The sequence below is a fragment of the Sclerotinia sclerotiorum genome, genomic scaffold, assembly GCF_000146945.2.
Source record: "Sclerotinia sclerotiorum 1980 UF-70 scaffold_1 genomic scaffold, whole genome shotgun sequence".
Lineage (NCBI taxonomy): Eukaryota > Fungi > Ascomycota > Leotiomycetes > Helotiales > Sclerotiniaceae > Sclerotinia > Sclerotinia sclerotiorum.
The window spans coordinates 2,634,909-2,770,425 of NW_001820835.1; the positions used below are offsets into that span (position 1 = coordinate 2,634,909).

General features: G+C 41.8%; 53 protein-coding genes across 53 annotated transcripts in view; 28 read left to right on the top strand and 25 right to left on the bottom strand.

The window, feature by feature from the left end:
• The window catches only part of SS1G_01021 (hypothetical protein), a gene marked incomplete at both ends in the record, with an annotated part of 2,655 nt that extends 890 nt beyond the window's left edge, over positions 1–1,765 (bottom strand). The window contains 3 exons of the mRNA XM_001598882.1: positions 1–666; positions 713–1,635; positions 1,693–1,765. The exon at positions 1–666 is cut by the window's left edge and continues 54 nt beyond it. Of these exons, the coding sequence (XP_001598932.1) occupies positions 1–666; positions 713–1,635; positions 1,693–1,765 (1,662 nt within the window). The remainder of the gene's footprint in view (positions 667–712; positions 1,636–1,692) is intronic.
• A 1,225-nt stretch (positions 1,766–2,990) lies between these two features.
• On the bottom strand, positions 2,991–5,658 carry SS1G_01022 (hypothetical protein; the record flags this gene model as incomplete). The annotated part of the gene is made up of 2 exons (XM_001598883.1): positions 2,991–3,245; positions 3,298–5,658. The coding sequence occupies 2 exons, from the start codon at positions 5,656–5,658 to the stop codon at positions 2,991–2,993; spliced, it is 2,616 nt and encodes an 871-aa protein (XP_001598933.1).
• A 461-nt stretch (positions 5,659–6,119) lies between these two features.
• Positions 6,120–7,848, top strand: SS1G_01023 (hypothetical protein; the record flags this gene model as incomplete). The annotated part of the gene is made up of 3 exons (XM_001598884.1): positions 6,120–6,247; positions 6,297–6,334; positions 6,653–7,848. The coding sequence occupies 3 exons, from the start codon at positions 6,120–6,122 to the stop codon at positions 7,846–7,848; spliced, it is 1,362 nt and encodes a 453-aa protein (XP_001598934.1).
• A 1,489-nt stretch (positions 7,849–9,337) lies between these two features.
• On the top strand, positions 9,338–9,544 carry SS1G_01024 (predicted protein; the record flags this gene model as incomplete). The annotated part of the gene is made up of 1 exon (XM_001598885.1): positions 9,338–9,544. The coding sequence occupies one exon, from the start codon at positions 9,338–9,340 to the stop codon at positions 9,542–9,544; it is 207 nt and encodes a 68-aa protein (XP_001598935.1).
• A 312-nt stretch (positions 9,545–9,856) lies between these two features.
• On the bottom strand, positions 9,857–11,603 carry SS1G_01025 (predicted protein; the record flags this gene model as incomplete). Its single annotated transcript, XM_001598886.1, has 3 exons — positions 9,857–10,227; positions 10,288–11,323; positions 11,394–11,603. The coding sequence occupies 3 exons, from the start codon at positions 11,601–11,603 to the stop codon at positions 9,857–9,859; spliced, it is 1,617 nt and encodes a 538-aa protein (XP_001598936.1).
• Positions 11,604–12,343: 740 nt separating this feature from the next.
• Positions 12,344–14,974, top strand: SS1G_01026 (hypothetical protein; the record flags this gene model as incomplete). The annotated part of the gene is made up of 4 exons (XM_001598887.1): positions 12,344–12,352; positions 12,405–12,663; positions 12,774–12,813; positions 12,862–14,974. 4 exons carry the CDS (start codon positions 12,344–12,346, stop codon positions 14,972–14,974), a joined length of 2,421 nt encoding a protein of 806 aa, XP_001598937.1.
• Positions 14,975–15,584: 610 nt separating this feature from the next.
• Positions 15,585–18,714, top strand: SS1G_01027 (predicted protein; the record flags this gene model as incomplete). The annotated part of the gene is made up of 6 exons (XM_001598888.1): positions 15,585–16,106; positions 16,190–16,379; positions 16,520–17,401; positions 17,744–17,973; positions 18,045–18,288; positions 18,371–18,714. The coding sequence occupies 6 exons, from the start codon at positions 15,585–15,587 to the stop codon at positions 18,712–18,714; spliced, it is 2,412 nt and encodes an 803-aa protein (XP_001598938.1).
• A 3,808-nt stretch (positions 18,715–22,522) lies between these two features.
• On the bottom strand, positions 22,523–24,163 carry SS1G_01029 (hypothetical protein; the record flags this gene model as incomplete). Its single annotated transcript, XM_001598889.1, has 3 exons — positions 22,523–22,842; positions 22,919–23,656; positions 23,770–24,163. 3 exons carry the CDS (start codon positions 24,161–24,163, stop codon positions 22,523–22,525), a joined length of 1,452 nt encoding a protein of 483 aa, XP_001598939.1.
• A 1,991-nt stretch (positions 24,164–26,154) lies between these two features.
• Positions 26,155–26,262, top strand: SS1G_01030 (predicted protein; the record flags this gene model as incomplete). The annotated part of the gene is made up of 1 exon (XM_001598890.1): positions 26,155–26,262. The coding sequence occupies one exon, from the start codon at positions 26,155–26,157 to the stop codon at positions 26,260–26,262; it is 108 nt and encodes a 35-aa protein (XP_001598940.1).
• Positions 26,263–27,249: 987 nt separating this feature from the next.
• SS1G_01031 (hypothetical protein) lies at positions 27,250–30,044 on the top strand (the record flags this gene model as incomplete). Its single annotated transcript, XM_001598891.1, has 5 exons — positions 27,250–28,603; positions 29,174–29,194; positions 29,274–29,428; positions 29,895–29,913; positions 30,028–30,044. 5 exons carry the CDS (start codon positions 27,250–27,252, stop codon positions 30,042–30,044), a joined length of 1,566 nt encoding a protein of 521 aa, XP_001598941.1.
• Positions 30,045–31,740: 1,696 nt separating this feature from the next.
• On the bottom strand, positions 31,741–32,918 carry SS1G_01032 (predicted protein; the record flags this gene model as incomplete). Its single annotated transcript, XM_001598892.1, has 2 exons — positions 31,741–32,789; positions 32,843–32,918. The coding sequence occupies 2 exons, from the start codon at positions 32,916–32,918 to the stop codon at positions 31,741–31,743; spliced, it is 1,125 nt and encodes a 374-aa protein (XP_001598942.1).
• A 1,208-nt stretch (positions 32,919–34,126) lies between these two features.
• On the bottom strand, positions 34,127–36,687 carry SS1G_01033 (predicted protein; the record flags this gene model as incomplete). Its single annotated transcript, XM_001598893.1, has 4 exons — positions 34,127–34,721; positions 35,004–35,436; positions 35,498–35,641; positions 36,225–36,687. The coding sequence occupies 4 exons, from the start codon at positions 36,685–36,687 to the stop codon at positions 34,127–34,129; spliced, it is 1,635 nt and encodes a 544-aa protein (XP_001598943.1).
• A 592-nt stretch (positions 36,688–37,279) lies between these two features.
• On the bottom strand, positions 37,280–37,911 carry SS1G_01034 (predicted protein; the record flags this gene model as incomplete). The annotated part of the gene is made up of 3 exons (XM_001598894.1): positions 37,280–37,339; positions 37,685–37,771; positions 37,879–37,911. 3 exons carry the CDS (start codon positions 37,909–37,911, stop codon positions 37,280–37,282), a joined length of 180 nt encoding a protein of 59 aa, XP_001598944.1.
• A 1,505-nt stretch (positions 37,912–39,416) lies between these two features.
• On the top strand, positions 39,417–39,742 carry SS1G_01035 (predicted protein; the record flags this gene model as incomplete). Its single annotated transcript, XM_001598895.1, has 3 exons — positions 39,417–39,432; positions 39,500–39,525; positions 39,614–39,742. The coding sequence occupies 3 exons, from the start codon at positions 39,417–39,419 to the stop codon at positions 39,740–39,742; spliced, it is 171 nt and encodes a 56-aa protein (XP_001598945.1).
• Positions 39,743–42,989: 3,247 nt separating this feature from the next.
• SS1G_01036 (hypothetical protein) lies at positions 42,990–45,270 on the bottom strand (the record flags this gene model as incomplete). Its single annotated transcript, XM_001598896.1, has 3 exons — positions 42,990–43,239; positions 43,291–44,949; positions 45,014–45,270. The coding sequence occupies 3 exons, from the start codon at positions 45,268–45,270 to the stop codon at positions 42,990–42,992; spliced, it is 2,166 nt and encodes a 721-aa protein (XP_001598946.1).
• A 570-nt stretch (positions 45,271–45,840) lies between these two features.
• Positions 45,841–45,945, top strand: SS1G_01037 (predicted protein; the record flags this gene model as incomplete). Its single annotated transcript, XM_001598897.1, has 1 exon — positions 45,841–45,945. One exon carries the CDS (start codon positions 45,841–45,843, stop codon positions 45,943–45,945), a length of 105 nt encoding a protein of 34 aa, XP_001598947.1.
• Positions 45,946–46,529: 584 nt separating this feature from the next.
• On the bottom strand, positions 46,530–47,888 carry SS1G_01038 (predicted protein; the record flags this gene model as incomplete). The annotated part of the gene is made up of 4 exons (XM_001598898.1): positions 46,530–46,533; positions 46,710–46,802; positions 47,362–47,620; positions 47,693–47,888. 4 exons carry the CDS (start codon positions 47,886–47,888, stop codon positions 46,530–46,532), a joined length of 552 nt encoding a protein of 183 aa, XP_001598948.1.
• Positions 47,889–48,672: 784 nt separating this feature from the next.
• On the top strand, positions 48,673–50,809 carry SS1G_01039 (hypothetical protein; the record flags this gene model as incomplete). The annotated part of the gene is made up of 2 exons (XM_001598899.1): positions 48,673–48,894; positions 48,941–50,809. 2 exons carry the CDS (start codon positions 48,673–48,675, stop codon positions 50,807–50,809), a joined length of 2,091 nt encoding a protein of 696 aa, XP_001598949.1.
• Positions 50,810–52,174: 1,365 nt separating this feature from the next.
• On the top strand, positions 52,175–53,870 carry SS1G_01040 (hypothetical protein; the record flags this gene model as incomplete). The annotated part of the gene is made up of 5 exons (XM_001598900.1): positions 52,175–52,204; positions 52,638–52,712; positions 52,950–53,002; positions 53,432–53,594; positions 53,835–53,870. 5 exons carry the CDS (start codon positions 52,175–52,177, stop codon positions 53,868–53,870), a joined length of 357 nt encoding a protein of 118 aa, XP_001598950.1.
• A 1,680-nt stretch (positions 53,871–55,550) lies between these two features.
• On the bottom strand, positions 55,551–56,117 carry SS1G_01041 (hypothetical protein; the record flags this gene model as incomplete). The annotated part of the gene is made up of 2 exons (XM_001598901.1): positions 55,551–55,779; positions 56,020–56,117. 2 exons carry the CDS (start codon positions 56,115–56,117, stop codon positions 55,551–55,553), a joined length of 327 nt encoding a protein of 108 aa, XP_001598951.1.
• Positions 56,118–58,439: 2,322 nt separating this feature from the next.
• On the top strand, positions 58,440–58,574 carry SS1G_01042 (predicted protein; the record flags this gene model as incomplete). Its single annotated transcript, XM_001598902.1, has 1 exon — positions 58,440–58,574. One exon carries the CDS (start codon positions 58,440–58,442, stop codon positions 58,572–58,574), a length of 135 nt encoding a protein of 44 aa, XP_001598952.1.
• A 1,655-nt stretch (positions 58,575–60,229) lies between these two features.
• SS1G_01043 (predicted protein) lies at positions 60,230–61,020 on the bottom strand (the record flags this gene model as incomplete). The annotated part of the gene is made up of 3 exons (XM_001598903.1): positions 60,230–60,299; positions 60,403–60,664; positions 60,951–61,020. 3 exons carry the CDS (start codon positions 61,018–61,020, stop codon positions 60,230–60,232), a joined length of 402 nt encoding a protein of 133 aa, XP_001598953.1.
• Positions 61,021–62,096: 1,076 nt separating this feature from the next.
• On the bottom strand, positions 62,097–62,649 carry SS1G_01044 (predicted protein; the record flags this gene model as incomplete). The annotated part of the gene is made up of 3 exons (XM_001598904.1): positions 62,097–62,141; positions 62,316–62,419; positions 62,472–62,649. The coding sequence occupies 3 exons, from the start codon at positions 62,647–62,649 to the stop codon at positions 62,097–62,099; spliced, it is 327 nt and encodes a 108-aa protein (XP_001598954.1).
• Positions 62,650–64,278: 1,629 nt separating this feature from the next.
• Positions 64,279–66,963, top strand: SS1G_01045 (hypothetical protein; the record flags this gene model as incomplete). The annotated part of the gene is made up of 1 exon (XM_001598905.1): positions 64,279–66,963. The coding sequence occupies one exon, from the start codon at positions 64,279–64,281 to the stop codon at positions 66,961–66,963; it is 2,685 nt and encodes an 894-aa protein (XP_001598955.1).
• Positions 66,964–67,630: 667 nt separating this feature from the next.
• SS1G_01046 (predicted protein) lies at positions 67,631–68,272 on the top strand (the record flags this gene model as incomplete). Its single annotated transcript, XM_001598906.1, has 3 exons — positions 67,631–67,717; positions 67,788–67,817; positions 68,138–68,272. 3 exons carry the CDS (start codon positions 67,631–67,633, stop codon positions 68,270–68,272), a joined length of 252 nt encoding a protein of 83 aa, XP_001598956.1.
• Positions 68,273–70,127: 1,855 nt separating this feature from the next.
• SS1G_01047 (predicted protein) lies at positions 70,128–70,259 on the top strand (the record flags this gene model as incomplete). Its single annotated transcript, XM_001598907.1, has 1 exon — positions 70,128–70,259. One exon carries the CDS (start codon positions 70,128–70,130, stop codon positions 70,257–70,259), a length of 132 nt encoding a protein of 43 aa, XP_001598957.1.
• Positions 70,260–71,635: 1,376 nt separating this feature from the next.
• SS1G_01048 (hypothetical protein) lies at positions 71,636–72,385 on the bottom strand (the record flags this gene model as incomplete). The annotated part of the gene is made up of 3 exons (XM_001598908.1): positions 71,636–71,933; positions 72,089–72,264; positions 72,347–72,385. 3 exons carry the CDS (start codon positions 72,383–72,385, stop codon positions 71,636–71,638), a joined length of 513 nt encoding a protein of 170 aa, XP_001598958.1.
• A 509-nt stretch (positions 72,386–72,894) lies between these two features.
• SS1G_01049 (hypothetical protein) lies at positions 72,895–73,845 on the bottom strand (the record flags this gene model as incomplete). The annotated part of the gene is made up of 2 exons (XM_001598909.1): positions 72,895–73,374; positions 73,426–73,845. 2 exons carry the CDS (start codon positions 73,843–73,845, stop codon positions 72,895–72,897), a joined length of 900 nt encoding a protein of 299 aa, XP_001598959.1.
• Positions 73,846–75,399: 1,554 nt separating this feature from the next.
• SS1G_01050 (hypothetical protein) lies at positions 75,400–76,724 on the top strand (the record flags this gene model as incomplete). The annotated part of the gene is made up of 2 exons (XM_001598910.1): positions 75,400–75,632; positions 75,752–76,724. The coding sequence occupies 2 exons, from the start codon at positions 75,400–75,402 to the stop codon at positions 76,722–76,724; spliced, it is 1,206 nt and encodes a 401-aa protein (XP_001598960.1).
• A 593-nt stretch (positions 76,725–77,317) lies between these two features.
• SS1G_01051 (hypothetical protein) lies at positions 77,318–78,975 on the bottom strand (the record flags this gene model as incomplete). The annotated part of the gene is made up of 2 exons (XM_001598911.1): positions 77,318–78,356; positions 78,410–78,975. 2 exons carry the CDS (start codon positions 78,973–78,975, stop codon positions 77,318–77,320), a joined length of 1,605 nt encoding a protein of 534 aa, XP_001598961.1.
• Positions 78,976–80,225: 1,250 nt separating this feature from the next.
• SS1G_01052 (hypothetical protein) lies at positions 80,226–81,318 on the top strand (the record flags this gene model as incomplete). Its single annotated transcript, XM_001598912.1, has 3 exons — positions 80,226–80,368; positions 80,518–80,581; positions 80,632–81,318. The coding sequence occupies 3 exons, from the start codon at positions 80,226–80,228 to the stop codon at positions 81,316–81,318; spliced, it is 894 nt and encodes a 297-aa protein (XP_001598962.1).
• A 616-nt stretch (positions 81,319–81,934) lies between these two features.
• On the top strand, positions 81,935–84,205 carry SS1G_01053 (hypothetical protein; the record flags this gene model as incomplete). The annotated part of the gene is made up of 7 exons (XM_001598913.1): positions 81,935–81,988; positions 82,056–82,101; positions 82,155–82,304; positions 82,355–82,528; positions 82,575–83,023; positions 83,279–83,557; positions 83,621–84,205. 7 exons carry the CDS (start codon positions 81,935–81,937, stop codon positions 84,203–84,205), a joined length of 1,737 nt encoding a protein of 578 aa, XP_001598963.1.
• A 3,957-nt stretch (positions 84,206–88,162) lies between these two features.
• Positions 88,163–89,562, bottom strand: SS1G_01054 (hypothetical protein; the record flags this gene model as incomplete). The annotated part of the gene is made up of 5 exons (XM_001598914.1): positions 88,163–88,220; positions 88,337–88,544; positions 88,655–89,096; positions 89,181–89,275; positions 89,331–89,562. 5 exons carry the CDS (start codon positions 89,560–89,562, stop codon positions 88,163–88,165), a joined length of 1,035 nt encoding a protein of 344 aa, XP_001598964.1.
• Positions 89,563–90,153: 591 nt separating this feature from the next.
• Positions 90,154–92,097, top strand: SS1G_01055 (hypothetical protein; the record flags this gene model as incomplete). Its single annotated transcript, XM_001598915.1, has 6 exons — positions 90,154–90,378; positions 90,431–90,526; positions 90,588–90,705; positions 90,772–91,064; positions 91,262–91,664; positions 91,736–92,097. The coding sequence occupies 6 exons, from the start codon at positions 90,154–90,156 to the stop codon at positions 92,095–92,097; spliced, it is 1,497 nt and encodes a 498-aa protein (XP_001598965.1).
• An 846-nt stretch (positions 92,098–92,943) lies between these two features.
• SS1G_01056 (hypothetical protein) lies at positions 92,944–94,508 on the top strand (the record flags this gene model as incomplete). Its single annotated transcript, XM_001598916.1, has 5 exons — positions 92,944–93,426; positions 93,482–93,559; positions 93,615–94,100; positions 94,153–94,270; positions 94,321–94,508. 5 exons carry the CDS (start codon positions 92,944–92,946, stop codon positions 94,506–94,508), a joined length of 1,353 nt encoding a protein of 450 aa, XP_001598966.1.
• Positions 94,509–97,534: 3,026 nt separating this feature from the next.
• Positions 97,535–97,927, bottom strand: SS1G_01057 (predicted protein; the record flags this gene model as incomplete). The annotated part of the gene is made up of 1 exon (XM_001598917.1): positions 97,535–97,927. The coding sequence occupies one exon, from the start codon at positions 97,925–97,927 to the stop codon at positions 97,535–97,537; it is 393 nt and encodes a 130-aa protein (XP_001598967.1).
• Positions 97,928–99,693: 1,766 nt separating this feature from the next.
• Positions 99,694–100,022, bottom strand: SS1G_01058 (predicted protein; the record flags this gene model as incomplete). The annotated part of the gene is made up of 2 exons (XM_001598918.1): positions 99,694–99,703; positions 99,880–100,022. 2 exons carry the CDS (start codon positions 100,020–100,022, stop codon positions 99,694–99,696), a joined length of 153 nt encoding a protein of 50 aa, XP_001598968.1.
• Positions 100,023–100,783: 761 nt separating this feature from the next.
• SS1G_01059 (predicted protein) lies at positions 100,784–101,593 on the top strand (the record flags this gene model as incomplete). Its single annotated transcript, XM_001598919.1, has 1 exon — positions 100,784–101,593. The coding sequence occupies one exon, from the start codon at positions 100,784–100,786 to the stop codon at positions 101,591–101,593; it is 810 nt and encodes a 269-aa protein (XP_001598969.1).
• A 1,167-nt stretch (positions 101,594–102,760) lies between these two features.
• On the bottom strand, positions 102,761–104,164 carry SS1G_01060 (hypothetical protein; the record flags this gene model as incomplete). Its single annotated transcript, XM_001598920.1, has 2 exons — positions 102,761–103,641; positions 103,714–104,164. The coding sequence occupies 2 exons, from the start codon at positions 104,162–104,164 to the stop codon at positions 102,761–102,763; spliced, it is 1,332 nt and encodes a 443-aa protein (XP_001598970.1).
• An 847-nt stretch (positions 104,165–105,011) lies between these two features.
• SS1G_01061 (hypothetical protein) lies at positions 105,012–106,283 on the bottom strand (the record flags this gene model as incomplete). Its single annotated transcript, XM_001598921.1, has 2 exons — positions 105,012–105,056; positions 105,114–106,283. 2 exons carry the CDS (start codon positions 106,281–106,283, stop codon positions 105,012–105,014), a joined length of 1,215 nt encoding a protein of 404 aa, XP_001598971.1.
• Positions 106,284–107,049: 766 nt separating this feature from the next.
• SS1G_01062 (hypothetical protein) lies at positions 107,050–108,966 on the bottom strand (the record flags this gene model as incomplete). The annotated part of the gene is made up of 4 exons (XM_001598922.1): positions 107,050–107,592; positions 107,650–108,536; positions 108,592–108,652; positions 108,808–108,966. 4 exons carry the CDS (start codon positions 108,964–108,966, stop codon positions 107,050–107,052), a joined length of 1,650 nt encoding a protein of 549 aa, XP_001598972.1.
• A 652-nt stretch (positions 108,967–109,618) lies between these two features.
• SS1G_01063 (hypothetical protein) lies at positions 109,619–111,031 on the bottom strand (the record flags this gene model as incomplete). The annotated part of the gene is made up of 2 exons (XM_001598923.1): positions 109,619–110,836; positions 110,888–111,031. 2 exons carry the CDS (start codon positions 111,029–111,031, stop codon positions 109,619–109,621), a joined length of 1,362 nt encoding a protein of 453 aa, XP_001598973.1.
• Positions 111,032–112,434: 1,403 nt separating this feature from the next.
• Positions 112,435–113,453, top strand: SS1G_01064 (hypothetical protein; the record flags this gene model as incomplete). The annotated part of the gene is made up of 2 exons (XM_001598924.1): positions 112,435–112,645; positions 112,696–113,453. 2 exons carry the CDS (start codon positions 112,435–112,437, stop codon positions 113,451–113,453), a joined length of 969 nt encoding a protein of 322 aa, XP_001598974.1.
• A 1,957-nt stretch (positions 113,454–115,410) lies between these two features.
• On the top strand, positions 115,411–116,204 carry SS1G_01065 (conserved hypothetical protein; the record flags this gene model as incomplete). Its single annotated transcript, XM_001598925.1, has 4 exons — positions 115,411–115,660; positions 115,748–115,894; positions 115,955–116,067; positions 116,154–116,204. 4 exons carry the CDS (start codon positions 115,411–115,413, stop codon positions 116,202–116,204), a joined length of 561 nt encoding a protein of 186 aa, XP_001598975.1.
• A 959-nt stretch (positions 116,205–117,163) lies between these two features.
• Positions 117,164–117,925, bottom strand: SS1G_01066 (predicted protein; the record flags this gene model as incomplete). The annotated part of the gene is made up of 1 exon (XM_001598926.1): positions 117,164–117,925. One exon carries the CDS (start codon positions 117,923–117,925, stop codon positions 117,164–117,166), a length of 762 nt encoding a protein of 253 aa, XP_001598976.1.
• A 745-nt stretch (positions 117,926–118,670) lies between these two features.
• Positions 118,671–119,767, top strand: SS1G_01067 (hypothetical protein; the record flags this gene model as incomplete). Its single annotated transcript, XM_001598927.1, has 2 exons — positions 118,671–119,359; positions 119,689–119,767. The coding sequence occupies 2 exons, from the start codon at positions 118,671–118,673 to the stop codon at positions 119,765–119,767; spliced, it is 768 nt and encodes a 255-aa protein (XP_001598977.1).
• A 582-nt stretch (positions 119,768–120,349) lies between these two features.
• On the bottom strand, positions 120,350–121,662 carry SS1G_01068 (hypothetical protein; the record flags this gene model as incomplete). The annotated part of the gene is made up of 2 exons (XM_001598928.1): positions 120,350–121,395; positions 121,452–121,662. 2 exons carry the CDS (start codon positions 121,660–121,662, stop codon positions 120,350–120,352), a joined length of 1,257 nt encoding a protein of 418 aa, XP_001598978.1.
• A 1,339-nt stretch (positions 121,663–123,001) lies between these two features.
• SS1G_01069 (predicted protein) lies at positions 123,002–123,430 on the top strand (the record flags this gene model as incomplete). Its single annotated transcript, XM_001598929.1, has 3 exons — positions 123,002–123,110; positions 123,198–123,214; positions 123,287–123,430. The coding sequence occupies 3 exons, from the start codon at positions 123,002–123,004 to the stop codon at positions 123,428–123,430; spliced, it is 270 nt and encodes an 89-aa protein (XP_001598979.1).
• Positions 123,431–123,957: 527 nt separating this feature from the next.
• On the top strand, positions 123,958–125,539 carry SS1G_01070 (hypothetical protein; the record flags this gene model as incomplete). The annotated part of the gene is made up of 2 exons (XM_001598930.1): positions 123,958–124,062; positions 124,139–125,539. The coding sequence occupies 2 exons, from the start codon at positions 123,958–123,960 to the stop codon at positions 125,537–125,539; spliced, it is 1,506 nt and encodes a 501-aa protein (XP_001598980.1).
• Positions 125,540–126,516: 977 nt separating this feature from the next.
• SS1G_01071 (hypothetical protein) lies at positions 126,517–128,513 on the top strand (the record flags this gene model as incomplete). Its single annotated transcript, XM_001598931.1, has 3 exons — positions 126,517–127,789; positions 128,069–128,181; positions 128,460–128,513. The coding sequence occupies 3 exons, from the start codon at positions 126,517–126,519 to the stop codon at positions 128,511–128,513; spliced, it is 1,440 nt and encodes a 479-aa protein (XP_001598981.1).
• A 697-nt stretch (positions 128,514–129,210) lies between these two features.
• Positions 129,211–131,658, top strand: SS1G_01072 (hypothetical protein; the record flags this gene model as incomplete). The annotated part of the gene is made up of 6 exons (XM_001598932.1): positions 129,211–129,520; positions 129,694–129,884; positions 129,943–130,604; positions 131,152–131,297; positions 131,357–131,481; positions 131,554–131,658. The coding sequence occupies 6 exons, from the start codon at positions 129,211–129,213 to the stop codon at positions 131,656–131,658; spliced, it is 1,539 nt and encodes a 512-aa protein (XP_001598982.1).
• A 799-nt stretch (positions 131,659–132,457) lies between these two features.
• On the bottom strand, positions 132,458–133,174 carry SS1G_01073 (hypothetical protein; the record flags this gene model as incomplete). The annotated part of the gene is made up of 2 exons (XM_001598933.1): positions 132,458–132,535; positions 132,737–133,174. 2 exons carry the CDS (start codon positions 133,172–133,174, stop codon positions 132,458–132,460), a joined length of 516 nt encoding a protein of 171 aa, XP_001598983.1.
• Positions 133,175–133,915: 741 nt separating this feature from the next.
• On the top strand, positions 133,916–135,272 carry SS1G_01074 (actin-like protein 2; the record flags this gene model as incomplete). Its single annotated transcript, XM_001598934.1, has 4 exons — positions 133,916–133,934; positions 133,991–134,037; positions 134,111–134,483; positions 134,542–135,272. 4 exons carry the CDS (start codon positions 133,916–133,918, stop codon positions 135,270–135,272), a joined length of 1,170 nt encoding a protein of 389 aa, XP_001598984.1.
• Positions 135,273–135,517: the final 245 nt, after the last annotated feature.

Consider the following 135,517-nt stretch of genomic DNA (forward strand, 5'->3'; position numbering starts at 1 on the left):
ATGTGCAATCTCCTCATCCGCGTCAAGGACTTTTGCACCACCAATTCTCAGAGCTCCAGGTCCGAATAAGACGTTATCTCCTTTATCCAGCTTGCAAGTTGGTGCACTAGCAAACTCAACTTTGATGTGATATGTCTGTCCCTTCTTCAGCGATATGATGCCCCTTTCTTCAACTGTACCACAGGAGAAAAACATGGTTCCTCTGGTCTGCTTAGTCGAATTGTCGATTAACAATTTGCCATCCACAAATAGATTTGCGGTTCCATATACTCCTAGACCTAGCTCAAAATCACAATCCTCTTCGGCGGTCATGTAACCTTCGACATCCGCCCACCACAACTCATCCTTCAACTTGGTGCAAAAATAGTCCATCATTAGGAGTTCTGTCTTGGTAAGGATTATCTCATCGGCCAATTCTCGATCTTTGACCGTCGGAGGATCGTTGTAAGCTCGGAAAGAGACACCTGTTTCTCCCTTGTCTGTCTTGAGGAGAAGGCCAATCAATGGAAGGTCCTTATGTGAGTAGGCTCCCACAGTGTATGATGGAGCTGATTCCAGCACAGCACTAATACCATCAAATGGTGTAACGGCGTAGTATGCTGCCAGAGATGCCGAACCTCCTCCGTGATAAGTAGAAACTTTAGCATTGGGACCGACAATCAAAGTCTATCAACGTCAGTCATGCATGTTATATTTGAGTACACAGTCTTACCTTTTTGTCCCTACGGAACGGCAAAGCATTGCCCTCATTTTTCATCAATACAATTGAGTCACCTGCAATTTCCCTTAAAAGAGCAGCTGTCTCTGGAGTATCCGCAGGTTTTTCCTCTGCATTTTCGGGGACCTTTGCATCTGCAGCGCGATCTACAAGCTTGAGCACATTCCTCGCTCGTTCATCAAGAATATGCTGAGGTACTTTTCCCGTGCTAACAGCTTGTATCAACAGTGGACCTCTCCATTTTGTGGGGCCTGGCATCTCCAAGTCTAGGCCAGCCATAATCGCGCCCGTCGTTGAATATGTACCCCACCAGTCACTCATGATACATCCATCCCACCCCCACTCTCCGCGTAAGATATCTTTAAGTATCCTTATGTTTTCACTAACGTGAGTTCCGTTAACTTTGTTGTAAGCAGACATGAATAGTGCAGGCTTTGAATCCCTAACTACCAATTGAAACGGTAATAAATATAACTCCCTCAATGCTCTTTCCGTGATTATAACATTAACACCATTCCTTTTATGCTCCTGGTCATTACAAACAAAATGTTTGATGGTAGCTTGAACACCTGTCTCCTGAATCCCATTCACAAGGGCAGCAGCTCCCAATCCTGACAAAACAGGATCTTCACTGAGTGATTCGAAACCACGACCTCCCAATGGTGATCTCTGCATATTGATAGTAGGGCCAAGAATTACATGTACTCCTTTAGCTTTAGCTTCCTCTCCCATCAAAACGCCAGCGCGATGGAGGAGTTTAGTATCCCAAGTCGCACCCAGAGCGGTGCCGCACGGGAAACAAGCTGCTTTGATGCCATTGAAGAATCGACTACCACGGACGCCATTGGGACCGTCTGAAACTCGAATTGAAGGTACGTTGTACTTGGGAATGGCGGTTGTTTGCCACCAGCTGGCACCTGAAAATTGTTAGATAATGTGACTTTTTCAATATACAGGGTTGTAGATATATGCACCCGCTGTTAGAGAAACTTTCTCTAAGTTGTTAAGCTTTGAAAGCACATCTTCCACATCGATTCTGTTTGTCATCTTGATGAATTAAAATGCAATGTTCGATGTTCAATGTTCAATGGGGTCAATTGCAGGAATGATAACTAGATATATATGTAATGGTCGAAAGAAGGAACGAATATATTGACCTCGTACACAGCCCAGAAAGTTGGGAAACTCCCGAGACGATCACGGAGTATCGGCCCTATATCACGGTCTTCATCATATTTCGGATTTACGCTCTATTCACCAACACTCCTTCACGACCAATACTCCTCTTACTATTGGTTTGTCAAGCTGATATCTGTCTAGGTTTTGGAGAGCTCCTGCCTGGCCCGAGCTTCAAGAATTCCCTTATCGAAAATCAATATCAATTCATTTCTATATTATATAATTTTATAATTTAAGGTTTGAAATAAGATTTAATTGATGAAAGTAGACCCTTAAGAAACTATATAATATTATTTGAAAATGATCAAAGGTCTTATATTAATTCTTTTATATTTATAAAATAAAGAATATAAATAATGATTAATAAATTTCTTTTAGATTTCTAAAATAGATGAATTTTTAGCAATAGCTTGTAAAAATATATTTTATTTAAACCCCACCCTCAGCCCTAGCCAGGTAGTAATTTGTCCAAATGATCGAAGGAACGGGTAATATTCGGCCACGGATAATCCTCGGGAAAAGCCAGATAATTCATATGTGATACGGAACTGCAGGTTCCGTTAGAAAACATGCTTGAGGCAGAGCTGATATATGGGTCAATGACAAATTCCAGGGATTTTCAAGGTTAAAGAGGTCGGGAAAGTAGTTCCGCTTGTTAATCTTATCGGTTGTTGATAGACCGACTCGTGCATTGGTCTTGAAGGATGTGGGGATGAAAAGACCCCTCGACATGCTCGTTGGCTTCCAAGTTTTGCCAACTACCCGTGAACAGGAGTTCGCGTTCGCGAGTAGAAGCGCCTTAGAGTTAGTGTAGGTACTAACCAAATACATTCAACTGCAATGTATCATTATCTGGAATGGGGCTGGTGGTAAAACATTGTAATTTTATGTTCATCATATCATAACCAGAGAGCACATCATAAACTAAACAGCTACCGAAACTCCTTACCAAACTTATCCATGCGACCTAAATTGATCATCGAATCCACTGCCAGACTAGGCACGACAAGCTGGCCTTTTTAGCCAAGTACGTAACCGCAAAAAGTATAGTGCTCCCGAATCCCTCCCGTCTTAATATTCATTCATATCTGCATTAAGCCATCGCAGCAGTGGCCGCCCTCTGCCCTCTCTCTGAATTTCTATTCCTCCTTCCACCACCAGGTCTTGCAAGGGTGTACTTTGCGAAAGCACGAGCAAGTGCTTTTTTGCAGCTGACCTTCTGACTACCAACGAAAGAATCAATCGTGACAGCAATAGCTCGATCAATATCTTGCGCGGAGACATATTCAGAAAGTCGCATTCGACAGAATGCTTCACTGATACGCATGATAGCTTCGAGATGACGAACCTAGAAAATGGGTAAGAAAGGTGGTTTAAGAAAGAGGAGTGTATCTACTTACAGTAATAGGATATGCTCCGGTTGCTAATGATTCTCTTCTCATATCTGCGAAAAGCTTCGACACTTTCTCCTCATCAATATTGTATAGCTTTGGACTACATCTTTCTCTAGCATAAAGAATGTACTTCCGAAGCAATTCTTGCTTGATTTCACCTTCTTGCTTGGGCTCACCGCCATTAATAGCGCTATCTCGCATTTCAGCGTCATGCTCTGTTTCCATAGAAGCTTGGTTTTCATCCGTAGGCTGGCTCCCTGGATGAGAACGCCCATGAGACCCCACAACAAATCTGGCAAGCCGTTCATCTTCAGCTGGATCCACAGTATCACGAACAACGCAAAGAATGTCAAAACGAGACAAAATTGGTTCAGTGAGCTCGACATTTTGCGAGAAGGGGATAGTTGAATTATAGCGACCACCAATTGGATTTGCGGCAGCAATGATACCACAACGAGCTTGAAGTGTTGTGACAATACCGGCTTTGGAAATAGAGATAGTTTGTTGTTCCATAGCTTCATGAATAGATGTTCTATCCTGATCGTTCATTTTATCGAACTCATCAATAAGACATGTGCCTCTGTCTGCAAGGACTAAAGCACCACCTTCCAAAGTCCACTCGCTAGTAAGAGGATCTTTGCGTACACTAGCTGTAAGACCAACAGCACTAGCTCCTTGACCTGTGGCAAACACAGCTCTGTGAGCAGTCTTCTCGACATACTTGAGAACTTGTGATTTCGCTGTTCCTGGATCTCCCAGAAGGAGTACATTGATATCACCACGAATATGATGCTTTCCTTGAGCGACTTTTGCGACTCCACCCATAAGTGACAGAGCCACAGCTGTTTTGATATCGGTATGGCCGTAAATACTTGGTGCAATCGAGTTGATAATTTTGTCGACAATTTGAGGATCACGCGAGAGCGCGCGAATCTCATGTTCATCTTCCTCCGTGAGTCTAAAACCAGCAAGCTGATCGTGAGATTTAACAACGTTGTTAGCCTCTAAGATTGTTGCAAATACCGGGAAACCATTTCGGTTATTTAACTGAGCATCGTAGTTATTGCGGTAAACACCCGTTACTTCAATCTCTTCACCAGGCTTAGCTTTATCGATTAAATCCCAAAGAAGAATAACTTCGCGGTGGCGGGGCAGACGACCGGCGGGAACAGTTCCCGGTGATTCTTGGAGAGTCAACTTTTGGTAATTGCGGTAGACAGTCTTTTCAGAGTTGAGGTTGAAAGGACCACGAGATTGGCAATTCGCGCAGAATGAAATCTTAACTTCCACATTAGACTCCTGTTGGAAAGGACCGAGTCTCGTGTGACATTTAGAACAATCAAACATGACATATTTTAGCTGTGGAAATACACCACTTCGACGAGTAACCACACCACTGACTCTAACCAGGCAGTTCAAATGTGTTTGACGTAGTTGACGTAGGGTATAATGAACAGGTAAGTCAGTAATGCGGACATGAATTTCGGAATGAATTTGCTGGTAATCGTTATAATGCAGTAGGGTAACCTCCATAGCAACTTCGTCAAACAACTGAAGCATTTCACCTGGAGCGTTGGCCAAGAAATAGGCGAGAATAGCTTTTGAGGCGGACAAATGATCATAAGAGACTTCCAGCGACTCTGCGTTGACCTCTCCGAGAGTCTTGATGCGACTACCATAAACAGAAACTCCATGATCGTCGGTGTATTCCGTAAGGAAAGCTTTGAACTCTCTCCTAATAGTTCTTTGGACAGATGGTGTAGCAATCCACTCAACCAAACTTGATGACTTAACATCTTGTAAAGTCTCCAAGGATAATTCCTCTTCCATAATATCCTCTTGCATATCTTCATCCTCATCTTCGTCATAATGATGGCGTCTGCGTCTTGGTTGATTCATTAAATCCAGGTCTCCATCCTCATCCTCATCCTGCAAGAAAGCAGCTGGCATGCGACGCTGTCTAGCAAGTTCTCGATCTCGGTGATTCAATCTAGCTTCGAGTTGTCTTCTTGCAGCGACATCTAGCTCTTCATAGTCCCCCTCGTCATCAATGTCCGCACCTTCGTAGTTTCTATCGTCCCGGGCATTGTAATCTCGTTCGTAGTTTCCAGCGAAAAGATCAATTCCATCCTCATCTTCGGCCATCTCGTCTGCATCATCAATATCGAGGGCTATCTCAACATCATCTTCTATCTCGTCATCATCCTCATCTTCGACGCCGTGTCGAATTGGTGCTGGCGGGGAAGATCTGAAGTCTCCAGGTGGACTAGAAGGTGCAGCACCGCCTGGAAGGTCTTCATCTTCTGGTTCCCTGGAGCGCTTGCGACGATTTCGGCTGCTGTCGACACCACGGTTCGCAGACGACATGTTATTTCGCAAAGGGGAACTATCAAACGTAAATAGTCAATATTGTTTAGGAGTAAATAAACGTTTGAGGTAGGGGGAGTTGTGATTGAGGAGATGAATTATGCCCACCTCATAGTATATTAAAGGATGAAAGTTGATGTAAAGTATTAAGAACGGCGCGAGGAAAATGAATCAGTACGAGTGGTGGATTGAGCTGAAGTTCAAATAGAGATATTAAAAGTTGAAGTGCTTGCATAAATTATAAATTAAGAGTTGGGGAAAACACGTAAAATCTGTTGTGTCGACGCGACGCGGCGAAGCTAAACCCATTACAAAGCTGATCGCGTAAAGTGGTTTTTGGCGGGGGCTCAACATTGCGACAATCATGACAATGACAATCATGAACCTCATTCTCATTTTTTAATTTACATTTCTGCCACGACACATTTTCATTTGAGAATAACTTTTGAAAATAACTGACTATGGAATCTTTACCAAATGCGCAGCCAAATGTGCAGCCAGATGAAGCTTCTGCTAGCCAAACCGGTGGCACGTCGCGAAGCCAGAGCTTTTCCTCCCAGAAGTCGGATGATTCCCATACAGCAGCGGAGTATGTCGTGCGAAGTTTACAATTAATTGCATACTAAAAGATGTACTAGATTTATCACATCTCAACTAGAGCTCGAAGCCGAGGCGCGTGAAGCATTACCATACGTAACCATACACTACTGCTCAATTCCATGAATACTTTACTGATTGAGGAAATAGAGTATTGATACCTGCACAAAGCCTCTTGGATCTTTGCGACAAATCTTGTTTGCTTGTTTGACATGCAATCCAGCTCCTTTAAACTCATCCGATCCATATAATCCTGCCGGCGTCTGTTATTCTTGCTCAGTACAATGTCACGGCGAACACAATCTAGTGGAACTATTCAACAAACGGAACTTTACTTGTGATTGTGGCACGACACGTTTCCCATCAACCTCACCATGCAGCTTGCGCATCAATGCAGAGACAAACACAAAGGGTGATGTACACTCAGAAGCTCCAGATTCCAAGAATAAATACAATCACAATTTCAGAAATCGTTTCTGCGGTTGCGCATGCGACTATGATGCTTACAAAGAGAAGGGTACGATGTTTCAATGCTTAGGACTAGGCGGTGCTGATGAAGATGGTTGTGGCGAGGATTGGTGGCATCCTGGATGTATTGTAGGTTTAGGTCCAAATTGGTACGAAACGATGAGCAATAAGAGCTCATCCAAGAATTCGAAGCAAAAGAATGAAGGCCCTTTGGAATCAATTGCAGAAGTTGTGGAACCAGCCGCGATAGAAGCAGATAATGATGGAATTGGGCACAACAAAATTGAAACGAATGCGCCGAAAAGCGATACAGTCGCGCAAGAGGATGAGGAGGAAGATCCACCTTTACCTCCAGGATTTCCTGATGAAGACGATTTTGAAGGATTTATTTGTTACAAATGTGTTGATGCAAATCCATGGATCAAAAGATATGCCGGCACACCTGGTTTTCTCGCGCCTGTTTTCAAAAGGAGTGCTGCTCCTTCTCCTGAGAGTGACATTCCGACCAAATCTATGAATCTACTTACCCCGCCGATACCTGAGTCTAGAAAGCGCAAGTCCGAGGATGATGAGATTTCTAATGGTTCTTCAGCTTCGAAACGAGTCAAGAGTGAAGGAGGAAAGCCAGCCGGAGAGGAATCGAAAAGCAACGATAACAGCACTCCTGCAACATGCAAATTCAAGGCTTTACCAAAAGCACTAGATGGTCAAATGTCTTTGTTTTTCACGTCCGAATTTCGAGATCATCTCTGTCATTGTTCAGATTGCTTTCCAAAACTATCGAAACATCCACAACTTCTCGAGGAGGAGGAAACCTACGAGCCGCCAGTATCAGAAGGGGGTGATGGAGGAAGCACTGTCGGTAGCGGAAGCATATATGATCGTGGCGAAAGTGCTCTTAAGAATGTTGATCGTGTTCGGGCAATTGAAGGTGTAATGGCGTACAATCATTTGAAGGATAAATTGAAGCCATTTTTTCAAAAGTTTGCAGAAAGTGGACAGGCTATTAGTGCAGAAGATATTAAAGAACACTTTGCGAAGATAAGAGGTGATGAACAGGCTGTTAGGGGTGCTGATGAGGGTGCTAAGGCGGAGGATAATAGAAAGGAGCAAAGCGGTTATTGATTGGTGGGTGCGTCGCAACTTGTAGTTTTAATAATGTATGATAGGTATTGATGAGAAAGTTTAATGAATTTTAATTGCTTGAATGTTGGAAACTTCTATACGTTTCGGTGCCGTCCTGCATTCATCAATACTACGGCGCAATGTCATTATACCAAGTGGATTATAACATATTCTAAGAATTGTTAGAACAATCGCCTATCAATCAATCATTGCACACACAAGCATGTTGTATTCAGGGCAGGAAGAATAGATTGGGAACAGGGAAGACGGAAGAGGGTAAAGTGATGAAGGGGAAGATTCAGAAGATTCGGAGTACGAAGACTGGGGCGATGAATATTACAAGTCTTACAATCGACGACGAAGATCAATATCCGCTTATTGGGGTCCCTTTAGATGTACTCCGTAATCTGAACATGGCATAATAGGAGTGGGGGGATAAGGAGAGAGAGATAGAGGAATAGGGCTGCCTGTAATGGTATTATAATTTATAAATGTTTCGCAGAGATTGGATTGACTAAAGATGGTGGGTGGCATGCTTCTCGCATAAAGCTTAGAGAAGCAATGGAATCACAAGGTACTCTTGGGCGAATGAATGCAAGTCGTGCGTGATATCACCCCTCTGATCGAAAAAAGTGTATAAATCATATGTCTCTGCCGTCACAAAGAACAAAGAAGAATCAAGGTTTATTCATTGCAAGGAACGGGACGGGAAACTGTTGAGGTAATCCATTCAACCATACCCATACCCAGTGTTTTCCGATTTCGGCATGATGAACCGGCAAGAGCTCACAATATCGGGCAATCATGATACTTTAAAGGATTTGGTAAATCCCCAGTCAGATTATATAGAGGAATATCATAACCATCGAGATGTTCTAACTTCTAAAAGAGTTAAACAATGAAGTCGATAGAGCCACCGAAATAATCCCTACGCAATCATTAGTTCTTCCCATCCTAGCAAGCCATCAGACCAGACCTAAAGTCCAGCTTAAGAAGGCAATGATTCAATTAAGATAAGAATACATAGGGGCTGCCATGGTTACAGAGAAACGGCAAGCTTAAAAATATATCTGAAAGTTTGTGGGGATGAAGTTTTTGAGGAATGGCTGATGCAGTGCTGTTATGACTTATGTATAAAATTTAGGAATTTATTTTGATTTTTTGTACAGATTTTTGCTGAACAGGTAAGGCAAGGCGAGGCAAAATGATACAGTTTCGCGTGACCCGGGGGCCCCATATGCGCGAACTTCGTTCAGTCTATCGTGCTAAACTAATCGTTAGCGGCTTTGCAAATAGGGTGGGAACTAATCTGGAATATTTAGGAATTTGAGAAAGTATACTCTAGCTTGTTGTTTGGTGCTTTGTCGATTGCTTTGCTTTATGAAACTCATCTTGTAAGTCGTTGCTACTAGAGCACGGAACAGGGTGATCGAGGCTAGATTGGTGGTGTTGGGATCTTTATGCATGTAGGATTGAGATTAGGAGGGTTATGGAGAGGAGGGTTCTTGATGTATGGAGCACTTTGATGGAGCCGGCTACAGACGGGAGACCTCTTAATACATTGAGGACTGAGGCGAGCGCTATTGAGAGGAGGGCTCTTAACGCAGGGAGGAATGAAACGAGGAGAATTATGGAGAGGAGGACTGTCAATGTATGGACTGAGTTGAAAAAAAGCTATAAATATGAGGGCTCTTAATGAATGAAGCACCAAGACGAGAACGGTGATGGAGAGAACGGCTCGAGCTATGCCTGCTAAGGAAAGAATTGTCCATCATAGATAGCCGGAAAATAAATTTCGCAAAAGGCAACCGGTCGATTGAATAGATGGAACCAATAAATTCTACTAGTTATTAATCTGTACCGATAAAAACATAGCGTTGATGAGTAATATTAAATTATGATAGTCATAAACTAATGCGCTGCTACCCATGGTCAACCAACTAAGAGTAATAACCTTTTAACGAGATATCTCATATTAAGAAACATACAACACAATAGAGCCACTATTTCATGACTTTTTAACACTTTCCAACCCTGGCGAAGCATCCTCGCTGCAAGGAAGAAGAATCGATTCACCAGACTCACTGGTAAATAGTCTTAGAGGAAGGGGCTGTGACATCTGTCGTTCACGAGGTTGTGATAATCTCGAAGACATTTGATGAGGATTAGGTCTTTCCTCTCTTTTGCTGTATAAGGGATGATCCACACTATTATTATCAGCCCAGCTGGTTATGCGACTACGAAGTCCCTGGTTGTTTGTACTGGGTGGTTTGCCGAGATGGGTGAATTTCAATAGCATGTTTATGCGATGTCTCCATTGGGAATTGTGGCTTGGGAGAGCTGCTGCTTGGTTTTCGTTGCGGATTTTTTCTCGCTCGTCTGTCTGGGTGTTAGTTTTTGTCTTGGTTATTTATGTAAGGTTTGTGGTTGAAGACTTACTCAGATAACCTTCAAGTGCTGAAATCATGGGTAATATTAAGAGGATACAGGCAACGAATTGTCCAAATTTCCAAGCATTCTGCTGTGTGATGAAGTCTTCCGTGATTTCTAAACCAGGATATTGAGAGCCATCTCTCATTATGAGAGCATGGTTAATGCCAAATATCATTGTGAGTACTATTACAAGAATTGGCAATGGCCAAAACAATACGATGAACCCCTGGAAAACAAATGCTAGCCATAGGCACAATCTCTCTCGACTAGTGATACGAAAGATTTTCAAACACGAACCGTAAAGAGAAAGGCTGAATCCATTTCTAGTACACTGTGGAATGCATTTCAGAAATGCTTGGAAAAAGAGTAACGTTATCATGGCGATTCGAAGCGGATGCTCGTAGCCTGTGTATGGAACCGCTGTCGCACATTTCGCTAGACAAGCTGCTGCTTCTCCATTTATCTTCTCACTGTTGAAAGATCTGAAAAGACCGGATGTGTTCCCAAAACTTCTTGCTCGGGATTGTGCCACAATGAAAAGTAGAAAGTTGCCGATGTATCCACAAAATCTAAGTCCACCCAAAATGTGGTTTTGCGAAAAATGACCGCCCAAGGAAACGAGAGCAACGGCATGCGTGAAGCTTGGAAACCAAGCTAGATACACGATAATGTTGTAATGATATGTGCTGATCGTATCAAAATTGTAGAGACCAGCAATCATAACAGCTAAGCCTATCACTAGTTGTTGGTCCGCAAGTGAGAGAATGAGAGGGGACAAAGCAGCATTCAGTAACTTGTATCTGTGGAGGTTGGGCTTCTTGGAATAGAGGAGCAGAATCCATCGTCTGTAAAATCGCATCCTTTCCTTGGCCAGGTGATAAAGTTTGGCAACTGTATCCTTGTCTGGCTTGTGAGCGAAATCATGATACTCAAGATCCGCTTGTTCCGCGTACTCGTGGGAATGAAGTGCAAGCTGGCATTGGAGACGTAAAACGGCGGCCAAGAGAGTTAATAGCGCTGTGGTGATGAATGAGATGTAAAACTTGACCAAAAGTCAGTGATATTCTTGGTATGGGGAAGCTCGAAGGCTGAATATCTCGAGGAAAGCATACGCCGACTCCTTCGATTTCAATATTAACTGAAAGTGGACCGCAGTCATTTGGAAAACTGGAACATCCCGTGGCACTCATGATTTTGGCTTTGCTGTAGATTTCCAATAGTCTTCGAGTCCAGAGAGACCGTAGAAAGACATTGAACTGACATAGAGAACAGAAACGACGGCATTCATCAATATAGGAAGGAACAAGCTTGATGGTAGCCATTGTCTTCATTTGAGTTCAACGATGATGTACCTGAGAAGACTAGAAGCCTATAGATGAACTATATCTTTGTTGCGCTTGCTTCAAGACAAGATTCTACCAAGGTAGAAGCCGCAAGTAATGCTCTATGTAGAGCTTTGGGAAGAGCTAGCTGTAGGTCCAGAATCATCAACGATAACACGGTTAATTGCTGCAAGCAATTTCTATTATCACTGCCTTCATAGATGCAGAGCCGTTAGTTTCACATCAATGAGCTTGGTGGTTGAGAGTAAATGGAAACCTTGGAACTAATATTTCATGTCAACTTCAAAAAAGAGGTCATTTTGCGTCACGAAATACCATCCAAATGCAGCGGCTAGAGAATTCTTGTTCAGTCTCCAATTGCAAGAATTTCAGCATATAGAAGTCAATCTCAATAGAAATAATCAATGGGAGTACAAAGCCCTGGCGCCGTCATCATACAGTAAAGATTTATGAAGCTACTTTTCGAACACTTTTTATATACGTCGCTTGGCACAGGTCAAGAATTTGAATAATGTAGTAACTCTCCACCAATCACATCGACGCCGATTCAGGACATAACCATTAATCCAATTAGTGTTAGCCTGGCAGAATTCTTGTGACCACTTTTGATTACTCGACTTTGATAGGTTATCGGCGGATTCTGGTGGTTATCCGATAAAATCTGGAGAGTATTTTTGAATTTATTGAATCTCAAAAAGTAATCAATGAATTCTTGAGCTATGTTATTGGTAAGTATCATATCTGATCCAAAATTGCTATCGCTGATGATATTTCCATTAGAGAATTGGTCCCAAGGGCCTGCGAGTTAGGGCTTCCCGTCCTTTATACGAATTGGGAGCTCTACGCGGGGGTTATCGTGCATATACAGCGACGGCAAGACGTTGGCAAGATGTTTTTCACTCGCAGACAGAAGATCCAGCTTCTTCAGCCATTTTATCCTCCCTGAAAACCACACCTCGAGTTGCGCAGACCCTCACAGAGAAAATTGTTCAACGATATTCCCTTGGACTTGCAAAGGATAAGTTTGTGAAGTCTGGAGGTATGGAATTACCATTTTATAACAGGAACCCCAGGAAACATGCGATTATCGAATTTGCATTCGCTATGGGAGTAGCTGTTTGGAAAAATGTACTGACTGGAAATGTACAGATTATGTTACCCTGTCCCCGCATTACTGCATGACCCATGAGTGAGTCAATACCTCCAAAGGTGCACTCATTATTCTAATATCACCTAGCAATTCTTGGCCTGTCGCAACCAAATTCATGTCGATTGGCGCAACTAAAATCCACAATACGAATCAAATAGTTTGCACCCTCGACCACGATGTACAAAACAAGAGCGAAACAAACCTTAAGAAATACAAACAAATTGAGGAATTTGCACGGCAACAAGGGGTGGACTTTTATCCGGCAGGACGAGGAATTGGACATCAGATCATGGTAGAGGAAGGATATGCTTGGCCTGGAACTGTCACCGTCGCTTCAGACAGTCATAGTAATATGTATGGAGGTATTGGATGCTTGGGTACGCCTATGGTACGAACAGATGCGGCAAGTATCTGGGCAACAGGTCGAACATGGTGGCAAATTCCACCAATCGCCAAGGTAACCCTTACTGGAGTGTTACCGATTGGAGTTACAGGGAAAGATGTTATCGTTGCACTTTGCGGTTTGTTCAACAGTGATGACGTTCTGAACCATGCCATTGAATTCACGGGATCGGAACAAACGATGCGCAGTCTCTCTGTCGATGACAGACTTACTATCGCAAACATGACAACGGAATGGGGTGCTTTATCAGGATTGTTTCCAATCGACTCAGTCCTCGAGTCCTGGTTAAGATATAAGGCTACCACAAGCGCAATGTTTGCTCCCGAAAATGGCAAGGAACCCCGCTTTACCCATGCTCGTATTGATGATCTCGTCCAAAACCAGCTTGTAGCAGATAAGGGAGCTACATATGCTAAATCTTTATACCTCAATCTTTCAACTCTCTCTCCTTACGTGGCTGGCCCTAACAGTGTCAAAATTGCCACACCTATCCGCGATTTGGAAGCCCAAAAGATCAAGCTCAACAGGGCATACCTCGTTTCGTGCACTAATTCTCGTGCTTCCGATCTCGCTGCTGCTGCGAAGGTTTTCAAGGACGCCGCTGAGTCTTCTCCTGATAAGACTATTCCTAAAATCGCCGAGGGTGTCAATTTTTACATTGCTGCTGCTTCCATCCCTGAGCAAGAGGCTGCCGAAGCGGCAGGTGACTGGCAAGCACTTCTCGCAGCTGGTGCACAACCCTTACCATCTGGATGTGGTCCTTGTATCGGTCTCGGTACTGGATTGCTAGAGCCAGGCGAGGTTGGTATTAGTGCAAGTAACCGAAACTTCAAAGGACGCATGGGATCCACCGACGCCAAGGCATATTTGGCAAGTCCGGAGCTTGTCGCCGCTAGTGCTCTAAGTGGCTATATCTCCAGTCCTGGATGGTACGAGCAACCCGTTGGGGTTAACAAAGTCGTTCTAGGTGAAGGTAATGGAAATGTTGAAGAGGACAAAGCCATTAGCATCGAGGAAGCACTCGAAAAACTTATCTCGCAAGCAGAGTCGATTGTCGACGGAGCTGAGTCTAGCCTTTTCGGCACTTCCTCGAAATCTGACGAAACTGAAACCGAAACTTTGACTGAGATCCTCCCTGGTTTTCCAGAAAAGGTTGAGGGAGAGATTGTTTTTTGTGATGCCGATAACGTCAACACTGATGCCATCTATCCAGGAAAATATACCTACCAAGATGGTGTCTCGGTTGAAAAAATGGCCGAAGTGTGCATGGAGAATTACGATAAGGAATTCCGCACAATCGCTCGTGAGGGTGATATTCTCGTCTCTGGTTTCAATTTCGGATGTGGTAGCTCAAGGGAGCAAGCTGCTACGGCGATCCTCGCCAAAAAGATTCCTATGGTAGTTGCTGGAAGCTTTGGAAACATTTTCTCCAGAAATAGTATTAATAACGCTCTAATGGGAGTAGAAGTTCCAAGACTGGTACAAAGATTGAGGGAGCACTTTGCTGCTTCTGCACCAGTACCAAAGAAAGAGGTTACTGAGCCAAGTGAAAACAGCGAAAGTCTTGACTCACCAAAGCCAGCTGAACAAGCTGTGCCACAAGGAGAGAAGATCTTGACTAGAAGAACAGGATGGAAGTTTGTGTGGGACGTTAGACGAAGCAAAGTAGAGGTACAGGAAGGTGAAGGCGGAGAGAAGTGGAGCCAAAAGGTTGGAGAATTACCACCCAATGTGCAAGAGATTATTGCTAGAGGAGGTTTAGAGAAATGGGTAAAGGCAGAGATCGGGAACAACTAAAAGTGGGCTCTTGGATTGGGAGTTGGAATTTTAAATGACATGTATACTTGTTATCTGATGAATCAAAAGAATCAAGATATTTCAGCTAGCGTTGATCTGTCAATATGTGAGTGAGTATATGCCAGCCTTGTTGGTCCTAAGCTGAAGAGATTAGAATTTAATCAGCTATAAGAAAAATACCTCACATAGCATTGAATGAGACATGGCTACAGACTTCATTTCTCTTGATGGGCTAACCATGATGAGATTAAAGACACTGTTGTGCATGTGGTGTGAAAGGTTTTCCAGATGAGAGTATATTCACACTTCAAAATTGGAGCTAAGAAGAAGTAGTAGAAATTAATAAATATTGAAAGAAAAAACAAGTCCCATAACAACATCTTTCTGTGGTAAACTCAAGGTGGCTTATAACACTGAGAGGTGGGATCTTCATAGTATTTGATTTCTTTCGATTATAGATCAGGTTATTTCATTCCACTGGTTTTCTTTCAGGGTCTTAACTTTTAATTAATTTCTCACTTTGAAAAATCTGGGCAAGTAGTATTTCTGCAAATACTTTTTGCCAAATATTTTCAAACAACAGTTTTGAAAGATACAATTGGCAGTAGTAATGTTTCTTTCCAACTTCGTCTCTCTCCTTTTGTTCTCTGACTTGGCAAGAGCTTGGGTGAGCGATGAGGCAGCAAAGTCAATGGGTGTTGAAACCTTGGTAACCTTCACAAGCTTAACAGAATCAGATGAAACTCACATTCCAACTCCAAATCCACCAGAAACTGCACATTGCGTCCTCGTCGATACCAGTACTACACTTACTTCTCCATCTACAATGAAATTTTTTTTTCCACTTTCCTTGACAGCAACATCACGCAGTCTTAGTGAAAATGACTCCAAAGCAGCTCCAACTACGTCCACCAGATCCAGCCCTACTGATGCCCAAATTTCAGAACCGCCTCTAAGCACACAAGCTTCACCAATGGAAACGGGATTTAGCACTCCAGGCCAGTTCAAAGTCCAGATTCTTCAAGCTCAGAATTGGTACAGAGCTGCGCATGGTGCAAAACCGCTAGTCTGGAATAATACCCTGGCTGATACCAGTTCTGACTGGGTGGCAAGATGTGTTTGGGAACTTGAGGTATGTTGGACTTCCTAGTCTGAAGCATTCCGTTATCGTGGCTACTTTACATATAATCGTTGTACTTATTCTCGGGATCATAGTCCACTCCAGACATAGGCAAATCATTTGTATCTGTTATACCAACAAGTGTCTTTGGGATTATAAATTACTTGGGATTGGAACGTCAGTTCTATAACTGGTCGGATCCAGGAATGAATAATTCTACGAAACAATTTACTCAGATGGTATGGAAAAATACAACACAGGTTGGATGTGCTTGGAATAATTGCCGTGAGTATTCCTCTATAATTTCTCACACTGTTGAGAACAAGATCTTTTGTGTCACTTGCCACTCTCGTTTTATGGTCCCTTGAGGAGAAAGAGAAACAAGAGAGACAGAGAGAAAACGCTAAAATCCAATTTTGTGCTAGCACCCGGATCATCACCAGACCCCTCTCCTGCTTCAGCCGAAGTTGCACTATTTCTATTATGTCAATACTACCCCAAAGGAAATCAAGGAAGCCTCAAAGACTGGAGTAACAATGTGGGAGAGTTAGAATCCGGGAATTTGGGGGAAGGCGTTGTTGCCGTTGATGGTTTTGGTCTGAGCAGTTCAACCGGCACGAGTAGTACTAGTAGTACAACTAGTAGTTCTTCCGCTGCTACTGGAGTGGATAGCCAGGGGGTTGCCAATATGCTTCATCACAGTCTTTTTGAGGTGGTTGTCACCTCGGCTTTTGTCATTGGTTTGGTCGCTGTGTATCCTTCGATTATGGTCCCTCTTCTGGCTTTTGGCTTTGCTGATGCAACATCTCAAGTGGAAATTTCTGCTTCCCTTACAGGAACTCAACATATGGAAGCGGTGTCTAAGCCAACCATTACACCCACATTCAAAACTCGGGCTCCTGCAGCGGAGACTGTGTTTCGCTCATCTATGCAGTTTCAATCGTTGATGCTTGAAGGTGTGAACTGGTACAGATATAAATTTGATACTATAGCAATTGTTTGGGATGAAAGTATCGCTTCTGACGGTGAAGCTTGGCAATATGTGATATGTCAGTACTATCCACCAGGGAATCCAGATGGACTTTCTTATGACGATCCGCAATGGGTTGAGAATGTATGGAAGTTAGGGTGGGAAGCCTTAGATGAAATTTCTGACGGGATTTCAAGATCTTCACTGTTTACCAATTCAGTCAGTACAAAGACCGCTACAAAAACACTTTCTAACCACCCATTGGACTCAACCACTTCTGCTCTTACAACCAGTACCACTGCTACGATATCCAGTATTGAGAGTGCAGGTATAGCAAGTACGTTTGAGCGGACCTTCTTCACGATGATTATCAGCTTAATGATTGCTTGTTCAATCACTACGCATCCTTCTGTCTTGATTTCTTTTCTTCTGAGCTCTAGCCCTGTGATTGCAATGCCGCAATCCGATCTTTTGACCACAAAATCATCAACTACAGGGCCAGCTTTTTCCTCAAACCCACTACCAAGCTCAAAGGTAATTCAAACTTCGACGCCCATATCCATACAAATAACGGCCACCGAAAATCTGAATGCAATACCCATTTCGGCAGAAAGATTCGTCACAATCATACCACGACCTTCCCAAACTACAACAAATGACATATCTAGATTATCTACAGTTAGTGTCACATATACACCTTACGTATCCGGTCACTTCAACATGCCCACACTGAATACCCAAGCTCAGCCATGGCAAACAGGATACAGTTCCCCTACACAATTCCAAGCCCAAATTCTTTGGGGAATTAATTGGTATCGAGGTTTATTCAAATACGATGACCTTATTTGGAATGATACTATAGCCGGTTGGAGTGCCGATTGGGTTCATTGTTGTGATTGGAATGATACGGTATGTTTATTTTTTTTATAATTCGTTAACCTTACATCATCTGTTTTGATACTAATGCTTAGTCTTCACAGTTAGTTGTGACGGATCCAGATCTTGGATCTACTAGCTTTATGGCTATTAATTTAGGTGGTATGAGTGATGCGCCTGGTGTATTAGATGTTGTTAATGCCTGGGGAGCAGAATCTGTTGAATACTATAGTGCGGATGGTGGTCCAAAATTACCAACTTTCCCCATTGGCAGTATTGCTAGTGATGATTTCACACAAACGATATGGAATGGAACAACGCAGGTTGGATGTGGCTGGAATAATTGTCGTATGTTTGTTATCTTTCTTTTATGAAAATCCGCTCCTAGCTATCCTCCTTCAATAAATAAACTAACATCAATCCCATCCAGCTGCAGGTTCCGCACCAACCTTCACAAACAACTTACCCTGGCAATTCACATTTTGCCAATACTATCCACAAGGAAACATCGGGGATACCAAATCATGGTATAATAATATCCAGCCCATAAATTCAGGAATCATATCCCAACTTGTCCACGGAATCACCTCAAACGATGCATTATCTAGTGTAGCTAGTACAACTACTACTATGCCAGGACATCATTCTAGTACTATTACTACTACTGGTACAAGTCATACTTCTACAAACGGGGTGGAGAAATTGGATAATTTTTTGTTGGTGGTGGTGATTGTTACTATTAGTTCGGTGGCTGTGGTTCTTGGTTTGGTTTAGAGGGGCATTTATGTATGTATAGGAAGGAGTGTGCTTGAGCATGCGTGGATATAATAGGGATTCTTAGCGCGGTCTCTTTTCAAAACCTAGTATTGAAGAATAGAAGTGAGATTTTTTAGGCCCCGAATTGATGCTATTTTACTCGTTTTGTTGTGTTGATTAATATTCGTAGACTTAAAGGTTACTAGCAAGATTCAGATGTCTATGTCTAGGCTTAAGAAATTAAATTGATAGGAAATTTTACTCATGAATAACTTATAAGCGAAGGGGGAATTTGAAGCACAAATCGAGCCTCGGTTTATTAGTGAAAATATAATCTTAGATGTGTGGATGTGGATGGTAGGGTGAATATCCCTAGTATCTCTAATCATTGAGGATGATCATCTAGACTAATCTTACAATTGACTATTTTATTCTGGTCCCGGAATATTGCATTTCTGTTAAAAGGAATAGAAGTTACCGGTACTAATCACGTGTCGTGATTAGTAATACGGTTACCTAAACAGGCTAGATTAGACGAACCATAAGCAGGCATATTGGTCCCCTCCGAGGATACCAAGAGGATATCTTAATATGCCTACACGTGTAGTAATATAGTCAAAATAGAGGCCTCTTCCACCCAATCTTTTAACAATTTCCAATATTTTGATTAAAATTAGTCTTTATATCTGGTATTTATTACCTATTTTTTGATCTTTTTCTTTCAGATCTATATCCAAAGTCTTCCTAGTAAAATCTTGTTTTAAGTAATACCATCTATATTCTATATGTCTATACATCTATTAAAATCCCAAAATTTGATATTTCATTCTCACAAGCTAAAGTTCAAATATATTTAATTTCTGCGCAATTTATACAGTCGTTCTTACTTTAGTAGTGAAAAAGAGAAATCAAGCGATTTCTCCCGAAATGCTCAAACTTCCTCAGGATATGATGGTGTGATTGATGTTCTTCTTTATATATAAGGTTATACAGTGATTCTTTTTCTTCTGATTTGCGGATAGGATTACAATTGGAATTGGGATTGTAGCTCTGAGCTGCAGGTCAAGGATGCAAATGAATTGGGAACTTGAAGGGGTGTTCCTAAGCTTCCTATCATGATTTAAGTTGTCAAAGTATTATTATTATACGAAAAATTCAAATAGTATCGATGTTTAGTTTCGATAGGAGTAAGGTTAGGATTAAATATATATTATATTATATTTTTGGGGCCAAGAAGCTGTATATGAAAGTTGCTGATACAACAATGATCCTTGCTTTCACATCTATAGGAGCAGGAGCAAACACCGATGATAAGTACATTACACGAGTTAAATATACAGCGTAACCTTAAAAGTTGAGCAGTTAGTTAGCTTGGTCAATGTGATGAAATTTCTCATTAGATAGATAAGGTAATGCTATAAATGAGAATAGTAACCACAGGAACAAGCAGATAACTGTCACGATTCACCATCACGTCGGACAAGTAGGGATCACGTGATTAAGCCCCAGGAGCGTAGGCTCCTCCAGGCTCCTGCAGGCTCCTGGAAAGGATCAGTATATAAACATTCATTATTTTCATAGTATAGGAGCTTCGTGCTCAACTTAGTTATCAATTAGTTTACCTACATTCTACTTGATCTAGTAACGAATTCACTTCCAAGTTGTTACGTGACGGTTGTTATCCCACTAGTGGCTCACGTGCACTAGCCCTGTATATAAAGACCTTCTTACTTAGAATCTTCTTAGTTCTTTAGTTTTAGATTCTAAGTAATTGAATTGACTCCGTTTACGACTTTTCCGTCACACAAGTGAATACCAGTGATAAAGCCTTAACCCACAACTACCAACAAGATGAAACCTCAGGCAGCTGCTGCCTTCAGTACAGTATCGTTACAATAACCTTATAAAATCTTACAAAACACTTAGAAATATAATATTTATTTATCAAGTATAAAATTGGATCCTTTTTCTCTTTACTAATAGAAATGCTGTTCTAAGGAAGACTAATTACAGAATAATCTTTAAGGATAATTGAGTCTTATTTATTCATCTAGATACTATATAAGATTATGATAGCGATAGAATTATACGAGGGATAGATGACTTTATCTTTACTTGCAATTGAGATGGGTGTTACGTGACGGTTGTTACCCACTAGTGGCTCACGTGCACTAGCCCTTTATATAAAGACCTTCTTACTTAGAATCTTCTTAGTTCTTTAGTTTTAGATTCTAAGTGATTGAATTGACTCCGTTTACGACTTTTCCGTCACAATGGGGATATAATCGAATATATAAGACTCATTAGGTTGATATACAAAATTCAATACATCATACACCTACAATACATAAGATTACATACCTACTAGGTATACACCAGTACACATCTTCATCTTCATCTTCATCTTCATCTTCATCTTCATCTTCATCTTCATCTTCATCTTCATCTTCATCTTCATCTTCATCTTCATCTTCATCTTCATCTTCATCCCATCCCATCCCATCACATAACCTTATAATAACCTTAACCTTATTAATCTAATCTAACAATTCCGAGTATTAACCTTATTAATAATCCACAACAAATATAAAACCATAAGCTTAAATACTATACCCCGGTACCATACTCCCCTTACATCAATCAACCTTACTAAGACACTAGACCCCACGAAAAAAAGCGGTAGCGGCCACTTACCATAAACAGTAATGCCGCATATATACACACATACGCCAAGTATCGTATCTGTTGCCCAAAAGTGACGCCACTCTTGAGGAGTGGTTAATTGGGTTCATATAATCATTCTTCAGGTCAACACTCCCCCTCAGGGATTGCCGAATCAGGATATGCCATTATTTTTTTGAGGCTATTCCTGGATATGATTGGCTGATCCGATCTGAGTTGATTGGCCGGATAACATAGTCCTCTGCCTTTTACTGTCTAACATTTTTTCTAGACTCTGGGGCATGTATGCAAGAGTAGGGTTCTGAGAGCATCTGATTGGCTCTACCCCTCTTCAGAGGCTTGTTCCGTCGAGGTGCATGGGGATCGCTCGCTTGGAGTTTTTAGGAGTAACTCTCATTGGATGCGATATAATCGATAATGTAACTTTTTACTGAAGAATATGATGATTGCAAGTTGCGCTGGTAGTGGAAATTATAAATGATACCACTGGACCATGGGACCGCAAACCGGGCTCATAACTGTTGCCCAAAAGTGACGCCACCCTTGAGGAGTGGTTAATTGGGTTCATATAATCATTCTTCAGGTCAACAGTATCGTATCTCCGACACAATCACAAGATCGGCAACTTGATATTCTTTTTATGGATTTTTCGATCATTTGTTCATTTATTCATTCATTCATTCAAGCACATAATTACCTAGTGTGGATGTAATCTTACATGTGCATACCGGTATTGGTTTTCTATTTTTTATTTTAATAATGTATTGATTCTATGTACTTTTGCTACCTAGCTACCTAGCTACATAGTAGGTAGGCAGGTACCTACTATTTCATGTAAATTCGAATTGTTCTTATTCCTTGCCTAGGTATGATAATTTGAGAAAACCGTGTAAACAGTTACTCAAAAATTCAATTCCAAACGAGAAAAAGAACTGATCATGAAAGAATTGAAAATGTAAAGTAAAATCCTACGCCATGCATGCCATACCACGCTATGCTCGCTATCAAATCACCAACTCCCTAGACTATCCTGCCAATCAATCAATGCAAATCTGAGTTCGCTTTTTCCCTCCGATAGTAACCTTAGAACCGCCAAATGCGCAATCCATCCCGCATCAAAATCCCCACCAAACCCTACACATCCCTAAAATCCCAAATAATCATTTCCAATCTTGACAGCCTCTTCAACACCAGCTCCCTTCTCACTTGCAATAAATTTACTCAATCCCATTGCTCTCAATCCCTCCTCACCAGTCCATGCTTCGAGTTCCTCGAATCCCGGTCGACCAATATGTTCACTCTCACCTTTTCCACCTGGGAAATCTGGACCTGGGACTCCAGCGAGGAAGGTATCGCGTTGGCGGGCGAGTGCTTCGGCGTTGATGGGGGTGAGTGGACAAGCAGGGATGTAGAGGACGGAACTGTCGGATTTGCCGGCGTGGGTTTTGTCTACGGAGTGAATCACTATTGGGCGGGGTTGGTTAGCATGAAGTTGCATCATGAGGACATTATAAAGTTTGTTGGGGAATTAAGAACTTACTATCGCAATGCCAAGCAACATAATCACCTGGGTTGATTTTTGGAATATGAACCATGGTATTCTTCAAATCCAAATGTGGGTGCAATTTCTCAGTCATCTCTTGTCCCTGACTAGGCGTAGCACCATGAAGAGCAGTAGTCATTCTATCATTTGGGATCAATCTCCAATTCTCAGGACTGAGAAATTCGGCCGTGTATTGATCTTCTTTTCCCTCGGGCAATTCCTTGATGGGTTCAAAGAAGGGTCGGAGCAAAAAGTACGCAGTGGTGAGTTGAATAAGAGGGTTCACCTTCAACGTGCCTTCACCAGGTGCAGTATGGGACATACCGAGCCAAGCTTGGAACATGCGGAACATGGAACAGCTACCTCCACCATTGTAGAGATCACTAACAGCAGGAACACGGGATGAAGACTCAAAAGGATCGAATTCTTCCCACTTTCCTTGGAAAATGGAATCGTAAACTCCCTTGATACCGTAACCATTGGGTTCCCAGCGTTCAACGGATCCACCATCGGCATGGGGACCGAGTGCAAAAACAGCATCACCAGGTTGACGGATGCGGACGCGGTCGGCATAGACAACGGGTTGAGAAAATGAGATTGGCGAGTTAGGGTCGGAGGAATGCCAGAGATTAATGAGGAACTTTTGAGCAGTGATCATGTTTGGGTGACCACGTGCCTTGACTTGTGGTGGTGACCAGTATAGTTCGAAGACCTGGGGGTCGTTCGCTGGGAAGCCTATTTCTGTCAGTTTTATTCGTCTCGGTTTGTTTCAATACTCAAGATGAATATTGTACACAAGTCATGGGGAACTGGTGGATAAGAATGTTAAAAATGAAAAAATAACATACCCTTTGTACTAGGATTCAGTTTAACATAATTTTCGACCTCCTCCTTGTAACCTCTCGCCATCTTCTCATCCACAACTCCCCTAATAACAAGTACACCCTTGTCTCTCATATCTTTCAACTGTTCCTCAGACACACTCTCCTCGACAATATCCTTGAAAGTCACACTTGGAATAATCTTGGAACCCAATTGTGCGACCTTAGAATTTTCAACCGCGAGACGATTGATGAGACGAGTGAAAGAATCTTGAACGGCTTGTTCGTGACCGCGAATAAGGTTGCGTTTGATTTCGGCGAAACGTTCTGGGAGGGGTGTAGCTTTGGCTCCAGAGAGTGAGACGAAGACGCTGGAGATATCGCCTTCTTGCTTTGTGTTCATGCCGTTCATGGAAGACATCTTGAATGATTTAACTTCTGTAGCAAGTGTGCGTATCGTAAATTTAGGTTTGGACCTGAGAAAAGAGGATGTACGAGGGATGGAGGAGAGGAGACGTCTGGTAGATAACATGGTGGGATGTCAGGCCACAGTGGTGACTTGTGCCACAAGTATGAGTGAATGAAAACCAATTATTACTTTTGTGCCGAGGTTTTAAGCAAAGATGAGGTAGTTTCCAAATCGACCTTGCCTATTGTAAACAAAGAACCTGAAGTGAATGTCTCGATAAATACTTTGGTGTCGACAAAAATCTTGTGGAAATGATTGAGGGTGTCGGTAGAAAATGATTGCGAGGAAAGAGTTTGTTGTCCGCACAAGAAGGGATTCGAAGATCTTTTAAATATTGGATGATCACATAAGTACGACTCAATCTAGTGCAAAACGTTGAATATCATATGCATTGGCGGACTTGACGGAGATTACCTATTGGGAACTCCGCTGACCGTAGTGAATGTTTCCTCGTGGGTGTGGATGTGGGCTGCGGATGAAATGGCTTGCATTAATTATGATTGCGGGGTAATTTGAAGTCGGCGTTAAGAATGTTTTGCAGCGCAATATTCAGAATTTGTCGCTTTATCATATGGTCCAACAATGAGCTGTTGGGAATTCACTGTGGGACGTGACATTGGCGGTGTTTTATTCCCTGTAGAACCGATGTGCATCGATAGGCGCTCATACCATCATACTTGTACAATGTACATTGAGCTGCAAGGGAGTATCAATCTATCTTTCACTTTATGAATATAAACCCAAGACTTTTCCCACATCGAATAGACTTTCATCCTTCGAGATAAGGAATTTCGTGGAGTGTTTGACCAAGTATCACAGTTGCGAGGTAAATTTAATCGAAAACCAATTACGAGAGCAACCGTGAGTACCCGATGAGGTATTTCAACAAGTCGGCTGTGTAGGAAATGAATTCACTTCTACTTGTACCATGACACTTTGGCACCCGTGACCTGGTTAGGAGTGTTGCTCTAGGCTGACTTTTAAAAACATGGAGACCATGCGATTAGCTGGTAGCACGAAAGAGATTGAGGGCATTGGGGTCGATGCAAGTATGAGCTTTCCGATGGTAATTTTCAAGGAGTACATATATGTTTGCGTGTTCAAAAATATTGGTAGTCGATTGGATATCAATGGTGTAAGCATATAGTTATCGATCAAGCGTATTTCGAGTTTATCATTCAATATTTTAGATGTTGTCAAGAACCTCCGAACAACTTTGTCATTCTTTTGGATACAACCCTCGAAGGATTAAACTCCTCCATGATGAACTGCAGAAAGGAAAACAGGATCGACGATAATGCCAGAATGTGTCCATGTACACCAAGACTCCTTGTGCGGCTCTTTACCTAAAATTGCTTAACAAGTACGAAAACCACAGGGGCGAGAAGATGAATAGAGAGGATTTTAGATAACGCTTATGCTGGTAAGAACTTTCTTAAATGGTTCCTCGACTCTCCCACGCCCTCGACCAAAAGATGTCACAATGCAAGGGTAAGGGTGCATGCACCGAGCAATTCGTAAATCGACTCTTCTCCTACTTTTATTAAATCCTTTTCCTTTCTTGCAGAAGTTTTGCAGATGCATATGGACCATGGGAAACATATCCACATCATCATATCCTAAGAATATTCCGTCAACGGCGCACCGCTGTAATGTGTGTATATTGGTTTTAGGGAAACGCGCAGACGTGTCGTGCGGATATTTTCAAAGCATGCCAAAGGATGTAGTTTGTTGTCAAACTGGCCGTCCCGAATTCAGAGTAGATTGCTTCTCTGTGCATCGCGAAGTCGCGTTAGAAGTCGAGTTTGTGCTGTCTTGATTTGAAAGTCTGAAACCTTTTGCGGAACGAAAAGTATCGATGTGCGACATGAAAGCCGTCTCACTGGTTCTCATGGTGCTTAAATCTCGCGTCGAGATGCTCATAATTGCGAGTATTGGGAATCATGGCTAAAGAGCTTTGCACTTTGAGCATTGGCGGCATCAAATGTAAGGTATCAAGAAGTATCATCGATAGATTAACATTTTTGTGGAGGTCGACTTGCATTATGTAAAAAATTGACAGTGATGCCTGAGGCAAGAGATTAGCCGGTTTCACCAACTAGATTTTTGGTTCTCCACAACGCACTTATGTTTGACATGTTATAGCTGGAACTCTGAGTGCCTTTTACCTTTGCATCTGGTTTATTTTTATACATAACTACACTAATCAATAAGTGTGTTCCATGCATTGCAACTTTCCTAAAAGGTCACCATCGTAAAATCATGCTCGAAAACTTCTGATCTTCTATTTCATCCGCTGCAGTCGGACGGTTTAGGTTATGGATCATTCTTCCACACAAAGGCCCAGTTTTGTAAGATTATCTTGGTGAAGAGACGCATAGGCTGGAAGCTCGGCATATCAGCTTGTACATTGGATCTTCAATCATCTACAATTCTGTTAGCTTTCCTCGGGATTTTCCCCTCGATCTCGTTCCGAGGTGTATCATAATATTGACCACTGGGAAGTTCCTTGGTTAACGTCAAACCTTCTCGTGCAGCATTAACCCTCCACCTGGACGATCTGAAGGACCTTCAGTCAAAAATCTTGCCCCTGCCCACATTATATTTGACCTCGGGCATTGCCCAGTGTATCCGAGTGCCCGGATTGCGCTCGGTAATACAGAGATTTTCAATTCCTTACTTGATCCAACTGGTGTATTGAAATCCTTTTGAATTTCGAGCTCATTTTGAATATTGAGTTACTTTCAGGCATTCAAAGCTTTTCAAAAAAAATCCAAGGGCTTGTGGACATTGAAACCTTTTCCAACGTTCAGTGCCTTCAAACATTGAAATACTTTCAAATCGGTTTCACTACTCTGGAATATCGGATATCTTGCTTTATACACTACATTGGCCTTGGCCCACTATATCTTCTCATCTTAAAACACACGATGCTACGGGGCTGTTATAGAGACACACCCGCCTAAATTTGCCGAATTCTGGAAGAGGCTTGACTACGCCATATCACCACATTCAGCAGCGTATCAGCACCCGCCACTATGTTCAGATTTGTAGCTTCCGATGGAACTGGCTCTGTCAAGAGGCAGCAGGCACAAAAAGCATGCGAGTCCTGCAGGAAGCGGAAAAAGCGCTGTAATCACACCACAGATGGTATCTCAACATCCGCAAATTCTTCACCTGTACGAGCACCTAGTCAACTTCAGTCTAACAACCAGGTTTCTCAAGGGGCCATCAAACCATACGTTGCAAGTTACCTCCCTTGTACCAAAGACGCCGAATATCGAAGTGCAGTATCTCCTGAGGAGCCTGGTACTAACTCTTCTGTTGCATCAAACCTAGCCAGCAGTGATCAAGATCTTGAAGCTGCCAGAATATTAAGCGGAGGTGTCCATATTCAAGCCAAAACGCCTCAAATCCAAGAGCCAGCTGGTGTTCAGTCTCGGTTTATTGGTGATCTTAATCCGGAATCAATTTTCTTAGCTGCTACCAGCCCAGATGCAATTAGTGGCGTATTACCGGACAGCGTCGGAGTATATCTTTCCTCAACACTGGGCAAAAAGCCCCATCATTTCTCGAATTTACAACAAACAAGTTCCAACCTATTTTTTGGATGTCCACCCTTGATTCGTGATGTTTTAGTACCTCTCATAGAGCAAGAGTGTTTATCAACGATGCCACCTGAAAATCATCTCGAAGTGTTAGCCCGGATATACTTCGAAAAGATCAATCCTGTTTTTCCAATCATTGATGAAAACATCTACCGTGGCCTGCCTCCTTCAAGCCCATGTCGAATTTTATTAAAACAAGCAATGTGTTTGGCAGCATCCAAGAATTTCGTTGCTGTGGAGCATCTAATTCTCAATGAAGCAGACTCACCTATGACATGCCGAGCTTTTGGTGAAAAAGTGTCCGGGGCAATGAGACTAACCATCGAGCTCGGGATTGTAACTGACAAACTTATATTGATTCAAGCCCTTTGTCTCCTTTCTCTATTCATAGACAACTCTAGCAGTGAAGATCTTGCATCTCAATTCTCTGGGAAAGCTACCCATTATCTCGAAGGCATGGGGTTACATCTTGCAGGCCAACAAGAGGACGCCAGTGCGAAGCTTTTATGCTGTGTTTATGCACTTGATCGCATGAATGCTGCGTTTCATGGACGTCCTGTTTTGATGCATGAGCGCGATATGAGAAAAGATCTTCATCAGTGCTTCAACCAACAGGAACCTTCTTTCCGCCTGTTCTTACAGGTCATATTATTACTGGACAATGTGATTGAGATATACCGACCTCTAAACCAATTGAAACATGGAGGTATGGACATTCAATTCCCTGCTTTTGAAGAGCTGGTCTCAGAGTGTGGAGCAGCGCAGATTGGTACTTCCTCCCTTGGTAGGTTTTCTTGATTCCTCAAATTACCTCACCAATGCTTCCGATAATGGGCCACATGTAATTTTAATGGTATTGCAAAATAAACGCTCACCACTGTGTCTCTAGCAACAATAGAGATTTTTTACCACAGCATCTCTATCATTTCCCATAGGTCCCATATCTGGGCCGAACCCAAGCGATCCACACCCTCTTACCTCAGGCAATCCCTCTCAACCAGCATTCTTTCTTCTACCACCCCTCACGAACTTCAAGAGCAACTCGTACTCTTTCCTTTTATCCCGTATGCTATTTCTCTTTCTATGAGCATCGCGTATCGGGAAATGCGTCACAACAAACTACCCATCCATCGGATGCGTGCTCGAAGTCACTTCCAAGCGAGTTGTAGGCTCTTGGAAGGACTGGAAGGTAAATACTTGACTGCTGCTAATGCTGCAAATATGGGCAAAAAGATGCTCAGGGAAATTGACCGAGTCTTTTCTACCGTCTCATCTGAACATAAAACAACGGCATCACATCAAGATATCAATTCCAACACTGACGTTAGTTTACCACTAAATGATCACAACACAGCGATAACGAATAATGAGAATCGTAAGTTTTGCATACTTCTCTTCCATTCGTCCCCACCTAATATGACTATCTTCAAGTCGCAATCTAATAAATTAAGCAGAATTTGTCCCGCCCAATTCTAGCAACCAAATGACTAACCCATCGATCGCTCCCCTCCACGGAGGCCAGACGCAAGTCTTCGATACGTCATTTTTTGACTTCAATGCTACTGGAGATATCGATCTCTTTTCCATGTTTGATCCTTCCTTCGATCTTGTTGGTTTTGATGCTTGCCTGGAAAGCAATCTAAACCCAGCATTCCCTACCCCGGCGTCTTTTCCGTGATTAGCAGCCATTCTCAGATTTTTGATTGAATGGACCTCCCGATGAACGCAATTGCCAATAATACTCCGTTTCGACGTCGAGCCCGAGGGAGCATTTGATTGTCAACTGCGGCTCGGGAAAGTCAAAATCACGTAATTTCGACAGCACATACAGTTCTCGGATATAAATCGGAATATTGCACATATGGTTAATATTACATGGCTTAGGGATATTCTTGTGGCGTCAAGAAAATTCTTTCTTTGTCGTCCCTCGCTTCTATCCGATACAGTCTAGGCGAGGTGACACACCGGAATTGTGATGGTTCTATTGAGACTTCTGTATTTCAACTTAAAGTGGGATACAGTTAGGGAAAATGAAGAAGGGTAATGAAAAATTCACTAGGTCGATATATCTACAGTTGGGAATGAACTCTACGGGTATGTATTAGCTGGAGTCAGGAAAATCTCAGGGATTGAGTTCTGGGCCTCTGTTTGTTGGATATATAGATACTGTCTCTGCGTAAATGTAATAGCTAACAGTCAGATACCTAGCTAGCAACTTCGTATGAAATGCGCAACTAATAAAGAAAGGTTGACCTTCGAACCATCATGTGAAATCTCATCTTGCTTACATAACCGATGACGTCTTTTCAACACCTTCCTATTTGGATCATTGCCGCGGCTCCATTGCAAAGACGACATCTCATAGCCATATTCTTTCTATTCTGACATGTTTTTTGAGCAGCATCACTGGACACATGAGTGGAGTTGTTGGCCCGAATCTCTTGACGGCATCATGTTGTATCAAATATCTTTAATGTTTCGCAACCATCGATTTCACTGGTTTGGGGCACTTGGCGATTGAGATTCCTGCGACTGTTCCCAAGCTGCCTTCAAGCTCACGCAGAAGAAACTTTGTGAACGTAAAGTCTGATCATCATTGCCAGTAAATGGGCAAGCATACAAGACGTCGAGACTGTCCTTTGCTTTCCAACCAGAGACTTCAATCAACAACCACACCTCCAGGAATCAATAAAAGCAATGCGACCTCGTATATGCACCGAAATTTTTGACCACGGCTCCGAATTATCACCAGAATAATTTTGTTCGACACAGGTATAGAAATTAGCAGTTTTCCCAGCCGGTTCCAAAATATCCACTCCATTCATCATACACGGTTCTTCAATATATAAATGCTCTTTTCCTCACATCTGCAAGCTACATCTTTATAACAAGCGGCGAAAAAGATTTGTTGTAATGTATATGGGATATTTTGCCATTACGAAGTGATGTTTAATGCACAACTTACAGCCGGCAGAGAACAAGTTCTGCGTTTTAGCCTCTTTTGTGGTCCAAGCCAATAAAGTCGTGTCAATAAGTCTTTTCAACGTCATTCGTCACTCAGCTGTGATGGACCAGAAGCCTTTTTCCTTCCAGCTTTAATCATTGAGGATATGAGAGGCGAAATTGTTGAATGTAGTCGCATCCCAATTCTAAACGCATACAATTCATGAGCTTATCCACTCTTCCCATGGTATTTTGTAAGAATTTACAGGTGAACGATCAAGTCTCTAAGTGCCCAAAGTTCTAAACTCATCTTCATTCTAGGCTTACCTGGGGGTCGGTCGATGCGCAGCTTCAGCAGACCTGGTTGTAATTGGACGATATTTAGCATGATGTTAGTGACACTAACTTTCACTGCTCGATGTCAGCAGGGCTTATGTGAAAGCATCAAAAAATTAGATTCAACGGACTTGGCGCTGAGCTCAGAATTGTGGGACCTCGTGGAACCCATTCAAAAGCTGGAATTCCATTTCTGGCAGTTTTAAACGGACTAAGCAATGGCGTTGCTCGAATTTTCAGATGCACATTTGCTGCCAATACTAAAATCACCCATGGCGTCGTTGTCAAGACTTGTAGCCTATCAACGAACGTTACTCGGTGTGTTAGGTTCCAACGAGAGAATACTGTAATCAGAATCATGATATATTACACGTGGTTCTTCGGACGAAGCCCTATAATCATCAATCATCATGATATGAATTATCAGGTTTTGGCGGTGGCGGAACTCTGCTGATCAACCACACCACTCAACTAGCTGCATAAATTACACATGCACCGTTACACAAGTGGGAAAATTGCTTCTAGAAGAATTGCATACATTCTTGGTCAATAAGTTCAATCTGATTGGTCTAATGGGAAAACGGGCATGCAGCATTGCCTTCTTGTCCTTCGAAATACACTCTTTCGAAAATTTGCTGCTCCCTAAAGTTTACTTGCAGCGGGGCCAAATCCATCAATCCATTCACATCCGCACAGGCCAGTAGTCACATTGTAAACGGGATGCTTCTCAGAAATGCAGAGAATATCTGAGCAGTTTTTGATAGATTCTGGCACGTTATCCTTTGGCTCGAGACCTGAAATCCACTGGCATTCGCAGAGACCAGTAGATGGATTAAAGCCTGGTTGCATTTCTGAGATACAGGAAATACCTACACATGGATCTATAGGTTCGAGTCCAGGAATCCATTCACAGGTACATTCTCCTGTCTCGGGATTAAAGGTAGGGCGCATTTCGGAGATACACATTGTCTCTGAGCAGGTCTCATCTCTAATAGGGGTCGACGTATTGTTTGGCTCCAGTCCCGGAATCCATTGGCAGGAGCACGAGTTGGTTGCTGGATTGTATGTAGGTTTTTGCTCAGCAATGCAGAAAAGATCTGGACAATCGGGATCGCATGTACACTTTCTGGTCTCGGGGTGATATACACGATGATTTCCTTCCACGCACTTGAGGAGTGGGCAAGTAGGAGGAATTGGGTCATCAAGTTCGCAGGTGCAATTCTTCGCGTTGGGCTTAAGCACTTTGTGAGCACCGCCAGCACAGAATATTATGTTGGGGCATATTGGATCGTTTGGCTCGCAGGTACATTTCTTGGTCTTGGGATAATAGACAGGGTGGGTGGTAGATGTGCATCGAATTGTGGGACAAGTTGAAGGATCAACTTCTTCGGTAGAATTGCGTTCGCATTTGCAAGTTGAAGTGTCAGCATTCCAAACTGGATGCGATCCGACCAAGCAGGTTGTTGCAGTAAGGCAAGTAGTTTCGGTTTGATCAGGAATGCAAGAACATGTCTCAGTCGTGGAATCCCAGACAGGATGATTTCCGGCAATGCAATTGGTGGTCGAATAACAGATCTTCTCCCCATCATCTAGTTTGCAGGAGCAAACTTTTGTTTTGGGATTCCAGAACAAATGTGTCCCTGGTATACAGAAGATTTTTGGGCATCTCGCAGGGCTGTCCACTCTTGCTTCTAAAAATGATTGGCATAATTCTGGTGGAGAACTTTAGTTCAAAGACACGTACCGAGTGTGGACCCAGGAGCTGCTAACACGCCACTCAGTCCTAAGGACAGCAAATACAACAATGATGTTGAGCGCATCTTTTCGATGTTCGAAATGGATTGAGATAAATCAAGACAGATTAGAAAATGGTTGAAGCTTTTGAAGAGGCAAGTCGAGGACTTTGAGTTTGAAATTTTTACGACAATTCTTCGTCTCTTTATACGACTATCTAATTGTGTCACAATCACTATCATGACATAGCTGATCTCAGCAAGCAAAATACGAGCCTCTTGGCAACTCAAGAATGCTGGGATGCCAAGCCCGAGCTGTGCGGAAACGCGCCCATATAATTACCCCGCATCCGCCAAGATGTAAGGGACGGGGATACAATTCCTGAGAACTATATTCCATTGTGTCGCAAACTGGAAAGCCCAGGTGATACAAATCTGAATTGAGAATCTAGTATGACACGATATTTGACGATTTCCTGCTTGAAGAGGTTCTATGTATCGCTGCTACGTCGAATCAAAGCAATACTGCGCTCCGCCATGAGGTTAAATTATGATATGGATCGCTAGCGAGAAAAGAATATTTGCGATGTTTTACCCCTTACTTCGATAGCGATTGGCTCTCGATACCTTGGAGCTGTCATTTTCTCTTGTCAAGTCCTCGGCCTGGTCAGAAAGACTTTAGTTTTGTGTACAACGTGACTATAGTTCGTTCTTTCATACAGTCGTTTCTTTGGTTCCATGTTCGTATTTATATGTTCCAAAAGATATATTTTAGTTGATGGCTTGTCCAGCATATGTTTTACAAAGGCATTAATCCTACAGGTACAACATCCCGTGTGCGTCAACCTTGCATGTTCAGTTGACAGAGCAAATTTTTCTCAACCAAGCAAAATAAGCTCGGATACTCAGCCATGATAATTCTTCACGTTGGATTGCACCTCATGATATTTCGTATGCTCCTCGGCATCCGAAGCCATCGGAATATACAGCTTCACCGACGGGGACGAACGGATGTTCTACTTTCTTCTGGTCTTCAGATTGACCGATTATGGAGCGGGAATCGGTTAGATTCGCCAACCAGCAAGATTAAAGTTTATCGAAAAATGAACTTCCTGCTGCGAAACAGGCGTGTTTAATGATAGCTATGATTTTCTCTATACATCTCCGTCTGACTTTACCTTTCCTACAATATTAGTACAGGAATGCCGTCAAACTTTCATGGTAACATTAGAGCAGCCTGATAACCACTTGGGATATACGGCTCGCATTCCAGTCTCAAGGTCGCATTCTTTTCTCTAAATATCCTGCCCTGGATAAGGTGGCGCCTCTTCACCAATATCTCTCTCAAGCTTTCTTTTCCCCTCTATGACTTTCATTCTAAGCTTCCAAATACCATACCCTTCTCCAGGATCTGAATTATCCATGAGATCCCTCGCAAATATTATCCAGTTTCCTAGTAGCTCTATCCATACTCTTTTCCCTCCATCACAAAGCCTTGTTAAATACCTAATTCTCGCCGAAAATTGTGTAGTGATCCCATAATCTACACTATTCCATACTCTCTCACGACTTCTAACATCACAAGCTAGTTTCAAGAGGCCTGCGCAGGTAAGTGCATAAGAGGATTGGTCTTCGTTTTTACTGATCGATGCAATAACTTCTTGACAGTTATCAATATGTCCTGAGGTGTATTCGATGCGAGCCTGTGATATCAAATTGATTTCTTTTTGATCCTCCGTATCAAACAGTCCAGTCGTTTCATCCGGGACAAAGAGATACATCGTCGCCAGTTCCAAATGATTTAGTATAGTGCTGAAATGAATGGCTGGATGCGGAAGTTCTGTTCTCCATTCTAATTTGAGTTTTTGAACAAGTGCTCTCATTCCTCTACTGAACTTTAAAAGATCAATTCGACGGTCTGTTGAAATATTTTGATTGAGATTATCAAGGCGTGGTTGGTTTTGCATCAGAGCTATGTGTTTCTCTGTTGCCTTCATTAAAACATTAAATATTTGTAGTCTATATTTTTCATCTTTCACGTTGTTTTTTTCGTTGTCCTTGATCATAGTAACATATTCGTTAATATTCTGTCGTTGCACAATCGAATCCGACCAGAAAGCTGCTCCGTGTTCTGCACTTTTGATTAGTTTACCCCCAATTTTGAAAATCTACTTCTCGTTTGGTGTCCAGTTGGTAACATTTTTGAGTCGCTCCATGTCATCTACGAGAGATTTTGGTTCATTTCTCAGTGGAGAGACATTTACTCGTCCTGTAATATCATCTCTACCCCAAAAATATTCATCTTGGACTTTTATACCAACACTAGCTTTCATTGTCCGGTAGTACAAAATCTTGTGGCCATATGGTCGCACGGCGTGCTCCCAAAACGAGGCAGATTGTACATCTTCGTAGACTGTAACTGGAATGGGATGCAAGTATTTATAATCTGGAGGTTGCGGCTCTCCGTCAATTTGGGGATTTTCAATGGAAGTTGTATAAGTTAAATCATTTCCATTGTTGGCCAAGGCGTCACTGGCCAGTAGCCCAAGGGGCGATTTCTCCATATTGTTCCATTGAGTATTGCTTCTATGTATCCTCCATTGATCTATCACATATGTCAGAGGTTTTCTTTGGTAGTTGTAGCATGGTCATGGGGCTATTCCAACCCACGGCATTTTCGTACGAATATCCCAACTCGGCCAAAGCTTCATCTTCAAAATATGGTTCATTGGATAAGCGTGAAGCTTTCATCTTGATGTTGCGATTAGGATAATTTCTACTCAATTCCATGGCATAGATTAATTCGTGGACTATCTATAGTGTCTTAGCGATTGCTATTCAAAGATTGAAATTCTATGGATATGCTCAGCAGCAGGCGCTGAAGAAATGGACTTACTACAACGGCTATCCACCAGGGAATAGCATATCGTTCTGCATGATTCAAATATTTATCTACAACTAACGGAGTTACGTAATCGATATTCAACATAAGCACAATGTTATATCGTGGCTTCTATTCAGGGTCAGCTGGGTGCTGCTGACTCCAGCGCAGGTGCGCAAAAGCCAGAGTGTTACGATCAGGATTAATACTCTCATCGATATCTAGATCGATCTCGCCCGTGTATGGGATCTTTCCGGGTTCGAAAAAAGAGAATAGAATGTCGTAGACTTTTAAGAGGCGATCGTTGAGTATTCTTTCGCGGACTTGTATTGTTTCTTGCCTGCTATAAGGCGAAGGTCGGAAACTAAACTATTGGAGATCGGGGACATCTAGAACTAGAATCGGAATTAGTGCTAGCTCCAACTTCATCGATACTCGAGATTTTTATTCACATATTGGTAAAAAAAAATAACGGACCCAAGGTAACATATGACTCGATAACAAATACTGACTGGCAATTGCCAAACTCGGCCGCAATGCATCCCACACATGTTCATTCCCAGAAACCCACTCCCCATACTTCCCGTCTTCTCCATCCCCACTTTGACCCCAGTCATCAATACCAATCGCCTCTTTCCTCCCAAACATCTTCCCCGTACTATCCCATTGATTCCTTCTCAATAATGGTAATATTGGTAAATTAGATAGTGTAGATGCAGCCATAGGTCGTTCGCTAATAGCATCAAGATTTAATAATTCGCGGGTGGTGAAGGAGTGGAGACGATTTTTTTGGTGCACTTCTATGGTATCCCAGTCTCGGGACGAGGATTGGGAGAGAGGGAAAGAGGGAAAAGTGCTAGGGCAGGGAGTGAGATCGCTGTGGCCGTCTGCGAAGTCATGGTAGCGGAGGGCGAATGAGGGGGGTTTTGGGCCTAGGCCTGGGCCTGGGTCTGGAATGGTGTTGCGGGATGACATTTTGAATAGAGATATGGGATTTGGGAGTTTTGGTGAAGTGGTGGATTGGTGGATTGGTGGATTGGTATGGCTATGGGGTTATGTTGCTTTAGAGTTTAGTTTTGGTGGTATATATTTTTTATTGTTGGTTTTTGTTTTCTTTGTTTATGTATTTGTATTACGATTTCTTGTAATATTTTGAGGGTGAGGTTGGAATATGTTTCATGGAGTTTTTCTTTGATAATTCTTTTTACTTTATTTGATGGAATTGGGCTATCAGGAGTAATGAATTTGAAATTGTTTAAGTGAATGGCTTTTCTAACTTTATGGATTTATTTTTTGTGTATTTGCTACATTTAAAAATTTTCAAAACCTTGAACTTGTCATTTGTAAGATTAATTCTCAGGTATAAAATCTTCTCTCTTGAGGTTGTTATGTAATTATATGACTTATCAACGGCATTCCAGTCAATTTCTTAGGGAATTGAAAGCCCCATAATCGTGGCGGTGTTCAGTCAAAGATTTGTTAAAATATTTAGTTATTGCGCGTGAAGAAGGGATTGCAGTCACCTCTTCGGGTGGCGACAGTTTTGGGAGATCATAAGCGACAATAATTAGTATTCCGTGACAGCCAAAAGTAGAGCTGAGATGAGATGAGGTGAGGTGAGATTGCCCTAATTGTGTCATATTTTTAAATTTTGGAGATGGTGAATATAAGATATTGGGATTTCCAAAACATGGCCAAAAACCTGACCCTCACCGTAGTTGTTTTCAGTAATTTCTGAAGAGAGAAAGTTTGTGCTTGATGTAGGGTTATTATATAGCCGCTTTGAGAAGTAGTGATGATATAAACGAGGAATTTGAGGAAGATTAGTGGAAGACTTGTTATTTTTGCTGATGACTTTCGAAAATTGTGTATACTAGTGTACTATAATTAATGCGATTTCGTCAGGTTTTTTGAATTAGAGGTATATAAGGAAGCTTACAGTTTGAGTATTACGTCGCTTGACAAAACTTACAGTACCTCCGGATTGAAGAGTCATCGGAGAGTTGGCATTGACTTTGACAGTCCATCGCTCAGCAGGATCAGACCTTTTGCCGAAGAACTTCGATTTATTTAATTGAAGCGGCGGTTTAAAAGTGATTGTAAATACCTAGGTAGCGGCAATAGAATATTCAGCGATAGTGAAAAATAATCATTGTCAGTCAATACTTTGGTCTTTAAGATTGTTTCGATAAATTCCATGATTATGTCATACACAAGCTTTCCAGGAATTGGGTGATTGCTATCCCTTACTTTATACTTGGCTAAGGATGAAGATTTTAAGGGTCACGTAAGCTGTTTACTAGGTTTGCGGGTACGATTAAGCTCTATGTAGAGGAGAAAGTGAGCTGTTCTAGGTGGTTTATGTAATCTTACTTCTTTCTTGCTAGTTTTGTCGAGCTATGGTAGTCCTCAGGTTAGATTCTCTTGGTAGCTTGTGAATCATCGTATATAAAGATAACATGACGAAGATTCTTATTTGAAATGACAAAAACTCTCGAGGACAACGATTAAAATTACTCACACCCATGAAGAAGGGCTGAGGTAACACAAGTCTCACCCTTTAGACTTTTCACTGTTGGAATCCTTTATCTTCGGGAGGAAGATGAATTCTGGAAAACGGGGCTGGATGGATGGCAAAGCAAATCTCAATTACTTCTCGTCTCTAATTTCAGCTCTGTTTCTCTCCAAATTGAGAAGAGATGGTTTTGTTTCTAAGAGAAGTAACTCCATCTTGGCTTTGCAGTCTTTGACACATTACATAAATCACTCACTAGAATCATGTATCAATATTAGCCTTAAGACTTTGTAGGTAGCGACTCGAAGATGATGTCTTGATCTACTTCACTATTTTAAACTATTAATCAAAGAATATAAGTATATGGGTACCAGGAAAGGTTTTTCTTATTGTCAGGTTTCCGATCTGAAGCATCAGTGAAGCTCAGATTGTGACAATGCAAAATCGAACAGACAGCAAAACTTTTGGCTTTGATACTTTCACTGATGAAAAGGATTCATCCGCAACAAGCTAAATATATTCATCGCAGATGATTTTTACTCTATTCAATACATAATGCGTCAAAGTTGTGGTGGAAGTCAGCTAAAGTCCAAGTATTTTGCTGTTGTGTATGGCATCCATTTTGTTGTGCTATAGATTACAAATAGAAAATTTCTTGACAATACTAGAAGGACGCGAATATATTCATATTTACAGCTCAGTATAGCTCTGAAAGGACTTACAGAATGTAGCCAAGCTAGATATTGACCTAGCTTCTGCGCATATCTCTCATACCTTTATACTGAGCAATTCCATCCTCATCCCAGTAGCAACACAAAACCTTACCGCTTGACTATAAAAGCATCCTTTTCTCAAATGTACAAAAGCCTTAATACATTTTTATTAAATAGCAAATGACCTCGTTCCTAGGCAGAACTTCCATCCACAATCCGCCGACTGCATTCCGACTTATCTCTCAAAGTCAATGTCTATTTGAAAATGAAGAATGTAATTTATGAGAAATGGCAAGAATGAATATATCAGAAACTTGGTAAGCTAAAAGATTGATGGTGAATACCTTCAAAAATGACAATAAATATTTCCGACACTTCAAATATTTAAGTCCGGGGTGAAAGGATTTCAGGATTTTGTCCTACCAGGAGGTTGGTATTGAGAATCTAAACACTTGCGTAAGGATACCAAAGCCATTATGATTTTGATACAAGGTAAGTTAATCTTCTAGTGAGAAAAAATATTCCAAGTTGATCTATGTTTATATACCATCAAATCTAGAAGTTGGAGCTGCGGGTCCGATCAGAGTACCTTAAAGATCGAGATGTGGGAGTGCATCTTGCCAAACTTCAGGTCTATTTAGTATACCACGTATTCCATTATACTTCTATTTAGCGAATGCAAGCGCCTTCATATATAAATGTCGAACTATTGGTATTTCTAGCCCCTCAAGCTAAAGAGATATTTCTCCTTAACCCTCGATTAGGTCAAAACTTGCCATTGCACTTGAAAAATGTAATTTAAAGTTAAAATCTTTTCCTCCTGGCTAATCAAAGTTTTTACAGTGTCTACGGAACATGCAAACTCATGACTGTAGATCTAGAGTGATGACAAAAAAAACAGCTGTCAAGATTTCCAGAAGACAACGAAGCAAAAAGAAGTGATAAAAGGATGAGAATATTAGATTCTTTTGCCGTTCGCTTTCTTTTTTGGGATTTAGCTATAGCATATGATGTTGTCAATTGCTTTGATCTTAGCATAGAAGAATTGCTCGTCACCTGGATTAGGAAGATTGTTTAGCTGATTTTTGGCTAGCAGCAATGGCGTGCGTCCAGGAAGATTCAGACGTGAAAGACTAGAAACCAGTGATAAATTCCGGCTCTTGTCATATTAAGAAGTAATTCAACTACGAGTCACGAAAATAAATAAGATAATATGATAGTAATCGTTCTTCCGCTACTATAATTTTTGGTAATTATTGCGCAAAACGGCTTTTGTCTATAATATTGATTTTGACCTTTTTTTTTGACAAATTTGTACTGAAAAGAAGCAGGCACAAACTCGAGAGATCCTATCCCTTAGTTTTCGCTTTATCTCCACGCAATGATGATTACGCTATACATTTATAAAGCTCAATTATCACGATATAGATCGCTTTATATAATCCGATTGTAAAACAACATTGTTGCTTTAGAATGTTTGAAGGTAATCTTACTGCATTTCATTTAATCACATGTGAGCCATGTTTAAGCGAATTTCCTCCGCTTTTTTATACTCTGGAGCGATACTTACAAACGACTTATACCGCGGGCCTGAGGTGATTGGAATGGGTCGTAAGGAATCGTAAATCATAGTTGTGAGATAATGCTGCCAAAGAAATAAATTTTTGTTGGATGAAATGCGCTCGCGTCGCCGTCCGCTTTCTGGTTTATGTTGTCGTCGTAGTAGTCGGTCTCTGGACACTGTGTTACTTCTAGCTTTCGTGGTCCTCCGCGTCCGCGGCGAGGCTGGTTGATAGTGGTTGTTATTGTTCTCCTTCAATATCCTTGTTATATATACTATAATAGAGATTATATTTGTTTTTGAAAAATAAAAAGTATTATGTAACCACTATACATAAAGGGAAAACAAAAAGCAAAAGCAAGGATATATATCTTGCTCTATATTAGAGTTGTATATTATGTTTATTTTAATCATTGAAATTGAAACTACAAAGGTAAAGTGGGAAATATATTCTAATCTTTTCATATCTTTATACGAAGCCTCGGGATTTACTTAAAAATACAAAGTTTCGTGGTTTCTGCAAGCCAGTTTGGCTCTGCGCAACAACAAATGTATGGTTTTAGTTGTCCTCTAAAATTAACTTGCAAATGAAGTCCCGATATAACTTGACAGTAAAGGCCAAATTTTTAAAAATGACAATAGAAAGTGACAATGTCATGCCATGTCTCCTTAACGTTTATCTTCATAGATTTATTCTTTCATTCAGCCTCATTGCAAAATCTACCAGCTCAAATATTGTAATGCACGAGTGGATGTCATGTCAAATAGTCACTTTGGTACTAGGTCCTTAAACATGAATCTTCCAACCGGAATTCCTGTGTTGGCGATTCAGCTTCGTCATGAGCACTAAAGAGTATACGAGGACGTCACGCACATGGAAGCTGGAAAGGCGGGGTCAGATCTAGTACGTACCTAGCAAAACCTGTCAAATAGTGAATGAATCAAGGTGGAGAGATTTCAAGAGTTAATGTTCACTCAAGCCCCAGTTTAATTAACCTAGCTGTGCATCGTTCATTGATACTTTCTTTTATAAAATGCTGCGGAATTCCATTACTTTGTACAATGGCGTTCTGGACAGCAAATTGTAACCTAAATTCTTAAAACGGTTTTTGTAAAGTGAGATATTAACGGGAATCCGCGGAAAAAAGCAAAGTTAGATATTCTCGAGTGATTACCTTACTTTCAATTTATTAGCTCTTAGTATTAACAAATTTTGGAGAACGGTAGAAATTCTTCATAAAAAGGATAACGACTATTTTAAATGACAACATTATTGTCATAAGCGTTAATGTTAGGGAGCAAAAGTCTCTCGGGCTGATAGCTAGGAAACTTTACTTCTATGCCTCGAAAGTGCCTCACTTTATGGATAAGCTCCTATGCGAGTATTTGCATCCTCCCATCGAAATACACCATGTAAAGCGGAGACTTCCGATAAGAAGGATTCTGTTACGGTGACGGGTTGTTATCCCCACTAGTGGCTCACGTGCACTAAGCCCTGGTATATAAAGAACCTTCTTAACTTAGAATCTTCTTAGTTCTTTAGTTTTAGATTCTAAGTGATTGAATTGACTCCGTTTACGACTTTTCCGTCACACTAAAGAACTAAAAAGATTCTAAGTAAGAAGGTCTTTATATACAGGGCTAGTGCACGTGAGCCACTAGTGGGGTAACAACCGTCACGTAACAACACCTCTTATCTCATATCTCACATCTTGAATCATATATTACTCGGTGAAAAAAAAAAAACATTGAATTTAAATTTAATCATAAATACATGAATATATAAATTGATATATAATTTTAAGTTTTATGATTTTTTGATTTATACAAGAAAGACTGACTGACTGATTGACTGGCCACTATAAAACCCCGTCCTCACTCCATCCTCCAAACATGCATATCCTATCTTCCCCTCCTTTCAATTTTCATCACCCATCTCCAATATCCATCTCCCAACCATTTCCTTATATCCAACCCCATCACCCACAATCCTTCTTTCATACACTCATACCCCAATCGCCCATCCCTAGTCAATCAACCACCCTGCAGCCTCAAAATTGCCATACAATGTAATATCTATATGCAGAGTAACAGTAATCGCAACCCTCAAAAAATCCCTAGTTTGTATGAAGTTCTCGAAATTTAAGTCCAAGAACTCCAAAGGCTCCAATCCATATTTCCCCATCTATTACAAGAAAAAGACATTAATCTGTCAACACCAATCCAACAAATCAACTTTCAATTGATCCATCCATCAATCACTTCTTCCCTTTACTACCTCTTGACAAAACAAATAACCACGTCCATCGTTTGGAAATCGCGTATGGTGAAGCATCATCATGCAAATATCGAACCAGAAGAAATAATAAAGTATGAACAATTGATAGGGTAACCCATTGATTGTTAAAAAAATCCTCAAAAATGCGCGCTCAAATGCATTCAGAATGAACAAAGTAAAGAGACATTATTTTTCAAAAGTCTTGTGCGATCACATGCCTTGACGCATACCCCATTCAGGTTTCAATGTCGCAGCCAAATCATCCTTAGTAAAGACGATATCTTGAGGAATTTTACTGATGCGGTATGCTCCATTACGGATAGCATTTGCTTGAACTGATGAGATTCCACTGTTGTTACTTCGAATGCTACCAGCATCACTCATATTTTCTGGATCCCTGAATCTTCTTGGTGGAGCGAAATCAAGGGATGTAAATGTACCAGATTTTCTGAACATGTGACTGTACCAAAATTAGTCATCAATCTCCGTACTCAAATAAAAAGAAACTTACGGGCTTGGCATTGCAGCAAGTTCATCATATGCTCCGATGATGGGTGCAAATGCTGGAACTGCTGGTGAATATGGTCTTCTTTCACCGAAAGGACTTTCAGATCGACCAGCAACACGATCACGGACATTTAATTCAGGAGCGAAGTCGAGCGTGTTGAGTAAAGCAAACGAATCATCCTTGAGCTTGGATGGAGTAGGTAAAGAAGTAAGTGCTTCAGGAGGAGGTAAGTTCTTCTTTGGAGATGGCATAGGACCACGTTGAGACGCGGATGAGGATGCTCTTGGTCCTTCATTGAATGGCATTCTAGGAGGTCCACGGATTGAAGCACCACCCATTGAACCATGCATTGAACGTGGTGGGGCTCCTTGGAATCTTGTTGCACGTGGAGGTGGTGTCATAGCACGGCGGGCAATAGGTTCAGCGTATGGTAAGACGAAGCTGTTGGTAGCGGGATCAAAGTAAGTAGAATCACCTGGACCAGGATAGTGCGCGTTGTAATCCTCAATGTATTGACCTTGTGGTGCTGGTTTAGAGTCATCAAAGTATTCCTTGTAGAATGATCGAATTCTGTTGGCACGAGTTTCAGGATCTTCGGCAGCATCAGCTGGAGCATCAGGAGGCAAAGGTCGGAAACCCATGGAAAGTCTTTTAGGATCAAATCCAGGAGCTCCCAAACCAGCTTGAGCAAATTCTTCCGGTGGAACATCCATAGAGTATCGGTTTGCCTTGTTGTTGATCATTATACGGACGGGGGATGGTGGTGTAACCTCAATTCCATCACCATAATCACTGATTTCGGATTGTCGTGGCCTTGGTTGCTCTGGTTTTGGATTCATAGGTGGTAAAGTGTTAATTGCCGGAGGAGGTGCCTTGCGAGTCGTGGTTGGCTTTGGTTCAGCGGGGCCAGTTGGAGCAGCAGCGGATGGATTAGAGGTGATTGAAGAGCCTAGGTAATTGTTACTATATCTGATCGCACCATATTGATTTCCAGCATAAGATTCCCAGTCCAGAAAAGGCATTGGAATGGACCTGGTAGAAGAAAAACCATTTTGGGGACGGAAATTACCTGGTGGACCTTTCTTGTCAACATTTTGTTCTGGAGATTGTCTTGGTTCCTCTGGCATCTTTGCAGGTGGAATAGAGTTTGACCTTGGGGGTGGATTAAAGCCAGCAGTAGGTGGAGTTGTTCGTGACATAGCAGCAGCATTCGATAGGAGTCCTTGTCCATCTGGTGAACCAGTATCATTCATTCCGGAAGGAGCAACGGTTGACGCAGACAGGATGGAAGATCCATTTCGACCTTGTTTGGAGCGGATAGAAGCAGCTCCGACAGCCTCATGTACTGGTCGATAAGGATCTTCGTTTTGATGGATGGTTTTGGAGAGTGAGTGAAGGCTTTCCCTAGAATCTTGTAGTTCCGGTGGTAGCAAGTATGGACTTTTACCTCCTAAATCCAAGGACATTTGTCGCGGTCTTCCAGAATCTCCCTTTTCATCATCGAAGTTTGAGATGCTTGATTCTCCACCAGCAGTTCTCGAAATTCTACCCATACCAAAGTCCATGTTTTTAGTTGGATCATTTGCATCTTCTTCCCTGGCCCTCTTCGTATATCTTCGTTGTAGAATTGTAAACAGAATGATGGCGCCAGCGACAGGAATACTATCAAGATTAATGATTAGAATCTAAACGATACCCACCGGTATGATAGATAAAGTGAACTTACACGATACCTAAAATGACGGGCAAAGTATAGGCCGAAGGGCCAATTGGCTTTTCACAAGCAGCGGAAGTATCATCTGCAGCACAAGTACTTGACGATGTAGAAGACGTCGTTGTAGAACTTCTACCCATAATAACTCGATCTGGTACCGCCATTTTCAATATCGATGCAATGTTATCAATATCTTCTGCGGCCGCCTCTGCTAATGGTACACGACGTGCCAATCTAACAATATTTGCTAATCTTTGATGGTCCTCCATATTGGCATAGGCAATCCTGCTGCCGAATTGACTGAATCTGTAGGAGTGGTATAAATGTACGATTGATTAAGATATTATAAACAAAGTTTGTTTGAATTGTTGTCGTCGTCGTCGAAGATCTTGTTCTTTTCCGCGGGAGGAAGTTGCGGTTTCAATGCGGTAAGTTGTAGATAGAAGGTTGATGGATTGCGTGGAAGGAAATGGGAAATTAATGCCAAGATGGGAATTGGAAATTCGAGATGGAGTGATGGGTTATCTCTTTACACCTCTTTTGATATGTGAGAGTCAATATAAAACAGTCGCAACGGTCGATATCAAAAAGGAGCAAGTGGTGAAGATTGAAGAATGATTGGAGATGAGGGGAATAAATTGAGGTTGTAATTATCGTTGATCTGATGTGATGTTACTTTTCCTCGAAAGAATGACTTTGGTTGGAATAATGAATGAATGAATGGGATAATGGGGGTAAACAATGAGTGAATAGGGTAATCTTGGTGAAGTTGTATTATGTTTTTTAAAGGAATGTGAGGCCTGCGAACAAGCAAAAGTTAAATTTCCAAGAAGTTCGTAATGTTTGAGAAGGACGAGACTCCAAGGAGAAAGGTGAAGGGAGTGAAGGTGCAGGTGAAGGTAGAGGTGAAAAGAAAGGAAGGAGATAAGAGGAGAGAGGAGTGAGGAGAGGTGAGAAAGAAGAGAGGAGGATAGTGAGCGACGGGCAAAGAGATGAAAAGCCAAAAACAGAGATGGAAAGATTGGATTGATTGGATTAATTGGATTGACTGGCAATTGGGCCAGAATTAAAGAGATGAGCTGGGGTGGGTGGGTGTCTATGCTCAAAGTGGTTTAATGCCAGGGGTACAACATGAATTGGACCAGGGTAGAGAGGGAAGCCCTAGTCCATTTCCTGCTGATTTAACTGGAAACGTACTAGGGTATCCTTGAGCATGATCAGATGAAGATTGGACGAACTTGATAGATAATTGGTTGTGAACGATGAATAATTTCAGTGATGGGGATGGATTCTGTATTTGTGGAGAGATTAATGAAGACATAATAATAAAGTTACAGAGTATTAAGAGATTTGTAAGAAGGAGATGGATATTTGATTGTGTGATCATTTCTTCAGCGAATCAAGAGCTGTCATCTATGATAATGTGAAGGCTTTCATTAATTTATTATATCTACTTCTTCACACGCATCTTCAACTCCTACATTCCTTTGATATTTCATTGTGTAGGTATCTACCGATCTTCAATTACCTACCTATTCAGTATTAGCTACTGCCTTACCTTTCATACTTTACTCCTATTTATTTAATACTACCTACGTGCATTAGACATCAGCTACTAAATCGTCTAAACCACCGCTACCAAAATCATGACCATTCTAACCATTCTATCAATAGATTTGTGGAATGTGTGGAATGTCCCCGATTTCACTCAAATGTCTTAGTTTCATGCTTCCCACGAAGCTTAGACGTGGACGACACAGGGTGTCTAGGTACGCAACCATTAATTTCGCTCGAGGACATGCTGTAAAGTAAAGTTAGCACCAACATTTAGAGAGGCGGAGACGGTAAAAGTAAATATCGAATGTCGCGGTTGTTTTATCCTTTGATACCTAGGTAATTGAAGTAATTGCTGATGTCCTACCTATATTACTGTCCATGTAATCTCTATAGTTTGCAAGGTCTTATCTTGATAACCTATTGGTGCTGTACATTTCATATATATGTATGATAAGTTACAACATCACTCATACATACCTATCTGTAACATATCCTCAATCACTGCTGAATACTTCTCTTCTCGTACATCCTTTTACCTATACGAAAGACCATCTTCCGACACGCCTCTCTTTTAATTCCTGTCTAAAAAACCAAATGACTGAACTGTATCGGAAAGAAATGAGAAACATCAATGAATACCTAACCCATCAAAAAGAAAGAGGCGCAATCATCTAAGGTTATCAATAGTTGTTGCGATTCTCTTCATTCCCGTAACATAAAATCCTAAGGATTCTTAAAATATTCCAAAACACTTCTCTTGAACTTTTGAACGTGTTTGAAGGAGGAATCTGGAGGAATCTTACATGATCCTTACATGATCTCTACTCTTTCCATCCTTCAACAGCATGGACGGTAAAGGTAATATAAAATGCAGTGTACGGAAAGTTGTGATCATGAACCTCGTGCTGTGTTCGTGGTACTCTACCGTTATGTAGTCCGTACTCTGTATACCTAGGTACCTAGCTAAATCATTTCTCCTCGTTGACAAAATGACAAATCCTCGTCCACCGGTCCTCCGCATATCCTCTACACGTTGTATCTCGTATCTCGTACTTCGTACTTCTGCCGTCCACATAGAAATAAGGCTTGCGACGGTATCTCACACTATGATATACTTTCTCCATCATGACCTACCAAATCCCATCCCGATTCGCGTACCCAGTCGACTCGGTCCCTTTCCCCTTAAAATTACGACGTTCAAACTCCAGACTCTTTTCCTTCGATAAATAAATCCTAAATTCGCCATGGAAGAACAAGCCAGACCGATAGAAAGAATCCACCACGGCACGAAAGACCAATTGAGAATAGGTGGTGGAGCACCAAAATACATGATCTGCATGGGCATGGGCTTATTTTACTGTACAGGGCTCGGGGGGGAAGAAGTGGCTCATTGAGTTCTTTTCCATGGTTGATAGTTTGATAGCGAGATTAAATAATCCTATTATGAAGTGTATCAATTTAGGGAATGATCCTGAAATATATTGATCGAATTAAACATTTTGCAAAGTACTTGACGATATTCCATGAGTAGTAAAATATGAATGATTTAGGTTAGATGAGAGAATGGAAATAAAAGAATTGAGACTCGAAAAGATATTTTCAGTAGGGGCTCTGCTGTTCGTAGCTAATAAGTCAATCATTAATAAAACTAAAGATAACCTAACTCATAACTCAACGGACTTGAAAATCCTCGAAAATGCCGTAAGCCATCAGTAACGTTTGTGGAAATAATTGTTCCACGGCGGACAGAGTACACAACATCCTTTCTCCATGAAACGAACTCTTCACAAGAAGGGAATGTCGTGCCGAATCAAACCTTTTGTTAGCTTTTGGCTGATGGCGACCAGGAAAGATTGATGTGAGCCAATTTCGAAATTGGTGGCCTTGTTTCTATTGAGGCAAACAAGGCATCAACAAAACAACCCAAAAATCCAAAAATCTCATCTCACCGCCTTGATCATGACTGGCCCTCTTCCAAAAAAAACTCGTGACTACGAATTTACCTGTATTCTATTCTCACATCTCCTATCCCTCCCTTGTACCCCATCTACTTCCGACCATGAAATTATCCATAGATTTATAATGTCGATGAAAAACAACATAGGCATATAATTATGGCCGACTTTGATTTGTCATCAAACTTTATTCCTGCTCTCCACAAACCTTCTTCATTACTACCAATAGCTCAGCATCGGGAAAGTCTTCTCTATCTCATCGAGAGTTATCCTGTTACTATTGTAATTGGACATACGGGTTCGGGAAAAACAACTCAAATACCTCAATTTCTTGAAAAAGCAGGATGGTGTGCAAATGGGAAACAGATTGCTGTTACTCAGGTATGATATTTTCAGACCTTCGATAATCCTTCGCTAACGTACACAGCCTCGTCGAGTAGCTGCAACTACTGTAGCAATCAGAGTTGCAGAAGAAGTCGGATGTGAAGTAGGTAAAGAAGTTGGATATTCAATTCGATTCGAAGATGTCACATCAGCTGCAACCAAGATAAAATTTTTGACCGATGGACTTCTTCTACGAGAAGCTTTAGTTGATCCTTTATTATCACGTTATTCCGTCATTATGGTTGATGAAGCCCATGAACGTTCTTTGAGTACTGATATTCTTCTTGGGGTTCTTAAAAAGATTTTGAAGAAACGTCCAAATGATTTAAGAATCATTATTAGTAGTGCGACTCTTCAAGCTGAAGATTTTCTGAATTTCTTTTCAAATGATCCAGAAGTGGAAGCGAAACCTAATGTTGATGACGCGATGACTCTTGATGATTTAATCGCTCAAGGTAGTAGTTCAACAAATGGTTCCAAAAATGATGGGAAAATTGGACAAATTATTAGTTTGGAAGGTAGAATGTATCCTGTTGATATTCTTTACCTAGAAAATCCAGCTGAAGATTATCTGGAAAGAGCTATTGATACAGTATTTGATATCCATACCAAAGAACCAGATGGAGATATTCTAGTTTTCTTAACTGGAAGAGAAGAAATAGATAAAGCTGTACAAGCAATATCAGAACGTGCAGCAAGTTTACATCCAAGATCTCAAGCTCTTATGCCACTTCCTCTTTATGCTGGTCTTTCAACTGAACAACAAATGTTTGTTTTTGAACTAGCTCAAGAAAACACTAGAAAGGTTATTTTCTCTACAAATATTGCAGAGGCTTCTGTCACAATTGATGGTATCATCTATGTAGTCGATTGCGGTTTTGTAAAACTTCGAGCTTATAACCCAATCACTGGAATTGAAACATTAACAGCAACTCCAATCTCTAAAGCATCGGCAACCCAAAGATCTGGTCGAGCGGGTCGTACCAAACCCGGAAAATGTTTTCGTCTCTACACAGAAGCAAACTTTCAAGCCCTTGAAGAAGCAACCGTTCCTGAAATTCAACGATCAAATCTCGCACCCATAATCCTTCAACTCAAAGCTCTAGGTATCGACAATATAGTCCGTTTCCCATTCCTTACTTCTCCACCAGCCGAATTAATAATCCGTGGACTCGAACTTCTCTATTCTCTCGGTGCCCTCGACACTTACGCCAAACTTACCAAACCTCTCGGAACACGCATGGCTGAACTAGCAGTCGAACCAATGATGGCCAAAACACTTCTATCAGCTAGTTCCTTCAACTGTCTTTCCGAAATTCTTACAATTGCCGCCATGACATCTGTAGGAGGAAATATCTTTTATAATGATTACGATGAGAAGAAAGCCATGGAAACCGCTAAACGAAAATTCGCCGTCGAGGAAGGTGATCATATCACTCTTCTTAACATCTACCAATCATTCATCACCAAAGGCAAAAAACAACCACGATTTTGTCATGATAATTATCTAAACTTCAAAGCCCTTTCAAAAGCAATCAGTATCCGATCTCAATTAAAACGCTATCTGGAAAGATTCGGCATCTCAATCGACGAAACTCTCTCATCCTCTTCGAACCCAAACATGCTCTCAGTAGGCGGACCAGACAAAAGTGAACAAATTCGCAGATGTTTAACCACGGGATATTTTGCACATGCGGCGAAAATGCAACCAGATGGTACATTTAGAAATATAGGAGGAGGAACAATCTTGCATGCTCATCCCAGTAGTTTGATGTTTAATCGCAAGTGTGAGTGGGTTGTTTTTAGTGAGGTGGTGGAGCTGGGTGCGAAGGTTTATATTAGGGATTTGAGTAGGATTGAGAAGGGTTGGTTGGTGGAGTATGCGCCGGAGTTTTATAAGATGGGGATGTGAAGGAGGGGAAGATGAAGGGAAAAGAAAGGGATTAATGATGTTATGGGGCTATAGGTTAGTTAGTTGGCTGTGGGGATATTAGGAAGAGGTGAAAAGACACGAAAGCAAGATAGAAAGCAACTCCACGTAAAGTCTTGAGAATGATGAACTATTTTACCAACTCCATGTCGAATCATTGATGCCATATAGCCACGGACATTAATTAAGAAATACAAAACTAGTATAGCAACAAGCATATCCATATCCATATCCATAGATCTAATCCTCTACTTCCAAACCACCCCTTCATTCCGGCTATTGTTACGAGGTTTGCCGTCTAGATCACGTGGAAGTGCTCTAGGCTCTCGAGGTGGTTTATAACTAGGCGTCAAGCAGGGACTTAAAGTAATGACAATAATGCAATTCGTAACTAATAGTAGAGTATACTAAATGGTTGATTTTGAGCACGAAGCTCTATACAAAGGAAATCCATCTTGGTTATATAGACCTTCATGCTAATCGTCCCCTTGATCCCCTCGGTCCCTTCGATCAAGAGACCGAGGGGATCGAAGGGACCATGTGATTACATAATTGGTCACATGATACGAGATCCGAAGCCGTCGTAACACAATTGTCACACTCAAGAATACTGGGTAAAGTATCTTGTATTAGAAAATACTAAGCTAAGGAGAAAAGAAGAAGGAAAACAAGAGTAGAGATTGATTGATTGATTGATTGTGTTTATCGTCATAGGCCGTAGGCCGCGCGTGCCTTGGCACGTGACAACCTTAGCCATCTATTCCAGTTTTGGACAAATGACGCTCAGAGGAGAAGCCTCTGAGTGGTTTACTAGCTAGCTAGGGGGAGTATTTATATATAATTTAAAGGGGCTAGGGCAGGGTTTACATGATTGCCTTCGCAGGGGGGGTTTGGGCCGGTAGGCCTTTTGGGGTTGTAATTGTGGTCATCCTCGTCCACTAGATCACTACCTCTTGATCTCTCTCCCTGTCTCGTACTTGTTTTGGTTGTTCGTATGCATACTTTTTTTTTTTTTTAAATGAAAGAAAAGGGAAAGATGAAAGAGAGGAAAAAAGAGGAAGAAAAGCACCCTTAGAGACCTATTAACTCCGTTTGAATCCGATGAAAGAAAGAAAGTTCTTTTTTTTTTTTTTTTTTATATATTGCACTTATGTGCCATGGGCAGATTTCTGTGTAGAATTTGGTGTATTCTAGCCATTCGGCTAGTTTAGCTATATCGGTGGGATTGCTTAGAAGCCAGGGGATAGCTTCGGAGGGGGGGCTTTTTGTGAGCGCTTTGAAGGCTTTTCCTTTTTTGCAAAAGAAAAAGTGTAATGGAGTTTTCCTTTTATTATATGAGCAATAGATATGGGTTGTAGTGTAGTTGAAGTGTTCATGGTATGTTGCGAAGTCGCTATGCTGTGATCTGATAGCGAGAATATAGTAGAGTATAGCTCTCTTTAAAGAGAGGGTATCTGTATTAGAAGTGTGATTGAATTGGAGATCTTTGTAGTATTGTGATTTGATTGTATTCTATAATTGTTCATTTGCTTTATTAGCTTTTATTTTGATTATTCTTTTTAAGAATGCTAATATATAGATTGGGTTGAGGGGGAAAGGGAGTTTTGTTCCTTCCTTAGCGGCTTTATCAGTTATTTCGTTGCCAGTGATATCCAGGTGCCTTGGGACCCATCGGATGCGGATTTTCCCGGGGGAGGTGTATAGGAGCCTTGGTCTGATAGCCCAAGCCTGTGTGAGCTTCAGAAAGTCTTCAAAGACTCTCTGTAAGGAACTGTTGAAGTAGGATCCTAATCGGAGAGCAGCCTTGTAGTTGTCTAAGAAGATCCAGAGATTTATAATTAGTTTGGTTGATGCTAGAATAAGGGCTTTTGCTACCTTTGCTATTGTAACTATAGCTTTTGCATCAAATACTTCTGTATTTATACCTAATGAGAAAGAATGATATATTATCTGAATATCGAATTATGAGATTACGAATCCGCCCTTGATTGCGCCATCCTTGCTTTCACCTTTTGAGCTATTTGAGAAGATTTGTATATCGCTTTTTGGGATCTTAATGTAGAAGGCTTTGAAGTCTTTGATTGCTTATATCTTTGTTTTGCTTATCGGATTATTGATACAGGCCTCGGCCTTTGCCCTCGACTCTCTGATTTCCCAGAGGGGGGAGGCCAAGGGGTTTATGTGTTCAATCTCTGATAATATTGTGATGAGCCTTGCGAATCTTGTGTTTGGGATGCGATTCTGTTCTTTGGCTTTGGTTATATTCTCTGCTCTAATTCTGAGAGGGTGGTAGGGGTCTAATCTGATGGTTCGTGCTGTATATGATTGTGAGATCTGGTTTAGCTCGATCTCGGATAATCTGAGTTTGGCTTCTTCGTAGAGTACTGTTATATTTGTGGTTTTGTATATTGGGAGGATTGCTTTTATACAAGTAATTACTACTTTATTGAATAGATTTATATAGTTATTCATTATATTCGAGATTGAGATCGATTTGTTTAGAGTATTCTTCTTTGATCTGGTTCGGTCCGGCCATCAAGTTTCTAAGGCGAAATAATACTGTTTGAGTATATAGACTTCAATTATTCTTCTGATGAGATATAGGGGTATCCTTCGATATGTATTGTTGAAGGATCTCAATGCATTAGCTCTCTTGAGGGCTTTAACTGCAAGGATCTGGATATATGGTTTGAAGTATAGTTTTTTATTGAAGTGGACTCCGAATTATCTGAATGGGTCAGGTTTGATCTTTATATTTATAAATCCAGTATATATTGCAAAAGTATTTGTTAGTGTTCAGTGTTCTTTATAGAAGTATATAAACTCAGATTTCTTGGGGTCAAAAATGATACCTTCGGTTTTTCTCTATTTGAGAGTTTTTTGTATATCTATTTTTAGAGAATCGTAGTTTGTCTATAATGAATCTGATATCGTTAGTATCGCGATATCGTTTGCATATCTGAATCTGCTTTGTGATTTGCTTATCCAAAAGAGAGATGTAATATAGAGTATAAACAAGATCGGGGAGATCGGTGAGTCTTGAGGAAGACTGCATTCTAGCTTTGTTTCCGGGCCAATCTCGCCGTCGAGTTGGATTTTGATGGATCGATTAGTGGCGAAGGACTGAACCTATCTAATCAGGTTGTTTGGTTATCCTTGTTCCTAAAGGCGATTCATTAATCTTTCTAATAGCACTATATCAAAAGCATCTTTTATATCTATTGTGAGCAAGATAGTCTTTAATCCTTGTTTTAAGAATGCCTTAATGTCATGTGTAACGTAAGTGGTGAGGTCCATTGAGGATCGTAAGAGTAGAGCTCCGAACTATTGGTTCGCTAGGACTTGGTAGTTTAGAGCAAGCCATAATATCTTCTTTGCAATGAGTCTTTCGAGGCCTTTGTTTAGGATCGAGAGTAAGGCAATTGGTTGGTATGATCTTGGATTGATATAATCTAGCTTGTTGGGTTTAGGGATGATTACGATAATAGCTAATCGGAAGCATTTTGGGTAATGTTCCAAATATAGACAATCTTTGAAAAGGGATAGGGTTACTTCTTTTATCTGTGGCTATACGATTTGTAGGATTTTTGTTGGGATTTCGTTTGTATTAAATGTTGTATTCCCTACTTTTAAAATGATTAACTCTATATCTTGTATAGTTATATCAGAGAAGATAATAGATCTGTTTGGGGCTGTAGAGATATCGAACAGGATGTTGTTAACTTCAATTAGGTTTGTTAGTAGGTTGTTGGCGAAGGTTTCCCTTTTCTCTTCGATAGTATTTACAATAGTTTGTTTTGATAGGTTTATTAGAAATAAAGTTCGATATATACTTGTAGATTGATACTATTTGGTTATTCGATATATATCGTTTATATCCTTTACTTTATCTATTTTCATGATATAGAAGATGTGTTTTGTTTTCCGGACTATCTTTCGGAGAGAGCGTTTGGATATAGGAGTCTTGGTGATCTTGTGATCGTGAACAGCTTTTGTATAGTTCTCGTTCTATTAAGGTTATTGAAGAAGGCTTTTTGTAGATCTCTTTGTAGTATTTATATAAGCTTTTATTAGTGTTTGTATAAGAGACTCTGCTAATTGGTTTAGCTCTCCGATAGAGGATGCTTCGAGATCGATCTTAATGTAGGTTAAATTGATTCTTAGTAGATCTTTGAAGAGTGTTTTATTTAATATATCCACTTTAAGTTTTTGTATGGGTTTTGTACTTCGGTAGTTCCAATAAAGTTGAGTTTTTAATATAAAGTGATCTAAAGTGCAATCTAGATGTTCAGCAAGGGAAGTATATATTGTATAAGGCCCTGAAAGGAAGATAAGGTCTAAAGCGTTCCCTTTTGTGTGAGTAGGGATCCCGATTAAGGAGATGAGGTGTAGGTTTCGGGAGTTGGACCATTCTATAAAGGATTCAACTAGCATTGAAGAGGAAAGGTGTAAAAAGTTCTAGTTGGGGTAATGGAGGTTGAGATCGCCTAATAGGATAGCATTTGTTGGGAATCTCTGTAATTCGAAAAGTGAAGTAATGGCTTAATTGCTGTCTACATATTGTATTAGAGTATTATATATATTTATGATAGTGAATATTGAATTGTTTTTAGAGAGTAATTGTATAAAGATTAGGTCTTATGAGATTATAGGTTTAATTTGATTGATTTGTATTCCGATTCCTTTTCTAATATAGGTTAGAATCTGGGGAGTATCCTTTCAATCATCTATTGAAGTGAAGATTTTGTAGGAGAGGTGTGTTTTGGTGATTTTCCTTATTATATCTGTTGCCCAAAAGTGACGCCACCCTTGAGGAGTGGTTAATTGGGTTCATATAATCATTCTTCAGGTCAACAATATCTTTGTAGATATATGGTTTCTGGATCATGATGATATCAATCTGATCCGAGTTTGCTAGGTTAAGGAAGAGATCGTGTGAGATCCCTTTTTTGCTAATGTTTATTTGGGTAATTGTAAGTGGTTTATGATTCATTAAAAGATATAAAGGTCAAGTTAGCGAATTCCGCGAAGTGGTTAGCGGAGTGGGTGCTGACGAGAGCTGTAGAGTGGATGGAGCCGAATAGGCGGGTGGGGGTTCTTGGCCTAAGTTGGTCCGAGGGGAAAAAAGGGGTAGAGGAGTTGGTTATTTGTGTGTCGGATGATGGCTTGGAGCATCCGGCCTTTACACAAACAGAGTTTCCGTTTTCGAGGTATATCTTCCGGATTGTCTGGCGTTCTGATTTTGATTTTCTTTCTCTCCCTTGTGGGCGAAAAGGGCATTTGGGGTCATCTGCAGGGTAGGGGTCGTTGCAATGAAGGTATTTGGGTGGGTATATATATATAGTATTATAATTGATAGTGTGATTGCTCTTTGTATACTTTTCCAAATTGTATAGACAGCAGATTTGTGATTTGAGGTATGTTTTTATATTGTGCTATTGGAAGCAACAATTGTATTGAGTAATCTTTGGTTTTTGTACTAAGAGGGATATGCTGATGTTGGCCTCTAGGATCTTTAGGTTCTTTTTGAGTGGTTCTGCTTCTATCTTGAAGCTTATTATCTATGTTGAATAATACTCGTCAAATAAAGGGTTCATTTGGGATTGGATAATATAAATAAGCATTTGATCAGAGTATTCCTTTATAATGTCGGAGATTGTGTCTTTTGTAACTAAAATGGAGTCTATTTTGAATTGATTATTGAAAATGGTGACTTTCTTGGGGATGTAGTTTAAACGGTAAATGGTCTATTTCTCTTGGATCTCAATTTTGCAATCTCCGATTGTAGATGATATAATGGCTTTCTGTTTTTCAAGGGCTAATAGATTGACTGTTGAGCTGGTGTAAAGAGCGAAGCCTATTTTGACCTCTTGGACCTCCTTTAAGAGGGAGGTGTTTGGTCCAAGGACTTTCTTTAGGGCTATAAGGATTGCAAAAGATCCAACGCTTCGGGCTGGGTGTATTTGGTTGATTCGTATGAACAAATGGTTATCGGAGGGAATCTTGTTTGTAAGGGCAATAATTAAAGTAAGGGCTTTTTGGATATAGAAGGACTTGGAACTTATAAGTATTGTGGGTGTATTTGTATAAGTGATAGTTAAGGGGAAAAAAGGAGAAAAAGGGGTGATAGGCGGAGTAGTAGCTTTCTTAAAGGGAGGATAACCAGTAACAAAGGCATCGAAGTGTTATTCGACAATTGTTTTAAACTCAAGGCAAATAGAGGTGAGGAGTTTTCGTGAACTCGGTGGGAGAGCGCGGACTTCCTCAGAATCTAGGTAGATATCTAGGAGTTGGGTAATTGGGTTGAAGATGGATTCAGCATCATTGACCTTATTGAGAAGGTTGCTGGCCTTGTCGAAGAGTGTTTTAGAGAGGTTTGGGGGGCTTGGGGTAGCCATCCGACAAGAGTGAACAAGAGTAGAGAGTTTTCCTGTGATTAAATACAAACGGGGCATGCCACGTGACCCGAAGGTGTGAGGCGTCACAACAATTTTCAATTAAAATTATTATTAATAAACTAATCTTAAATTAAATTCTTTTAATAATTATATATTCAAAATAATTTTATTATAATATAAGTCTAGTACCCCACTTCTCAGCCATTTTTAATCTCAGTTACTTTTTTATATCAAAAATAATGATTTTTATTTATTAATATTTCAATAATTAATAAAATAAATCAATTTGTGACCAAAAGAGTGTTTATAGACCAGCAATTGTATTTAACTTAGAATCTACAGGTGAAGAGCGCCTGTAGATGGGGATATCTACTCTATATATACACAAATGAATGGTCTAGCCGCAATGGCTAGGCAAAAAGAAGTCATATTTATCCCTCCAATGATCTTACTTTACCGATAACCATTGATACCTAGTACTTGTCAGGATCTGATCCTCAGACCACCTAAATCGTATACTAATCCTGAGTAATCGTATCATGTGTGGACATGGTTAATGTACCTGAGGTTTCTTATATAATAAGGGTGGGAGGAAAGCAGGGGTTTCCGTCACAACTAGACTTAATTAAAATATTCTTATACATAAAAGTTGTTCTTCTTGATACAAAAGAATGAGTCAAAATAAAAGTTTTAGATTTATTTTCCTTTTATTTATTACTACAATAGTCTCTCTTTATTCTCTATATCAAACTATCCTTAAAAAATATACTTTTCAACCTTAACCTTCAATGAAGATGCATTCGCCAAACCAGAAGATCCAAAGACTGTAAATATTCAAGCTTTCTAGCTTTATGATTCTCTCTTATCACTCATGATAGGATGGTAAAGGAAAGGTTACGCAAAATATATTTCAATCTATTGAGAAGGAGCAGGGTTGCATTTCACTTCTAAGGCATTGACGGACGCCGACGAAAGATCCTTCAATGGAACATTATACGATTATCGAAAGCATCTTATTGAGCTATGATTCCATAATGTAATGATCAACAAGCTGGATTTATTGTTAATCTTGCTGTCCTTATCGCTTCATTCTCTCTCACCCCCCTAAGCAACGCAATGTGAAGGACCCAACGTGAGCCGACCAAAAATATTTCGCCAGAGGAATGCTAAGTCTATGATCATTCATAAGCGGCGACGAACGTAGTCGTAGAATCATGTGGGAGTGGGAAGCAGGTACAAAAAACTCCATCAGAAAATTTGATAAGCCAGGCGGCGATGGCGGTACCAATGCGAATGGAGCAAAATCAGCAGTCATGGGTGATACATCTTATTTTGACCGACTCTTTTGACCGACAAAGACATCCTAGTGAGACTCCGAGATACCTAGTCATAATCCACGAAAGAGACATCATCTCAGTAAATGCCAAATGTAAGATCAAGCCAAGGAGTACTCTGTCGATGATCAAATGGTTTGACTATGGCGCCCGGATGTCCCATTCTGACTCATGGATTATTCTACAATGCAACACTAGTTTTGATGTCTTGAAGAGTATTATCTTGTTCATCGTCGGCCAAGAGTAGACTATGTGGACGGGAGATCTAACTTTGCTATTCTTTTAGGACCTCTGAGAATAGCCTCAACTTTCTGGCAAGTCCAAAAAAGCGTTCATCTTGACGAAAGTGGTAAGACTATATTCAATCTAAAATAAATATCAGCTCATAAAATTGTCATCGGAAGTGCGACTGACACCTCCTTTCATAATCTGGTGGAAGACTGTGGAACATGACATATTTAAAGATATTGCCTATGAGATGTATCCAAAGTCGATAGCCTTCTTCATGTCTGTGGATGGAAAAGTAAGAAAGGGGTGGTCGGGAAGTGCGGACGCAGGATAAACAATTGACCGCTGCGGCCAACGACCGATGATCAGTGAAGCCAGCAATAACCAGTTGGAGGCTTGAAAGCTGTATGGTGTCGGGTCTGTTATAATTCGGATTCTACCATAAGCCACTTATCAATCTAAAGTTGAGAAATCGAGTGGTGTGTATGATTGAAAGAATTAATTTTTAGTATTTCTAAAATTGGATAGAAGCGAGAAAACTAGAGCTAAATGCGATGTGAATAAATTCCGATTTGTATGAAATAAGACGGTATAAAAATTATCCGGAATACTCTCCAAGTGCTAGTACTCAAAGTCTGATAGAAAAATTCAATACACTCCATAAGAAGACAGGAGTAAGTTCGAAAGGAATAAACAGAAATAGTGAAGCTTTCCGGGAATCAATACATTTACTGGGAAGGAAATCAGACCTCTCTCTCTATGTCAAAATTTAAGTTAATTTATATAATTTAGACTACCTATCACCACTAGTCCAAGTTTCCTGAAGATGAGAGAAAATAACTTTGGATAGTCTGACTAGTGGTGTCTATCCAAGAATCGGGGATATAATAATGAGTGTGCAACACATTTATAGATAAAACACACTTTCACCAGCATGCCGAGACCAAATGTCGTTATAACTATATATTTACTTGTATCCGTAAGTATCTTACATTAATGACTGAAGGCTTGGCATTGAGCACTAGTCCATTGTCTTTTAAGGAGTGGTAGGCACACAGCATTTATCTGTCCAAGCAAACAAATAGGGGTAAGGCGGAAATAAAAATTCGAGATATGTGAGTGCAACTTCATGGAAAACACGGTAACCTTATACACATCTTGAAAAATCAAAACACCTAGCCCAGATAAATGTTTAATATCACCCTGGATTTTGTGGCTTTGTATACCGCTAGTACCCGGCAACTTGGCGAGGTCTCAAGCGAAACTATTACTTGAGCTAGCAACGGTGAGTTGAAATTTTAAGCATTGCAGCTATTGTGAAGTGGACATGCAGAAAGCCAGGTAATCACAGATAACGAAGATTTCCTTATCAATGTAGACCGAAAGACCCTCGTAGATATAAATCTTCGTACACGGAAAGCAAAAACAAAAACAATGTGGTATCAAATGTCTGCCCCCTTGCTGAAGGGGGGTTGCCACGCGAAGAGATCCAAGGGCTCTTTGAATACCAAGCTAATGGTGTAAAAGTAATCAATGATCAAGAGACATCAAAAATTTGCATCGCAGGATTTTGATTATCGGAGAATAAAAAAGATGCCAATGTTCTAGAACATACATCTCACCACGTTTTTTTGTTGGACGATGGTTTGCTTCGGTCTTCACGTCTCTGATTGGAAATCCGGGATCATGGTCAGCCATGTAGTTATGATTGGGCAGTGGTGGACCCAACAGGATATCGGAAATGAAGAAGTCTGATCTGATAGTGGAGTCCTGGTATAGTGGCACCGTGGATGATAAAGTTCGCACGGCCAAAAGCGTGGGGGGTTTAAGCGGTGAATTTATTTGGGGCTTCTGATTTCGGATGGGGAGATGCAGAACTACAACACTTCGCATGCATTAATATTTGAATTGGGGAGATTTCATACTCCGTATGTTGACGTGTTTAGCTTGTGCGGGCATATCAATGAAAATCGATCGCCCAAACATAGAACGAAGAGGCAATGATCGGTACTCACATGGCACTTTGAAGTTCAAAAGTTGTCGTCCATCAAAAGACCGGTCATGAGATTAAACAATCATCAAGCAGGTCAACCAAGTTTTCTTTTCAAATCGACATCTTTGTGCCCATCGAATTATTTAAGGTTGAGAGTGAGAACAGCTTACTTTGAAACCGGCCAAAGGACTTCCATTTCGGGTATCCCTTTACCCATGTCTGTAAATTCGCCTCAGTCATTGTTGGTGGTCGATGCTCATTAGACACTTTTCCACGGTGATAAGATGAAGAGCTGAAACTACCGTGGACAACCAAGGGTCTAAATGATAAATGTGCTTAAACTATCTACTAACGTTCTATTTTTGGGAAATTTTGAGTTATCAAAACATTCGTTCATCAGTTCTTGGAGAGAAATTGGATCGTCTTCATTGTCGAGTTTCATAAACATGACTATCAGGGATGATTAACAGGATTAATAGGGCTTTGTAGTATATGAATATTTTTATGGTCTGTGAGTATATTTTGATGAGCGTGATCAACAAACCTCGGATGCGCGGGTACTTAGAATAGTTGCTAAGAATACAAACGCGAAGATCAAAGCAAGGGCCCTTATGATACCAAAGAGTCGAATCCGAAGAGAAGATGCATGTGAAAAGCGATGCTTGAAAGGGAAATCAGCATAATGAAGACATCGCTCCCGGGAGTGCCAGTGTCTATTAAAGTTAACGCCTCGAAAAGCTCAAATTCTTACATTTTGTTGGGATCTAAAGTACTTCAGTGTGAAGCGATGACGATATATGGTCTTAATTCACGTGGGAATCGCACGCCCGATGGCCTGTCATCTAGCAGCGGCCAAGGAGAAGCTCTCTTCGCTCGTCTATCGTATCATCGATGTTTATGTGATGTGTCCCCTGCATGTCAACTTGCAGCTTGTTGATTTGTACAGAAAAACAACCGAGTTTCGACCGACTAATGGAGTCTTATAGATGTTCGAAAAGGGTCCAGATTGCAGAAGCGCCCTCATGGGAGCACATGCAAAGAGTTCCAGAGGCACTTAGGCTTTGGAAGTGGATATCAACAGGATGATTTCAAACATTTTTGAATTTGAGCGAGGAAAGGAAAAGCAAAAGAAAATGTACCAAGCCTTTTTTTTTTCTTGTGCAATATCAAAAGGCTCGGATTTACCGGATTAGTCCTCCCGACCGTGCACTCCTTGCACTCCTGATATCTTGTGTTACCCCCTGATCGTACTAAAAAAATTTCGCTCCCGCTGGCGCCGCATGATTGATAGGGCAAAGCAGGGGCAACTAGATCTTCTAGAAAGGTTGTTGAGATTCATCCCCTTGAAGTCGTATTAAGTCCTAGAATGGCGTATTGCAGGTAAACAGTGTTACCACTGTTATGTGTTAGGTTTTGATGTTCCTCTCATTTCTATCACATACATACGTACATCAAATGAATTGATTGGTAGTAATCGTTTCATCTATCACTATCACAATAGACAATACATTTGCAAGAGTCATTTAAGTTCTCACCTGCATGTGAAATCTTCGCACAATACCCAACAATGAGCGATGGCTGAAGGAACACGAATCAGTGGTGGCCAAAGCACTATATGACCGAATACTCGTGAATCGTACTGCGTAGATGCAAAATAGCGTTTACATGTTCATGCACGAAAGTATACGTACGATCCCGCCGAAACACTACTGCAATATCAACGATATCCCGATGACAAAGCGAGAGCACGATGGGGATCTTCGTATACTCGACTGCAATAAACAGTCCAGCACAAACAAGCTTTGTCCTTAGTATGCAACCAACTAAACGAGAGCGTCGAGAGGACACGGTCACGGCACGCGAAGACATCTTGCTTCCAGCTGTCACCTTGTCATCTTTGTCGTCGCAATTAACCCCCTCACCACACAGCTACTTAAACACGGAATGTCCCGATGGATCTCCACATTAGGAAACAAAACATGTCGGAGGAAAGACTTCGATTCTCAGATGGGTAGTGAGAACTGCTCGCTGCCCAAAATAATATCTTTTGTGTATGGCAGTGGATCTAATTCATTTGGAACGTGAGCCCCCCCCCTATGTTTTGTGGGTAGCTTATCCTTTCACTATCACCTCCGGGATTCATGGAAACCCGACTAAAAGTGGAGAATATCCTCTTTATCTTTTGGAAGACATGCAACTGTCGACCTCGGACTTGATCACCAGGACTTGGTAGCCTCGCTAGGAGAGCGGCGTTGTAGAGACGCGTTACCGGTTTTTGGAAAGATTGCCAATTCGCATGTATCCTTCGATAGGCAGCTGGTCTATTCCATCCATGACAGTATTCCTTGATTCAAATCCTTAGATACATATTTACCAAAACTCATTACCACACTTGTCTCAAGTAGGTACGGGATCTATCAATGGTTACACGCCATAGAAACCCACTACTACTTCGTACACCCTGGCGGACTAAATCCGATCCGTGCCAATTGGAAGTTGCGAACTTTGATGATACTGAAATTTGAGGGCATCGTGGAAAAAAGTTCATGGGGCAAAGCTAGAAAGTTTGATTGAGACGATTCAGATGATACTATCTTTTGTCTTTCTCGCATTAGGAAATCAGTTTCCGTGCCTTTTAAGCTTGAACACTAAAGCATTTATTTGGTTTGCATTACGATGACGACTTGGTATATCGGATTTACCATGTAAATGGATAGATGGACGGACTTGAGCTTTAAGGTAAGGACAAAGCTTTGGGCAATAGATGGGTATTAGAAGTTTTCAGTTCATTATTGTTGAAAGAGGGAAGAGCCAAAGAAATCTGGATCCTCATAGTGTGGTCTACTCGTACTTGAGCAATTATTATTATTATTATTATTATTATTATTTTATCGTTATTTCTCTTGGTCCACTCCACTTCTCATTGTTCCTGCCCCTTCAAGACGCAAGACGCAACCCGCACCAGCGTTATAGCGTTATACTAATAGTGTCCACTAGTGCTTTACACCTTTCCAACGTCTATTTTCTCCATTTATCTTTCTTTTCTCCCATCCGACTTTCTTCTTATCTTTAAATCCCAGGTAGAATCCTTTGTTCTTCGTTCCCTTTCTACCTCCTTCATCTCTTCGTCTATTATATTCTTCAATCCATTCCTTATTGTTGACTCATCAACTGAATATTCATTACAAAGAGATAAAGAATATCTTCGACAATATTTTTACCACGTTCTAGGCTTCGGATCGGACCTTTTACATCTTGTGGCGTCTTCAAACCAAGATTCTGGCGCCGAAAGGTATACGCAAACTGCTAGCAGGTTGCATCATAGCCTGAAGGAATCGGTACCTACCGATTGCCGACCTTTAAACCCCCACCAACCAATATCTTCGACACTCTGCGGACAATCATTCTTTATATCTGCTTTAGTTCAATAGGGCTGTTCGAGGGGGACTTTGAGAAGGATCAATTGCTATCGAGATATCGAAAACTTTCATATATACAATGTCCGGCGAACATGCGTCGACGAGCGAAAGCAACAACGAAAATAATCCCATTGCGTATACGGAGTTGGCAACTGCGGATGTCAGTCCATCTGGAAGCGTAAATGGAAGTGCAGTCAATAGTACTGTTAACAGTGCCGTCAACAGTGCAGTCCCAAGCAGGCCAAACAGTGCAGGAGGGAATCCTCCAAAGAACCGAGGCAGGGTTCGATTCAACGCCACAAACGAAGCCAATGATTTGGAAAACAAAAAGTCCCTCCATCCATTGAGGGATAAGTCTGTCTCACCTCACAGACTGATAAAGCAAATATCGATACCAAAATCTGCCAAACACACCCCATCTCATTCGAAAAACAGCAGTGTCAGTTCATTGATGAGATTCACTCCTGATAAGGAAAAGGACAATCCATTCACAGATTTAGCAGTGATCAACAATAGTCCCATTACACCAACAGCAGTTAGCAAACCGAGACCGAGCGTATTAAGAAATAATCCAGGGGGAGGATACAAAGCAGAATTATCGGATGTGGAAGAAAGCAATGAGAAGACTTTCTCTGCTTTGGCCGCCCAGAGTCGGGCACAGAGGATTGCTTCATTGGTTGGAAGCCACTCCACACCGAACTCAAGAAGGAACAGCTTAGACGATGACGCAGACGATCAACCATCTCCACGACCAAGGAATCCGGGGGGGCTTCCTGTCAGAATTGACGATATTCCACTTGTTCCAATGGAGAGCAGACCATATGATGGAGCAGATAGCGACGACGATATCCAGAACGAAAAGGCAAAAGAATCAAGCTCAACCGAGGCACATAAACTCGTCAGATCACATACGAGCAAAGGTCGAAAAGATGCATTCAAAATGCCTGTACCACGTCCGGGCTTAGTCTCTGGCCAAGTCACACCAGAAGATGAGCATGCTATTGTGGAAGACTATGTTCCACGTCCTCAACAATTCAGAGGTGGCGTTCTCTCTTCACTTCTAAAGCTGTACAATCCACCTACCAATGGTACTATGAGCTCGCCAGTCTCAAGAAGAAATAGTGATGTCTCTGAAGGAACCCTTCCAGTCTCCCTTGGATCTTCCGGAGTCACGACTCCAAAGAAGAATGCGAAGTGGTATCATCAAAAGAATCAGTCTCAAGATACTCTCGCTGGTCTTATGGAAGCATCAGCAATGTTGGCGGCCCCAGCTGGAGGAAGTGGTACCCCAAAAAAGAAGTCTGCGAGACCTGGAATGGGAAGACGTACTCATAGTGGCAGACTCATTGAGACAGCAGCTAGGCAATTGGCCGGAAAGCCTAGATTGGAGGACGAAATTCGAATCACTATTCATATCGCCGAAACTTTGAGCAGACAAAAATATCTTTTAAAACTTTGTCGAGCATTGATGACTTACGGAGCACCAACTCATCGTTTGGAAGAATACATGAAGATGACAGCTCGAGTACTTGAGATTGACGCACAAGTTCTTTACATTCCCGGTTGTATGATTATCTCCTTTGATGATGCATCAACACATACCACTGAGGTAAAACTTGTTAGATCTGTACAAGGTGTTGATCTAGGCAAACTAAAGGATGTTCACGAGATTTACAAGGAGGTAGTACACGATGTTATTGGTGTTGAAGAAGCTACGCAAAGGTTGGATGCAATTATTCGTGCCAAGCCAAAGTATCACCCTTGGTTTTTGGTTATGGTATATGGTTTTGCCAGTGCTAGCGTAGCACCATTTGCATTCCAAGGACGTTTTATCGATTTACCAATCGCATTTTTATTGGGGTCACTTCTTGGTTACTTACAACTTATCGTTGCTCCTAAATCTGATCTCTATGCAAATGTATTCGAAATTTCCGCCGCCGTTCTGACATCTTTTTTGGCACGAGCCTTCGGTTCGATTCGTGGAGGTGATCTCTTCTGTTTCTCAGCCCTCGCTCAATCTTCTATCGCTCTTATCCTTCCAGGTTACATGGTTCTTTGCGGATCGCTTGAGCTTCAATCACGTTCTATGGTCGCCGGTTCAGTCCGTATGGTTTATGCGATCATTTATTCTCTCTTCCTTGGATATGGTATTACTATCGGCACCGCTGTCTATGGCCTTATGGATTCAAATGCTACGAGTAAGACTACATGTGACGCACCAATGAACCAGTACGTTCGTTGGTGTTTTGTCCCTATCTTTACTTTATGCCTCACAATTATCAATCAAGCAAAATTCAAACAAATGCCTGTTATGCTCGGTATTTCGTTCTCAGGCTATATCGTCAATTTCTTTTCAGCAAAAAGATTCCCTTCGAGTGCACAAATTTCGAATACGCTCGGCGCTCTTGCCGTCGGTGTACTCGGAAACTTGTACTCAAGGGTTAGACATGGAGTAGCCGCAGCGGCATTGTTACCTGCTATATTCGTACAGGTTCCTTCTGGTCTTGCGGCGTCTGGCTCTCTCCTTGCAGGTTTGAGTACAGCAGACTCCCTGACGAATAGTACGACTTATGCAAACGGAACCGCGAAGGTTAATGGAACGAGTTCGGTTCCCATTTCAAGCAACGAAGACCTAAACACAATTGTTTTCAATGTCGGCTATAGTATGATTCAAGTTGCTATTGGAATTACCGTTGGACTCTTCCTTAGTGCGTTAATTGTTTATCCATTTGGAAAGAGAAGAAGTGGACTATTTAGTTTCTAGATGGGAGGGCCATGCGTAGAATGTGGCGGAAGGAGTATGTTTGGGGGGGAATATCCATCACATATGTACTCATATGTACACACGGATACCGTCATTCGTTTATTTGGTTTTGTAAAAATGATGGGAGGACAGAACATCGTCTTAAGTATTTGAGCTAGGAGCTAGGGGCAAGATAGCAAGCGTCGGTGTTTAGGGCTGTTGGTTGTGTTACACCAAGGGAAGGCGCAATCACCACATTCTTTTGGAGGAAACGAGGGGCACGGGAGTTATGATTTTTGTTTAAATTTTCACGAGGGCTGGAGTATACTTGCTACCCCGCTCTTTTGTTATGGATGGCTGGGTGTGTTTCAAATGCGATAGATGGAGCAGATGAGTAAAACATTAGATTTAGACTTGCTTAGACTTAATCGCTTGCTTGGAAGGAAAATAGAGGGGAAATAAATGAGCTAATGGGAATAATGATACCAGGGAATAAGATAAAGGAAGGGAAGGAAAATTCTTGTATACTTTTTTTTTTTACCATTGAAGGGATTGGTTTATGGGTGGGCGAAAAGGCCTAGGTTAATGGGATAGAATGAAACACTCTGATCTCGAATTTGTGTTCTATTCTGATGTACTGCCTATCTTTGCTGTCAGCATTGTATGAAAGCAATCTTGGCTTTCGATGATGTCAGTTCTCCAAGTATCAAGCCTCAAGGCTTCTGAAACTGAAACTGGAGATGAATCATCACAGACTGGATTAGATAGCGGGGCAGTAAGTGACGTGCCAATTCATCAGCCACGGAGTCGCAAGCTGGTCGTCGTCATTCATGCTAATTTTGGAGGGGGGTGGGGGAGTGGAGCACGAATTCGTAGTATGATGATGATTATTTGAGCTGAGTTTTGTGGGTCGGTTCACTGGTGGCTGGTGGAGTATGTATGATACTAGATGATTTCAGCATTTGGCTGGGTGGGTTTTGTATAAAAACGAAATTAAATATATTTATTAATTATTCGAATGTGATTTTTTCAATTCTATTTAAAAAGAAGATTTATTAGTTTAAATATATTCTAGATAATGAAAAGCTTTGTAGATAGATATTTGATTATTTAAATAATAATAATTCTTGATCAGTTTGTCACGATTCACCATTAGGATTGATGGTGTTACGATGGTAGCAAACTGATTAATTAGGAGAGCTTAGGCCGTGTGCAAACACGATCAGATTTCATCGAATTAGTATGTGATCTTGGTCACCTGAAGATCGTATGCGCACGCACCATCAGAAATCGCGTGATAAGGAGTCTTGAGGAGCCAGAAAGCTCCTAGGGGCCCCCTTTATTGTTCAGTATATAGTCAGAGTAGTTTCATAGTTTAGGAGCTTCGTGCTCAACTTAGTTATCAATTAGTTTACCTACATTCGACTTGATCTAGTAACGACTTCACTTCCAAGTGAAGACTAGTGATAAAGCCTTAACCCACAACTACCAATCAGACGAAACCTCAGGCAGCCGCTGCCTCCAGTACAGTATCGTTACACAGTTATTAGAGTGTCGAGATTTTATGTGTCTGGACTTGAGAAAAATATAATAGAACCAGAGGTTGTATGCTAGGGTATTGAATATAAGGAAGATTGGTCGTTTATTGATAATGGGAAATTGCAATTTTAGACAAGAGATGCTAGAATTGCTTGGTGGCTGTGTCGATCACTTTAACATCGTGATGAAGGGGCGTAAGCGAGTACTATGGTATGGTATGGGTAGCGAAGGATAGCGAACTCGATATGTATAATATTTTTTGAAGATTCGATCAATATTGACGGTAAAAGTGTAATAACGACATTCCCCGATCATATTGGTTATGGAATATATTTATGCATTCAGCTAATAGTAATTGAGCTTCCCATTGATGTTTGATCGCGTGTTTCTGTTCCTCCTCATCGTTCCAGTGGACTAAAGTAACATCTTACCTGATTGTTTTAGCAGTTTCCAAGATTCCTTCCGTTTTATCTATCTTACTGCTTACTTCAATCTTCCCCTTGACTAAGTAGTCAATATGTCAATGCCAAATCGAGGCTCATTCAATTACCCTACATTTAGATCCATAGCTGATCTATTAGCCCTCCTTGGTTGCAGACAATTCCTCGATATTAGAAGGATTTTAAGCTTAGACCAAAAGAATATGATCTTCTAATAAAAGACGTCGCACTTGCTAGAATCAAAAACATAAAGTATCTAAGTATAATATACACACACCACGCTTACCATGATGAAATCGATTTATGACCACTATCCATTTGTATAGTAGCTTCCTCGAGATTCCGTTCCGCCTTTAGAAAATTGTTCTGCTAACGTGGAGGGGTCACGTTTCTTTAAGTCTATCCAAGCAGCTGAACAAACTCAAGAATTCCATCTTCACAAAAGCTGCAGCCTGAGAGAGCTAGTGCTAAATGTCCGAGTATATCTGCAATCTTCTCCGCGGCGGATCCATTCTGCTTCTAGGTCAGCTGAGTTCTTCATAATTGTTGAGTGCGCGAAAGTGCTCAACAAGGGGAACAATGTGAGGAGGCATTGGGGTTATACTCCCAGCATTTCGTTCCTATTTTTAAGTCGTAATCTTAATCCAGGCTCTACGTCAAAAATAGACATTTCGAGGAATTCTTAATCATGTACTGGTATGCTCAATGTAACGACAACATACCTGTACGTACCTTTAGGCAGTAAATTCAATAACCTTCGCTTCTGACGTTCGTCATCGAGTCCATCTGCAACAAGTCACCATTTATTATTGCCATTCCTAGGGAGCCAATCCAGGACGGAATTCCATGCTGTATCTGTTGCTCTTTGGGTTAATTCCCAGTCGCTTTTTATTTTCCCGGTATGCCAAGGTCAACCGCGAGGTCTTCGAAGCCCTGTCATTCAGAGTGGTCTTTGGCGTAGTTCATGATTAGACCTTGCATGATTTCTCTAGCACTCCCATTAATAGTCTTAGGATTGGTTGCGTCCACCCGGAAAACGTTTTTATAGCCACCTGGACTCTAGTATATTTACTCCAGTGCGGTTTGCGATTTACTAATGTCGATTCCTTGCACGGAAATAGCTCTTTCCAAAGTTGATCATCTTTCCCGGTGAAACCGTAGAGGGATTATTTTTGGTTTCCTTTGTAATATCCTCTCTGCAAGGAAATGTCTCCAGCTTTGCAAATGGTAGATACTTTCCGACTTGGAGTTCCTAGATCAAACGAAGATCGAAGCGTAATGCTTGATGTGGAGGCACTTACTGCCTTCGAATTCTTCAATGTAATGGGAGGTGAGTAGTGAGTGTATCATTATTAGCCGACTTCGATTTCAGCAGCTTTTTAACCCCATTTTTCAAAACGTCGTCTATCTTCAGCTAGGCTTTCTCCAATGAATGAATAGATTTCCACCGAGAATGATCTATCCTTAGAAATAGGAAAAATGCCATATTTGTTCTCCAACTCCGTTACCTTGCTGAGAAAACACGAAAAAATCTCGTTTCTTAATCAAAATCCGAAAGACTACTTGATATCACAAAGACTCTAGATCGTCGATATCCCGCAAGCTCCCTTCGCCAATCCAAAGTTTCTCACTATCAGTTTTCCAGCTTGATCTATCTGACACCGACGGAATATAATGAATTCTATAAATTTCTTGGACATTCGATTAGGCATATTTGATCAAGTCACAGCCAGCTTTTGAACTATGATCAACTGCGTGACAATTAATTGGAGGGACCGCAAAAACTAATCCAACAGCTTCGACTGTATCACCTAACTCTCCTCACCCATCCTATCGTCTGCTAAATTTTCAAAATAGATATTTACACCATCTTGATTTTTTTTTAGAGATCCTCGTTCTTTCTTAAAGAAAAGGATCTACCTACGCGGAAGAAACGCTCATTACTTTATTATAATAATCTTACTTAAAATACAGAAATATAGAATAGAGATTATTATAACTGAATCACCACATTAACTTCTGCCTCTCCTCTAAAAATATATAAATCCGCACAAAGATTCGAAAGGGGAAAAGAGCAAATCAAGTAACCTTACAAGATTTTTAACTATCCCAAGCAAAAAAGCCCGTGTATATGTGACAATTATCATTATCTACACCAGACATATTGATATCTAGAAGGAAGAAAAGATGGCAAACAGAACTGAATGGAAATGATAATTCGGATAAAATTTATATATTGCAGCCTCTGGTTGGAAAATAACTTACATCATTTCCGACGGTGTGTATTGATACCTCTGTTATTCGCGTCTTTGCACGCAAACAGTAGCAAATTTAGTATGAAGGTCAACTATTATCATGCATTGATCATTGCAGCTTTCATGTTATCCGTTCGTGCAGGCACATCTGTAGACTCCCATGGCACCCGCTTTTTCATGTTGTGCACGGCGACCTAGAGGAGCGGAGAGTCGTCATGGGAGCTAGTCTGACATGAACCTATGGTTGAGGCCTGGGATGCGAATTGGTCCTCTTCATGTTACAGCAAGCCACACCATAATTTCCAATATACGAGCAAGAACTTGGGTATCATTTTCATCTCTCATCTGCATCTACTCAACCAATATTCCCAGTCCCGATTTGACTGTCGTATTCATCCTCATCCTCCATCATTCCACCGCAACTATCATATCATCATGCGTACCAGCACATCTCAACCATTAATTCCTCACCGCCCTATAAATCTCCCTCAAATCCATCCCCTCAATTTCCCCCTCTGTCACCTCCCCCACAACCCTTCCCGGAACACCTCCAACCATACTAAAACTCGGTATGACCATGCCAGGCGGAACCACTGTACCCTCCAAAATCTTCACAAAATCCTTTACTATGACGAATTTGCCCACTACCACATTCGCACCGATATGAACATGATTTCCTAGCATTGCTGCTTCGATTATGGAGCCGGCACCGACGAATACATGATCACCGATCTTGAGCGGAAAGTATGAGAATGTTCTGTTAATATCCCGAGAAGAATATATCAGCAAAAGGCTCCCTTGAAACATTTCTCTCCACGAAAACTAAAAGATACATAAGAAAAGAGCAAAACAAACCCTCTATAAATTTTCCCCGGCGGCCTCAACTCACACCCCCGGCTAAAAAAACAATACCTTCCAATCGCAACCGCAACAGCATTTCCCGCCTTCTCCCCAGAAGTACTAGGAGGTAATGTCCTTAACAAATCACCGCGGATAATAACTTCAGCTTGGATTACTGTTTTTCCGCCTAGGATAATGTTCGTTGTGCCGATGATTTGGGAACGACGAGAGACTTTGTTACCTGTGTCCTGGAGGGGATTAGTGTATGCATTGTGTATATGGTTGGCTTTGGAGAATAAGGTTGTGATGATGAAAATGGAAAAGGCTTACTGTTTCAATATATTCGCCCTTTAGCGCTTTGCGGGACATGGTGATTACATGGTAAGAAGGTAGATGGAGTTGAGGTTGTCGCGTTTGGAGCTCGGTATTAAAGTCGACGGGTGGCAGAATTTATAAGGCGGTAAAGGGTTGAATTAGAAAAAAATGCCCCCCATTGTTCGCTTGATGGTTAGAATCGCTTCCCGTTGACGAAGACTAGATCATATCCTCTAGTGTTCAATGTTTCACTAGACTTTCATACACAACAGTGAAAATGATTATGGCTTAGCTAGGCTGTAGGTTAAATTGTATCATCGAACATGTACCAAATATTTGACAATGACAATTATCCTCTATGCAGATGTATCGTGTTAAATTATTCAAGTTATTCTCTTTTATTGAACTTCGACCAAGCCTTTCATCTTCAGTGCATGAAGTTCCTAATATTGATTCATTGATACCGAGCCACAGGCGAAATAGGTAGCTTGGCTGTCCCATTCCATGCCCAACGATATAATTGTTTTGGACTAATACTAATCAGCGTTTCTTCTCAGATTCCCTCAAGTAACTGACAATGGTGGTGAAGGGTGCGACGCATTAGACGAGTTATCTTCGGACACAACATCTTTTTCAAATATCCCATCACCTGTTATCTTCCATCCTCCTCCAGCACGTTTTACGAATTCTACTGCCATTTGCCAAGCATCTGTATCAGCAGCATCTCCTGACTCAAAAGTTTTGAGATATCTGTAATTTGCCTCGGGTGGATCGTTGAACATTTCTCGCATTAATTGAGCATAACAATTATTTCTCTCCATCCAAAGATCATCAAAATCAATCCTGCTTTTCAGTTCTTCGTCTTCTAGTATATCGTTACGTGGAACCAATTGAACATATAAATGATCCAACCTTGGTAATTTTTGGGCGAGATATTCGAAGTGATTTGTTGCTATTGGAAAGATAGCGATATATCTCATAGATCGAATACTAGAGTTGATCAGAGGTATGGCATCATTTATTCCAACAAGATTCCCTAGTATCTATAAAAAAATCAGTTAACTACCACCAAATTGAACGTGTAAGTGACTTACAGAAGGGGTATCCAATTCCCACCACATGGATGATTTGTAGGCCTTTAAATTAGACCCTTCATTAAGAAGCAAAGATGTCCATGGTCTAATTTGGAGGATCTCGGAAGACTTGGCATAAGTTCGTGGTAAAGTGGTAGTGGCCAAGGTATAGTGTAATCGCTCATCAAAAGAGGGAACTGTAAGCGGCGACATTCCAGATAATGGACTAGATGTTTCTGGTAGAGTTTGTGGCAAATCCGTTGGATTATCCCTCTCTGTGATCTCCGTGACAAGGGCTTCTTTGGATGCGGGTCTTTGCAATCGTAAGTAGTGACATTCGATTCCAAAGAGCCATGCCTCCATTACACTTATGGCGGCTGAAGTCAGAGAAGCGAGAGCGGCAGCAGGTGCGGCAATCAAAATAGTTGAGGGATCAATCATATGAAAGAGCCGTTGCCAAAAACTATCGAATTCGCGGCACCGAGGTATTCCATCCAAGCAATTTGATATCTTCTCCTCCCGAACCACCAATGTAAAGCTTGAGACAATGCCGGCGAGAGATTGGGTACGAAGAAATTGGAGGAAGGGTCCTGTAAGATCATTGAGAATTGGTCTAGAATCATCTTCTGAATACTTCAAGATATATCGTGTATATTTGAACAGTAAGGGTAAGGTTGGTTGTCTCCATCGTTTCGAAATCACAGAACAATTCTTGAGGTCTCGAACTTCGGATGTAGTTACATTCAAGGTTGGTTCATCATGAAGTACCGTATGGGAATGTGACGGAGCTTCTGAATCCAAATGGCTGAGGATATTGACTAGCAATTCATTTGGAAGATCTTCAATTGTGGTGGGACCCCGTTTCGTAACGTCTACGGGGATGGTATGTGGAGTAACGTGGGATGTTGAGGGATGTTCCATTGGAGTCGTTGGAGGCTGATATGATGATATTTCTGTAGATTTGCCGTCAATTGTGAGAGTTTTGAGGGTATCCAGGCTTGGGGAAGGTATCTCAGGATTCATCTATTGTAGAGCTTGGAGGCAGGAAAATCCAACAATATTTATAATGAGGTTAGAGGTTGAAATGGACAGTTTGTCTCCGCACCTCGGTGGATGTGTGAAGTAGAATGAATAACGGACCACTTATTAACTGGATAGGGAATATATGTCAGCAAGATCTCGATCCTTTGAGGCTGTTATAAAATGTAAAAACATCGAAAGGTCTTTTTGTCCACATACCGTCAATTGAGTAATTTGAAGCTCTAGGACTTCGATGTAGAAGACTACCGTGAGATTAAGATTATATCAAATATGCAAAGTAATTGATGGGGTCATAATTCAGTGGCCCAAAGCTGTAGGATAAACGGTTAAACTGCTTACAGATAATTGATGTGCTTGGCAAATGACGCTAACGAAATCTAAGGTTTTGTCCCATGTGCGGGGTTAATGTATGTGTCAATGCTTAGGACCTCTTTCCTCCTCTCTTCCTACATAAATAAATTCACGAATTCTTTGCTCTCTAAACTTCTACAGAATATAATAATGAAGAGAGAAGAAATGTACGACCAATTCAGTTGAAAGCTTCAACCACTACCTCCAACCTTCTCTGCCAGCCCGGTTCCGAGTTTGTATAAGGTGAGTAAGTTTTGGGAACCATCTGGTTATGCCGTCAAAGGCCATGCACAGCACCAACGTCAATGCTTCAGTAAGGTATTACCAAGCAGGAAACTATACTACATTCTTATAAAGATCAACAGGGTGGAGCTATAATTGTAGTGAGGATTCTGGAAAGCTCGGGAGGGCAGATGAGCAAGCTGTCGTGTCTTTCTATATAACTTTTTGGATCAAGGAAAAGTCTGTGGATCAATCATACGATGGCACGAGTATATAACCATGGCTTATTTGCCTTTCAAACTATTGCTATACAGTTTCTATCCTCACTTACATTCTACAGCTACAGGATTTACACACTCTTATCAATTTCTCTATTCCAACATGTCTCCCAAACTTCATCGAAATCCCCCTTTCCGGGCTGAACATCTTGGATCTTTGCTACGTCCAGAGCAACTGCTGTCGATAAAACATGCTCTCGACAATGGAAAGGATAATGTTACAAAGGATGATTTGAGAAAGGTGGAAGATGTATCCATTGACGAGATAGTTCAAGCACAACTTGACCTGGGTTTCCATGCCGTGACGGATGGGGAGTATCGCCGTCATATGTTTTGGTATGTTGTTGTTCGCCTGCATAAGATTCACTCCTTCATACACCACCCTCATACACCACCCCCATACACCACCCTCATACACCACTACACATATAAAAACACATACTGATCAATAGAAGGGGTACATTCTTTCCCGGCCTCGAAGGATTTGAAGAAGTCCAAAATCCTCCCCTCGATTCTTTCCGCCGCTACGTTCCCGACATAGGCGCATTCCTCGAAGAAGGCCATAAACCCGGTGAATCTGTTTACTGTACCGGCAAAATAAAACATGTCGGGAGCACCTACATCTCCCAATGGAACTACCTCAAAAACCTTCTTCCAGCAGAAAAAGTCAAAGAAGCGAAAATCACCCTCGCAGCCCCGAATTGGTATCATCTCCGCTACAAAACCGGCCACGCATATCCAAAAGACGTGTACCCCGACGATGCTTCATATTTCGCCGATATAGCCACCGCCTACCGGGCAGAGCTCAAAATATTATATGAAGCCGGACTCCGAAATATCCAAATTGACGATCCAAACCTTGCATACTTTTGCTCCGAAAAAATGCTGGCAGGCTTTAAACAAGATGGAGAAGACTCCGATGCTCTCTTTGAATCATATATCAAGCTCTACAACGATTGTCTGCGTGATCGTCCAGATGATATGCACGTAGGCATTCATCTATGTCGCGGAAACTTCGTTAACGGTCGTCACTTTTCTGAAGGCGGATATGATGTTATCGCTACGAAACTATTCCAAGATCTAAACGTTGATACATATTACCTTGAATACGACACGGCGCGGGCAGGAGGATTTGAACCGCTCGCCCACCTTCCTAAGAACAAAAATGTAATCTTAGGATTGATTACGAGCAAATTCCCCAAAATGGAAAATCTGGATGAATTGAAAGAAAAAGTTATAAAAGCAGCCGATAAGATCGCTGAAGGGAACGGAGAGACGAGAGAAGAAGCATTGAAAAGAATGGGTGTTAGTCCCCAGTGTGGATTTGCGAGTCACTCGGATGGAAATAATATGCAGAGAACGGATATGATTGAGAAATTGAAGTTGGTGAGAAAATTAGCCGAAGAAATTTGGCCTGGTGAACCATGAAGGGGGAATTTTGTAGGCTGGCTGGAAATATGTGAAATGAGATGATATGAAATGCATGGGATGGGATGGGATGAAACGGGAATAGCATTTTATGGGTAAAGATGATTGATTTTGTACAGTAGGGTTTGAGATGAAAGTGTAAAAGGTATGGAAATACATGTAAATTACACAACCTACCTACTCATTCCACTTCAATACCCCAAACACGGTCGTCACCAGTCAACTTATTCACTATTCAAGACTCGAATACTCACGAATCTTTTCATATGCATAATTTCACATAATATCCCAAACGCGAATGATAAGTACGTGATGAGTGGCCCGAGAAAAAAAAGCCCATCAATTCTCCATTAAAAGATCGATATCCAGAACGCCAGTGCCCGCGCCATCTAGATGCAAACCGTAAACCCTAATTTTAAGCCTTAAGCCATAGCTACGCTATGCGGCTAGTTAATACCTAATGCCTATAGGTATACCCCATACCGAGTACCGCAAGGTACTTCCCAAAATGTATGTAGACAATGCAATCAATCCTATGTAGAGAACCACCTATTCAACCAAACCCCCCGACCCACCAGTCCGCTCAAGGACGTCTAATCATCGAATTTATCGCTATCCGAATCATGATCACTCAAATCTATTTCTCTTTTTCGCCTCTCCTCTTGCATCTCTCTAAAAGTACTATAACTCAACAACAAAAATGCCACAATAATCAACAAACCACCTGCAATAGCCGCCGGACTCAATGGTATACCTGTGAAAGCCCAATCGACTATCGCAACGAGGAAAATAGTTAAAAGTGCTGCGACACTACTTAAAACAGGACTTGTAAGGCTGATTAGAACCAAGAAACTTCCAGAGAAAATAGCATTTGCTAGGACGGAAATGGCCAACATCCAAGCTGCCTCTCCGTGCGGAAGTTCAAATGTTTCGAGACCGGTAAGATGGAGGATGGGTAGAGGAATCCAGAGGACCAATAGAGTAAAAGATCCGATGAGAGATCCGAATGTATTGGCGAAAATCATGCCTCGACCGGGGCTTGTTCCTTCAGGTGGGCATGCCAATTTTTTATATAAGACTTCGTAAAATCCATAAAGAACACTACCAATTCCAATGACGAGATTTCCCAGAACTCTATTTGATGCCTCATCATCTTCATCACCTGGTTTTCCACCAACCGAACCACCGGATTTCCCTCCATGTTTCGTTGGTGTAGAATCTCCATATGCGACAACCAAAACTCCGATAATAGCAACCATAACTGCAAAAGATTTATCCCATCGAAGAGGTTCTTTCAAAAGGGGTACGCTGAAAGCATATGCGAAGAATGCCGAACAATTGTAAATAGCCGTGAGATCGGATGGTGATGTTAAATTAACCGCCACGTACCAAGATCCACCAGCAACTGTAAGTGCGCATGTAACGAATGCAGTCTTTTTGAGCATATATGGAATTGGGGATCGTTGCCCTCGTGGGATGTCTAATTCTCCACTCTCCACCATTTGTGCGGTTGTGCGAACAAGATAAATGTGTCTTCTCCAGAAGGTTTTCCATGGCATCTTCCATTTTTGTAATCGTAATATTAAAAGTTGAGTAGGCCATAATAATGACCATGATCCATGAGTAAAATATCTGGAATTGAAATGTTAGCTTGTAGTGTTGTTGGGGTGGATTTCCCTACGTACAACATGCAGTATGCTTTATTCCACCCCAATTGATGTTGTATATACACGGCAGTTTCTGTTTGTATGACGAAACTAATCAAACTCAATCCCAAAAAGAAGGCGGCGTATGTGTATTTCTTTTTGGTGGCCAATTTTGCTTGAGTGTCTGGACTTCGACTTCGCATTGTAGATCGTCTCGAGAATGTAGGACATTCTGGGGGATCCGGAGAGGCATTGTATCCTGTCCTCCCTCTCTCAGGATCATCACTCTTGTGTAGTAATGGTTGATGTGAACGGCCATCTGCAGAGCGATGCAATGGAGGTCTTCGTCCTTCCATATCGTCGTCAAAATCGGAATCAGAATTGTAATCTCCTTGTTCTTCGGTCAATGGACTGGCTGGTGAAACTTCTCCTTGTTGAGTATTATGTGCGAAGCCGCGAGTCCGAACGCTAGGACTGTGAGAGGATATCACCCTTAAAGAATGACCTGATACAGGATTCGAGGTCTTCCACGAGTCGCTATTGAGTCCCGGTATTGGATGTAATTCCTGTGTATTTGAAGATGTCTGGTGACTCCTATGAGACATGCATGCGATTTGGGTGGGTGAATTGATAGTTTAAGTAAAGAGAAGGTGGGTTGCTATCGGAATAAACAATTTATTAGATTTCGAAGTGAGATGATGAACCTCGAATCAGGGCTGACTTTGTGGATTCGGTGGCTGCGCTTTCGAGGTGTAATGTGCGAATTAATCTTTTTACAGATGATTTTCCTTTCGATGCTAGGTAGACAGGTAATGGTTTGCATGAAAGTTGGTTGTACAGAGGAAAAAGGGCCAATCAATTAATTTGTCGTCATCCTTGGCTGTAGTGAAGCCCCTGGTAATTCGTAGTGTATGGAGTAAAGTGTAGAAGTGGATGTGGAAGTGGATGTGGATACGGATTAATGAACCGGAGGAGACCCTGAATCAGAATCTGATAAATTCCTTTCCTTCCCCCACGAGAACGAATCAAAAGACCCAAAGTAATCAAATCTGCTGGATGATAATGTGGTGTTCGTTACCAAAAGATCTCAAATCTAGGATGGGTGTATATCTATCTTTGGGGTCTTGGTAGGGTGGGCAGGGTGGTGGTAGGTTGGTAGGGATGCCGTAGGTGCTCATTGACGTCGTGTCTAGAGAGGGAAAGGGTGGTTACTCAAATTCAATTTGTAAGGAGTTGATTAATAAGAGATATTTCTTAGGTGTTGGAGATGTAAGACTGTTGGGTTGTAGGTGATGTTGTCGGGTGCTTGGAAGACTTTCAATACTATCCTATCTTACATTTCTCTACTAATAGATGTCAAAGTCCATCCCGATGTTCCAGACTTGCACACAAAGGCTGAAGCAGAAAGAAGAAGGCATGAACGGCGACTTGCTAGGTAAGATGTGTAAGATCTTACATATCTTACCTACTTAGCTATGGGTAGTAGGCCATTCATCCAAGAAGTTTTCCGAGTTCATCCAAAACTCCTTTAATGATATTGCATGCATCGTAGCAGCGTCTTGATTCGACAAAACACGCCCACCAACGACCTTACGTAGTAGGTATTTATCAAACACATCAACCTAGCTATAGGTTCTCTGTACATTTCTTTTGAAGGTGGGGGTTGATTGATGCGGGGTTCACTTCAGCAACATGGCGTCACTACTGTACATCAGAAAGGAATGCTTATGTTTGTACCTACTACAAACTCATATCATAATTCTATTTACAACTCCATTTCACTTCAAACATCCAAGAACAAACATACTATCATAAATATCAATTATATTGTCAAGTTTATACATTCATATTCAAAATGCCTCTCATAACAACCAGTCCCAAATCCCGAATCATACTCGGTCTCATGAACTTCGGACCTGACCCCTCCACCGGCGCACGTATAACCTCATTAGATGAATACAACACCCTTCTTGACCATTTTCAAGCCGCTGGGTTACAGTGAAGTAGATACGGCACGTACATATATTGGGAGGAAAACAAGAAGCTTTCACAAGGGACGCCAAATGGCGAGAGAGGGGTTTGACATTGGCCACGAAAGTTTATCCACTCCAGGCAGGATGGCACACAGAAGCAGAGTTGACGAGTAGATTTGAGACGAGTTTGAAGGAGTTAGGGACCAATTGTGTGGATATATTTTACTTGCATGCTGCTGTTTGTTCTTCTCAACCGTTCGAAATATGAGGGAGTTTTAACAGTGATAGGATCGCGCAACACCATTCACAGATACATTGGCAGTTCTCGATAAGCTTCACAAACAGGGCAAATTCGTCCGCCTGGGTCTTTCCAACTTCACAGCTTTTGAAGTCTCGGAAATAGTCATGCATTGCAAATACAACAATTGGGTGCGTCCGACGGTCTACCAAGGAATGTACAACGCCATAACTCGTTCTCTCGCCTCAGAACTCATCCCCTGCTGCAAACGCTACGGGATTTCCGTCGTCATATACAACCCTATTGCAGGAGGTCTTTTTTCAGGCGCCTATAAATCTTCAGAGATCCCGACCAGTGGACGCTACAGCGATGCCGTGGGAAAATTGGGCGAAATGTACAGAAAACGCTATTGGAAAGAATCGAACTTCTCCGCATTAAAAATGATCGAACCCGTTGTCCAAAAGCACAATTTGACAATGGTAGAGACAGCACTACGGTGGTGCATACATCACAGCGCACTTAACGTATTGGATGGCGATGATGGGATTATTATGGGCGCAAGTAGTGTTGAGCAATTAGATTCGAACTTGAAGGACTGTGAGAAGGGACCCTTGCCTGAAGAGGTGTTGAAGGTTTTGGATGAGGCGTGGATGGTTTGTAAGGCGGATACACCGGATTATTGGCATTTAGATTTGAAGTATAGTTATGATACTAGAAAGGCTCTTTTTGGTGTATAGATGAAGGGAGTAGATGAGTAGATTGCTTTATTAGACTAGAGAATACTAGATTATATTCAACAGGTATTTAGATCAAAGTAAGGTGGTTTTCGACCCTTTATATACTCACTCGTTGAAACTTCAAATTTTTTTAAGGTATGGATCCCTTTAAAACATCAACGCTGTTGACCTCTTGAATCTATAGACTCTATTTCATACTGTGACACTTGACTGAAAAGTGTAATCCGACAGAAATATCATCCATCATGATCAGCTTCAGAATCGGAAGTGAACAGCCAGCAGCGAGCCGTCGCTTAGATAATAGTTCTACTCGGTTATACTTCGGTTTAGAACAAACGCGTTTTGCGTCATTTAGAACATCGTCGCGTCTTCCCACAATCAATTTCTCTGACAAGTGTAGGATCACAACCACTTCTCGCGGATGAATATCAAACAATAAAATCAATTGCAATTTTTGACCAAGCAAAACTTCTGAGGTATCATTTCCATTACACTGCATAACTGTATACTCCCTTACCGAGGTATTGGACAACTTATTCCACCTTTAAATCTCAGAGTTACTATCCATACACCCACAAACCCCTCCATTCGACAGGGTCCGCCTCCGGATGCAAATATGGTCAATACCGCTAAATCTGGACCGGGGATCTATTCTGCTACCTATAGCAATGTGTGTATACCTATCTGATACAATATCTTCTATCCGCTTCATTTGCTGTTGCTGATTTAAGCATTAGGTTCCTGTGTACGAATATTTGTTCGGAGAGGCTCTCAAGGAACATGGTAAGCAGAATGATACTCCTAACTTCCAAGCAGCATAGCTAATTTTGACACAGTAATGAGAAGGCGACATGATGATTGGATTAATGCGACACATATATTAAAAGCTGCTGGATTCGATAAACCTGCTAGGACGAGGATCCTTGAAAGAGAGGTCCAAAAGGAAGAACATGAAAAGATTCAAGGTGGATATGGAAAATATCAAGGTTCGCATACACTGTGGATATAGGAGGGTTACAGGATTAACCGGTCATAGGTACTTGGGTTCCTCTCGAGAAAGGTCAAGCTTTGGCGCAAAGAAACAATATTTATGAAAAGCTTCGTGCGATTTTCGAATACACACCTGGTGAACTTAGTCCCCCGCCAGCACCTAAGCATGCTACGAATAAGCCAAAGGTCAAGAAACCAGCAGTACCAAAATGGGGAGCGAGTGAGTTTCTTACTTTCCTCCTAGGTAGATAGTACTAACAGAATAGAACCGGTGCCAATTCAACAAGCTGTGATTGCCCGGCAAGTCGAGGAGAATTACGATAATATAAGCACTCAATTAAATGATGATGAAAGTGTGGCAGATGATGTTACAGTTGCTTCCGCTTCATATATGGCCGAAGATGATCGATTCGATATGCCTCAACCACCTACCGGACATCGAAAGCGGAAAAGAGATCGTGAGAGGGATGAATTTCAACAAGATGATCCCGTTGATCTTCGTGCACAAGCGCATCTTATGTGGGCCGATGAACTTTTGGATTACTTCATGGCACCTCCTACCGATGCGAATTTAATGGATAGGAGACCAGAACCGCCCATAAATTTCGAACCCGACTTCATTATTGATACAGATGGCCATACCGGTTTACATTGGGCTGCATCAATAGGTGATCTTGATATATTGAAACAACTCAAGAGATTCGGTGCAAATCTTGTTTGTCGAAACAATCGTCAAGAAACTCCACTTATGCGATCAGTCCTCTTTACAAATTCATATGACAAGCAAAACTTTCCTCTCATTGTTAAAGAATTGATCAATACTGCTCATGAAATTGATTCATGTGGAGCTACAGTTCTTCATCATGCAGCGGCGACAACTAACATGAAACAAAAGTTTAGATGCGCTCAATATTATCTTGATGTTCTGCTTGAAAAGCTTATCGAAATATTTCATCCTGACGAGGTTCAGAGATTGTTGGATGCCCGAGATATTAATGGAAATACTGCAATCCATATTGCCGCGAAGAACAAAGCTAGGAAATGTGTACGAGCTTTGATGGGTCGCGGTGCTTCTACAGATATTTTAAATGATATGGGTGAAACGGCTGAGGAAATAATTCAAGATCTGAACGCTTCTCGCAGATCCGAGAGATATCAACAAGCTGCTTCCTCTTCACCTTTTGCTCCGGATTCGGCTCGTCACGTATCTCATTACGATGCTTCTTGGAACAGGAAGATCCCAAGAGGCGTAGCGCATAATTCTGAGGCTGCAATGACTTTGAAGAACAATGCTGAACCAATCTTTTGAGAGATACATGCGTTGGCTTGTAGCTTCGATGAGGAATTGGCGGAGAAGGAAAATGCAGAGGCAGATAGTAAGAGGATTTTAGAGGGGGTGAGGATGGAGTTGGCGGGAGTCAGAGAACAGGCTAGACACTTAGCAGGGGAAGAAGAAGGCGAGGAAAATGCCATTGCAGCAAAAGCCCATCTCGTGGGTTTGCAAGAAAGAGTCCAAAGTTTGGTAGAGAGGCAACAACAACTTCTGTTGCTCTCTCGTACACAACATGAAGGGTCAAAGATAAATGGTCATGGAGGTGGCCAAGTTAATGGAACAGGGGATTTGGAGGATGGAGACAATGATAGAATATTAGCGGCGCAACAATTACATGAAGAAATCCAAAGGAGAAAGGCATTAGTGGGGGAATATATTGGAGCGCTTGGGGTTGCTGGTGGTGGTGATGAGGGAGAATTATATAAGAGGGTTATTGTAAGGGATTTGGGAGTGGATGAAGGAGAAGGGGGATTAAGTGATGAGGGATTGGATGCATTAATAGCGAATTTGGAGGAGGAAAGAGGAGGTGTGGGGTTAGAAAGGGAAGTTGGTGATGAGTTATAGGGTTTGGATGTGGATGTGGATGTGGATGTGGGGCTACACACTTTTCATCGTTTGGAATGGTGAGAAGATTTATATATGGGGGATTTGTGGCGTTTAGGTGAAGGGCTAGAGGAGGAAAATTAAATGGAATGGCATTAATGGAATGTTTAGGGTACTACTATTGACATTTCGGGCATTGCGATGGATGGATGCATGGATGGATGCATGGATTAAGGGAAGTTCAGGTGTTTTATCTACCAACCGTTGTACTAAGTAGATATTGGTATAGGAAGCGGAGTGCGTGCGTATATAAAATGAATTATTAGAGTTATTAATGTATCCATTCAAAAAAAGATATTGTGTTACGTTGTAACATTATAAACTATTATCATGTGTTATAGGATCACATGGATAGTCTTGTGAGGGAGCGAGGGAGCGAAGGAGCGAGATTCGAATCTCGCTCCCCAGCTCCATCGCTCCAATGTTGGAATACGAAGGTCTATATAATCAAGATGGATTCCCTTTGTATAGAGCTTCGTGCTCAAAATCAAGATCAATCATTTAGTATACTCTACTATTAGTTACGAATTGCATTATTGTCATTACTTTAAGTCCCTGCTTGACGCCTAGTTATAAACCACCTCGAGAGCCTAGAGCACTTCCACGTGATTTAGACGGCAAACCTCGTAACAATCAGATTGAATTGATTGATTCTCTAGCTAAGCAGTTAAGCTGCGAGTATATATTCAACAAATGAAGGAATAGGGTTAGGTATTCGGCCTTCGGAATTAAAGTGCTTTGAAATCAAAATATTGAAAGCAAACTGTCACGAATCGCGACAATTATAACACAATAAAGACAAGTACGGAGGTTTAGGCTGTGGTTTACCGCGGTTCCCTTATCGATAAGGAATCCTAGGACAAACCAATTAGGCAACCGTGATGGCTTAGGACAAGTGTCCTAGGACATTATTCGTTCTAGGATAAACGTCCTAGGATAATATTTGTCCCAGGACAATTATCCTAGGAGCTATATTATCCCGGGGGACGAATTGTCCCAGGATTAGTGACCTGAGGCCAATAGGAGATCACGTGACGTGATGGCTCTGCTAGCCAGCTAGCATAGCTAGCATCTAGGGAAACGACGAGTATATAGTTGGAATAGTTTCATAGTTTAAGAGCTTCGTGCTCAACTTATTTATCAATTAGTTTACCTACATTCTACTTGATCTAGTAACGAATTCACTTTCAAGTGAATACCAGTGATAAAGCCTTAACCCATAACTACCAACCGACGAACCTTAGGCAGCCGCTGCCTTTAGTACAGTATCGTTACAACTTCATTATCGAGCAAGAAAATTTCTCTTGAAACTTTGAGATTTGTTTTTATTTCTCTCATGTTAGCTTTTTCAGCTCGAATCTATGCTAGGCAATGATTACATTTTCAGGAGAGTTTTAGTTATATGAATTTTTATACCAATGCTTGGAATTGTTCTAGAAAAGGAAGTAATAATCCGATGCAGGTGAATAAAAAATTGTATACCACAACCTTAGATGCACTCAGTATGATCCACTCGTCTCGGCTATAAGTAAACCTTCGTATCTATACTTCGTAATTAAGGATATCTGATATGTAATCATGCATTTCACTTAGGATGTGTGATTTGACTTGAAAAGTTGATTCATAAACTGTGTTTAATTTGAGCCCCTTTCACATAGAACAAAATAGCGTGATATGGAAAATCTCAAAATCGAGTAATTGGGTAATTTTTGGCTGTGAGAAGAAAGCTACGACGATAATAAATTACAGTTATCAAATAAGGTAATTGGTAGAAAAGAAAATTCATGATGCTAAGTTGGTGAGCTGTTAGATGTGGTGATAATCTAACAGCGGTCCGCTTTTTGACTATGGATCGTAATGGTGTATATATATATATATATAGAAAAATTTAGGTCGATGCAAGATGATATAAGATTAGGCTAAAGGTCTTAACATAATAGCAAGCTCACGCAAAAATACTATATTTATAAATCCAGCGAAGCTCGGCAGGAGCTCTCCCTGGAGATGGGGGTGTAGGTGCGTCATCGCCCTATTCTTCCCTTTCCCGACCATATTGCTAGTATCCTCTAAGGTATAAAAGGATCTTTCACAATAAAATATCGACTCTTAAGATTGAAAGACAAAGAAGCTAGACCAAGCAAGAAGTGGAAGACTAGTCTCTAATATTATGACCCTCTAACACAAAGTACAGACAAAATCCTGCATGTGAGGGCCCCTATTGTTTGAGGCTGAAAAGATAATGAACAAAGAGATTATCTATCGGTTATATATACAGTTGAATTGGTAATAGTGAGTGAAAAATGGTAATAACTCCTGATTATTGTCATCCCAGGTAGATCACAAGAAGAGAAAAGTAAGTTCAGGGAACAATGCAAGGCCATAGCATTACGCAAAGAACTTTAGTACTACCTCCTCATATTTATCGTCCTTGATCTTTGTGTATTGCACTCGCAAGGAAGAAATATACAGAAATAACACTTGAATGTAAAATATAGCTTATCTCCATTTCCCGATTAGTATGAAAAGTAGTCTAGATTCGCTTTAGTACTCTTTGATGATTTTTCTTACCTTATTTGCGCTACACTTTCCTAAGTTTTTCCCTTTGAAGAAGTATAAATAACCTACAACACTCAGAATCAAATTCCTCAGACCTCAAAAAATGCTTGGGTCTGCGATGCAGGTGGGGAAGATGGAAAGTAATTTGTAGGTCAACACTTGACAACTTTCCAAAGTTGGTTTCTTCTCACACAGCAAAAGAGACGTCTAGATTCCAGGTAGGAAATATGTTTGAGCTGATATGGCTGTGAAAGTGATAAGATGGCAATGAAAAGTACCAGGGATAATGAGAAGTCTAGCGAAATAATGAAAAAGAGTTCACATATAAAGAAACACGTAAAAGAATCGAGCCTACAAGGTTATACATCAATAAACCATTCACTTTTTGGGTTTTTTTAATTAGTAAGAAAACTAATACCCTAAATATATATTTGATAATTATTTAATTAAATTATTTCTAGAAATAGGTTTTCCATTCAAGATAAACAAAAATTAGATAAAAAGTGGATTTCATTTTTAGAAGTCAAAAACTAAAAGAAGGATTTGCTCTGCAGCTCTCCAAAATTGCACAATAAGACACAAAAAACCTGCCAGAAGAAAAACACATAAATATCACATCCTCTAGAACTTAAAAGGCAACAGTTATTCCATCTTGCATATACCATCAAAGAAATATACTCTCTAGAGTGTGAAAAAGAAAATTAAAAAAATACCTTATGTGAACGTTCGAGGGTAGGTCAGGTCTAATTTTCATAGTAGCAGCTTAACCTTACCTAGGATTCGCAAGATGTAAGCGCAATAGGTTCAGACTTTCATAAATGGAGCGTTAATGGTTCTGGGCTGAGTTTCTTTTTTTTTTTTTACTACGAGGTAAAGACAGATATGAAATCGACGATAGGTAAGTAGATAGTGTGTATGAGTTAGAATTGATAATATTATGAGAAAGGAGACGACTAGTAGCAGGAATTGAATGTTTAGCTAACATTGAAAAAATTTGGTTTGCATGCCTTCAGATAATAAAATTATAATACCTACGCAAACATACAAAAATAAAAACGGAATGAAATGAGAACCCATACGTGCTGGGGCCTTCTCGTGCTTAAAGTTTGGGAAAGAAAGGAACGTGGAGTGGACAGTAGTGTATATATAGTATTTTATTTCGCTAATGAGACTAGTATGACGACACCCAATGGCTAGTGAATTGATCTCACGACTAGGGGTACCGACGATAAGATCGATATGTAAATGCCATAAGTCTATTTTCCATGAAACTTTTCAAATCACATCTTTCGTTCCCATTTCTAGTCTTCCTTTCAATGCCGAATTCCGGGTCGATTTCTATTTTTTTTTTTTTTTTTTTTTTTACAAATATGGCTTCTCCCCAAGACTACAAACCCTATCACCTGCTCTCGCCTCCGCACTAAAACAGAAATGATTAGTTCTCATCTATCACACAACTTTTTCCCGTCATTTTACCACTCTCGATCCTCTACCTTTCAATCTCCGCATACACTATAAAGAAAAGGTCAAACTCACTAATCATAAGTAGCACAATGCCAATTACTCCTATTATCCCAAATCGCCACATCATTCTTACTCCACTTCCATCTAACTTGGGCATCATGATTTAAAGGCACCAAATTCTTTAACCATGGAAGTAAAAGATCCGATTCATCTTTCGTGAGGGGATGAAGACGCTTTGTGAAACCTTGATTTACGAAGAGGGTTTTTTTGCCGGTTACGGCTGTTGGATATTAGTAATGGACGGAATAGGCCAGAGGGGTGGAGTGGTAATCGAGAAATGAAAAGTGAATGAGGAAAGGATAGAGAAAACAGAAGCATGTTGTAACATACGATTTGTCCTAACAACTGGATGAATGGCGCTTAACTCCTTCCCAATATTCAGAGGACTTCCCCTCATATCTTCTCTAATATCCTGTCCTAACCTCCTCGCTTCATCATGGAAGAAGTTCGCATCATGCGTTGCCGTCAATCCCTCTAGTACCTCTTTCATCTTCGGACTCAAGCGCTCATAAATTTCATTTCCAGATGCCCAAAGCGTATCACCGCCTGTTTCTGGCAAGGTATGGATTTTCAACATGGCATAGTCGGAAGGTACTCGTTCGAATGTAATGTCGGCGTGCCAGCCGGTACTGGCAAATCGAGATACGTCAGAGAGTTGGTGGGTTAAACCACCTCCTTTAGCTTGTTTGGCAGAAGAGATGACGGATATTTGGTCGCCTAGTTCGGAGGATTGTTCCGTAAGGGGATGGATGTGGAGGGTAGAGGATTCAGGCTAGGGAAACGTTAGATGATGCTAGAAATGGATCTGAAGAGGTATGGATAAACGGGGTGTAGAATCGTAGAGTGAGGAACCTACAGAACCAGCTGCTTTAGAAATTCGTTCAATGACAGCTTTCATTTGCTCAGGAGTAATATCTTGATTTCGAAAGAAAACCACACCACGATCGGAGACTAATCCCTCTCATCAATATTGCTTTCCATAACTAAGAATATATGTCAAACATACTTGTTAAAGCGAGATCATTGAACAATCCTTCAGGAGTAGTCGGTGCAAGAAAGTCCTTCAATTGGATCTTCTCATCAAATGCTCTTCCAATTACTGGTGTAAGATCCGAATGTTCGTATTGATCCAATAATCCATTGTTTACTAAAGGTTTGGTACATCTTGTACGAGCTATCTCATCTTCATTCTCCAGAACTGATTGAGCTTTAACATTGATGAAGTCGGCGGAAGGCATAATGTCAACGCTGTTCAGAAAAAGCAAGGAAATATATATACACAACCAAAAATCAATGAAGCCAGGAAAAGAGTAAATAAAAAGAAGAAAACATGCGAGAGCTCGCAATAGTAAACTTTATCTGTCTATCAAAAAGTTCCCGAGGTACGGATAAATTCAAATGCCATCACATCATAGGTAAGGTACCTTTCTGTTGGTCAGAACCCCGCAATGCACAACACCCTGGTCAATATCCTAATTGCGTGATATGTCACCATCGAATTGTAACCAAAAATAAGGGAAAATCAAGGAGAAATCACGGATATGACATTTATATCTGGAAGGTGCTTCCGCTATGAAAAACGATCTGTTGATTGACTATCAATGTGTTGTTGGAAGATTTGTAAATTTTGTATGTAACATGGGAATGGGTTTGGCTTGGCTTGTCCCGATGCTATCGAGGTGGATATGTCTCAATACTTAAGATGGCCGGCGGACACTGCTTCTTATTTTATTCCATTCTTGTTGGCTGAATTGATTTTGTCAATATAATTAGGCCTTTGAGACGGACCTTTGAGACACTTGCTCAATTGATTTTTACCAATTGGCAATATGGAGGATTTCAAAGATAATACATCGAAAAAGGTCGTCTCGGATACTGCATCACATATCTCGGTGGCTCATGTAGGTCGTGAGAATTTGGCCGATGCACTTCCACCTCATGAATCCTATGAAGGAAGTCATCGATATGATCCAGCTGCCACATGGACGGAAGCAGAGGAGAGAAGAGTCGTTCGAAAGACTGACCTTTATCTTTTGCTGTGGATTTGCGTCATGGTAAGAGTTCTCCCTTCCTGGTCGATGGCTTGATGATTGACTCGGAATATAGTTCTTCGGATTGCAACTTGACAGAGGAAATCTATCCAATGCTACGGCGGATAATCTTCTGAAGGATCTAAAGCTTACTACCGACGACTATAACAATGTAAGGTTTCAATCTTATCCGACATAAATGTTGGGTGGTTTTCGTACTTACAGTTTGATAGGGTACTACAATTCAATTGTTGTGCTTTCTGGTATCAGAATTTCCTGTTCAGTTCTTGACCAAGCGTTATGGATTCAAATATATTCTTCCAATCATGATGATGCTTTGGGGTACCGTCTGTAAGTGAAGTGGAGCAAAAGAAACCATGATTGGAGAGAATAGCCACACTGATACTTTCACATTAGCATGGACTCAAGCCTGGATGCATGATCGCACATCCTTCTATATCACACGTGCCCTCATTGGACTTTGTGAAGGTGGTTTCATTCCTGGTACCATCCTCTTTGCGACATACTTCTACAAGTCAAAGGAACTATCCGTTCGTCTTGCTTGTTTTTGGTCCACACTCAATATTGCCCGAGTGATTTCGGCGCTACTTGCCGCTGGAATCCTGACAATGAGAGGAGTGGGTGGTAAACCAGGGTGGTTTTATTTGTTCCTGATTGAGGGACTTTTCACATTTTTGATTGGTGTTATTGTAAGCTTCATTCCGTGTTCCCCAGTTTCCCTGTGCTGGGTTAATCTAAAATGCAGAGTATTTTGTATCTCCCTCAATCACCGACGAACACTTCCAGCGTTTTATGCCGCAAGTCGTGGTATACAGAGCGAGAGGAAATAATTATGGTGAATGTAAGTCATAAACTCCAGCAAAACCCTTCGACACTAACAAAATAGCGAATCCTACGTGACGATCCAGCCAAAGGGCTTACAGCATTGCAAGAACCAGCCACATTCAAAGATATTCGCGAAGCATGGAGTGACTCTTCCATGTGGGGCCTGTACTTCATTGGTTTGGTAGCATACATTCCAGCGACACCTGTTCAATCTTATATTACGCTCACTTTGAGACGTTTGGGATATACTACCTTCGACTCCAACATGTTGACCATTCCATCTGCTGCCTTACAAGTAATCACTATGCTTGTGCTTGCATATAGTAGTGATTTCTTTGATGAACGTACATTTCATTGTATCTTCGGAGAGTTCTGGATACTGCCGCTACTTACGGCACTCTTGACAATTCCTGACGGTGGGAGGGACTGGAGTAGATGGTCTTTGGTGACATTAATTTCTGGATGTAAGTGCTTGAACGAGATTCCCATGTCCTATGTCTCAAGTTCCAAGTTTTAAGTACTGACTTCAACCCAGATCCTTACTTCCATCCCATCGTTTCTGCTTGGATTTCAGAAAACACGTTCGACGTGAAGAAGCGCGCAATTACAGCGGCGACTTACAACGTTATTGTTCAAGTTGGATCATTGATCGGTTCTCAAATCTACCGTTCATATGATGCTCCATACTACAAACAAGGAAATAAGGTCCTGATTTCCATTTGCGCATTGGCGTTAGTGACATTTGTGACACAAAGACAGTACTTGATAGTGTTGAACAAGAGAAAGGAGAGGATTTGGGATCAAATGACAGCTGAAGAAAAGGCTGGATATCAGAACGACAGTGAAGCAAGAGAGAAAGATGGTAACAAAAGACTTGACTTTAGGTTCAAGTATTAATCTTGGAGTTAAGAAAGAGAGGGATGAACTGATGAGATGGATGGGATGAATTAAAATGTAGTGTAATAAAGTATACTAGGTATATATATATCTCTATGAAGTACTAGCAAATTCGTGGTAATCTTACAAAAGTGAAATTCCTGACATGTCGCAAATATGGTTCAATTACCTAAGACAGGTACGAGTATTTCATAACCTTCATAACTTTCATAAACTATCCACTTTTGGTAAATGTTAAGATAACCTTAATTGTTATCACACCAATCAAAAAAGCCATCATAATTTATCTGATCTCTGGAAAGCGGTGTCAAACTTTCACCAGATTTGGACCAGATCGGGTTACTCTCACTTCTCAATTCGAATGTCTGACCAATGAAATCATCTTATGAGTTAAAAAATGTGGCTTGGCGATTAGATCCCTTGACACAATTTATAGTGTCCCTCACCAATGTGTGGTGCTTCAGCCTTCAGCAAGCCATGACAATCACGACAGCCACCATGAAAATCATGAAAATGTACTCGAGTACAATGTACGAGATACCTGATACCTGATACCTGATACCTCATCACTCATCACTCATCGCTCATCAGTGCTCACCCATCCATATCCATATCCATATACCCCGAGTATACTGAACTCTCTGCAAAGGGAAAAATGAGAATTCGATAAGACTTACCCATCTGCCTGCAAAATCTCCCTTCAGTCTTCTATTCCTAGACTCTCTCACGCTACTTTTCTTGTCCTACGCGATAAGGTACACCAAGTCTCGTGGATTGAAAACTTTTGATAAATGTAATTGAAACTAGAATAGTACGAGAGATATCTGGGCTTACACTCAATCGCAGATGGCATCTCCTACCAATACCAACAATGCCAATGGTAATGATCTCGACACAATGATCTCTTCGCCTGCAGCGTTATCCCCTAAACCTACAGCCCTTGCATCTCCTCTTCCAAATATTACTCCTATCATGTCCTATGATAGCCTCGAAACTGCATACAATGCCGATCCATATTCACTCCTCAACTCCAAAAAGGAAGATGTTAGCATTGCCACGCTTCGCACACAACATCCAGACCAAAAACGAACACGAAATGTCAAAAAGATCAAGAGTTTTTATAATAGACAGAATGCTTTGATCGATGCATATCTAGCGAGTAATAATGAAGAAGCTGCAGAGGTTGAAGATGGAATTCAAAATGGTGGAAAGATCAGATTCGCTATCTATGCTAGTTCTACCGTCAACTTTTGCTTGTTCATCATACAAGTCTTTGCTGCCGTCTCAACTGGAAGTTTGGCACTGTTCGCTACTGCTGCGGATGCTTTTGTAAGTTTCTAACTTGGGAACGGAGCCAATGGTTGGAGACTAATTCCATGATTAGATGGATTTGGTCAGTTCTATAGTGATGTTGATCACTTCGCGGATAGCCGCCAAACCCAACATTACAAAGTTCCCGGTTGTGAGTAACGTCTTTTAGTAGTAAAAGAAGTATTCTCATCTCACACTTTTCTTAGGGTCGCAAAAGAGTCGAAACTGTGGGAATCATCCTCTTCTGCGCCCTCATGACTACAGTCTCCGTCGAATTGATTATCGAATCGGCTCGAAGCTTAGCAGATGGTCCAAAGGGGAACGAAACTCTCAAAACTATTCCTCTAGTCTGCGTGGGTGTTGCTATCTTTTCCAAGGCTGTCTTATTCGTATACTGCTTTACCCTACGTCGTTATCCAACTTGCGCAATCTTCATGTTGGATCATCGGAATGATATCGTGGTTAACAGTTTTGGCTTGATTATGTCCACTGTGGGTACTAAGTATGCGAAAGTTTGGTTCTTGGATCCAGCTGGTGCTATCGCTATTGCATTCTTGATCTTGTTTTCATGGGCATCAACTGCATTCGAACACATGTGGCTTTTAGTTGGCAAAAGTGCCCCACAAGAATTTTTGAACAAGCTTGTGTATGTTGCGGTTACACATGATCATAGAATCCTGAAGATTGATACTGTAAGGAAGGACTTCCTTTCCGCTACTCAACTATTGCTAACCCCTGATATAGGCGAGAGCATATTCTGCTGGTGAGAAATACTATGTCGAAGTCGATATTATCATGGGGCAAGAAGAAACATTGAAAGTCACGCATGATGTTTCCCAAACTCTACAAAGAAAGCTTGAGGGTAGGTCTACTGTGCCACGATAGTACGTGAAGGGCCGCTAACAGAAATAGGTTTGGCGGATGTCGAAAGAGCCTTTGTGCATGTCGATTATGATGATTTACATGATATATTTGAGGAACATAAGCCACTTTATGAAATCCAAGGACCTAAAGTTCCAATATACGAGCGTGTGAGAGAAAGGTTCAAGAGACAACCCTTTGGAAGAGAAGGGGGTGATGTCGCTATCCCGACATCTTGAGCATGTCGAACAAGAGAAAATTTCAAGGATAATTGGGGATTGACCTGATAGTTGGAGCCCCGCTTGAATTCTAGCCACAACATGGTGCTGGAGGTTAGACTTGGCATTCTGATAGGGGGAAAAAGGATCTTTTCCCGCTTGAGCATCTCACATTTGAGTGAAAATCGTTTACCCGCAAATCATTGCGGGCCAAAGTTTTATTTGAAAGCATTTCCGAAATCTAGATGACACCGCACCTCTGTCAGAATGTTACCAGTATCATCATTGGAAGAAATTTGCTTTGTACTGCGCGTCGTTCTCAGCCTCATCCCGAGGGGCTGGAGAGGGTCCGAGGAAGCTCGCGCGAATTAGACGATGCATTGTGGCCGTGCAAGAGGTTCACTTACACCTAGGTTCATTGGGCCATTGCAGAAACCACATTTTATTTGCTGTGTGGATTGAATGGTGGAGCTCGTGGACGGACAGAGGGGCTGGGATGATTGAGTGAGAAACAGAAGATATGAAGATTTACTGCTTTCGAGTTGAAAATTTACATGCGCCTTGGTCCGAGAATATTTACTTGATGAAAAGATGGAAGGGATAGTTCAAGGTGGATGTTTCTGAATTGGAATAAGATTTTGTTTCTATCTATATATTGTGGAGCTGTCTTGATTGAAGATTGAACTATTTTGCGATTTTAATAGATGCATAGATACCTTGGAATTTTACTGCCAAGCATACGACGAGCAATAAGAAGACTCAAAAAGGCTTTCGTCAAGACTTTTATTCATGGCTTTAACTAGATGAAATGCGAAATGTGAGATGTGAGATGTAAATGGCTGCGGTCAAGTCGATGGAAAGATGGTTTGAGACGTGGATGATAGGCGGTCGCGGCTTGTTGAATATGTATCGGCAAGGGCAGGGGCAAGATCGATGAATCTTGATGTTAAACTACACACCGTAGCATTTATGGTATGCACGTGTTAACTCTTAATCGTGAACTTTTGCACCTCTAAGCTGACTAGTTGGATGTGGTAGAGGACGAGGGAGTAACGAAGGAGATAGTGAGTGAGGAGTAATAGTATGCGCATTCTAGAATCTCAAACTCACCGCTTCTCTCCCGTCTGTTATCTTTGTTCCTCATCAAGGAATAGTATAAACAGTATTATGCACTTCAAAATTGTGCAGTATAGTAGGGCTTGTAGTATAGGTCTTATACGCACGCAATGTTTCGAAGGGGGAAGTGTCTGTTGAGTAGGCGATTTGAGGAGAGATGGGGAGAGATTGTTTGTTTGGCTTTGTTTGGGGAAGGGCTTGAGAGGATTCTGTTGTGTTGTTGTGAGGGAGATTTGTGGGGATGGTGAGTTGATGGATGGGGTTGGTGGTGATGGTGATGATGGGGAGGGATGATTTTATTGTTATTGTTGTTCTTGTTGTTGTTACTGTTTCTGCTCCTATTGGATATTTCGAAACCTATTGCATGTTCTCGGTAATGAAAGTTGAGAGGTACCCACCTAGTAGGTTAAGCCGCACTGTAACGCTGCTGGATATCAAGTGAGATTCTGCAGTAATTATTTTCATAATTAGAAGGGTTCTTGAAGGTCCTCTGCTATGTTGATATTCTTTCTTTAACTGTGCTTTGGTAAATTTCGCATTGTATAGATGTTTTAAGAAAGTGGTTGATGAGAGGAAAAAGCTTTTTATATAAAATAGTGAATGTACCAAAGCCTTCCTTGTTCGCTTTTACTTTTTTTCCCTTCATCGCGTGTAGGGGTTGTAAATTTATCCTCGTTAAGATTTCTGTGTGGACTGGGAGATATTGAAAGCATAGCAGATATGTTGAGATAGATGTTTAGACATACTATACCCTGAATATTGATAAACACATAATGTACTATTTAAGGAATGTACGAATCGTTAAATTCAAGTTTCATCACGGAATCAGCAGGACACAATGGAGATTCGAGGTGGAACTCCGCGTCTATCGGATTTTGCGAAGTCATAATAGCTGCTTGGTTATATAGACCATTATTACCCATCTTCTCTTCTTTTTACCACTGAAAGATTTTCTCCTTACTACTCCTGTCGCATTATAGTTCTGACTGTCGCTGTAATCATACTTCATGCGTTTCTGCTTGCGGCTCTCAATATCAAATCGGGGTACAGTCTATTGCTGCCCTTATGAGGAGTCGAGATGATTCGCAGTTCAGACACAGAAACTTCGAAGTTTTATATTACGTATTTAGTTTTCAAAACAAGAAGAGTATATAAGAGTAGTGTGAGTTGAGAACTTATCGTACTGCATATCGTTAGTTACTGTCCAGATTTCCTACAGTACTTGTAAGTCTTACCTTCTCCGTAAGGTTTAAGTACACCGGAAAAGGGTTAAAAATCTAAAGTCCTTTGACGCCAAGTATTTATACAAAGCTGACTATTCATCCAGTAAAGAACCCGCGCTTGTTAAAAGTGGAGTCTGTTTGAATTTTGTAGGTAGGTGCCTAGTACATGAAAATTCCATATTATACCAATCCTGTTCCTCTAGTATATTCAGAAATAGGTGGGAGTACTAGTGCTCTAATGTGCGTGCATAGGGCTCAATTCTATCCCAGAACATCATTATGGACTGAGGTAATTGCTGTTGGGCAGCATATATATCACATTGTGTTTGTGTTTTTCGCTACAGTTGGATATATCGCTTGTCGTTGTGACCGCGAATTTTTGCATTGCTATTGATTTCGAATCATTGTGAAGGTACTCACTCACAAGGGGAGTTGGGAAGGAACGGGAAGGGAAGAGCGGGAATAAATTTGTTCGTATGAGTTGGAAGTGGAAATAAAACTAATGAGGAAATGTGATCATGGGACCAAGAACCTAGTTTTCGCGTTCAAATAGTCGTGTGGCTTACTGGTGAAGCAGATATGCAGAAACGTGGACGTATTAATGAACAATAGTCAGTTTGGGAGATATGTGCGCCACCTCAAGCTTAGCATCCATCCATGAAATAAAAAAATCTATGATGGCTCATTCTCCGCTCTCTATATGCACTCTCAATCTCTACAGGCACAATCCTCCTTCTCCCAACCCCTTCTCCACCCCTTCCACAAGTTAGGACATCTCCAAGCAATCTTCTGTTTTGAACACCCCAACAAGATTCCCCACAGCCTCTCAACCGTATAACCCAAATGCGGCTTTTCCAAACTGTCCTTTTCACCAAACATTTCTGCATCTTTTCCTTCGGGTCCTAATTTCAATCTATCATGAGCCCAGCCTCTACTTAATGATTCATCTGACAACGCATCATTGAGAGTCTCCCAAATATCCTTTTTGATTCCTCGAATGCGCGCCGCTGAAGCAATGAAATTATTTCCATGTGTTATAATTGCTTTCTTGCATCGATAAGACGCTTGACCTTTTTCCACCGGACGAGATGCAGACCACATGCTCGGGATTAGTCTGAATGTATCATTCCATCCACTTTTATCAAAGCATCCATAACAATCACACGTTTCCAGTTCCCCCAGATTCAAGAAACCGGTTAAAGTATCCGAGTTTTCCGCTGCAGGTGGTAGTTGCGCAGGATTATAGTAATCAAATAACCGACGACCGATGAGATCAAAATTATCGATGGTATATGAAGAAGTAGTGAGAAAAAGAGTCTGCGTAGGTAGATCATCCCAATTCTTCAATATATGATGAAGAAAAATTCCAGATACACCTCCAATATTAGGAAGAGGATATATATTCCCGAAAACTACTTCTGTTCGGATTTTCTTCACAATGTCTGTTGACGGATCTTTTGTATAGATTACAACATCTGGTTTGTGTGCCAAAACGGCAGGCTGTGATGTTAAAATTCCAGTTACGATCCATTTAATTGCAGGAATTGATTCGCCGGCTGAATGGGCGATGACGATTTGGAGACGATTTTTGGTTGCTGCTCTGTAAATTGTGTCTAGAGATGGAGATTCCGGACCTGTCCAGAATTTCTGATCGTGACGAATGGAGATTGTATCCATCCAGTAAAATATCCCTGCTGAACTCATGACGGTGAATATAAGCGTGGTAGTCCAAAGTAAAATCGGCTTATGCCATATTGGGTAAAGCCTTCGAGTTGGTATGCCAGATTTCCGCCTTATAATAGAGACGAAATTTATCGATTTAGGAAAATAGAGGCTTATTTCTTTCGGGCCAATACTAATAAGGTAAATGAGCATGAAGACAAAAACCTGGAACCAGTCCATCGCATTTTCTTCCTTAAGTGTACTCATGAGCATCAGACCTAGAGACAGGTGAAGTGTTGCATCGATTGCATCCGGGGCATTTTCGTCCGTGGATTCATAAGGTGACCTCGAACTGGTAGAAAGTGACAATGTGGATCGTAAAGGGGTATTCCAAAGAACATGAGTTAATGCTCCAGGGACCAGATTCTTCATAAAATTCGAGAAATCCCAAGTGCGAAGGATAGAGAATGCCGTTCCGAAGTCTTCATATTTGTACGCGGCATAGAGAGTGATGAGCAAACATGGAGGTAAACCGGCCCAAAGCATGAAATAGAGTGAGGCTCCGTAAGAAGGGTTTTTGGATGAAGGCACTTGATATCCGATCGCAGCCATCGTTCTAGCGAGACTAAGAAGAAAAATACCAAGTACGGTGAATGAAAGCGCCTCTGTGTTGAGTCGATAATCGTTATAGACAATTGTGGAAGTAAGGCAAAAGATGCCCAGGGCCCAGACAACAATGGCTTTGCCAAATCCTTTGTCTCGAGGAAGTAATCGTAAATCGTATGCTAGACTAAAAAGCAAAGCATCAAATGCATATGTAAGTATCTATTGAAGTGTCAGAAAGTGCAAAGTAAAAGATGAAGAGTCTGCATACTAATAGAGTAGAAAATACAGCTAAATTGTTGAAAAGCATGATCGCCTTCGCATTGTATATCAAAGCAATCATTGAAATGAGTACCGTGAGGCAATATCTAGTAATAACGGAAACGCCTTGTAAAAATGATGGACCTCGATTTGGATTCAAATCCGGAAAACTGGTGAAGTAGTCGACAAAACTTATCAGGACGGCAAAAATGATCAAGCCGAAATACGCAGTGATTTGCAATAAAACAAGAAAACATATTGCTAACCAGGAGTAAGATATGTGTTCGGAAGATGTAAATTTTCACCGGAATGAAAAGAGTGCCTGTTCATGGGGGAAAGACTTACGATATCCTAAAAAAACCGTGTCAGCTTGGGTTCAACCAGAACAGAAATGGAGCACAAAATCTTACTAAAATCAGTAGTCAAAAGTCTCCTCGCTGTGAGTATAGACCAAATACTGAACCCTATCCAAATCCTACGTTCTTGAATTCAGCTCTAGTCGATTGAGCCTCTAGGTTTATACATACCAAGGCTTTACGGTTCGCCATTTGCGTATCCATGGTCCATCCTCTTGGTTAACTGAAATTTTCCCTAATCCTTCTTCCTCATCTCTTCTCATAAGCTCATAGTCATCAATTTCATCCCTCTCATCAAGTTCCCTTTCATGCATGACTGCGAACTGCTACTACAACTCCCAATATTGGAGCATGTGGTACACATTGCACGAGACCTTTTTGTTATGTTGTTGTTGTTGTTGTTGTTGTTGTTGTTGATGTAAATAAACTTCAGTCCCACTATCTGGTGTGTGCATCCATCCCTAGTAAAAAGCGGCATTGAACAATGACCCGGTTTTACAGAACATGGTTGAATGGCCGGATGGCTAGATGGCCAGATGCTAGTTAGCTGATTGTCAGGTCGGTTGGCTAGATGTATAACAAAAAATAAGAATTGACAAGAATTAGTTTTCAATTATACAGACCAAGCATTCGGACTCTCGTCTCTATTTTTTTTTGATGTGGTTAATATAAATAGAAATGGCAAGGATTTTTACCCCTGAGACTTTGAGATGATGCCAAAATAAGCTGTATTTAATATCTGATGTAACAATTTTTCTTAATAATAAACTATGTCATCGACATATTAATCACCGAATTCTAGAATTTATAGAGTCTAGTCATATATATATGTATGGTATGCATGGATTTGAGATCAAGGTGAGAAATGATCGATCACGTGAGCTAAAAGAAAAATCAATTTTGGAGAGCAACCATATCTATCCATGGATCAACATCATCAACATCAACAAACAAATTCAACTTCTTTCACAAAATGTCTAGTATAAAAAATACACTTCCTCGAGCCATTCTAAAAAAAGATCCCTCCTCTATGATAAATTATATCCGAATCGGAGCTCAAAAAGCCCCTCGCACTATGGCAGCTTGGGCAATGCACTCCAAGAAAAGAAGTTCTCGATTGGTCTTAACGCTAGACTTGAGCACCGAAGCAACATTCATTCGTAACAATTTGAAGAGTAAATACCTTCATCCATGGGGAACTTTTCCTGATACACGATTCGACCTTATAGATCCACTACCTGAACGCAAGTTTTATTTGAAGATGTACAGAGACGCCATCAGTGATTTTTGTTCAAAAATCCCGTCTTCTGTTCCCATCGGTCCGTCACCGAACTATTTTGTGACAGAGACACATAGAGAAACTGGCCTTGTTGAAGAAGAGTACGGATACAGATTTTACATGGAGAAGAAGCCTAAACCGCCAACTACTGGTCACGCTTTAATTATGATGAGTTTACGAAAAGGATCGGTGGCACATAAACTTCGTGGTTACTTTTTGAAGGTATTCGGCAAATTTCCAAATGAAGAAGTGCGAACAGTCATGAAGAGCTTGGAAAAGGAAAGATTCAGACCTCAAATACCTTTGGGATTTTGTAAAGGTATGGGATCCAGACTTGCTGAAGAGTCGAAGAACGATATTGCACGTGATTTTGGGAGCACCAATGGTATTGATTTGGGGCATGCTGTAAGTTTGAGTATATGGCGCAGGGACTACGAAATGCCTATGAATAAAAGATGGGGTCTTCCAGAACTGGTGGATAGTGAGTGTCTATATTCGAGAGCTTTTAAAGAAACTGCAAAACAGCCTTCATTTGTTTCCATCGCTCCTGAAGAACCGTCTGTGAAAGAAGCACCTGAGGAAGTAGCGACGAGACCTGAATCATAGACTGAGCTCCCGTCCTCATAGGAGTAAGAAATATTGATTCAGAAGGTGTTTTACGGGTGGAAGGAAGACACCAAAAATTTGAAGAAAATCCTAGTTGGAGAGGGAAATGAGACACCAGAACTAAGACATTGAAGGAAAAGGCAGGTGATGATGGGTAGACCTGAACGAATCAAGCAGAACTTGACGATTGTAGTCTTTTAGAGACTGAAGGAGATAAGTTGTAGACTGATAACGCCGGTCGAAAATATTGATCTTGGCCTAGTCGTGGTTCACTTGAGTCCGAAAGCCCATTAAAGGACTCACTCAGTTATACTAAGAAGCTCGTCTCAAATCCGTCACGTAGGAATGCGCCAAAGTAGTGTATTGTCGGGCATGGTTGGAAGCATGGAAACGCAGAGAATGAGACAATTCCGCGGGAGAAGTGTTGTTTATGGGAGTAGTTTAATACGTTCAGCCAAGGATTGATACTCGTCATTAGTAGGAGGCTGGAAATCAGAAGGGCAAGGTGAAGACTCTTGGAGAAGAACTTAGTATTCTCCTTGAAAAGATAGAAGATTTAGCTGTCTGACCACTCCCAAACTTGGCCTGTCAATGTATTCATATATCACATCACATGTAGAGGAATCGGGAGACCATAATCAAGACCACGATTTGGTCTATGTTTCTACTATTCTTCTTGGATTTCTATTTTTTGCACAACTAAGTTCACAGCCACATACACCATCTATGCGGTATGATGCGAACCAACAGCATCCCTCCTTCATTTTCGCGATCTATGTGTGCTCACCCACGACGCTGCATCTTGGAGTTCGGACGAAATCCATATGCGTGAATCCGGGACTGGTTTGCGCAGATGGGAAAGGAGTCATGATCAAAATCAAAATCTAGTCAAGATCCTCAAAGTTTATTATGTTTGCATGGTAGAAAACGAATTTGTCTTCTGACATGGAAATCATCCCAGTGATATGAATGTATGTACACTTTTAATGGAAATTCTCGGGTCGGGAAATAGAGACAGCACCATCACAATCGACAATGCCATGTCAATTGTTTGAATTGCCCTTGCTGGACCATTAAGGTTTTTAATCTTTTACCTCTATCTCCATTTATCCCTCCATTTATCCTATATATTTATACATGTATTCAGCCATCTATCAAATCACCCCCTTAAGAAGAACCAAAAGGCTGATTATTGAGTGTCCACTCTAGATATCCAGACTCCTTCAACTCCGTATCCGCAGCCATCTTCGCACCAAAAGCCCCTACCTCCTTTAAAAAGAGGTCCACATTCTCCCTGATGCTCAAATCAACGGGCTCATAATCGTCCCCAACTTGGCGCATTTGAACTCCAGCCGCCATAAACGTCAATAAGAACTCATCGTCCGAAATAGCTAACTTCTTCGCGCTAGAAATTTTCCCTTCTAAAATATCCTTGGGAAGGAGGAACTCCTGAGCAGCAGGTCGACCAAACCCTACTCCGTCAACTGTATCCAGTGCAGAAACCATGGCACCCACAGTCTTAAATCCACCAGTAACATAAGTCTTGGTCTTGGTCAAAGGCTTAACAATTTCCTCGGCAAATTCCAAAAAGAAATTCTCTCTCTTCTTGGTCGATTCGCGCTTGTGAACAAATCCAGATTCTTGGTATGTCCCACCAGAAAGCTCCACGTAATCAAATCTTGCACCCTCGAGTGCTTGACACGCAGCCTTGGCATCTTCAGGCGTAAACCCATCTTCTTGGAATTCAACACTATTCATCTTGATACCGACGATGAAGTCCGGCTTGACTCTCTTGTGAATCTCGTCCGCGACCTCCTGGATAATGCGGAATCGGTTCTCAAGCGATCCTCCATACTTATCTGTTCTTTTGTTTGTAGTTTTTGAAAGGAATTGGGCGAGGAGGTAACCGTGGGCACCGTGGAGCTGAATACCATCAAAACCAGCCTTCTCGAGATATTCTGCTGCGTGGGCAAATTTATCAACTATGCTATCAATTTCTTCTTGAGTTGCTGGATGCGGCTTGTTGAAGGACAATCCCATTGAGTTTCCTATCAATCACTACTCGTCAGTACAAATATCGCCCGCATATACGAATGCCAACTTAGAGAGTTTGAACGAACCTTCTAATTTGATGTCACTGGCAGAAATAGGATTCGGTTGTATTCTATTCTCGACTTGGCGTCCCGGATGGCTCACTTGTGCAACCATTAAACTTCCATGAGCTTTTCCTTCCTTTGCCATGGCTGCAAATCTCTCAAATCTCTCCCCCTCGAAAGGAGCCTCCCGTGGAATAATTGTGTTTCCCATACCCTCCAAATGATCATATTCAATCATAACATTTCCGGTCAAGATCTGTCCATATTTTGCCTCACCCCATCTCTTGTAGACATTGATGAGGCTCTTGGAGGGAATTCCTCTAGCCTTGAGATCTTTTGGGTCCCATGATGCTTGACGTTCGCTCATTGCTCCCTTCAGGAATCGATTTTGTGCAACTCTGCCGGAAAACTCATATTTGAGAGGGGCTCCAAGCGGAGAAGCATCGGAGCTGGAGGATTCGTATCTAACAGACATACTTGCTAATAATTTACGTAGTGATGTATATTGTTAATTGGAAAGAATGATATTTCATAGAGAATGCCTCCGGGAGGGCTCTTTTATACCATTTGCCAACATCACGTTGAAACAATGGCGCCGCAGCTCAACTGCTTAGAAATCAGGTACATTTATAATCCGAGTCGGATTTTTAAATTGTACACTAGTGATAGTGGAGAAAATCCACAGCTAGAGCAAAATCCCACAAACAAATGCCGAGGACTGCGTACAGAGTACACACCGCTGCAACCTTCGCATGGTCCATCCACTATGAATTGGCAGGCATTTTCCTCGCTGCAGTTCTCCATGATTAGCAATAATTTTGATGGCGGTTAAGATGGAATATACAAAAGGCTCCACTAGAAGTTTCTCGGTTTATCGGTACTTGGCCAAACTTTGCCTCGGGACGATGGTTGTGCCGGATGAACGATTGTTGTGCCGGGTGCTCGTGCGTAGAATGATGGTTGAAGATAAGTAAAGTGGCAAATAAACTTAAAAGGGGACTTTTCGCTTGAAGTCAGCACAAAGTGTCATTGAAGATGTATTCTCTAGATGAAAGTGTGAGGTTTACCACCCTTTCTTATTTAATCAAATATCTTCATATCCAGTACGTACTCAAATGAAATATAAACACATATGATACATAAATGAAAGATTGAGACTTTTCTGTGCATGATGCGGTTCCATGTATCCCAAACGAACGCCACCTCACACCGCCGTATATTCAGAAGATGATATATAGGAACTCCCGTCACGTTCTAGGGGATATGATTATTCGTCTCCACGTCCAAGCGGAAGATGGTATCGATGTCCCAAAAGCCATTTATCATGATGATTCGTTCATTTGAAGCATATGCCCCATCTTCTCAATCTACAACATAAGATGTCAGCCGGATTCCATTTCACATACTTTTCAGTGTAAACATACCTTAGTTTTCAAATACCCACCAACTTCTTGACTCCTGATCCCACCAGTTTTGCCCCTCCAAGCCAGAGGAACCATGGCAACTCTCTCCTTAACTACCACCTCTCTGTTAGGTCCTTCAACCGCTCGTATCTTATCCGGATTATTCGTCAGAAGTTTGATCTCCTCAACTCCCAAGTCTTTCAACATAGCAGTAGCTAGTCCATAACTTCTAGCATCTGCAGGGTGTCTCAGTAGTAGGTTCGCCTCTACTGTATCTGATCCCAAATCTTGTAAATTATATGCCTTTAATTTCTCTCCCAGTCCAATACCTCTTCCCTCTTGTCGCAAATAAATTATAATTCCGCCAGCCGGTTGTCCCGATGAAGTGGGTAAGGACATTAATCTTGCAGCCTCATCCAATTGCTCTCCACAATCACATCTTGCAGACCAAACAGTCTCTCCTGTGTAACATTCTGAATGAATTCTAACCAGTGGCGCTTGCACCTTCTCTTCTTTCCTTTCCCCGCCCGAGGCCAAATTGGGCATGCTACTTGTAGTCCGACCTGGAAATAATCTCCCCGTATATGCTCCCCGTATCAGCCTGTCCATCTCGGTTTCTCCTTCTCGCACAGCATCCAAACTATGACTTCGTATTTGGTTTCCGAATACAATGGCTAAATGTTCTTTATTATCCTCACTGTTTTGATATAGATGCAAAAACATCTCCGTCCCCGTGGTTGTAGGAATTCGTGCGCGAACTACACAATTAACTTCCGGTAAAGTCTCTAGCAACTTGGGCTTCTTGGATCCACACCCTCCAGTTGGCGTAGTCGAGTCCACAGGTACTGATCTGGCAGGGCGATGCGCGAAAGATGTAGGTGTGGATGCACCGGGCGTTGAAGGAGGTGTAAAGGCGGGGGAGACGAGGTCAGGCAATGATTCATTGTGATCGGAATCCTGCGATGAAGTTCTAACGGGAGAATCTAATTGGGAACGTGCAGGAGGATGAGTGAGCGAAAGATCGGAGATATCGATTTGATTCAAATCGAGTTCAGATATCGCGCGAGAGACAGGTATGGGGCGAGGCGAATAGAAAGGTGGGAGAGAGGGGACTTCATCTAAGGATTCATCAGGTGTGTTGCGCCAATGCTGAGGAAGAGTAGTTGATGATGTTGGGTTAAGATCTGGCATTTTTGGTTGTATAATTAGTTTTGGAGATGATAACAATCATCAATTCGAGAGGAGCAACAGGGAAAAGAGGTATAATTGTTGGTTGTTGGTGGAATAGTCCGTAAGAAGATGAATATGAATGAATCCCAATTAATTGGAGTGATGCGTGGAAAGGTAAAAGTTCCGACACCCCGAAGTCGGGTCCTGTCCTGTAATCATTCCCGTAATCATTGATAAAATTGTGGGGCCTGGACTTGCTTACGATAGAACATAAGATCTTATGTAATCTTACTACTTAATGCTGACTGATGGCTGAGAAGAAGAATCTTCTTCCGAAGTATAATGGTAACATATTGATTGAGAATAAGATAACTATTGTATGCTCTATACTCTTCGCCAGCCATTTTCCTTTAAAGTCCATTAACATTCAACCTTCTGATTTAACTTCAAATGTAAATGCGATATATGATCTAGTCAGTTTAGTGGAGATGTTCGCGTCTTATCTATTGGCATTTTCATCATTCCTCTCTCCTTCCCCCTTGATAGTCCGAATTCAAACGGGTGTTGTCCGAGACATGTCTATGGGGATATCATTGCTAGTTTTGAAGGGATTCTAATGTGCCCCAAACTCTATACACAGTTCCTAGATTCTTGTGGTGATACACAACAGAATAGACCTTTACCATTTTACCGGGCCTTGCTCTTTCTGAGCCTAATTCTATCATGGTATACCGGTACTACTTGTTCGCACCTTCATTTATATTTTCTCTTGCGGTTCTTGAGACTTCTAATCCGAGCTCTTCACATCGCCATGTAGATTAACCTTCCCATCCACGTCCGCTCTCTCTAAAGCGCCAGGCTCTTCAGGATTAATACCCAAGCGCGCAGCAGCCTCGATCTCGACCATAGGTCCTATAAACCATTTCCTAGCCCATACCACCCATGCTCCGCAGGCGCCGATTGCAATGATCCCCACAGCCACCACTGTGTAGTTTACAGTCTGACTTGTCACTGGATTGGTTGTAGGAAGACAGAATATCACAGTAATAAAACCGATCCAGGATACAGAAATGAAAGCGACGGGTCTCGAGAAAGGCCCGAGGTTAAATGGACCCTTCCTAGCTTTGAACTCCTTTGAATAAATGAGGCCGATGAGAATCGGGGTACCGTATGAGATATACAAACCAATAGTAGCTATGCTAGTAGCCGCAGCAAAAGCTACACTGGAACCCAGAGAAGGAAGTGCTAGACAAAAGGCTAGAGTTGCTGCAAGCCAAACGGTTCGGATGGGAGATTGAAAGCGGTCATCAACCTTGTGAAAGAATTCCGGCTGTAGGTGGTATCAGCACCTGGGAAGAAGAAGTCTGGAGTGGAAAGAGAAACTTACAATCCCACCATCTCTGGCAAAGGCAAACATCATTCTCGAGTTGGAAGTCATCGAAAAAAGCCCACAATGCCAGACACAAATCATAATCAGACACATGAGCACAACGGCCCCATCCGTTCCGAACACATCCACAAAAATTTGAATAACTGGTTGGCCATAATCACTCGTAATTGTATTATCAAAATCTTGGATGCTGAATAAGAAGCTCAAAATAACGAAGAATCCAAAAAGGGCCGAAAATCCAACGGAAGAAATAACGCCAATAGGGGCACTCCACGATGCATTTCGAGTTTCCTCAGACAAGTGGGCGGAGGCATCGAAACCAGTAAGTGTGTATTGAGCCATGAGAACACCACAGCAAGCAACATACGCCGGGGATGCCTTGACGCTCCATCCAGGACTTGGATCTACACCAGTCCCATCGTAGAATTTGGCGAAAACAAACTTTGCGCTTTGGTGCGTAGGGGCTTTTGCGAGAACTGCAATAGCTATTGCAGTTACGCCTAAAGAGTGAAGCGCGATAGATGTATTGTTTAGATATCTCAGCACGTGAACACCAAAGGTATTGACGATACCATGGGAGATGAGTACAGCTGCATAGATACCGATTGTTCTCGGGGCACTAGGAATATATGATGATTTTATTGTTGCAGTTGTTGAGATGAGACCTGCGAGGCCGAAGCTGATTCCAGTAGTGACAGCAACTTGACCGAGGAAGTTGAACCAACCAGTAATCCAACTCGCGAAAGCCGAATGATTTCTGGGAGCAAGAAGCGCTGCCCAATAATAAGGTCCTCCAGCTGTAGGTATAGCAGAAACAATTTCTGCCATGCTCAGAGCAATCATAAAAGTAAACAAGGATACAATGATCCATCCAACAGACATGACTAAATTTGTTAGGGAAAGCATACCATTAAGAGATAATAGGAGCCATATACAAACCTCCAGGACCACCAGTGATTAAGCCATAGGAGAATAATGTCGTTATTCCAGTAATCACTGACTGAAGCAGGGTTAGCAAGTCTCTTTTAATGGCATTAATTGCAGACATGGTTGATGCTTCCCGCAACCAGGCCTGATCAAAGCTTCGCAAGATGGTATTGATTTCATAGTGTCTTATATCAAAGTACTGGTTAAAAGTCCAGACAAATAACTCACAATAATACTAAAAGAAATCCCAAAATTGTGCATCAGACCCCAGTCTCTCCTCAATTCCTGTTTGTAGCCAAACTCGGCTAATTCCTGTTCATCATGTTGTTCTACCCGGGAGACTCTAGAAGCATGCTTTCCAATGGGAAGTTCTGGATCAAGCTCCATTGCTCTTTAAATGCTCGTAGATGTAGAGAACGGCAGTAAAAGATTTAGTTTTTTCGATACTTCAATACTTCAATACTTCGATGAGTGAACGACTGTCGTACAAAAATCTAGGTGTAATTCTAGACGGCATCGCCGAGTTCTTATGCACCTGTCAGCATTATATCTTGGTTGATTGTGACCCTGTCAGCCTCTCGATAAGAAGACCTGGTTAATTCATGAGAGCGAATCATGATTGGTCAATTTTGGTGAGGAGTGAATTTGGCGATTAGGAGGATAGGAAAATGAAGTGAAGCCCGTAAGCTCCCGGCCACAGGAGATGATCCAAGCTCAAGATTATGAGTCTTGGCTAACGGTATCGGCATAAACGAATGGATACGATACATATTGTCTGCTAGATAAAAGAGAGAAGATTAAAAGAGATAAAGTCGAATGGTTGAGATTGTGATGAAGATTAAGAAAGCGTTAAGCTCGAAGTTCAGATAGGGCATTCCTCACGAGCCATGCAATAGGTCGGATCAAATTGCCTCAACAGGAATGGCCTCATGATTCCAGACATCGAGAAGGAATTTCAAGTATACAAAGAGAAGGCCTCGTCTCATTCATGAAGTCGTTACTTGATAGTAAATTATAAATCCAACCCCTCAACTAAGCTTTAGAGCTTCTCCTTTCCGTCTGCTTCTCCCTTGCCTTGCAATTCACAAAACGCCTTGAATGTGGTGAAATCTTCATCTTTGGCTTCAAGTACCACCTCTGCTGTAGCCCCAACAAAGTAGACATATCCAGGCTTAACTTCCTCGACCTCGGGCCCGACACTTATCTTACCATTCCCAGTCGTGCAGATGAAAATACTAGGACCAGAAATTTGTTCGAATGTTGCTTTTGCTCCCTTCTTTTTCAGGTCAGTTTTTACCACACTAAACTCCGCAATGGGTGGGTCGTAGAGTATTGCTGATGATCCAGAAGAGTAGGCGGTCGCATTGAGAGTGGCATATGGATAATCCACTGGGTCCATCTTTTGTTCCGAGATTGGGGCATATGAATATGTCAACATCGAAGTTAAAGTATCAACGTCCTTGAACTTTGGCGTGAAACCAGCTCGGACTACATTGTCCGATGCAGCCATGCATTCGATAATGTCACCGCTCAAGTATGCATGAATGTCATCTGCCTTTAGAAACATTGCTTCTCCGACTTCGAGTTTGACGTAATTCAAAAAGAATTGGACGAATAATCCAATGTCTCCTGGAAATTGTTTGTTCAACCTGATGACAAGATCTGCCAGTTCCTTTCCTTCATTTGACCGGCCTCCACCTCCGGCGAAATTCTCTCCCTCCTCTTCTGCCGCTGCAACCAATTCCTCACTAGCTTTCTCAACATCTTCTTTCTTCGCATTCATCAAAGCCGTGAAAACTTTTTGTAGCGCTTTCTTATTCTTTTCCCCATCCTCTTGTTTGTCAGATGTCTCCTGTCCCTTAATCGCAGACTGAAAGTCTTCTGCTTCGGACGGTCCAACCAACTTCTTCAGAGATGGAACGGTCGAGAGAAAATGTGAGATTTCCACAAGGGGTCTAAATCCGCAAAGTCCATCGAAAGGCGTGATGGCGATTGTCATTTCCGGTTTGTGATTATCATCGGGGTAATTTTTGCTGTCCCTCTGATGCAATTGTTCGGCGAGTTTCTTATTGGGGTGGGCTTGAATGCTCAGGGCTTTTCCGATTGAGAGGACCTTGAAGAGAAATGGTAATTTTTCACCAAACTTCTCACTGACATCTTTCGATAGGAGGGCTTGATTGTCTTGAACGAGATCGAGGAGTGTTCGTTTTGTGGCGAGATCCTTGGAAGGGTTTGAAGGATGTGTTCCCATCCACAACTATGGGGCATGAGTACGAAGCTTCGCAAAGAAATATGAAGAACCACTTACTTCAGCATATGGCTTGTCTTCTTGAATAGAAAAATCATCGACAGGTGTAGCCGCAGCAAACTTTGCCGCGGCTGAATCATTTCCTACCTTTCCCCAGTCATAGCTGTTCACTCCGCACTGCAGCCTGATTAATGGAACTTGCATTCTAACTGTTGACCTATCGCCCTATTGACTTTTGAATGGGTAATCTGTGTGGAATGTTTGCTTCGGTGTGGTAGAACCTTGGCCAGACTGTATTTCTTGTAACTTTGTTCTGTTGATTGACAGCGTTGGTAGAAAGGAAAGGTGATGTATTTCACTTAGCTAGGCTAGTAGCGACAGTACAGGGACAATATTAGAGGGGCCAGTAGGTAGAGAGCAGCATGCCCAGGCCCAGGTGGGTACGCAGAAAGCTAGAAAGGCAGCCAACCTTAGCTTTTTCAACCCCGCGCACTAGGTTAATTTTGATATGAATGAGGAAATCAACCAATGAGATCTCATCATTGACAAGGCTGACATGAAGATTGGCTTTAAGTATTTCTGGGTTATCCGACCGCCAAAACGTCACCATCGACTTTACGGAGTAGGAAGTAGGTATTCCAAGGTTGGTATCTTTCAGGTTACCTGCCTACCTATGTAGTAAGTCCAGTACCTATTTTACCTACTAAGATGGATGGTAACCTAGTACCAATTTAGAGCACTCAGGACATTCAGAGGGCATCCTTTCATTTTCACTCCCTGTGCCTACCATCAATCCATTCATCAATCAATCAATCAACGAATGTTTCATACCTGCCATTGGAATTATTCCATCGCTCTACAAGGGAACCCATCTACGTATAGCTACCTCATACCTCGCCCAACATCCCTCTTTCTCCTCATAGTCATTCATTCATCTACTCTGCACAGAGGCACACCAGTATCTGCAAGGGAGTAATAATTATACCTAGTATCTACTCTACAGTGCCCTGTCGACTTATCGACCCATCCCATCTTCCTCATCTCACGCCTCCCTCATCTCCCTCACCTGTGCTATAGCCACCGCAAAACCACCAACTTTACCCTGAAATCTTCAGAACGACATTTCAAATTACCTAGTAATATTATCCTTCCCATACACAGCCATTTTTCTGCCATCTACATCATTTTTTAATTCGTTCCCCCCGTCATTCCCCCCTTCATGTTGGTGTGTTTTGTCTTGTTACAGTCAACTGTTATCAATTTCAATTGCCATTCGTAGCCCTCAATTACACTTAACGGACGTACATCATCAGACGCTCGACTTATTCCTCATTTGAAGTAGGTGCGGGTCAGAATACCCACAACCCAAGTAAGTCGCCGCGGTCAACTCTCATGATTTATCTGGTCTTTAAAAAGAATGTCAAATTAATCAAGAGCCCCAAGTCGGGTTGAAATGTTTATATTTATTCCCTTCTAACTTCATTTTCCCGGTACAATCCCGGTATATTGTTATCTACTTGAAAAGTTCCCCTTGCTAAAATATGTCTAAACCTAGAGGGCCGTCCTTGATAAAGGAACTCGAAAACTCCGAGGGCTTCAATAAAAACATGTCCTCCGCCTCTACCGCTGGTCGACGGCAAGCTCGCGGTGGAGCTCGTGCGGGTACACATGAGAGAGGTGAAGAAGCAGCTTTGTGGACAGAGATCACCCAATCTCTAGCGAAGATCAGAGCCGAAGAGAAATCATTCGAAGCTGATATTCCCGATGCGATCATGAATCGAGAATCCATCATAGCCGATCAATTGAATCATGGAATAAGTGAGTATACAGTCTAGCTGCAGTGAGGTTGGGTGTTGATAAAATCCCAGGCCCTGCTCTCGCCGCAATAGATGAGCTCAGCAAGTACATTCGAGACGGCGTGAAGTTTTCCGAGTCTACAGCAGCGGCTATACGACAGACTGTGGAAAAGATCTCGATCCTCTTGGCTTTAATTAAAGGTAACGAAGCAGAACGAGGCTCCAATTCACGGGAATCGCATGGAAGATCTAGTGTGACCGACGATGTGGGATCTATGGACTCCCCTGTACCTTCTCCAGCAGAGAACAAACATGTTCGAAAGATGGGAAATGGCAGAACCAGCAGTTTACCCCCCAAGGGAAAAGACACCCCGAGAAAGTACGACAACGGGGAGCCTACGACGAGCACGAGCACGAGTAGCACAAAGAAAATTGAATTTTCCAAGGGACAGGAAGTGGCATTCAGACCCAAACCCGAGTTCCCAACTACGGAGACGGATTGGATACAGGGAAAAGTTACAAAGGTTATTGGGGAGGGCAAGAGCCGGCGATACAAGGTTGAAGACGTCGCTCCTGACGAAGGGAAGCAACCTAAAGATTTCCTCACCTCAGCATCTTCCATGTGTCCTATTCCACCAGATGACGCTATCCTTGGCCCCTACGACGTTGGGAAGCGCGTCCTCGCTCTTTATCCCGAGACAACGACATTTTACCGAGCAGAAGTTAAAGCAATGCTGGATGATGGTAATAGAGTTAGATTAATCTTTGATGGAGATGAGGATTCTACAAAGGAAGTTGAACGGCGATTTGTTCTTGATCATTCGGGGTAAAACGGGTGGGAGTAATAAATGTCTCAAGGGCCCTGGTGGCACTGATGGTTTATCTGGCGTTCCTCTGTTCCTTCTTTCCTCCCTTCTTCCCTTCCTTCATCGGTGGATCTCTCTTGGTACAGGAACATTTGGAATAAGGATACCCCACGCAGCGTTTGGACTTATATATTTATATGGGGGATAGACGGAGTTTGGGGTGGCTATATAATTACTCTCAGCGGACTCTGGCGTACAGGACACCAGCGCCGTCGCATTCAGGAGTATTCTTTTTGAATTATGGAAAAGGTGATTCGAAGTTGTTCCACATGTACCTGATGAGTCCGGAGATAGATGAGCGGTTACTGTTAATATACTCGGTTAAATACAAAAGCCAATTTCGATGATTTCACCATCTCATAATTCGGAAAGAACCGAAACTGCCCCTCATCCACATGGTTGAGATATTCGGTCTCCAATTTTAGGTATTATTCGAATAGCGTCAATTTTGAGATTGAGCCGTGCAATCTCAAGATTAAGGTAGCAGGCGATGATCAAGTGCTCGAAGGCTGAGGTGGTCCAGTTGGTACGGTGGTACGGTGGTACATTGCTACGGTGGTACATTGCTACGGTGGTACACTGCTACGGTGCTACAATAATATACTTGTAATTTGTATCATCTCTCTACCAGTAACCTTAAATTTGTACTGGGTAATACCTAGGTAATACAGTACCTAACTGCTTGTACGGAGTATGTACTTCTAAATTCTTGTTTCATCTCGTAAAAATAATATCCGAAGGTTCGGGCTAGGAATTTCAATTTCTAGTTTGATACCATCTTCACACAATCTTCACTTTATTATTATGAAGATAGAGAGCGGGGGAGAGTGGGAGAGTGGGAGAGAGTGTGCGAGAGACAGACAAAGATAGAAATTAACACAGCTCTATAGCTAATCGCATTCAAGCTCAAGGCTGGCGCGGATGAATTAATAAATATTAAATCCATATTTCATACGTCTTTTTTAAGACTCTTACCTCGCAATGAAAATTAGTTGATTACCTAAGACAATCCGAGCACTCAAATTTCTAATTTCTAATTTCCCCCTTGAAATGAAACTAAAATGGACTTTCAGGTTAATATAATATATAATAATAACTCATATACATAACTCAAGGTTGATGGATGGAAGAGAATAGAGAAGAGAGGATCGAGGGTTGGATAACTATTCCAATAAAACTACCAAAATATCAAAGGCCTCAATTTATGTACAAAGTTTTAATTTGTATCATGTTTTAATTTGCATTCTCCTATTTCTACTAGCTACTCGTACAGTTGTAGCTATACTCCGTAGGTAATCTTATAGTCTCTCCTTTCAATCAAGATAATCTAGGTACGAAAGCAATTTAGCGATTAATACTTCCTTCTCATTAGGCTCTTTTGACTTTCTTACTATTATTATTACGCGACTTCCTCCCCCAAATAATATAATTGGAGCCCTGAGATACTACAAAGGAAAGTAGTGAGAGACGAACTGACTGACTGATTGACTGATTGACTGACTGACTGACTGGCTGTCCGTCCGTCCGTCTGTCTGTCTGTCTGTCTGTCTGATACCTACGCTACATTCAGTACCTTTACCTTGGCACAAACAACCATAATCGTTTCAGCCTCGTCTTCTAATCCAAAACTACTTTCCCAACCCCGATCTCTCTGTTGATTTCATTTCATTTCATCTCATTGGTTTTTATTGGATCTGGCTTGATCTGCTTTGATCTGCTCTCTCCGTTTCTTTTTAAACTCTAATCACTTACCCTCCTGTCAACCCAATTCAACGTCACTCCTTTTGAACATCGATCAATTCGCAAATCAACTCGATTTCGCTGATCCTCTCTCTCACCTCTGTTCGTGTCATCAATTGAACGGCGCATATTCCAAGGTTACGCATATACATACACACGCATATCTCGAATTTCCATCAATATGGGAGGAGCCATTTCAAAAATGATGGGCAAGATCTTCGGATCCAAGGAAATGCGCCTGTTGATGTTGGGTCTCGATGCTGCCGGGAAGACAACCATTTTATATAAATTGAAATTGGGTCAGGATGTCACGACAATTCCCACGGTAGGATTCAACGTAGAGACGGTGACATATAAGAATGTCAAGTTCAATGTTTGGGATGTTGGTGGTCAAGATAAGATCAGACCCCTGTGGAGACATTACTTCAGTGGTATGTCCTCAATTGCCGCTTGAAACAGTGTTTGCTTGGAGAGGGATGAGTCGCAAGAAATGCTAATGTCCATTCGTTTTCCGACAGGTACTCAGGGACTTATCTTTGTGATTGATTCCAGTGACAGAGCACGCATAGCAGAGGCACAACAAGAGTTACATCGCATCATCAACGATAGAGAAATGCAAGACTCATTACTCCTGGTTTTCGCCAACAAGCAGGATATTGCAGGAGGTATGTCCTTCCAGCAGATGTCTACACTTTATGCCAAATGAGAAGCTGACATTCGAGAAGCCATGAAACCACCCGAGGTCACAGAACAACTGAAGTTGAACGATCTGAAGAATAAGGTCTGGTTCGTGGTGCCAAGTTGCGCGACCACTGGTGAGGGGTTAATGGAAGGATTGGTATGTTTATATTTCCCATCCTTTTATGGACTGCATCAATGGATACCGTGGGTAGATTTGTCACTATACTGACAGTCTATCTTCAGGCCTGGCTCTCGAAAACAATTGAAGGGAGACCTGCTCCACAAGCAAAGTGATAGCTCCAATCTACCTTCTCGAGAACAAACCAATGGTCGAATTCCATCCATCAACCCGTCTCTATCGCCGCATTGTATCTCAAACTGCACGATATATCCATCTCCTACGAACATAACTCCTCTACGAAACATACATCAAATAATTGGCTACTAGGAGCATTTGTGTCAATTCCTTCAAGTCACTTCTCCTCATTCACGACCTTGAATTTCGTAACGGCTCTTTGTCCTCGTTTCCGCGTCATTTCCACGAGCCTATCTCTCGTTTAAATCTCATGGTCTCATCTTCCAATCTACGGAATTCCTCCCATCTCTCTTTGTTTATTTTTGACTTGCGCATGCATACATGCGCATGTATTGCGCTGTTTTTTTGGGTGGTGAGGTTGTTTATATTTACGTTACCTACGGCGGCGGCGATACCAAGAGTTTTCCTTTATCCCTTTTAATTCACTATTGATTCTTTCTTGTTTCTTCCATCAGGCGGCGAGATGTGGACAGGCGGGATGGTGCGAGGTACCTACATAAGAAAGGGGGAAACTAGAGTGGAAGCAGGAAAGGAAAGGAAAGGAAATCAAGAAGGTTCTTAATATATAGCGAGTGGTGTAGGAGCAGAATCAGAAGAAATGAGCGGAGATGAACTAGGAGATGGGAAAAAAAGATGAGAACACCACCTCCATACAAAAACGAAAGCCTTGTAATTATAGCTACAGTACAGTCGCCGATTTTGCATTTGGCACCCCAACTTTCAGTCGTGTTTGTGGTCAAGGAAATGTGAAGTATGGTCACAATCTCCGGTGTTCTCGTCACTGTGGATGTATATTTTCCTTTTATGGTCTATGCTGCAGATATATCCACTTCAACGCCTCGCATGTAAACTCCATTTGTGGCCAAGGCCACCCCAGCACCCCATTTTCCAATTCCCTTCGTATCCATTCTATACACAATCAATGACCGAGCATTATTTAAAATCCACAAGACAATCCACAAGGACCCTTACATCTAAAAATCGGCATCGTCACTCCGCTTGCATCCGCCAAAATGGTGCCTCCAAATCTTTCACCACCAAATGACCAGGACTTTGCCCATCCCAAACCGCTATTTCTTTTTCGCGCTCTTTCTTGCTCTTTGGCTTTCTCCTTCTGTTCTTTTGCCTGCTGTCGCTTGGCTGATTCGCGTTCCTGCCGAGACTGGGTTGGCTTTTCACGGTTGAGACTTGAAAAGCGTCGGCCCTTCTTTTTCTTTTCTTGCTTTGAGTGGTCATCCGGGTGGAGGAATGGATTGGTTCCGCTTCCTCCGTCGTTGTATGGTAAATTGGAGCTGTGGTTGCTGTGATCGCTGTGGTCATTAATTTCGAGGTTATCACCAACGTTGTTATCAGCACCGAAGAATGAAAAGGTAGGGAAAGAAAAGCGCTTTCTTTGTCTATCAGTCGTAGGCTCCTTGGTCTTCTCGGAGGCACTATAGATATTGTCGGTGCTACCGGTGGGCGTATACGTATTGTGGTTTGTTGCGAAAAATGTACCGGATGTGCATGGAGGAGAGCTGGGTTGTTGGTCTTGTGGTTTTACGGTTTCGTTGCCCTTGGGCTGAGTAGAAGTGAAGAATGGAAATGACCATCGGGATCGTTGCCTCTCTTCCGCTTTTTTTGCTTCTGTCTCCTCGTGAATTGGGTTGTAGCGAGCGTGAGAAGATGACGTGTGAGTGAAGACGTAGGGTCGACGCATTTCGACGGCTTCAGATATATATTGTAAGAGACAAAGGCAGAGTGTGATATCTGAACTGTCAGCCCATTAATTGACCGCCAGGAAATTGTAGATAACCAGGATCGCCGCTTAAACCGTTTTGTGATTCATCAAAATCGGCAGCTCTCACAAGTGACGGCCCTCTTGGACAATTTCAATTTCAATTGACCTAAATCCGAGATACCATGGGGAATGTATAACACGACTGAATGTTGGAGTGAAGGAACGAAGAAGGCTTATGTATGTTGCACTTATTTATTTGGCACTGATGCCCAGATTATGCCCCTCATCATCGTCATCATACCATACGATCATCGAAACAAAATTCGAAAGTTGTGCTGCCATTATGCTAAGTTTTCGAAACCTAGTTCTCATATCAGTTATTATATCAATTCATGCCAATGAACTGCTCGCTTGGGGATCCCTCCTAAATTGCCAGCAAAGTCGACAACCCGCATTGTGGCTGTGCAGATTTTCTGCGGCTTTCCCAGCCCTTCACCATAACGTAATTTATCACCGAGTGGGCCATATCACCGAGTGGGCCACTTTCACCTCAATTCACACTCTTCATATTCAACACGCGTTTTATCAACCATTTATTATGCAATCTACAAATAAAGAAGCACGTTTACTCTTAGCTATCGAAGCTTTTCAAAAAGATAAAAAACTAAGCATTCGGAAGGCTGCTCAACTATATAATATACCTCGCACAACGATCAGCCACAGAATGGATGGTTTAACTCCACGTACAGAAACTCGAGCGAATTGCCATAAGATTACACAATTGGAAGAGAAAGTGATTGTTGAATACATACTTGATATGGATCGAAGAGGATTTCCACCTAAAATCAAGGGTGTAGAAGATATGGCGAATTATATTCTTGAATCAAGAAATGCGAAGAAAGTTGGAAAGCTCTGGGCTCATCGATTCGTAAAGCGTCATACAGAATTAAAGACGTGTTTTAGTCGTGTTTATGATTTTCAAAGAGCTTTCTGCGAAGATCCTAAGCTTCTTGAGGAGTGGTTTCGATTGGTATCGAATATGCGAGCAAAATATGGTATTCTGGATTGCGATTTCTATAATTTCGACGAAACAGGCTTTATGATGGGGATTATAAGTGCTGCAATGGTTGTAACTGATGCTGAACGACGAGGCAGAGGTAAAGCAGTACAACCAGGCAATCGAGAATGGGCTACAGCAATTATATGTGGTAATGGGGAGGGTGAAACTATACCTCCATTTCTGGTAGTTCAAGGACAAATCCATCTTTCCAATTGGTACACCGAAACCGATTTTCCTGCGGATTGGGCTATCAAACCTACTTCCAATGGATGGACGAATAATGAGACAGGATTAGAATGGTTAAAGCATTTCGATAAACATACAATTCATCGAAGAAAGGGCAAATATCGAATGTTAGTATTAGATGGACACGAAAGTCATGAATCAATATCTTTTCAGTCATATTGCAAGGCAAATGATATTATATGTATAAGATTACCACCGCATTCAAGTCATTTAACTCAACCACTTGATGTTGGGTGTTTTAGTGTCCTAAAACGTTCGTATGGTTGTCAAATTGATGGATTTATCAAGGCACATATCAATCATATCTCCAAGGTTGAATTCTTTATAGCTTTTAAAGCTGCATATCAAGAATCAATTACAGTTCAGAATATGAAAGCTGGGTTTCGAGGAGCTGGATTAATACCATTTAATCCCGAAGCTGTACTCTCAAAATTAGATATTCGAATTCATACACCTACTCCTCCTCCTTTCGATTTGGATCTTTGGATCTCTCAAACCCCTCACAATCCAACTGAAGCTCTTTCTCAATCAACTTTAGTAAAATCTCGAATATCTCGTCATCAATCAAGCTCTCCTACACCTATATTCAAAACTGTACTAGCTTTAGCTAAAGGCACAGAAAGATTGGCACATGAAAATACACTTTTAAGTGCAGAAAACCGTACACTTCGGAAGGCAAATGAGGCATTAAGCAAACATCGACGTGCAAAAAAAACTCAATTACGGCAAGGAGGAGTACTTACTGGACAAGAAGCTATGGATATATTATCTCAGCAAGAGGTTGATATTCAGATTCAACGCGACGAGCGTCAAAATGGGGGGAATTCTAATGGGGAAGCATCTTCTAGTAGATGCTGTAGTAAGTGTGGAAAGCCAGGTCATAATTCAAGAACTTGTCAAATCAATATAATAGATCCTAGATTATTAGATTCCTAATAGTTTCAATCAATTGATTCAATTGTTGTTGAATAATATGTACTTGAAAGTGTAAATTGAGGTGAAAGTGGCCCACTCGGTGATATGGCCCACTCGGTGATAAATTACGTTATATACTTTTGAAATTTGTATGATGCATAGTTTCGATGACGGTCTGAATTCTATTCCTTCAATCGCTTCGCAGGTCTTGAATCGTCCGGCAATCCACTCCTCTTTGTGCCAGGCAAACTCCCCGTTCGAATATCGTTATCATCCTGACTAACTCTCCTATGTGGATACTCCGTTTTGACCCCCTCGAAAACATTGGCACTAACTTTGTCCCCCGTACTGAAAAATGGATGTGTTAATGCCGCCTGCGCCGTTAGTCGTTTCTCAGGGTCATATTCTAGTAAACTGCTCAATAACTTATATCCTTCGGCTCCTAAACTCGAATTCGATACTGGTACAGAGGTGGAAGAGGAGTTTATCGTCTGGTAATACCATTTTTCTAAACTCGAGTATCCGGCTTTTGCATGCCCGCTAGCTGAGAGAGTGGAAAGTTGTGAGTACTCCGGCATAGATACCAAATGTGGCCATTTTTCCTTGGTCGGGAGCCCCATTATATCAACAATCTTTTGCATCTGGTTTCTTTGGAATGGTACCGTTTTCTTGCTATCCATTTTCGCTTCTTCGCCTTTGAATATTGGCCTGAGAGAAAGTAGTTCAGCGAAAATGCAGCCAACAGCCCACATGTCGATTGCCGGAGTGTAATGTTTTGAGCCTAACAAGAGTTCAGGGGCTCGATACCATATAGTGACTACAACTTTGTCACCCGAGAAAAGAGCATGGAGCGGTTTGTTAAAGAGGCGAGCAAGACCTAAGTCGCCAATTTTCACCTCACCCGAAGAAGATACCATGATATTTGCGGGCTTGAGATCGCGGTGAAGTACCCAATTGGCATGAAGGTATTGACAACCGTTAAGCAGTTGAAACATTATGGATTTGACCGTCGGAGCAGGAATAGGATGGCGAGTAGGTTGAGTGTGATGATGGATGATTTGCAAAAGGTCATGTTCGGCATATTCAAAAACCATGAAGATACATTTGTCTTCGAGAATAATCTCAACGAGACGGATGACATTCATGTGACTCAATTCGGAACAAAGTGCCATGAATCCACCTGCTGAATGAGAAAATACCAGTATATTGAATTTGTTCACCTTCCTGTCTGTGATACATTAGCCACATGCAGAAAATGTTGGTGATATAATTTGTCGTAATTACCGGTTTGAATTTCTTGATGGCGAATTCCCCGGCCGTCCATCTCGGCCAACGGCTTTATAACTCGCCCATAGGTACCAGAACTAATGAAACCGATGACCTTGTATCGATCAATAACTCGAAACTTTACTTTGATATCCCAAACTAGGATTGGTTGCTCTTTCGGCTGTACCTGGGAAACATATGCTGTTCGCCCTTGCATGAAACATACCATTTGAAGTAGGATAGCAACGAACTACTAGGGGTATAAAATGGAGGAGGTCTTCTGGTAGGATACATATTGATATATCAAATGTGAGACGAGTCGAAAAGAAGAAATCAGATGACTAATAAGGCAATTATCCAACAATTGGGAGAAGCAAGAGGACAGAGTTTTTATGCCATTATACACAGAACTAATGAAGTGTCGATCAATGATTTAGGTTTTTTTTCTTTTGCAGTTAAAAATTGGCAGTTGCTGATGAGGGAAGAGGAAAGTGGCACGATGGAAGCAGCAAATGAATAAATATCCTCGTTGGAAAAGAGGAAAAAGAGAAAAATTCAAAAATTCACATTACCTTCAAAAACAGCTTGAACTGATCTTTTTATTTGAGTTCTAGATGCGGAGATCGAGGATGGGCCGCCGGATGACGGTGGATTAGATGTCAGGCTCATTATTGTAATTGTGGATATGCGTGTGTGCGCGGCGGGGGCGGCGCACTTTGGCTTGGTATGCTTGATTAGTCTGCAGAATCTGTGGGCATGAAAATCTGTAAGTCTCCATCCAAGACAATCTTAGACAAGCTTCCTGTGGGCAAAACAAGGGGAATAACAACAGGAAGATTTCGAATGCGCGTGTGAGTGTGAGGATGGGTGTGGGGTGTGGACATGAGTGTGGGTATTAGTGTGAGTGTGAATACCTGGTAGGCAGGGCAGCGCAATAGTGTTTTGCAGTAGTGCAGAGTCGGTAAGGTGCAGTAGAGCGCAAGTTAGATGCAAGTGCAAGTGTAAGTACAGCTGGATGTTGGTTGTTGGTTGCATCAGCGTGTCAAGAGAAATTCCCTCAAAAATCAGTTTGGTGTCCGGGAAGATGATCAATATTGCCGCGGAAGAAAGTAGCCCTGGTCGAATGTGTATGTATGTATGTACGTACGTATATATGTAGGTATGTAAGTCGGTGCAGGGTATAGCAGAAAACGTACAACGGACGCTTGATATCAAAGACCCAGAAAAGGAAAGCTGTGAATTAAGCTCCTAGTAACAGCATGGAAAGTCGAAACATATGTCGGCCGATCAAATTCACGAATCTCGGATAATAAGACGAAACAATTTCAGATGACCTAAACGAAAGGAGATACTTGTTATGTAGCTAGGTAAGGTGATGTGTGATGTGATTTTATGTGCTGTGCTATGCGGTGCTGTGACATGAGAAACCTTTCCGGGTAGTGATGAAAGATGGCTGCTAATATCTGCAGTGATTCGATACAACGACGATAGGTCATACGGAATGGCTAGCCACCTGCGCCTCGGACTCTCAGTGCTGTTTGATGCGTAACCCCCAGGAATATCCAAAGATGGGGAGAAGGAAGATGAGAAGGAAGCTAGGGGCGAGATTCGGAGGTAGCGGTCAGATGAGACGGACAAACAGGATGAGGAAACCTTATGAACCAACGAAGAAGGAAAGTAAGATAGATCTCTTCTAACTTCGTGGAAGGCAAGGAATTTGACAGTTCTTGGCGTTGGATGGCGCTGCCCGCATATAAGGAGTAGATTGTGAGGATGTGCAGGTAGAGACGCTTTGTTATTACCCAGATTTATCCTCTAAAACTCTCATCTCATAGATTCCGGAGGATCCGTAGGTGTATCCAACCGAAACTCCGCTTTGGGCGGGGTGCAGTAGTACGAACCAACAACTTGGGAATACGAAGGTTAAGTGTAGGAAATTCGAAAAGATGCGATGGGTAGCCTTGTTGATGACAGTAGTTTTGCCAGAGTCGAAGTGAAAAGGAATAAATAAGCAGTTGGAATGACAACTGACGTAGGAATCATCAGAGAGGCCAGTAGGCGAATGAGTAAAGGAAGAAGAGGAAGAGGAAGAGGGAGAAGAAGAAGAAACTATCTTGAATACTTAATATATAAAGGATGTATTGAATTCCTGGTAGTGAGAGTAAAGAATAATCTGTAATAGGATACAAGACTGTTAGACTCTTGAGAGAACTAGGGAAGTCCCGTAGTAGGTCATTAGGTCAATGTAACTTAACCTTCCAAGGTTCTTATCGATAACTGGAGCAACCGAGGGTCGCCAATCCAATCACTTTAACCTTATCGCACCCATCACCCATCACCCTTCACCTCATCCATCACATCAACAGCGTACCTACTAGGTATGCTTACAACAGCCAGGCCAACGCATACAACCACCAGCATTCTAGACCTTGTTAGGACCGAGAATTGTATATACCACAGCCATTGCGGCACATGAATTAATTCCCTATAACTTCTATCAAATTCTTACATTTTGGAGTTCGATATGGCTTCAGGAGGCATGAGACAATGTATTCAGGATATCACTCCGTATCTAACCTTTTTAATCTTTATATCAACCCTTGGGCCTTTACAATTTGGTTTTCATTTGGTATGTGCCATTCCAAACAATCAAAGCTCAACCGCCAGTCAATACTCTGAGAGCGCTGGCTAACTTCTCCCACAAGTCGGAATTAAACGCACCTCAAGATGTCATTACATGCAAGAAGCAAAATGACGCCAATTCTATCGCCATCGTTCGTAACAGCCTTCCACAATGTATACCTATGAACGAAGCCGAGTTCGCCGCTCTCTCATCGCTCTTCGTCCTTGGTGGCTTACTAGGAGCGTTGGGTTCAGGTGCCGTGTCGACGAGTTATGGAAGATTGTTTGCCATGAGAATCACAAGCGTTTGCTTCATAGCAGGATCAATTCTGGAAATCTTTGCGGGCACAGTTCCAGTAATGTCTGTTGGAAGATTCTTTTCAGGTATCGGGGCAGGGGCTTCCACAGTCGTGGTGCCAATCTACATATCCGAAATTGCACCACCAAAAGAAAGGGGGTTATTTGGATCCATGACACAAATTACCACGAATGTAGGAATTCTACTCACTCAGGTTCTAGGTTACTATTTAAGTAAAGGATCGAAGTGGAGGATCATATTGGCAGTCGGGGCAGGACTTGGCTTGTTACAAGGAGTTGGGCTGTTATTCATTCCGGAAAGTCCAACATGGCTTGCCGCACATAAAGACCCTCAAATGGCTATGAGAACACTTCAGCGGATTCGGGGACATGGTTCTTCCATCGCGGAAGAGATCCAAGACTGGAATATTGAGCCCTCAGGAGAAGAAGAAGAGCGCCTGTTGCTTGATCCGGAGCTGACTCGAAGAAATTCCGTCGCTAGCAAGGCATCCTCACAAAAGTCCACCTCGAACGTCGGATTTTTTCAAGTCATCAGAGATCCGCTCTATCAGCCTGCAGTAATCGCCGTCATTGGTATTATGTTTGCCCAACAACTGTGTGGTATCAACAGCATCATCATGTATTCCGTATCACTGCTTTCTGGTCTTCTTCCTGTTTCTTCATCTATCGTCACAATCCTTATTTCGGTTGTCAACCTGATCGCAACAGTCGCATGTGCCCCCTTAGCTGACAAAATTGGTCGAAAGGCATGTCTTCTCCTCTCTATAACAGGGATGGGCACTATGTCTCTTGTTTTGGCCCTTTCTCTACGGTGGGAGACCAAGGTTCTCTCTGCAATATCCGTCATCCTATTCGTGACTTTCTTCGCAACAGGACTCGGTCCTGTCCCTTTTATAATGGCATCGGAATTCGTCGGTCCAGAAGCTGTTGGTGCAACCCAGAGTGTAGGATTGGCAGCCAACTATGTTGCTACATTCCTAGTAGCTCAATTCTTCCCAATCATCAACACGAAATTAAATAGAGCATTAGGAGGTGTAGGTTGGGCATATTTCATATTTGCAGCGCTTGCAGTGTTGTCTGGAATATTTGTGAGTTGGAGGGTTCCCGAGACTAGAGGCAAGAAAGATGTCGATGAAGTTTGGGGAAGGACAAGAAGGGTTGATTGATTGAGGCAGCGAGCTCTGAGTATGTCATCTTAGGATTAGCGAGTCTGTTATTAGTTAGGCGCTAGGATATAGTCTACTTTAGATAGTAATTTGCATTATATTTCTCGGGTGGCCAGGGTGGAAAATGCGTCATGATCTTATTTTGATTTCAAAACAAAATTCTGAGACGGCATCAAGTGGTTTGGTCTCTTTTATACATCCCATTGGAAGCCCTATCCTTCATTTCAATACACACCTAAATGCTTCATGATATTACCAAACACTGAATATTGATCAATGCATGGAAGTTGGCTGAAAGTATCGGCTGCTTGAGTTCACCTGCTCATGAAACCTAAAAGTTGCGAGCTAAACAACTTTCCATATTCTATGTGGAAAGCCCGGCTTCTAAGCTTTCTGTATGATACAGTAGTGTCCGCCAGCCAGCTTCTTGCTTAGGGTATTGACACTCTGCCATCTACTATTATCCCAGCCGCGCCGCACCCTTTCCAAACATGGGAGCATAAAGCGCGAGGACATTTGTCTAAAAATTATTATGCTAAAGACTAATTGGCGCTGAAAGAACCCGCAATTGTTCTGAATCCTCCGCTGTGAAATTTCCTATACACCTGAAATTCCTGCACTTATAGCTATTGATGTGAGACTATATTTAATATCTCTCTTATTGATACATAATTAGCAGAGTCTTCAATTCCAATGGTATAGCTCTGCTAGCTGAGAAAGCTAACGTCGACCAGATGCGGGGTTTCGACTGCCAATACATGCTTGCCACGAAGATACCCCTCAATATTCATTGATGCCTGACAGCAGTGTATAGCTCAATACATTTTTGGGTTTAATAGACTTAACTCGCAGACTACGCTGGATACTTATTCTGCTCATAACTAGATGGAATTACATTTTGCTTGGTACCATACCATGACACATAATTCATTACCGCCGCTCAGTTTATCACCTTGAAAACCCCGACAGTTGTAAAAATGACGAAAATAACTAGATTCAGTTCAAAACCACAGAGCCCTAATTGCGAAATGGAAAATTATGTTTATCAGCCGTTGGAAGCCGGCCAATTTCGTCTTTTCAAGTTCAACCGCGGAAACATTGGGCATCGTATCAAGTGTCAGATCCAAAATGTCCCCTTCAATGTGAAGCATCGGTATGTCGCTTTATCATATGTTTGGGGTGCCAGTTCGACCGAACGGAAAATCAGCCTCAATGGCCACGATCTAGGAATCGGAGAAAACCTCTACGTTGCTATCGATCAGCTCAGAGCCCATGAAGAGCAGTTTACAACGCATTTCGGTTGGATTGACGCCCTTTGTATCAATCAGAAAGATAATGCTGAGAAAGCACAACAGGTTCAATTCATGGATAGGATATACGGTGGTGCTCGAATTTCAATTGCTTGGATTGGTGTACCCACATCCATAGACGAGATATATTGTGAGGAGATATTTGATGCAGTATCGCAAGAGGCATATCCTTCCTATGGGGACACAGCAGCTGCATACACCATACCCCGACGCCTGATGATGGATAACAAAGAACCGGGTTATTCAGAGAGGCTCTTTCAGTCGAAAAGATGCATTGAAGAGCTTATGGTAAATCCCTGGTTTGATCGTGTCTGGACATTACAGGAGTTTATAATGGGAAACTTGCCCGGATACTCCCGCAAATTACACTATGGCCGCCTTTTAGTTTCCATGACTTCATTCATTAATCAGTGTGCTTTCCCTGGGCTAGAAAAGGCCCATCCAACCACGCTAGGTTATAGCGACTACCTGAAAGCGTGGACGCGGATGCATGCTATGGATCAGCTCATAGATTGGGCCGATAAGAGAGGCATGTCTTGGCTCGTACCAACCTCCGAAGTCAACGAAACCGTCGCAGCGGATCAACTATTAAATCTCCTCGATACTAGCGCACAGCGACGTTGTACTCAGCCGCACGACACCATATACGGTGTCTTAGGTCTTTGGCACTATGTAAGATGCAAACCTCTCCCAGAGAATCTGAAGCCCAATTATGACGCCGCATATGCTGAAGCTTGCCGTGAATGTTCTGCATATCTTCTCACTCATACTCGCGATCTCAGAATCATTGCGAAGAGAGGTGGCAACTTCCAGACCGAGGTGCCATCTTGGGTGCCTGACTTGAGTTATCTCGGCTTGCGATCAGACCACATGATGTATACAGTGGACAGGGCGCAAGTGAAGGTCTTGCCAAACGGTCAAGAGCTCTCAATGGGAGGCTGTCAGTTTGCGTATGTCGTAGACGGCATAGCATCGTCTAACCAGCTACAACATCCTTACACTTCTGCTTCCTGGGAGTCATTCACTCGGCACATTGTAGAATTCGAGGACAAAATTTTAATGCGTGCTATCACGTATAAAAGCATTTCGATAGAGGCAGGACGTGAGCAGTCTATGTGGTTATGCGATGATAGTATTGTTGAAAGTTATAATTTTCTTAGGGATTACCAACCAACAGGGACGGAGTCGGTATCTGACAATGGATTTAAGCCCCCATCAGCGGCGCTTGGAGAAACTGCTGAGTGGATAAGCAAGACAATGATCCTTATGGATAGCGGACACGTCCTTTTTGCAGATGGTGACATTGTGCAAGCAAGACCAGGAGATATGGTTGTAAATTGCAAGGGTGACTCTTCACTTTTTAATCCTGCGACCTATCAGAGAAAAGTTTCAGCTCATCCAAACAGGTCGATTTGACATTAGAAGTTTTGGTTATGGTGTAAATGAATACTTCTCGGATAAGATAGATAGGGAGTTTATTATCTTCTAAATAGATACATGTTTGCTTACTCTGATAAAAACTATAAAATAATTAATACTCAAGGGAAGCTCAAACACTTCAGTTTGCGAAGAGGAAAGTTCGGTATATGTGAAACTTATTAATACTGTAGAAGAGCTGGGCAGGAGGCATCGCTCACCGTCAGAACAAGGAGTGGAAAGGATAGTAAAAGACGACCGCTTCATGAACAGTAGTAGAGTACATGGAAAAGATAAGGGAAGCTTCCGTCCTGACATGAGCAATTGTGTTGGCAATCTAGAATTTGGGAGATGCGGAAAAGGATACGATTAGCGCATGTGTTCATGCATCGCAAGAAGTGGATGTATGAATAAGATCTTTCCGAGAGATTTTGAACATTTTCTGATTTTTTAGTAAAATTTGGATGATTGTTATGAAACCTTAGACTTTGAAGGATGGCCTATTTCAAAAACTATGACATGCACTACCATGGCACAATATCTGCACACATAGATCCCAAGGTGCGGTAATTTGGCTGAACATTTCGGACTTTCATGATCACCTTTCCCAATAACTCTAATTATATAGCTGATGGATGCCACGGCATTGAAATGAATCGCAAGCTACATGACGTGCTCGTCAATGACCATACTTTGTGTGGGGCCGATGACTTGGGTGCTTGGGGTAAACTCAGCCACATCAATTTAGAGTGGTATCTAGTATGTTTGCATAGTTGAAAAGCACGACATCCTGCTAATGTATGCGCAATTACACAACGTACTCGTCTAGTCTCCATTCAACCCCTCAAGGTTGGAATTGTATTTGACTGCAATACCCCGCACACCTCAATCCCTCCCCCCCCTTACTTCGTGATTTTTACATACTTTGAACAGACACTTGACAGAATGGCCGGATCAAGCGCATCGATCTCTGAGAGGAATCTCTACCTCGAACACCATCAAAAGTTTCAATCCACTCCGGTACCCCAAAGTGAGGAAGAATGGCTTTTACGAGCAACAGAAATCTCTCAGATATTCTCTAAAGATGCCGCAAAAAGAGATATTGACAATAAATCGCCTCTTGATGAAGTATTATTGTTGAAATCATCGGGATTACTCAAATTATTGGGTCCAAAGCAATATGGTGGCGGTGAGCAATCTTGGGATGTCGCATACAAAGCGATCAGGGAAGTAGCTAAAGGTGACGGATCTTTGGGTATGCTACTTGGATACCACCTGCTTTGGTCGACAACAGCGAACATTGTTGGTACAGATGAGCAAAAAGATCGATTGCAACAGCAGATAATTGAGAATAACTTTTTCATCGGAGGTAATTCGATTTATGACCAAGGAGCAAAGCTTCGCACAGACTAACCGAATACCAAACAGGTGCCGTCAATCCAAGAGATTCCGATTTGAGCATTAAATCTGATGGTGATAACATTGTATTCAACGGCCAGAAACACTTCAATACTGGTGGGGTCGTATCTGACATGACAATTCTCGAGGGTGTGCTTGAGGGAACTGATAAACATATCTTTGCCGCTGTGCCGACAAGACAGCCCGGTATTAAATTTGCCGTGAGTGGAAATGAGGGTGACCGGCCAAGTATAACAGCTCAGCTGACAAAATGAACAGCACAATTGGAACAACATTGGTCTAAGACTCACGGAATCCGGTAGCGTGAAGATTGAAAATGTTAGAGTTCCATGGGCGGATGCGTTAGGTTGGGATACCCAAACGAGGGAACCGCTTCCTGAAATCCTCAATATCCCCTTCGCTACCCTACTCCTTCCCACCATTCAATTAGTTTTCGCAAACTTTTATATCGGTATTTCTCTCGGTGCTATCGAATCAGCGGCAAAGTATACGACAACATATACTAGAGCGTGGCCTTTTGGGGGAGACAATAAGGATAGTCCTACAGAGGAGTGGTACATTCTCGAGCGATACGGCACGTTCCACGCACATCTATCGGCGGTTGTAGCTCTAGCAGATTCAACCGGTGAGATGGTAACGGGAATATATGCGAAACATCAAGAAAAACGTTCAGTCTCTGCACGGGAACGTGGTGAGCTGGCTGAAGCTGTTGCAGCGGTGAAAGTAGTTGCAACTGATGTCGGGTTGAAAGTGACAAGCGGGGTATTTGAAATGACTGGAGCAAGAGCAACTAGTAAAAATGTCGGATTGGATCGTTTTTGGCGTGATATTAGAACGCATAGTCTTCATGACCCTGTTGCTTACAAGAAGAGGGAGCTTGGGAGGTGGGCATTATTGGGAGAAATTCCGGAACCAACTTGGTATACTTGATTAGTGCTTGCAATCAAAAAGAAGACGTATCAGAAGTAAAAAAGACTAGATAAACTAATTCATGAAGATGTTGGATCGCTCCGATGCTTTGACAGCCGGGGTATATCGCAATCACACTCTAATAGATACGAAGCTAGATTTCATTGAGCCATGAGGACTTCCTCATTTTGAAGGCCGCTTCCGATTTATGACCTTGAGTCCGTAGCTCAGGGAAGTTTCATTTTGAACAGCCAACAGCCCATGTACAGTAGAAGAAACTTGTATGCCTGTAAGTTTAGAGTGGGTATTATGAACTCCAAGGAGAGCCGTCGTCATCTACAACAATTTAACTATAGCTTCGGATGTGTAGTTGCTGAAATGTTAATATGTAGCCTCCCAGGACGCATGGAAGCGGGTGGCTAACTTGGTCAAGCAATTTAGGGTTATGAATATGTGCCTGAGAAGATATAGATATGCGGTACTTCGACCCATTACACCCTTGGAACGGGATGAAAGATGATGTGTGGAAATGCTGGCTTACTAAGCAAAAATAATTAGTGCCAGTTCTGTTGACCTTACCTCACCTCAAACCCCCTCAATACCCGGACATTTAGATCTCCCCTCACCACATATCACATACGCAATCATGACTGTAGTCGAAGCTGTAAAGTCAGCAATTGGACTTTCTGGTGCTCCATCTACCAGTATGCTCTCCTCCTTTCAAAACTAGAGACCCTGGGTACGAAGCTAATACTAGGTTTAGCCGCAACTCGAGAACAAATGAGCGAAGCCCGATTACCTATTGCATATCGTGATGGATGTGCTGGTCTATTGATTCCGCTCAATCGTTGTCGGCAGGAGGAGTATTATCTTCCATGGAAGTGTGAGGTGCGTTTGCGAGACAAATTGAAAGTACTGAGCCATCGGGAACAAGGCTGACGTTCGGGATTTTGCAAACAGCAAGAAAGACATTCCTACGAAAAATGCCAATACGAGGAATTCAAGAAGAGAGTTGCGAAGATGGACGAATTGAGAGAGGCAAAAGGTGGTGCAAGAAGCAATTGAAATGAGAGCGAGGCGATCAAGAATGGAATTGATGTGTACATATGGCATGGAAATGGAATACAATTTTGCAGGATATCGATGTAAACCCAGGATGGTGACAATGGTCTCGATATGATAAAACAAGGTTTGAGAAAGACGTGTATCGATATGAACATTGTATGCACCGATATATTGATGGACGAACTTCGAACGCCGGGATTTTTAAACCGGTGATTGGACCGATTATTCCTGGACCTGCCGGATCTGTCATTGACTACACTCTTTCTACGACCGAGACAGAACCAAGTCTGCAGCTATAAAGTTATTGGTACCGGCCACCGGATTCAATTTCACAGATACCGCAAATGAGGCTCTGGGCGGGTTAGCTAATTTATGGCTAGCTATATTTGGAGCCATGAATTCATGGTATACTTGAATTTACGGGCATTGGTACAGGAACGAACATTATAGTATTCGATCTACCGTGTCTATGATTGACCCTGTCTTGGCTGGTAATCAAACTGGATTTCCTATTTCCTAGGACAATGCCGACCCCAAAAACTTTGCACTAGGGGATGCTTAGTTTCCATCACAGGAAAGACAAGTAGTTTCGGTGCCTCGCTTCCCTCTCAATTTCCTCTTGTTTCTTCATCCGATTTCAAAATACAGCACTTAGTATTTGATCTGCTGCAGAGTCAGGGCAGATTATCTTGCCGGATAGCCCTAGTCGGTCCATCAGCGCAACCCGACTGCCCCTTTGAGTTTCGTCGCTCTTCACCCCGCAAGTGCGTTAAAATCAAGGCAAGTGGTAAATACAAACTCATGGATGTACAATTCGGATTGTAATCAACAGCCTAACCGAAGGAGTGGAATTATGTAAGTATTTTGAGGCCTTGTACTAAATATTAGATTGACTGTGGTCGAATGATACAGTGAGAACACGAAAATTTACGATATTGTAAGAAGAATCAACTGTAGAAAGTTAATCCGATGGATAAAATGATTTTTGGAAATAGGGTATCATGTCTACTTTTCGTGGATTCAATGCACTTTAACCGCTTCCGTTAGGCATTGCCCTCAGGTTTCCCTCCAAGTATACCACCCCGGATTTGACACCGTCGACAATATACACCTTTTTAGCTTCCTCTAATCCCAATTCTTCGATGAGTGCTTCTCTTACCATATCGTCCATTCCAGCCATTCCCGCACACCCCAAACAGACAACAGAACAGTCTCTTCTTCCAACCAATCTTTTCACCGCTTCCTTCATTTTGGTTCTCACAGTCTCGGGATCAACACTATGAAGCTCGCCGGCTGTGAGACCTGTAGTCTCGACTCCCTTAAATCGATCACAATTCTCTCCCTTTTTAACCCCCAAGAAGTTTCCCACACCCTCCCTCAAGACTTCCTCCCAGTATTTCCCGGTACTGACAATACCAAAACCTCCCTTCTCACCTTCATCAATCCCAAGTCTCTTTCCGGTGCCCTGCGCCAACAATCCCAACGCCATCATGACACTCGCTTCAAAGATACCCATCACGTGCACACTCGGCTTCACAACTTTCTTGAGCTCTGTAACCAGCGGATGAACACTATAACATGCTACGAGGAAGGCATCGTATTGATCAAGAGTGGGTGTGAGGTCCGAGAGAACGACTTTAGTCGAGAGAAGGGCATCTTTTTCGTTATTGATGGATGGAGGACTTGGAGGAGGGGCCGTGTAGAATGAGATTTGTACGTAAGAAGGATCATTTATTGTAGATAGTAGAGGATACAGGCCGTCAGTCATAGACCTGGACGAATTTGGGATTTATGACGAGAAGCTTTTTGTCCGTAAGTCTATTGGGATCCATGGCTGCGGCTGTCATGTTTTTTATAGTGGAGCGGAGTTCCTTCGAATTGTTTGTAGAAGTAATGTGGGATGATAAGATTACCCTTGAATTTGTCCTTCAACTTTGATCAATAAATTAATTAACTTCAAATGAACTCCAGGAGAGTTCTTTACCTACCTACCTAGTAAGCAGAAGCGGAATAAATGTTCATCATGTTCACACTTCCAAGTGCGCGTTCTCCAGTCACCACCGACCACCCGCCACCAACCAGCACCAGCCTTGTGAGGCGAGGCGGGGAAAGCTCAAAGGTTCAAGGTTAAGCCTCGTTACGGCCGTTCATTCCGACCTCAACCGCAGCGTCGTCAGAATCCCATCCATCGATTACACCACAACTTCAACTATTTCATACATAGATTCTACAATTTGAACTGCCACAGTTTGTTATTATGGCAGAACCACCAATAGGTATTGCGCAATCAGTCATAAGCCTCGTTCTTTCAATACTAACGTCAATCGCATAGTTCTCGATGGAGGAACTGGTTTCCTGAAAGTCGGATATGCAGCTCAGGTATGTGGCATTTTGGCCTGTTAATGATTGCAGCTATTTAGTAGCTTCAAAACTAACTTTCTTGTAATTGAAGAATTTCCCCGAGTTTCAATATCCATCTATTGTCGGCCGACCAATTCTGCGTTCCGAAGAAAAGGGTGACGATGGCATGGTCATCAAGGACATTATGTGTGGTGATGAAGCTGCCGCAGCAAGAACCATGCTTCAAGTATCGTATCCTATGGAAAACGGTATCGTGAAGAAATGGGATGACATGCAACATCTTTGGGACTATACATTTTACGAGAAAATGAAGGTTGACCCAACAGGCCGGAAGATCCTCTTGACAGAACCGCCGATGAACCCCTTAAAGAACAGAGAACAGATGTGCGAAGTTATGTTCGAAAGGTATCAATTTGGCGGAGTGTACGTGGCTATTCAAGCTGTGTTGGCTCTATATGCACAAGGTATATCTACGTTCTCGATTGTGCAGTGTGCCATAAGTAGCGTACTGACTGTCAACAGGTCTCAGTTCAGGAGTTGTGGTCGATTCTGGAGACGGGGTTACGCATATTGTACCTGTTTACGAATCTGTTGTCCTCAATCATCTTACTCGTCGTCTTGACGTCGCAGGTCGAGATGTCACACGGAACTTAATTGCTCTCTTATTACGTCGCGGATATGCCTTGAACAGAACAGCGGATTTTGAAACTGTTCGACAAATCAAGGAGAAGCTTTGCTATGTCTCGTACGATTTAGAATTGGATCAACGATTGAGCGAGGATACAACTGTCTTAGTTGAGAGTTATACTTTACCAGACGGCCGTGTGATTCGTGTGGGTAGTGAACGTTTCGAGGCTCCCGAGTGCCTCTTCCAACCTCATCTTGTCGACGTCGAGCAACCCGGTATCGCCGAATTTCTCTTCAACACCATTCAGGCCGCCGATGTTGATGTTCGATCCTCACTCTTCAAAGCTATCGTTCTGTCCGGTGGATCGTCTATGTATCCTGGTCTGCCATCACGACTTGAGAAGGAATTAAAACAATTATGGTTGACAAGGGTTCTTGGTGGAGATCCTGAACGGTTAAACAAGTTCAAGGTCCGTATCGAAGATCCTCCTAGGAGGAGACATATGGTTTTCCTGGGAGGAGCAGTGTTGGCAAATATTATGGCTGATAAGGAGAATATGTGGATCACGAAGCAGGAATGGGAGGAGCAGGGCGCTAGAGTACTAGAAAAGTTAGGACCTAGATAGGAGTAGAAGAGAGGAGTTTTACGGTGAATCGTGTTACTGATGAATATGGCTTTATTGTGTCGGCCTTGACTTTCATCTATTGTACGGAATCAAAATTGCTTTGTGGATATATATTATTCAAATAAATATTTGTCATCTGTATCTGGCTCATTCTCCTTGTGTCAGATTAACACATCCCAGTGGAAATTGTGCAGCAGCATTATGGAGAGATGAAGCAACATTAGCTGCCTATTGGTTTGTAGTTA